Genomic DNA, 104,878 nt, shown 5'->3' with positions numbered 1-104,878 from the left:
AATTATATTGTTTGTCTAATCATATTTATATTATCGTCCATTAAAATTCGCAATATATATATATATATATATATATGATGAGTGAAATGTATTATGCGTTCGAATTTTCGTGTTTCTTTACATGGAGACATATATGGTTTGGGCAAAGGTTTAGAGCTGTCTTTCATTGTGTTTCCCTATCCACCTTTGGTATCCATCCCTTTCGAAGGACAGTGCAGAAAAGTTGTTTTCGTAAAGATTGGCCACATTTTGATAAGGTTTTTAGAAATCCTTTTTTATACTAGTCGTTGCCCGACCATTATATCCGTCGCAACAAAGTGAATAAAATATATCGCATTTGATATTCGTGTTTCCGCAGCATGATTTTCTAACTCAGCGGGGTGTCCGCGCAGAGACAGACAGACGGAATACGGCTATTATAATAGAGATTTGATCTGTGTATAAAGAGAAATATTAAAATTTTATTTAGGGAATATATATTCAATTATCGCACAGTGCCAAGAAAACTACCGAATATATTTTTTTAAGCTTTTATGTTCTGGTTTACATAATCCACTAAAAAAAAAGAAGATTTTTTAGGAAACAAGTGCGATAATAGTTTATCATACTAGTGCAGTGTAAAACACGTGGGTAAGCGACGACCAGCGGGCTGAACACGAAATTCTGAATATATGCATTTATCATATGCGAGAATTTTCTAGTGCAAAATATTTAAACCCCCGAAATTCGCGAAAGTTTTTCCGCGAAACTGCGAAAGAATTGTCTACTTGACAAGTTTTAACTTTCGCAGTATCAAATTTTCGCAAATAAAGTTTTATTTTACATTTCGCGGGTTCCGCAAATATTATTATTATTATTATTATTATTATTATTATTATTATTATTATTATTATTATTATTATTATTATTATTATTATTATTATTATTATTATTATTATTATTATTATTATTATTATTATTATTATTATTATTATTATTATTATTATTATTATTATTATTATTATTATTATTATTATTATTATTATTATTATTATTATTATTATTATTATTATTATTATTATTATTATTATTATTATTATTATTATTATTATTATTATTATTATTATTATTATTATTATTATTATTATTATTATTATTATTATTATTATTATTATTATTATTATTATTATTATTATTATTATTATTATTATTATTATTATTATTATTATTTTATTAGTGTTTCATTGGACCAAGCATACGCATGAGTTGATGGAGAAAATGTTTGTTATGGAGTTAATTAATTCCGTCATTCTTCGCCACTTGTTTCAAAAATGGTCGATGTTTGCAGCGAGTTTGAGATACTCGGCTGAAGTTTGTTCAAATTCAATTACGGTTTACGAGGTTCAACAGCGTCAAATTTATTGCAAGAAAATATATGTGGTTATATCTTTAAATTCATAATAAAAATTTTTTATGAATAATAAATTATGTTCATTTCACGCTTCATGAAATTGAATGAAAATAAATAAATAAGTAAGCCAAATACAGCTTGTATATGTGCACACAATAAGATGAAGTCAATGTAATGTAACCAATTCATTAAAGCTGTATACACATACGTTTTACGTTTTTTATAATTCCAAATCTAGCTCTAGGTAGAGTTTTTCTCACACTGTGATTGGCTAATCTTCACGAAATATATGCTATATTTTTGTTTTCTACCGAGAAACGAATTTTTACTTACTTTAAATTTTACAGTACAAAAAACTGATATTTTTTTCGTGATTGGTTAATAACTCGCTGAGTATAGTTATTGTTTTTTTTAAACGAGAACTTGTCGGTAAGTTTGTTCCATAATTTTCTTCTCCTATTTTTGCGAATACTGTGCCATGACTACTACACAAAGCCAGTAGAATTATCTTGCGTTATTACAACTTCATAAGGAATTCCCAAATGTATGAAGAGAAAATGCTTACTGTATGTTCTTGTTCATCATTATTGAATGCAAAGACTTTTAAAGTTTCGCAAATGGAAAAGTAGATAAGTTACTTCCATTTTACTTTCTTCTTTGGAATAATTTAACAAAAAAAATCTATTGTAAAGATTTAAAATTGTCAGTTTGATTAATTAAAGAAGATTCTTTATAAAAAACATTCTGTATGAAAGTACTGCACCTTATTCAATACTTGTATTAAGTCCCGTGGAAAAATCCACTATAGATACCGAATAAAAATACAGCGAAATAGTGAGCGAAATTAACCATAAATTCATTGCTCTTTTCGTCAAAACGTTTTGTTGTTAATTCCATTCAAGCGGGAATAAATAAAACCAATATGTTTTTCATATAACAGAAAACAATAGACACGTGCTTGAGGGAACAATACAAATTAATTACCCGTGACTTTTTTTTTGTAAAACAGTTTACATCATTACACAAAGGTTTTTATGAGAACAATAAAATAAATTAACCGTGACTTTTTTTTAAAAAAATTTTTGAATCAATTTAAAATCGCACACAAAAGACAGAATAAAAAAAAAGTTTAGCAAAAGTCACATGTTACCGCGGCTGTTTCTTTAGAAAAAGCAACACATCCACTTTGCCTGTTACAGACACACGGAACTGGCGTATTATTATATAGACTAGTCGATAAAGCCCGTGGAGGATAAAAATAGGATAAAAATGAAAAAGAAGCGTCATTTGAGTCTTGATAACGTGAGCAACCCATCCTCAAAAAAAATAGAACCTTGTTTTCACGTTGCCTCTATTGTGGGGAGCTTAAAGCGCTGATCAAGAAATTGTATATGATCATGTGCTTTTGATGGGCAGTTAATGAGATATAAGGGTTTAAAAATTTTGCTGACGTCAGCAATGGATGGCCCCGTTAAAACCAAAAATTTTTGTTTAGAAATTTGTATACCTGTTGGACGGATTCGTGGAATCAGGTTTGGGAAACTTACGCAAGTTGGTCCTAGGTGGTCCCTAGTAACCCACGCGGTGAAAAATCATTGACGTCACCACCTAGTTTACAAGTAATTTGCCCTCAAAGTTTTAGGTGAACTATAATGGCTTCATTAATTTAATATAAGATATTGACGTTAAAGTAGTGTTATTGACTTCGAGCCATAACGTCAGAAAATTTAACATATTAGACATGCCTTTTTCGGCTAGATCAAAGGAAAATGAGGACATTCACTTTGCCTGTTACAGAGACACGGAACTGACGTATTATTATATAGACTAGTTGATAAAGACCCGTGGAAAAATCCACTTAGGCAATAGGACATTGAAAAAGTTGGTTTGCTGACGTCAGCATTGCAAATCCAAAAAAAATTGGCGAAATTTAGTTTATTCGTTGCCTGTAACGTGTAGAGGTTGAAACGCTGATCAAAATAATATATAGGATCATATATTTTCTACGAACGACAAAGGACATAAAAGGGTTTAAAAATTTTGCTGACGTCAGCAATGGCCAGTTAAAAGGCAAAGAAAAATTTTCAGAAATTTATATCCCTGTTACTTTCATCGTATAGACCTTGAAACGATGATCAAGAAAATGTATAGGATCAAGTACTTTTGAGAAACAGTTGAAGAAATATTGGGGTTTAAAGGTTTTTTGATGACGTCATCAATCCTTCCACTCCAAAACGGATTTGGGGACCCATATTTAGGAGAATTACCCAAATTGGTCCTAGGTGGTCCCTAGTTACCCACGCGGGGAAAAATCATTGACGTCACCACCTCGTTTCCAAGTTATTTGGCCTCAAAGTTTTAAGTGCACTGTAACGGCTTCATTAATTTAATATAGGATATTGACGTTAAAGTAGTGTTATTGACGTCGCGCCATATCGTCAGAAAATTTAACATTTAAGACAAAACTTTTTCGGCTACATCAAAGGAAAATAAACACATCAACTTTCCCGTAATTTAAAGGATCATATGTTTTCGACGAATGCCTACGGAGATATAAGGGTTTAAGAATTTTTCCTGCCAAAGTACAAAAAAAATTGCTTTAGAAATTTGTATACCCGTTTCCTTCACCATATAGATCTTAAAATGCTTATCAAGAAAGTGTATAGGATCATGTATCTTTGACAAATGGTTGCAGAGATATCGGGGTTAAAAGGTTTTTTGATGACGTTTTCAGCCCATCCGTTCCAAAACGGATTCGTGGATATATGTTTAGAAAACTTACCCAAATTTGTCCCAGGTGGTCCCTTAGTTACCCACGCAGTGAAAAAATGACTGACGTCACCACCTTGTTTCCAAATTATTTAGCCTCAAAGTTATAACGGCAATGCAATGGCTTCACCAATATTATTAAATGCATTGACGTTCTTGTTAATTTTAAACGTAGCCTGGCCTTGTAGCAAACCATACACTGTCAATCCATGCAAATATAAATGTTTTGAGGAAGTGAGTCCGGAGAAACTATACTAAGAACTTCACGTTTGCACACATCGCAGCCGGCTTCATTAATAACATAAAGAAGGGCTAAACCAAATACAAATTCCTGCTTTTTTTGTGTGAAAAAAGATGCTGGCATGTGTTCTACCGGATACGTGATTTCAAACTGAACAAAGTGTTTTGTTTACTTTTTGTTTTAAACAATAAAATTCTGGAAAGTAGCAGAAGAAAGAGGTAAACAAAAGAGAAAGAATAAAGTGCCTTTGTTTCAGATTGATATAGGCGTTTTACTTTGCTATGTGTTTGTGCACGAACTTTTTGTGTATTACAGACAGATAACACGAAGCCTCAAGGCTTGAAGATTTCCGCCTTGTCAAGAAAAACTTTCCACAGAGCAAAACGTTCAATGCTCGACCCAAAGCTGAGATTTCCAATTTAAAAACAGGATAAATGATTGAATAATTGCGCAAAACTATGTGACTTAACCACTTTTTGAGGCTTTTTGACTATTCCATTTCTTGATAAGTTTTAGTTGTAACGACAATGATTTGAGTCTTGGGTTTTGAGTCTAAGGTTCATGTTCTTATAACATTGTTCTTATATAAAAAAGGGGTTAAAGTAACCTGGTCTGAAAAGTATTAAATATGGGCAACAAATAACGCAATTTATATATACTTCAATTTAATTACATCTGAATAAATAACAAAAATATCCAGATAAATACAGATAAACAGATTTATACAGATTTTTAGATAGTTATAAAAAAGTATAAAAACTTGGGATCTACCTATCTAAAGTTCTAAAAATTTCATGATACAAATTCTGTAAAATCATAGAAGAACCATAGACGTCTAGTTTCCCAGAAAAATTATGTGAAGTAAATACTATTAAATAACTAAAATAAGACGAGAATAAATTACATAAATATACATTAGTTTTATTGATGGTTCAATTTAATGTTTGCAGTTTACTCTGTCAACATTTTTTGGAAATGCTGATGATGGCTGTGTTAGATTATGGCTGACCTAAAAAAGAAAGAAAAATACTAAAAAAACATATATGAAGAACTCAAAATAATCTTAGCACATAATGTGATATTGTTCTGTGCCCTATATATTTAAAGATGACAGGTATAAATGCAAGATAAAATAACATTGTTCACCATTTTATGAAGTTTTGACAAAAAAAATCAGGTGATACTGTGAAACGCCAAATATATGTGATGTCTGTCTTTTCAAAAAAAATACCTGCGTGTTCAAAGACAAATTTTGGCAGTTTCATAAATATTTAAATTTTTTTGAAAGTTCCTAAACCTGCCTAAAAGCATCCCTAAAATTTTATATTCAACCGTGACCAAGAATACCATATTTACTCTAGTCTATTATTACTTCACCACTAGATTAGTGTTTTAACCTACAAAAAAAGGTGGGTTTAGCAGGATTCCTATATTGCAGGATATATAGGCTGGATATGTGGCCTTATTTTTGGGTAAAAAACCTGAGTGTAGTATTATTTTTAGCAAAACTTAGCAAGTTTTTAACAAAGTTTGGAAATATGAAGCATAAGAAGTATAAACACCTACCTCAAATCTTTTCCAGGCTATAAGCAATACCTTTATAACTTTTTTTTTCAATTTCAATATGCATTCAAAAATTCGAAAGAATTGTCTACTTGACAAGTTTTAACTTTCGCAGTATCAAATTTTCGCAAATAAAGTTTTATTTTACATTTCGCGGGTTCCGCAAATATTATTATTATTATTATTATTATTATTATTATTATTATTATTATTATTATTATTATTATTATTATTATTATTATTATTATTATTATTATTATTATTATTATTATTATTATTATTATTATTATTATTATTATTATTATTATTATTATTATTATTATTATTATTATTATTATTATTATTATTATTATTATTATTATTATTATTATTATTATTATTATTATTATTATTATTATTATTATTATTATTATTATTATTATTATTATTATTATTATTATTATTATTATTATTATTATTATTATTATTATTATTATTATTATTATTATTATTATTATTATTATTATTTTATTAGTGTTTCATTGGACCAAGCATACGCATGAGTTGATGGAGAAAATGTTTGTTATGGAGTTAATTAATTCCGTCATTCTTCGCCACTTGTTTCAAAAATGGTCGATGTTTGCAGCGAGTTTGAGATACTCGGCTGAAGTTTGTTCAAATTCAATTACGGTTTACGAGGTTCAACAGCGTCAAATTTATTGCAAGAAAATATATGTGGTTATATCTTTAAATTCATAATAAAAATTTTTTATGAATAATAAATTATGTTCATTTCACGCTTCATGAAATTGAATGAAAATAAATAAATAAGTAAGCCAAATACAGCTTGTATATGTGCACACAATAAGATGAAGTCAATGTAATGTAACCAATTCATTAAAGCTGTATACACATACGTTTTACGTTTTTTATAATTCCAAATCTAGCTCTAGGTAGAGTTTTTCTCACACTGTGATTGGCTAATCTTCACGAAATATATGCTATATTTTTGTTTTCTACCGAGAAACGAATTTTTACTTACTTTAAATTTTACAGTACAAAAAACTGATATTTTTTTCGTGATTGGTTAATAACTCGCTGAGTATAGTTATTGTTTTTTTTAAACGAGAACTTGTCGGTAAGTTTGTTCCATAATTTTCTTCTCCTATTTTTGCGAATACTGTGCCATGACTACTACACAAAGCCAGTAGAATTATCTTGCGTTATTACAACTTCATAAGGAATTCCCAAATGTATGAAGAGAAAATGCTTACTGTATGTTCTTGTTCATCATTATTGAATGCAAAGACTTTTAAAGTTTCGCAAATGGAAAAGTAGATAAGTTACTTCCATTTTACTTTCTTCTTTGGAATAATTTAACAAAAAAAATCTATTGTAAAGATTTAAAATTGTCAGTTTGATTAATTAAAGAAGATTCTTTATAAAAAACATTCTGTATGAAAGTACTGCACCTTATTCAATACTTGTATTAAGTCCCGTGGAAAAATCCACTATAGATACCGAATAAAAATACAGCGAAATAGTGAGCGAAATTAACCATAAATTCATTGCTCTTTTCGTCAAAACGTTTTGTTGTTAATTCCATTCAAGCGGGAATAAATAAAACCAATATGTTTTTCATATAACAGAAAACAATAGACACGTGCTTGAGGGAACAATACAAATTAATTACCCGTGACTTTTTTTTTGTAAAACAGTTTACATCATTACACAAAGGTTTTTATGAGAACAATAAAATAAATTAACCGTGACTTTTTTTTAAAAAAATTTTTGAATCAATTTAAAATCGCACACAAAAGACAGAATAAAAAAAAAGTTTAGCAAAAGTCACATGTTACCGCGGCTGTTTCTTTAGAAAAAGCAACACATCCACTTTGCCTGTTACAGACACACGGAACTGGCGTATTATTATATAGACTAGTCGATAAAGCCCGTGGAGGATAAAAATAGGATAAAAATGAAAAAGAAGCGTCATTTGAGTCTTGATAACGTGAGCAACCCATCCTCAAAAAAAATAGAACCTTGTTTTCACGTTGCCTCTATTGTGGGGAGCTTAAAGCGCTGATCAAGAAATTGTATATGATCATGTGCTTTTGATGGGCAGTTAATGAGATATAAGGGTTTAAAAATTTTGCTGACGTCAGCAATGGATGGCCCCGTTAAAACCAAAAATTTTTGTTTAGAAATTTGTATACCTGTTGGACGGATTCGTGGAATCAGGTTTGGGAAACTTACGCAAGTTGGTCCTAGGTGGTCCCTAGTAACCCACGCGGTGAAAAATCATTGACGTCACCACCTAGTTTACAAGTAATTTGCCCTCAAAGTTTTAGGTGAACTATAATGGCTTCATTAATTTAATATAAGATATTGACGTTAAAGTAGTGTTATTGACTTCGAGCCATAACGTCAGAAAATTTAACATATTAGACATGCCTTTTTCGGCTAGATCAAAGGAAAATGAGGACATTCACTTTGCCTGTTACAGAGACACGGAACTGACGTATTATTATATAGACTAGTTGATAAAGACCCGTGGAAAAATCCACTTAGGCAATAGGACATTGAAAAAGTTGGTTTGCTGACGTCAGCATTGCAAATCCAAAAAAAATTGGCGAAATTTAGTTTATTCGTTGCCTGTAACGTGTAGAGGTTGAAACGCTGATCAAAATAATATATAGGATCATATATTTTCTACGAACGACAAAGGACATAAAAGGGTTTAAAAATTTTGCTGACGTCAGCAATGGCCAGTTAAAAGGCAAAGAAAAATTTTCAGAAATTTATATCCCTGTTACTTTCATCGTATAGACCTTGAAACGATGATCAAGAAAATGTATAGGATCAAGTACTTTTGAGAAACAGTTGAAGAAATATTGGGGTTTAAAGGTTTTTTGATGACGTCATCAATCCTTCCACTCCAAAACGGATTTGGGGACCCATATTTAGGAGAATTACCCAAATTGGTCCTAGGTGGTCCCTAGTTACCCACGCGGGGAAAAATCATTGACGTCACCACCTCGTTTCCAAGTTATTTGGCCTCAAAGTTTTAAGTGCACTGTAACGGCTTCATTAATTTAATATAGGATATTGACGTTAAAGTAGTGTTATTGACGTCGCGCCATATCGTCAGAAAATTTAACATTTAAGACAAAACTTTTTCGGCTACATCAAAGGAAAATAAACACATCAACTTTCCCGTAATTTAAAGGATCATATGTTTTCGACGAATGCCTACGGAGATATAAGGGTTTAAGAATTTTTCCTGCCAAAGTACAAAAAAAATTGCTTTAGAAATTTGTATACCCGTTTCCTTCACCATATAGATCTTAAAATGCTTATCAAGAAAGTGTATAGGATCATGTATCTTTGACAAATGGTTGCAGAGATATCGGGGTTAAAAGGTTTTTTGATGACGTTTTCAGCCCATCCGTTCCAAAACGGATTCGTGGATATATGTTTAGAAAACTTACCCAAATTTGTCCCAGGTGGTCCCTTAGTTACCCACGCAGTGAAAAAATGACTGACGTCACCACCTTGTTTCCAAATTATTTAGCCTCAAAGTTATAACGGCAATGCAATGGCTTCACCAATATTATTAAATGCATTGACGTTCTTGTTAATTTTAAACGTAGCCTGGCCTTGTAGCAAACCATACACTGTCAATCCATGCAATTATAAATGTTTTGAGGAAGTGAGTCCGGAGAAACTATACTAAGAACTTCACGTTTGCACACATCGCAGCCGGCTTCATTAATAACATAAAGAAGGGCTAAACCAAATACAAATTCCTGCTTTTTTTGTGTGAAAAAAGATGCTGGCATGTGTTCTACCGGATACGTGATTTCAAACTGAACAAAGTGTTTTGTTTACTTTTTGTTTTAAACAATAAAATTCTGGAAAGTAGCAGAAGAAAGAGGTAAACAAAAGAGAAAGAATAAAGTGCCTTTGTTTCAGATTGATATAGGCGTTTTACTTTGCTATGTGTTTGTGCACGAACTTTTTGTGTATTACAGACAGATAACACGAAGCCTCAAGGCTTGAAGATTTCCGCCTTGTCAAGAAAAACTTTCCACAGAGCAAAACGTTCAATGCTCGACCCAAAGCTGAGATTTCCAATTTAAAAACAGGATAAATGATTGAATAATTGCGCAAAACTATGTGACTTAACCACTTTTTGAGGCTTTTTGACTATTCCATTTCTTGATAAGTTTTAGTTGTAACGACAATGATTTGAGTCTTGGGTTTTGAGTCTAAGGTTCATGTTCTTATAACATTGTTCTTATATAAAAAAGGGGTTAAAGTAACCTGGTCTGAAAAGTATTAAATATGGGCAACAAATAACGCAATTTATATATACTTCAATTTAATTACATCTGAATAAATAACAAAAATATCCAGATAAATACAGATAAACAGATTTATACAGATTTTTAGATAGTTATAAAAAAGTATAAAAACTTGGGATCTACCTATCTAAAGTTCTAAAAATTTCATGATACAAATTCTGTAAAATCATAGAAGAACCATAGACGTCTAGTTTCCCAGAAAAATTATGTGAAGTAAATACTATTAAATAACTAAAATAAGACGAGAATAAATTACATAAATATACATTAGTTTTATTGATGGTTCAATTTAATGTTTGCAGTTTACTCTGTCAACATTTTTTGGAAATGCTGATGATGGCTGTGTTAGATTATGGCTGACCTAAAAAAGAAAGAAAAATACTAAAAAAACATATATGAAGAACTCAAAATAATCTTAGCACATAATGTGATATTGTTCTGTGCCCTATATATTTAAAGATGACAGGTATAAATGCAAGATAAAATAACATTGTTCACCATTTTATGAAGTTTTGACAAAAAAAATCAGGTGATACTGTGAAACGCCAAATATATGTGATGTCTGTCTTTTCAAAAAAAATACCTGCGTGTTCAAAGACAAATTTTGGCAGTTTCATAAATATTTAAATTTTTTTGAAAGTTCCTAAACCTGCCTAAAAGCATCCCTAAAATTTTATATTCAACCGTGACCAAGAATACCATATTTACTCTAGTCTATTATTACTTCACCACTAGATTAGTGTTTTAACCTACAAAAAAAGGTGGGTTTAGCAGGATTCCTATATTGCAGGATATATAGGCTGGATATGTGGCCTTATTTTTGGGTAAAAAACCTGAGTGTAGTATTATTTTTAGCAAAACTTAGCAAGTTTTTAACAAAGTTTGGAAATATGAAGCATAAGAAGTATAAACACCTACCTCAAATCTTTTCCAGGCTATAAGCAATACCTTTATAACTTTTTTTTTCAATTTCAATATGCATTCAAACTTGTTGTAACAGCCTAAACTTGCCAAGGGTACAAATTATTTGCACAATAAATTTTCCTGAAACTTATTCTTGTGGATGAGTGGTACACAAATGCTTCAATTTGCAGAATATATTTGTGCAGATGACAACATTTTCACGAAATGTGCGGTAAGAATTTTTGGGTGCCTAAAGTTCAGTTATTTTATCAGACGCAAAATCAGTATTTTGTCTAACATAGTATTCAGAAGTTAGGGCATTTACAAATGAGCAACATAGAACTCAATAACTTAGATCCCAAAGAAATGAAAATATGAAGAAATAAAAAATTTTGTAATTGTTGCGGCTAGATGAAATGGAAAATTTTGCAGAATAATCTTTCTCGATGTTTGACTGATTTCTAAAATTTTTGTGGAACATTTTTTGGCCCAAAGTTCTGCAAAAAAAAGTTCCAAAAATTTCCTCCACAGATAGTGTATGCTAATTTTGAAAATATTTTTTACAATCCATGGCAAAAAAGGCAGGATTACTTGAATAACAGGGAAGCTGGATAATGGAGTAAATATGTACAGTATACTTGATGCTTTTTTAAAGCTACATTCACATGTTTTTGTGCACATCAGGGAGAATTTTTATTCATAACCTCATTTATGTAAGTTACGACACACTTACATACAAATTAAGCTTGTATGTCAGGTTTTTTATAGAGCAAAATGTTTTGCTTGTAACACTATGTAACACAATGTAGTCCATAGGCCAAAATATATAAGAAAAAATGTTCGATTTAGGATTGAAATTTGAAAAAAATGTTTTTTGAATATTTGTGTACAAAACAAAATAGCGATTAATAAAGGACTTGTTATCTTAATACAAAAGTACACAGCCCTTTTCATAAAGTTCATAAAGAATTTTATCAGAAAATTTCACTGTAGATTTGCTTGTCAAAGTTTGTGATTCTGATCTGCTGCTGACGCTGCATTTTAACGATGTTCCTGTTAAATATAAGAAAACAATTATTTTACGTTCTCTATGTGAAACTTTATATGCAATACAGTCTGTACCTAGCTAGCTACATGACATGCAAATGTAGCTTAAATTGGTCAAACTTTCATGAAAACTACTGCACCTTTTAGGCTATTAATCATCATTTTTGATTCCCAAACTGTTAAGTCAGGTAATGGGTTTGATCCCTAATTACATATAAGGAAGGCCATTTTATAGTTGGAGAGAAATGCTAGGGAAATTGCGTAGCTTAAATAAGAAGCTTAAAACATACAGCATTTTTTTACCTGAGAATTCTCATCGATCTAACGTCCTGTTTTGCAAAACATTGATATGGAGTTTCAAACATATCAAGGGGAACGGTAACCGATTTTTTGTGCAAGTAACTTTGGCCTGTGGGACCTTAAACTTGAAGAACTTCGAGACAAAGCATCACATGAAGCCACGAAATCAGGTTCTGACAATCTGAGATCCTATTGGCTAAAAAATCAAATAACGCATCTCTATTTTTTTTTTTTTTTCTGAGTAGCATTTCTATTTGCTTTTAAGAAATTAAACAACTTCCAGGCCCAGGGTAAAATACTTTATTCTGAACACCGCGCGTCCGGGCTATAGGTGGTCCCTATCTCTCTATCTTCCAAGGCGATTTTAAAGATTCCGCCTTACGCGGCGGAAATCAAAAAGTACGCTATGAGACAGTTTAAGAAATGTTGTGGTGGGTTTATTATGAGAAGAAATATTAATGTGGTGTTTTTGAAAATTCGCCGTGTTTATGTGCTTAATAAGAGCATGTGTAAACCTGCAGATTGTGAAATTTTCAGACTTTGTATTTAATGCTATGTGAGCCAAAGATTGTAATTAAAGACCAGTAATTTTTCTATTTTTTTTTCGAAGTTAATCATCAGTAATCTTCTTTTTCTTTTTTTAGTCACTATAAGTAGAAGATCTTATGTTAACCAACTTTGCAGCGATGCAAACAGGATCTAGAAACATTCTTTTGATTGGTTGTGTCACATCAACTCTTCTTCTTGTTACATCTTGTGTTGGAAACGCCTGGATGAAAACAAGATATACTAGAAATTATTCAGTTACAATAGGTTTGTGGAAAACATGTGCTCGTAATATATGTAATGCAAATCCAGACACGATTGTTCAACGGTATAACTTTCTCACTTTGAGGATCTTAACCCAAGGAGCTGTTATTGCAAGTATATTCGCAACTGTTTTAACAATGACCTTTTTCTATGAACGAAACATTCGGTATGTTGTTTCTATATGTTTGCTCGTTGCAGCTTTAACAGAACTTGCTACTGTTATTCTTTTTATTCAAACAAGACAGTCATTGGCTATTGACTTTGGCACCTATTATGGAAACCCCATACTATATTCTTGGACTTACATCGTAGGCTGGATTGGAACGATTAATTGTTTTTTATATTCCCTATACGGCTTTTATGCTAGTCGCATGATCTAATACTTGTTTAGATTTGTATATAGAATATTCACACGAATTGTTATATCTTTATGTAGTAAAAAGGCACCACAAGTATTAGCATGTATGAACGATCAGAATAATTTAAACTTGCCCCCTACAAGATTTTTCAAGGTTTTGTGACCTTGGTGGTGTTAAGTGCGTCAGATGACAATCATTGTTGTATACCGTTTTACCATAAGCAAACATTTTTGTGATGTCTAAAAATAATCTATCTGTTTGATTTTGAGCCAATAATGGTAACTCTGAGTAGCGGCAGGAAATTTCACATTTTGCCACGAGATTAGGGCTAGTGATAAAAAGTATTACATCACTAAAGGACAAACTGTAGAATGTCATTTTGTCAGTGTGTAATTTCGTCATCTTTTCGTTGTTAAAGGTTGTTGCGTAAATCGTGAAATGTTAATAATATACAGTGGAACCTCGTTAAAGTAGACACTTTGTGACCAGATATATTTTGTTAAATCTATTTCAAAGCCTGAAATCCATTGGACATGCCCAGATTACCCTTCAACACTCCCCAGTTAGGCAAATAATATTTTTAAAAAACAATATGACCTGAAGAAATGTAAGTTTGCTAAACAAAGACGTTTTAGATACTAGGGAAGAAGAATAAAAAAACCTGGTAAGACTAAAAGTAATTACAAAGTTGTACAGCGCATTACTTACGGTTATCAAAGATTATCACAATGTTTTTAAAATTGACAGGCTCATTAGACATAGTAAAATGTATATTCTAGCACAGTCGACGACGACAAAAAAGGAAATTCCCCAAATTCCGGCAATTCCGATAAATCCGACAATTCCGGAAATACCGATAAAATTTCAAGCATGCGCAATGACGACTAACGGGAGAGTCCCTACTAATACTGACATAAACAAAATTTCGAGCATGCGCAATCGAGTAGGGGAAAGTCCTATAGAGTTGCAACCGTGCTAGAAATATTGCTGATTGAAATCATAAAAATCTATAATAAAGATGAATGAGTACACCGTCAAACAGTTACACACTATCGCGAAAACCCGTGGACTTACACGCTATTCCAGGCTACGCAAAGCCGACCTTGTTGCTTTGCTGGAGCAACCGGCTGCGCCCACTCCTCCACAGGATGTACCGCAGAGACCACCCAGGAGGGCCGGGCGACGAAACCCAGCCAGACCAGTGACTATTTTACCAACACCAGAGGCCATGGACATCTTCGAACGACAGGAGATGGCAAAGAGTCGATCGGTCGTGAAAAAAAAGATGCGTGAATGGTACAACTGGCTAGTGGACACTGTTCCCGAGCCTATAAAGAAGGGTGTCAATAGCGCATATAACACGTTTAAAAACAATATGATGAACCTCTACAACAGAGTCACGGGTGCAACGCTTCATGGCGAGGTTGAGCAAGAGGTAAGGGAGGATCATGTTAAAGACGAGCAGCAACCGGATCAAGACTTCACGCCGCAGGAACATAAGCATGCTCACCATAGGACCTTCCGAAGTTTCCGAAGTTTCCGAATCCCCGGCATAGACGGCACGGATGTCGATGGATACTTGGGCATGGTGCGATCACACGTGAAAACCTTGGTTGAGAAGCAGGTTAAAGACATGGGGTCTGCTAAGGTGCAGTGTTCCCTCTGGATTTTATGAAAGAAGCCAGTGGAGGGCACAAGCGAGTTTATCGAAGTTGATAAGGTCTTCCACAGCAATATGACATCGGTCTTCCAGGGTACCGTCGTGGATCAGGTGCTGGACACGATGTTTGCCCAGGTCAGGACGCTTGTAGGGAATCCCACGCTGCCCAAGAGTGGCTTTACGATCAATCGAATTATGCATCTCGACGTGGACTTCCATAAGCTACGGCTAACAGGGACTTCATCATATATCATAGCACCCAAGTGGATAGCCACCAAAAAGGCCATCATTAACCCGATGAATGAAGATGAGGAGTGCTTCAAGTGGAGTGCTTTGAGAGCTGATCCCGATGAAAGAGAATGCGAGGGAGACCAAGACGAAAAAGCTGAACAAGCACGTACCATGTGGCTGGTAAACGTATAGTACCTTTGCCTACGGGCCCGTGCCAGGCCCACTGACAGTCTACAGGGGTGAGGACTACGTGACGAGGTAAAGCGACTCTACAACACCTACCCTCAGCAAGACATGTTTCCCCTAACGGAGGTACTAAAGAGGGAGCAAGACTCCGCCACGACTTGTCACATCTGCATGAAACCCTTTGACAACGACCCGAAGAAAAAAGTGAGGGACCATTGCCATTACACGGGGTTATACAGAGGCGCTGCGCAAAACATCTTCAACCTCAAGTTTAGAATCCCCAGGCATGCGGCCGTGATCTTACACAACCTCTCAAGGTACGACGCCCACTTGATCATCCGAGAACTAGGAGAGAAGTACGACACCCAGGACATTGGTTGCATCGCGGAGAACACCGAAAAGTATATCTCCTTCAATGTGAAAATTAAGGTACCCAATGGAGGCATGGGGCACGGTGATGGTGAGACGTACAAGAGCATAGAGCTCAGGTTCATCGACAGCTGTCGCTTCATGGCATCCTTGTTAGACAAATTGGCAAGCAACCTCATTGGCACAAACACCACAGGCATGAAATGTCAGCAGTGCGCGGATACAAGTCTGGAATTTCAGAGGATCGACGCAGAGTATGTGGCAAGCCTTTGGTGTAAAAATTGCGACTCGAATACCACAAAGCAGCTAGACATGGAGCAGGTAAAGGCAAACGTACCATCCATGGCCAATTTCATCGACAAAGATAATGTCTTCAGACTGATGCTTCGAAAAGATGTCTATCGCTACGAGTACATGAATAGCTGGCAGCGATTTGAGGAAACAGAGCTACCACCCAAGTAGGTCTTCTATAGGAAGTTGAATATGAAGGGGATCAGCGACAACGACTACAAGCACGCGAAAAAAGTATGGAAACGTATCACTCTAGAGGGCTCCGAGGTCACCGTGGGAGATTATCACGATACCTATCTCACTACTGACGTCTTGCTACTGGCCGAAATCTTCGAGAGTTTTCGAAGGGTGTGCCTAAAGAACTACAAGCTCGACCCTGGCCACTTCTACAGTGCACCTGGTATCGCTTGGAAAGGAACACTCAAGTACACAGAGATCAAGCTGGAGCTCCTCACGGACCCCAACATGTTTCTGATGTTTGAAAGAGGCATCAGAGGTGGAATAACCCAAGCCGTGCACAGGTATGCCAAGGCGAACAACAAGTACATGGGGGACAGTATGATTCCAATGAGGAATCCTCCTACCTACAGTACCTCGATCCCAGCAATTTGTACGGCTAGACCATGAGACAAGACCTGCCCACGCACGGGTTTAAGTGGGTTTAACGTTGAGGTCTTTACCGAGAAGCGGATCGAAAAGCTCGTCGCTGACAACAAGAATGGCTACATCTTGGAAGTTGATATCAATTATCCAGAGAGCCTACACGACAAGCAAAACGAGCTAATTTCCTGCCGGAGCGCAAGGTGGTTTACAAGGTCGGGAAACTGATACCAAATTTGGAACACAAGCGGAAGTACGTGGTACATATCGGAGCTCTTCACTAGGCCCTGAAACATGGGCTCGAGCTCAAAAAAGTATACAGAGTCATCCAGTTTAAGCAAAAGCCGTGGCTCAGGAACTACATCGATCACAACACGAGGCTGAGAACGGCCGCCAAAAATGAGTTCGAAAAGGACTTCTATAAGCTCATGAGCCTCTCGGTGTTCGGCAAGACTATGGAGAATATCCGCAATCACCGCAACATCCAGCTAGTCACGAACGGGGACAGATACACAAAGCTCGCCATGAAGCCGAACTTCAAGGGCGGGAACTACTTCAGCAGCCACCTCATGGCCGTGGAAATGGGCAAGACTGAGGTAAAGATAAACAAGCTGATCTACATTGGTCAGGCTATTTTAGACAATTCAAAAGTGGTGATGTACGAGTTCCACTATGACTACATGCAGCCCAAGTATAGTAGCAAGTTGCGGTTCTGCTATATGGATACTGACTCATTCGTGTACCACATCAGAGCAGAGGACTTTTATCGCGATAATGCCGATGATGTCGAGACACGCTTCGATACGAGCGCCTACAATAAGGATGACAACAGACCTCTCCCCATCGGCAAAAACAAAAAGGTGGCAGGTATCATGAAAGACGAGCTAAGCGGCAAAATCATGACAGAGTTCATCACCCTGAGAGCAAAACTCTATGCCTACAAGAGTCTCACGAAAGAGGGCGGCGATCGCAAGGAGAAAGGTGTGAAGAAGTGTGTCACGAAGAAATCCATCACCTTCGAGGACTATCGACGCTGCCTGGAGGATGGTGTTGATGTATACAAGAGTCAGGTTCTGATCCAGAACAAGGGGCATCAAATCTACACGCAGGAAGTGAACAAGCTGGCACTACATAGGGCATACGACAAACGGATCGTACAACCAGACCAGATTACAACACTTGCCAGGGGTCATTATCGCCTAGCGGCTAAGGGGAGCAAATAAATGGAGATATGTTTACTAATCGCCGTGCTACTGCCATACGTCTTTCCCCTTGCTTGCTTCTTTCGTTACCAACGCTTAATAAACATGGTTCGAGATATTGCAGAATTTTTTGACGAAGTCGACACACCGGCAGCAGCCCTTGAGCAAAAATCAGACGTTGATAAACTTCAAGCCTATGCAGCCATCCATCCGCTGGAACAAAACCTACTTGGCAAGGTCTTGTCTCTGGCAGGACGATAACGTCTTTCTTATAGACCCCCGGGATCAACTCTTCTATTGGATCGAGCAACTATCAAAACTCCTAACGGGCGAAGATACGTTGTTCATCGTCGACGATATGATAGCCGACGAGACTCTCGACAAAAAGCGTCAACCATTGCTTGAGCTTGCTATCAGTCGGAGACATCGAAAGCACAGTCTCTGGCTCTTAACACAAAACTACACGGCCCTACCAAAGAACCTTAGAAGGCAGAAGAGGCAGCTATTCATGTGGTACCCGCACGAGCGTTCAGACATGAGGCTAGTAGATGAAGAAACTAACATTATCGACGACTGCAGTGTGATCAACGCCGGGTTGGGCAAGTCCAATCACGCTTGCCTGTACGTTAGACTGGAGCACCCCAGGAGTTGGAAGATTCTTTCATAAAATCTCCTCTAAGTAAAATGTCTTATCCAGAAGAATTGGGAAAGAAGCTTATGGTGCAGATTCATGAACTTGAATTTGATCTGAGGCAAGCTGATAGAACCATTGCCAGCCTTGTGGAAGACCTCGAGGAGAGTTACCAGGAATTATCTGAACTGAGGCGCGAGTTGCATTTTGACAACGTCGCTTTCATTGGGTTGTTGGTTCTACTTGGCATCATCTCTTATGACAATTTTGCGTCCTGGAGAGGTATCTAGTCCCACTCGACACACATCCGCAAAACTTTAAGATAAATGTCTTGCCTGGAAAAATTACAAAAAGACGTTGAGGAGCAGCGCAAGTTAATCAAACAAAAGGACGCGAACATCGCGCGGCAGGAGGGCGAGCTCAAAGATATGGATCAATACATTTTAGTACAGTCCCAGAAAATTGAGAGCCTTCGAAAGAGGTGCCACGCGCAGGAGAAAGACAATGTGATCGAATTTATCGCAAGCATACCACGCAGGACGATGACGAGTACCATCATCTTCCGTATATGCTCCGGAGTGTTCAAAGACGTGATATCCCCAGCATAAGGAGTTGGTTCAAGAATGACTTTCCAAAGTCGGAAGAGATTGCCGTCATTGACAATTCCAACGGTGTACGCACCTTCAACAGGTTCAAAGAGGGACTACACGTCGAGCGGTGGCAACACCACTTCAAGCTTATCGATTTGCTTCAAGACGACAAATGTTATCAAAGGGATCGTCTATGGCTATCCATTCTACACCCTGTATCCTTATGATTATACCCACCTTCATCCGATTGACTCCGACGACGATGACTCTGGGGTTGATTAGGACTTTTGTTGCTTGTGTAAGTATTAATATGAACCACAGGTTCATATTAACTACGCTTATAAGTGGCAACTGAATCGATACATTACCACTCTTTTACATGCTCCGGAGGTACTTCAACATCCTCAGGTATTAGCATCAACTCCTCTGACACAAAGCTTCGATCAGGCCCACTATCGAGATAGTATAACAACCTTGTACCAGTCACGAGAGTCGCAGACTGCGCTAGCATACGGTCCAGTCTATATGTATTCTTGCTCCACCAGGCGTCTGTTGCGCGTCGTTTTGCATCTCCATGCCCCTTGCCGGGTTGCAGCAGATACAAGTACAGACCGTCGTCGGGTAACGGCTTTTCCTCAGGGGCTGCTGCTCTTTTGTAAGTGGAACTTCGTCGAGTTTTATCGCTTTCGAGGGCTTCATACCAATCATGGTGGTTTTGGTGTTGTACAACCCCTTGACAACAGTGTATAAGTGCTTGACCCAAGTGGTACTTTGTTCGTCAGTGACTAGCTCCTGTGCATCCTAGGGTTTAAAAAGCCTCTCCGCGAGCACCTTATTGTAGGACTCGACAAATGCCGTGAAAGTGTGGTGGTATTTGGTCGTTGCGCGCTTGATCTTCTCTCTAGCAACTTGCTCACGTCAGACTTGAACTCTGAACCATTATCGCACTGGAAAACCCTCGGGAATCGCAGAGGTCCGGCTTTATAAATGTCCCTGATCATCTCCGCGACTTCACTGGTCTTTTTCGTACGCAAAGGTCTCGCTACCTTATACCTCGAAGCCACGTCGATGCCCGTGAGTATATACTTGTACGTGCTACCATACAGCTTGTCGTGGGGCATATACAGTCGAACTGATGCATTTCGTTGGGTTTTGTGATGGTAAAATGTGGATAATTGATGCGCTTGGGCCCTCGAATATGTCGGAGCCAGAGCAGCTAACGAGATAGTCAATGGGTTACTTTCTTCTTAGATAGACTACTCTGCTTGGAGAGTAGTTTAATGGCTTTCCGGCCAGTCCAGAGATGCTCCGGAGTGTAGTAGATTTGGCTTAACTTTTTAGCTTCCTCATCCGTGGGGATATGCTTTACTTTTGAAATATTTATTAAATCTCAAAAGTGTTCCGCTACGTCTACATATATTTGTATACCGCGAAACCGAGGAGGGCCAGGGATCCTACGATGAACGTCAGCTCGCCGTCTTGTTGTTGTTTGGAAGGTATATAGTAGTCGGAGAGTTTCGGAGCTTTTTCGATAGTCGCGATATTGTACTGTCGCATGCCTTCATCAAGCTCTTTGAGACTCTGTGCTGCTTGACGCTTAAGCTCTCGTTGCTGGTTGTACCAGTCAATCTTTGCCTTTCTGTCACGCACCCACTGTGCTTGAACTGCTTGAAGTTGTTCATTCGCTTTATCGTGTCTCTTGCGTTCTGCTTCCCCATGCCCACTGAGTTTACTGAAGAGGAAATTTGAGCCGCTAAATGCCAGTGCGTTAATCGCTGCACCAGCTACCATAACACCGATTGTAGCCATGGTTATTTCAGTACTCCACACTCACGTATCTTTCCGTTAAAAACTGCCCGATGGTCATTTCCCTATTTACACAGCCGAAAAGTTCAAAGATCTGTTCGAGATGATCTTTCGGCTGCATGGCGTGCGAGTAGAGTTCATTAGGCTCACCTTCCACCGTGATCGCGATCTTTTCGATCTTGGTGTTATAGAACACTTCGTTAGCACCAGTATAAGTCTTCACTTTGCCAGGATCTACGAAAAATAGGAGTATACCCTTCAAGCTCATGGCAGGAGTGTCGACTTGCAAGTTGTAGGAGGTGTCGCTTTCTTCATCGTGACAACCTTGCTTCGGAGTATCCTATCATAGGGCAGGGTCAGCCTCGAGTATCGTGACATCTTAGCACTTGCGAGACCCTCGTTTGTTACTTTGTGAAATTCGAGTGCGATGTTGGTGATCTTGTACGCGGCATCAGCCGGTTTAGCTGCGGTAGACCCTGAACCAGCCGTTCCAGCATCTTTTATGACTTGTTCATAGGGCGCAAAATGTATAACAAACTGGGGCCTGTCGAGCAGTCCCTGCGAATAGAAAGGCAAGTCTCTAGTGAGTTCGAACATTTTGCCAAGAGGTATAGCAAACGTATTGTCGTACGCTGCCATGATCGCCTTTTCTTTTTCATCCCCTACATGGTCGCTGGAGTTTACTTGCAGAGCCCTAATGGTACCGTCATTGGGATTGATGCCCTCAAGAATTAGGTTGTCCAGACGCTCAATTTTTGGAAGCCAGAGATTCCTATACACCGCGAGTATCTTGAAATCGCTAATGTTTTGCACTTCGTGGCCGTTCAGGTTTATGCGAAGGTTCTGTACCAGGGCCTTGCCTATGTTGCTGACGATGGTGCGTTTGGTGTTGGTGCCTGTGAGTTCCAGGTCAAAGAGGATAACCTTCAGATGTTAAACCTTGGCTAGTGGGGATGATAAAATTGGCCCAATCCCAAGTCTCATGTGGTAGTAAACATGGAACTTGAAAATGGATTGAACGAGGGGTACGGAGCCACTCATGTGCTTGGCAGAGATCCCCAACCCCGTTGTCGCGCAATGACAAGCGAAATTCGCCTGGATGTTCCAATAGCCCAGGGTTTGCCCCTCCCAATTCACGCTAACTGGGTTCAACAGGTTAGTGGGGATCTTGATGGGGTACTTGGTGAACTGTGGGAAGGCCACGGAAATGTGCTGAGTCGTACTCACGTACAGGTCTTGATGCTCTAATTGGAGAACATCGAGAGGCCACTCACCTCTGTTGGACTTGTACTTTGCTCTCGGGTTACACGAGTAAATGCTCATCTTTTCTTAAAGAAACATGAGACAACTGTACGTCACGGATAGAGAGAATCCTACGATATTCGAGGACTACCTAGGGCAGGACACGAGGATCGTTCTGAGGTCTATCAGCATTAGACCTACGTGGTTGAACCTCTTCAAAAAAAGAACGAGTTCAACATTTATAAAGCGGCGCCTTAGTCGACCGATGACGGGAACTTTAATGTCGGGGATTTTGAAGCCCTCATCTCGATCGAGAAGGGTCTGTATAGAATCGAGGATCTCGCGGCCATAGTCAAGATTCAATCAGGGGAAAAGATCAAGCTCTTCGTACCCAGAAACGGAGTGTGCAGGCTTAGGGTTAGCAAGGGGTACGTTGCAATAGTCGATCAATCACTGCAGGACCTTATGGGATATAATTTTGATACCAAGTTAATGTTTACCGAGGGCAACAATGGCAGCTTCTACAAAACTGACGTTTACCAGCGTCTGAGACTCGTATGCTCTCAGCTAGATCTGGATGAATGCCTGCTTAACGGAGAGAAATCCAATATACTAACCATGCTTCCAACGAAGGAGTTAATTGCCTGGGGAGACATGCTTACCTGGAGTTTTGATGAAACAATCTACCTTTCTCTGAAAGGCTCCACCGATCGCTTCGAGTTTATGCTGACGGATGAGTATCACCACGATGAGAACGTCTTGCTCGTAGGAATAACGATGCACTTGCTTATAGAATAAATATGACTGACATTGCGAAGCTTTACCCGAGCTTGCCTTCTGCACCTCCGGAGGATACGGAGGACAGTTCACAAGTATATAGATTGAAAAAAATCGAAGAAGTGGAACAATACCTGCGAGCCGAGATTAAAGAGCGTGACAAGCTCGCTAAAAAGTTCAAAATGCATGGTACGTGGGTGAGGTTCTGCGACCACGGGTTATTGAGCATCAGCATCATCACATCTGGTGTTGGAATAGGGGCATTGGCATCAGGGTTAGGAGTTCCCCTGTGCATTGCCATGGGTGGGATCACTATCGCCGCAGGTCTGGGACAAGCGGGTCTGCGGAACGCTGGGAAGAGACTAGGTGCTAAGAGCAAAAAGCATGAGAGCATCAAACTATTGGCAGAGACCAAGCTCTATTGTTGACTTGATCTCGAGAGCTGGGGAGAATGGTGTCATTAGCAACTACGAGTTCAGCCTAATAATGCAAGAGCAAAAATACCAGGTGTTGAAGGAGCAAGCCCGTCAACGAACACGCACGATCGTGAAATCGATCAACGAACGGGAACGTATGCAGCTTGTCGCATAAGGGCATAATTTCCGGGTTAAAAAGCTTTGACTCTCAATAACACGAACACTCGGAAATTCAAACATCTCGTTGGATTGAACAAATTTTTTTTTGAACTTACTAACCCCTTTTCAGAGAAAAAATTATTTAACTGGTATATACAAAAACTTAAACATCTAGGTTGGTCGTACAAGTTTGTCCATCCCTTGGATGAATTTTTTCCTATAACTCGAACTTTTCCATACCTCTCCAAGGTTTTTAAGAAAATTAGCATTATTGAACTAGAGTTCTAACATTCTATCCTTTCGTAATTCTGCATTCGATTAATGACGTTATACATGCCAAAAATAGGCTATTTCCCGAATTTTGCAATAAATTCCAATTTATCTAGCACCTCTGACCATAATATATTTAGAAAAAAAAGAAATTTGTTAATAAAATTGATTAATTTGTTAAGAAATAGAAAAAAAGATTGATTTCATATGTAAAAATAATAACTTAATGACGTCATTAAGATTATAAATAACGTCATATTTGTACGAAAGTTTTTTTTTTAACGAAAAAATTCAACTTGGTACGTACATGAATATGACATGTATAGATGTTTGAGCAAAGCAGAAAGATATTTCCTTCAAATCTTGTCTATATTTTATCCATAGCAGCTATATATCTCCTTAGCAACATCTTAGTAAGCACCTGGTAACGAACATAAATGTAATAAATAATTTTATAACCAACGCTAGTCGTTTAAGCCCGTGAAGAGATCCACTTAGGTGGAGAACAATGAGAAAAATCCTTCATTTATTTTTTGATAGCGTCAGCAATTATTAAAAAAAATAACAAAATTATATGTTTCCTGTTTTGTATAGCACATGAAATGCTAATCAAAACAATGTATATGGTCATGTGCTTTGAACGACCGGTTAAGGAGTTACAAGAATTCAAAAGTTTTGCCGCCAAAAAAGAAATTCTTATTTTCAGAAATTGCTAGAGATCATGAAGAAAATGTATAGGATCATGCACTTTTGACAAACGGTTACAGATATATTGTGGTTTAAAGATGTGTTGATGACGTCATCAACCTGTCCATTCCAAAACGGATTGGAGGACGCTGATTTGGGAAACTGACCCAATTCGATCCCTGGTTGTCCCTAGTTACCCATGCGGTAAAGTCGTTACCACCTCGTTTCCAAATTATTTAGCCTCAAAGTGAGAAGTGTATTGTAATAGTTCAATTTTATTTAAATAAGCTATTGACGTTAAATCAATGTATTGGCGTCATGCCATAACGTCAGAAAATTTCACATTAAAGACTTACCTTTTCAGATTCTTCAAAGAAATATGAACATATCTACTTTGCCTGTTACAGACAGAAACGCGGAAGTAGCCTATTAATATAAGGTGACTAGTCGATAACATCATACATGCATGTTAGGATGTTTCAAAATTCAATACCCTTGCAATGTATAAAAAATTTGCAAAAAAATGTTTTTTCATCACAAGCCCTAATAAAAGTTAGGAAAAGCCACAATATATCAGCACTCAACTACATCTAGAACAAAAGTTATGCCCCATGAAAATTTCCGTAGGTACTTTATCCTCCTTGTTGCAAATAATGTAAATCAGTCATTTTTTATAGTAACCAAAATAGACAGCGCAGAATACACAATAAAGTAAAGGGTGAATTGCTCGAGACAGGTGGTCTATCTTTTGTGGATTAATCAACTTGGATTTAAAGTTCTTTGGAGAAAACCCCTCTGTGATTGGTTTCGCAGTAGTTGTATTTTCATTTTCGACTTCTAACTTGAAGGTTTCATTTGCGATGCCTGATTTTTCGGTCTCCTTTTCTGATGACTGTCGCTAAAAGAGAATTCAGTTGCAACTGTAACATAATTGTGACTAAGAAAGTCGAAATTGTCATAGTCATCAACGACAATACAGATTTTACCTACACACTAATAATAAATTGAAATGCGGCAGTAAAACATAAAGTTATTACATTTATACGCAAAAAACAAACAATTTTCGCTAAGTAAGCAACACCTAACATACCGCGAGAATAAACTTTTGAGAATCGTGCGAATTACAATTTGAAATAATCTCTTCCTCCTTATTTATACGGTTTCTGTAGTTGAAGTTGAAACTTACATTATCTATATGGTTCTACAGGACCAGTATATTTTGTTCAAAAATGAAATAAAAAGTTCGCAAGAATTAATTTTTCCCGAATTACTTAACAATGTTCCTGAGAACTAATATATACGCTATAATTTTTACATTATTAGATATTAGGAGGTTCCTTTTTTTCCTTGAGTCCTTGGCATAATTTTTTGGCGCTTGGTCAATGTCGTCCACAGTGTTTTTACATCGCAAATAAACCTGAATTTTTTGGTACCGTGCCAACTTAAAAAGTCTAGGCGACGATATAAACGCTTTGTAATATCGAAAAAGAATATCGTCGCATCTCTGTTAAAAACGTTATATTAAATCTTATTATCAAATCCATAAATATGGAAAATTTAACTCCAAAACTCTATAAAAAATATTATCGGTTGACTTGAGGTAGAGCATTCGCTTCCAGTGCGGGAGATCTTGGGTTCAACCCCTGGCCGAGTCATGCCAGAGACTATAAAAGTTTGAATCTATCCTTTCTGCTTAGCGCTCTGCATGTGAATAGAATTGATATCTTGCTGTGCTTGCACGACTTGCGACTTTCGTAGCTCGAATGGGAGCTTCAAATGCACTAACACCCCCTTCGCAGGACCCTCGTTGATAGCAGTACCAATAGGAACTGAAGAGGTCATCCTGGGTAAATAATTTTAATAAAAATGATAATAATTTACCAAGTGTACCTGAGATACTCTTTTCTCTAAAGCCAACACAACTAAATACTCCAGGACAGCAAGTAACACAAACAAAATGTTGACCAACAAAAACAACTGCATAGCTGTTACATATTCAACTTTCACAATTTGCTCTGTCACACTTTGCAGTATGACAACATTGGTCAATAAAGTAGTGACAATGAGTGCTACACGAGCTGGTACAGCAGATGGTGGGATCCAGAAGGAACCAAAGTTGAACAGCATCAGTACAACAGTGGGAGCGTACATACGATAAAAATAAAACGCGAAAGTTCTCTTCACCACAAAGGTTAATACAAGATTGTTGTAATGTTCTGTAACATCTAGATAAAAATGGATTTTTTTATAAGGCAAGCAAACAAAAACTTAAATAGATAGAGATAGAGAGAGGTTGAAATGGGCGCCATTTTGCAGAGAAAAATGACTTGCATTTTTAATGCTTAGGGGCAGTTCAAGAGGAATTATTTTTCTTGAAAACCGGAGAAATGATTCATCATGATGTTATTTTTGGAGAAAACGAGAAAATCTTCCCCCAGCTGAGAAAATACCATGTTATAATAATCTATTGTTTATTTTAATTTGTCTCAAGTACGTTGAAAACGTCTGTTCATATGGTAAAAAGATATACACTCTTAGCTAGATCTTTATCAGTCACACTAAACATCTCAGTAGACTGGTAAATGTTTTTTCCAGCATGTGCATGAAATGAAATTTTTAAGGCAGTTTGTAACTTGAAATTATGCTGAAACATTTTTCTGGTTCCCGGAAGACATTGCCCAAATCAGCAATATCTTATCGCCGCTCATTACAATAAAACTAATCTGATATTATACGATTTGAAGGCGAGGCGAACTGCGCTACGGCACGGTTGCTGAATAAAAGTTTACGAAAGTGTTGATTTTAAAGACCAGACTGATTGGCTTGCTCGCCCGCTCCATAAACTATAACTATAAACCATACATCATTTTGTTTGCTGAATTATTTGTAATTGAGTATTTTTACCCATTTATCAAACGGGTGGCTAAATTAAAAAACAATGGGATATATTTCTCTCTTTATTGTGATGGTCACGGGGTCAATGTAAAGTGATTTAATAAGAAAAAGTTGAAGATAAAAATGGCAAAAATGTTGAACAACATGTAAAGAACATACTTTTATTATTTTGTACTACTTAACTTGCCAATAAAATAGCGAGTAAAGATAAAGAAAGTAAAAAACCAAGGAAGAAAGATGAAGCCACCATATTGCACGTTCGATTTGTTATTGAAGGTTTCCGGTCTGTATATTTGTTCAAATTTGGTGCCATCTCATGATAACAAACTTTATCGTTCGAAGTTGGTAGTATGTTGTGGAAAAGGGATTCAAAACATGAAAAAAAATTGTTGTTGGTTATGACAGATATTTCTTTAGTTCAAAGAAGTTTAAACAAAGGTTATAAAAAGCTGGTACTACTATAGTACGTAAAATATTCATGGCTATCTCAAGTAAAAGATGTTATTTTTGATGTTTACTAAAAATTACATTCAAAACCTACTTATTTTCACCCCATACAGCCATGGAATTTCTATTAAAAATGTTGCTAGAAAGATGTATAGGTAGTTAGTTAGTCGTGAAGTATAGTTTTTTACTTGGTATTGTAGTAGTTATCTTAGAAGATTTTAGGATTTAGAAATCTATAAATATTTTACTTTCGCTTAAAATTTATTTTCTGGCTGCCTTGTTCGCCTCTCCTTTAACATTTAGTGGTGCTATATTTTAAAAACAGCATTAGTCGCGAATTTTTGTTTTTAGTCTAACAAACATCAGTTCCTTACTGTTTATAATGTAACCTTTCAGATAACTTGTATATTCGATATTTTCAAGCACGTATCCTTCGAGATCAGTATTTTCTTTAATGATTGGTGTTTTATGCCACACAAGTTCCATATCTGTTGACTTGTAACTAACTAAAATAAAAAGCACTCGTTTACCGGGAAAGTTTATGCAGATTGTTTCAGTTCAAATAAGAAGTTCAAGTTACATAAGTTACATAATATCTAAGGCAGGGTCAAAGAAGCAACAACAAAAAAAGAAATATACTTAAGAAAACTTGAACAAGTAATGAATGCAGATAAAAAGACTTCGAAAGAAAAGAAGGCGACATTAATATTTGCCTCGTTTTCATAATTATTTAGCAAGGACAAACGTTCGCATTTAGCCTTTACTTTGCATTTTACCTTATTTCGAATCGTATGCAATTTTTATACAATTTTGGCGTACAATTCTCTTTAGACAAAAAAAGTAGGTCGTATTTGCAGTACATATGTGACATTTAACGATAAGCTTTCTAAAGAAAATATTTCACACTGTATTAGAAGTCGATATATTGGCGACTTATTTGGTACATAAGAAAAAAGACAATTTGCTGATATTCTTTAAGTTAATCGAAGCTCTAGTTAAGTGGAATTTAGTCTAAAGTGAGATTATGGTTCCAGTTAAAGCAATTTTTTCAACAGGTGAGGTCACAGTTACCGGAAAAGGTGCAATGAAAAATCATGCAAGTCCCTTGTAAATTTAATTTTATACCTGTGTTTACGTCTATAAAGTCGTTGTTTTTGGTCGAGATGTTCGCTATTTAATTTTTATGTAGCGAATAAGTAGTGAATATGTTGATTTCGAATTAAAATCTCTTTTTAAAAAAATTATCGTTAAATATATCACATGTGAGCCACTGTATATTCGCAAATTCAAACTCCGCAAGATTTTCTCTCGCAAATAATTTCTTTTCTCAATATAGTTGTCCAAAGCATTTTTTGAAAATTATTTTTTGCAGTGTTAGCAAAATACTTACAACTTTCCATATAAAAAGGACATTTCTGCGTATCCATGGGAAACTCGTCGAGGTCCATGGGACATGAACAAACAGCTTTCATTCTGAAAAAAAGAGAAATTATAAAAAAATCAAAGAACCTGCATTGACTATTTCCTTTTGCCTAACCTCACAAATGTAAACACTTTAAGTGCAGAGACTTTTGCGGATAGAAAATTGGATACAAATGAAATCTTTGCATTTCACGAGCATTAAATTTCGTGAATCGCCAACAGTTAATATAAAATAAATTAAGGATTGAAACTGATATGAACATTATAAAGAATCGTATGATCTAATTTGTCGCTTGGATTATAGAAGAATAATGGAAAATGTTAGATCATTTTTTTTCGAGAGCGTTAACCTCCGTGAATCGACATTAAAATTATCTTCGCATTCATAAACATTCGTCAATTTAAAAAATTATTAACTAATTCGTAAAAGGGTTTACTAAAGTGTCTGTCTACTGAAGAGTTTCTGTGAAAGTTTCATTCTGCTGAAGTTTCTCTTTGCTCAAATGTCTAAGCTTTGGTTTGCAGAAGCTTTTGTCTGCTACAGCCGCTGTCTGTCAACGTTGTTACCTTCGAAAGCTTATGTTTACAAAAACTTTTGTTTTCGAAAGCTTTATAATTAATCAGACATTCCAGCAGGTACCCGCCATAGAATTTACGCAAAAGGGATGCTTTTTTTATTATTTCATCTCTAGGTTGGAATCTACTAGACTATCTATCTAATTTTTCTTTTATATAAATACATTTTAATCGCATGCTGGTATGATAACGATGATGTATCTTTCTGTATGAAATAAACTAGAAGAATACATAGTTCTTAAATGTTGTTGAATGAACAAACAAGAATAAATTGGATGGCCTTTTCTGACAGAGCTTATTTCATTTCAAGATTTTTAAAGTTAAAAAAAAATCGAATTTCCTATTTGAAGTAAATGACTTCCAGTATTTACATATTCCTCCCTAGTTGCTTTTGTTTCAAAGGAAATAGAAAGAACCTTTTTTAAGTTACCTTTGCGAAACATAAACGTCTCCGTTTGGACTTAACACCGTACGCACAGATGTGACAAATCGCTCAATCTTCTTCGCGTTAGTTACAGCACCATCAGGAATCCAGATGAAATCAGCTGGTGGCTTTGTGTAAGTGATGGCCCCGATTGAGGTGTTAAATTTTAATCTTGGATCATTCCACCACGAGCGATGGTAATATCCAATCTCATACGTCTAAAATTCAACATATAGCTACTTGCTTGAATTTGTAAAATCTCATTTATATTTGGCTTTTTTGGTTTCAAATATCCTGTAAAGAAGGAAAAAACACCTTAAATGGCTTAAGGAATGTCTTATCAAAATTATGGCGTGACACAAATTGATTGGTTGGAATAAAAAAATGTTGACACCAGCATTTTCGCTATGACGTGAACATTTCTCCGACAACACGTGCTTTCACCGCTGACGATTATAAGTTGTAAGTCGATTAAATAGATTTGCATGTAAATTGGCTTTGCTAAATTGGTCCTAAAATATTGCCTTTGAAGATATTGCCTTTTAAGACAACACAGAATGGGAGAAAAAACAATATTAAGAAAATAACGCAGATATCAGATAGTTTTCACTACTGGACGATTTCTAAATTGATAAAAAAATGTACCGGATAGGTGCTGCGATGAAAGATGTTTGAATAGGAACAGCATGCAGCGGCATAAGACTTACTGAAAGTCTCTTTTTCTTTAAAATGTAAATTTTTCTATGAATGATAAACATTTAGGCGAACACAAGGACAACAACAAAGTGACAAAAAATATATTCCTACTGCTAAAAATATGTTTTTATGGTTTCCCAAAAAATGTTTTTTTTGGCTCACATTACGTCATTTTACATTTAAATCCAATTATTCTTATGTATAAACAAATTATACTGTCCCTTGCCATTACTATAATACTTACAAATGTTTTTTCGTCTACCGGACCAAGATACAATAAGTGAATTTGTGTGGTTACACGAACAGTATCTTCTAAAAATAAAAAGAAGCTTTATCTAAAGGTTAGATTGCACGCATTCCAAAGGTAAAACTCCGATAATGACCTGTACAAAAATAACCCCAATTTTTGCATATGCGTAGAAGAGATCATAAAGCTTTCTCCTTTAGTTCATACATATACATGCAAAAGTAGGGTTGTGTAGTAGTCGTATCAAAAAATAAGTAAACCATCAAGAAATATGTAGTGACTAAAAATAATTATAAAATAATGTAACACTTGCTACTTTTTAACTGGTTATTTGAGGGGAAATTAAAACTAAATTAAAAGGAGTGAAAATGCACAAATTAGCAATCTCGTCCCCAGAGCTTCTTTTTCCCTTTCTGATATGCGTGCTATCAGAAAGCCAAAAAAAATCCCTGGGAACGAAAATGACAAATTAGTACTTATTATGTAGAAATTAACCTAAGCCATATACACTGGTCAAAAAGTTCTTTCAGTTCACATTACAGTAGGTGTGTTACCATTTTAACAAAGAAACACTTGGAACTAGATTTATCAGTATGATTTGAAGCAACCATTTAAAGACGCAACCATTTTTTTAAAGAAACTTTTTTGTAAAATAATAAACATTCTAAAACTTACGCCGCGATTGGCGGTAAAGGAAGAAAAATAAATGGTTCATGCTGGTGACTATTTGGTCCTCTTTCTAATATATTGGATCAATTTTTTTTACAAACTGATCGTCAGGAGTTTTTCGGAGGTCCATGTACGTGGCGGTTTTTTCGGGTTTTGCCACACGGTCTAAAGGAGACGTTGGTGATTTACAATGCTCAAAACGAGTTACTGAAGCAGAAATTTGATCAAACATCAAGGTCAATTAGTTTAACGATAGTTTCCAGTACCTTTATTAAATACAAAATAAAATGCAAATTTAAATCCAAAAGAATATGATTGTAGTTCAATAAAATTGCAACTTGTAATCTCGGTAGCAGAAGAAGAACTACACCTTTCTGGAGTTTTGATATTTCCTATGAGGCACATAAACGTAAGCATTGCTACGTACATTTTGTTTTTTGTGCAACATTTGAAAGGTTGCTGATACATTCAGTGAGAACTAGTCTAAATCGGTTTTCACAAAATCAACAATCAAAGGAATAAAATTGTCTGTAAGATACATGTAAATGAGATGGTTCGTGTAAATGAGATTAAACTTACGAGACCATACATTTTGAAAAGAATTTAATAATTGTTTTGAATATGGAGAAGCAGATATCGTACAGACATTTTAATTCTTCCTACGACAATATGTACTGAGAGTATTACATATTCCAACAACACACTCTCGATACGACCAAATTTTCAACAAAAAAATGTCAAAATTCACGTGACTTTGCATCAGGAAAATTTCATAAAAAGAATAAAACATCTATGAACACCAAAAAAATGTTCTATCAACCTGACAAAAACATTGAGAATCAGATTTCATAATTAACAGTTTCATGCAGGAATGATAGTTATCCTAATTAACATTGTTTCAATTTTATTACAAGTCGCATCGAAATTAAATTTATCTTTATTCACGGCACGAAAATCAGACATGGTAAAATAAAAATAGATAAGAACAGATCGTGGACTATATGTGCGGTCTACCGGATCGGCTGTTTGTATAGTAACCACTTTCTGTATATGTGCTTTGCTGTCATTTTATAAGAAGGGAGACGAATAAAAACTAAAGGACTGATTCAACGACTAATATTTTGATAGAAAAAATCCTGCAAATGTTAAATTCCGCCAAAAAATGCGCTCTTTTTACTGTTGTCTATTTTCTTCGCGCTCTTTAAATGAAATTAACAAATTGATAATACTTGTTGGAATGAAGTAAACAAGAAACTCAACAAAAAGAAAAGCAATGAACTTTACGGTTTCTTTTCTTTTCTTTTCTTACATTTTTAAGTCTTTTTAAAAGTTTTACCCAGTTAATTTTACTAAAATTTCTGAGTAAACATTCGAGCAGAATGTGGCGTGGAATAAACCCTGAGGCTAAGCATGTATCATAGAAGTTTGTGAGGGCAAGTTAAGGATACCTACCGTTTAGCTTAGGTCGAATTCTTTTATCATATATTCCAGATGCTATCCTTTCATCGATGACATGAAAGTTTTGAGCCACCAAAAGTTGTATCAGACCAAAGAAAAAGCATGTTCTTGACACCATAGGATACATTTTTGCTGGGCGTTGATTAATCTACCGTACGTAAAGAAACACAAAAATGAAGATAAATACACTTATTAAAAAAGAACCCTTTAATTCTCGCACTGAGTAGAAGCTGATATCTTAAGGTAAATACAAAAATACAAAACAAATCTTCAGTTATATTTCTGGAACTTACAAATCCAAATTCTATTTTTAACTTCCTAAAATCGTGGTCTTGTCAAGCTACAAAAATGGCTTATTTAATCACAGAAGGCAGGTATACCAATTTTAAGATTTTCTTTTTTTTTTTTCTTTATTTTAAATTCACTATCCAATCATATTCATATCACAGTGGATGACCAATAACAGCTGTACTTGCACTTCACAATGAGGCTGGCTTGTTTAAAGGTTTTAATTTTTAAGCATTCTTTATGAAGCATTCTTGATATAAAAGCTGCGTATACTCGCTCAAAATGGTAAAATTATTTCTTTAACAATAAAACTGATATAAGAAGATTGGAATTCCCCGACAAAGCAAGAAATTATCAACCGCAAAAATATTAAGGTATGAAAATCGATAAAATTATAAATCGTTTCTACTTAACACGCTAGCAGATTAAAAAGAATGATGTTCTTCTAACCAATCGGTTTTCTCTGAAATATATTCGCGCCTGTCGCGCAATCCATAAAAATAGTAAAGGGTCACAAGGTATCGAAGATATTTCAAGTATGTTAAAACTGTTTTGTGCTCTTTACTTTCATCGACCCGCACAGAAGTATTCAATACAATGGGACCCAAAGATTCCTGGTTATGAGAAGCAAAGATATAGCGGCATAATATAATACACTACCTTTCTCCCTTCAATGCTTTGCTTAAATTTGCTGCTTTCACTTCGACGGACAAATGTATCGCGATCTAAAAAATGGGCTATTAATATATCTGTCTGTTCTTATCAATTAAAAGCCGAAAAAACTCACGAAATTTCAAGTATTGTTAACAGTTACCGTATTAAATAACATGTATTTATTAACATAATTAAATTAACTCTTGTAAGAGGCAGAAGTAAACCTACAAAGAAGAGTTGCCAACGCTCAAATTTTGGAAGTTTCTGACTGAATTGGTAGCAAAAGTATTATTGTCAACTAGCAAAGTCCAACATCAACAACTGCACAAACAATAACAATAACAATATCAATAAGCAACATTACCAACAACAACAACAACAACAACAACAACAACAACAACAGCAATAATTTGAAGTGTTTATACCTTCTTCCAATAGCCCTGAGATGAAATCTTTCACATTTTAAGTTAATCCCCATGGATAGATCTTCTCCTTTTTCTTTACAAAAACAACCCTCATAGCACCTTTGAAAACACGTTTTTTAAAAGCGAATAAAAGACAAATTACTATTTACTCATAGAACTTACATTTTGTATTGTTACTGATAAGAAATAGATAATAAAAAATGTGATAAAAACAGGAGATAATTAATGAGATATATCAAGTCAGGGTATAGCGAATGAATTGTTGTTATGGATATTTTCACGAGATAATAATTAGATAAATGCAGGGAAATTAGTTTCGTGTTCTTTTATTTTTATACAATAAAAGAAAATTGATCTACTTACTATTTTTGTATTTTTCTAATCTGTTAATCAAATATCTATTAAACTGCCATCAAAGTTCCATGTTGTGGCGCCGTAGATTAGTGGTTATATCTCTCGTACTTTGTGCGGGAGACCGGGGTTCGATTCCTCTTGACGGCGATTCAACATGGGCGAGTGAATGTTACCATAGCCCCGGGTTAACCCAAGCCATGTGAGGGAAATTAGGAAGATGGCACACTGTGTGGGCCGTTGGATGTTGCCGGGAGTTGTCTAGTAGAGCGCGGGCTCTAATTGGGTCTGCGTAGCTAAAAATGAGCATTAAATACTCTAGGACTCTCCATCTACGCCATGGCCCCTCCTGGAAATAATAGACAGGGTATATCCCTCGATATTTGTTAGGCTAGCCATGTAAAATATGCACATCTATCTAATCAAAAGAATTGAAAAGAAAAGTTTGGAGGACAGCTGTGAACAATACAATCCCTGGCGCAGTTAATGTAAAGGTAGAAAATATAATTTCAAAACTCTTACCTACAGGAAATGTTTCATAGTCCTGTCACATGAAGCATAACATTAGCCTTAAATTAAGTATAAGCGGGAAAATTTAAAGCATCTGGCATTTGTGTTGTCTCTCTTAATACCGCAGTGATTTTTAAACTTTTTTCAGATATTTTTTGCTATTCATTAATGGGCTATTCATTAATAGAATATTTTTTTTTGGTAATTTAACTTGCGATTCTTAACAAAGCATGTTGTTTTAAAAATTTAGTTTTATAATTTCTCCTTTTAATAACCCCAATACTCTGTTGAAAATGTCGAATGGCTACCGTGCTAGGGATGCAAAAATATCGATACCGTATGACAGACGAAAATCTGAGTACCTGAATATCGAATACATACGTCGGAGAAATATGAGTACAAAAGCGTCTCTTTAATAACAGCCGTATTCCGTCTGTCTGTTTGTGCGTCAAAAAACAGATGTGTTAACAACGCAGGAGATACAAGCTTGTAGGCAAAAAACCCGTCTGGGGCCCCACTAACACATGGACAAATTCCCGCTTAAATAAAGGACCAAGCATGGACCGATTTTTAGATAAATGATCAATCCGGAAGTAAAGCTCTTTTATTCCTTGGCATGCGATCCCCGAAAAGTAGTCTGAAATTTGGCAAGAAGATCGAAGCAACTCTGTGCTGGAGAAAGGAAGGTTTTTTTAACTGTTTTTTTTATTTTTTTTTCTTTACGATGCTTCTAAGAATACTATTCGCATTTTAACAAAATTGCAGTTTTTTAAAACTACTTTTTAGGCATTATTTTCTGTTTGTTTACATTTTTGTTTACCTAACAGACAATCAAGCTAGCTACCCAACCACCTAAAGCTTTGTTTTATTTTCTTTGTTATTTATATGTTTCTATAGGTTAAGATTAATATAATACAATGTTTTCTAGCGCTATAAAAATCTTAGATAAACCAGTTTTAAGTTTTTCGCTACGGACGTAGGTTATAACAGAGCATAAAAGCTAGCTAGCCGTCTAGCCTTTTTATTTCTATTCCTCAGAATTACTTGTTTTGTATATTATTATTTATTTGTAATATATTATTATTTATTTAGGGATTGTGTTTATCTAGCACGCTTTCCAGCTAACTCTGACTAAAAAGTAAAAGTAACCAAGTACAAGTTAGCTACAACAAAGTTCCTAATAATTCTTATGCTAAATGCAGTTACCTTATTACCTTATTACTGTTATGAAAACTTATTTCTCACAATAAAATTGCTGAGTAATTTTTCTCAACCGCACAGGGTAACAACGGACTGTTTTCTGTATTTCTTTTTAAACCGAATTTGCGATTATTTTTTTTTGGAAAATGATATTACGCCTATACTCATGTGCAACATGGTTTACGTGTGCTAAGCTATGTCTGGTGTTAGCGATAAGTTGCTTCCTGTGTTTTCATTTAGACTAGAATTGGGATAAAGATTTCTTGAAAAGCGTATTACGCCTGTACACATGTGCGGCATAGTTTACCTGTACTGAGTCTGGGGTCACGATTAATGTTTAAACCGTCACGAAAAATTATTTTGCAAAATAAAATAATCTTGGATGATTGTTTTTCTATGACAGGGTAACAACGGGTTACAACTGTCTTTTTATTTCAGCTGAAGTTGCAGTAAAGTCATTTTTTGGAAAATATATTACACCCGAAACACTGAAATATTGTATGGGCTTTACTTGATCACGTCATTCTGCATGTCTGTACTGAAGCGCTCCACTTAAATGTGTGACACAGTTTGCGGCTCTTATTAAGCACTCCAGAGGTCGTTCAATGGCAGATCGTATAGTTTAACAACAATCTGCAATATTCCGGCTGGAAATGGTTTTTGCTTGCGAACCTAACCTGTCCCTCGCTTCGCAACCCTTTCTATATTGATCATTTATGCTCTAAATTAAAATAACGGTAACCTAAAACATATAAATGTTAAAAAATGTTAACAAGCCCTCCTTAGGATAAAAGCGCTCCTTATTATCAAAGTAAAATATTTGAAATCGAAATAATAGGAAAAAAAATTTCTACCAGTGATTTTAGGTTCGCTCTCCGTCATTTACAGTCGACGCTCGTTACCTCGACCTTCCACGGAACTGGTGAAAAAGATCGAGATAACGAAAGTTCTAGATAGTGGATAGTCGAGATATAGAGCTTCGATCGTAAAAAAGGTCGAGATAAGGAAAGTTTGTCAATATCATGCACACATTAAAAAAAATTATTTAAATTTTTGAACCTAGTCAGGGATGGACTATTAATCAGAAGAATCAAATATTGGTTGATATACGGAAAGATTGAGATAACGGTTAGTCGACATAACGAGCGCGACTGTACCTTTTTTCATTTCCGCATATTCTGAATAACGGTGTGTAATAAATAGACCCTCAAATATCAAGCAGGTACAAGAAATTATACACACTTCACAACTGGATAGATAACATGTTTACGAATATTTACTTTTTGTGATAAATTTACTGCTTTTTTATTTTATAGTTTCTAAAAAGGAAAAAAAAACCCGTTAGTATTCTTTATGATGGTGAAATAAGCTACGGTCTGTAGAATAAGTTGAATATTAGTGAATCAAAAAGATTGTTTTAACAAAGAAACATAGACTAGACACGGAGATATATTGGTGGTTTAAATATTTATATCAGCAGGAAGCTTGGTTTGATGGCATGATAAGTGCCTAATCGTATAAATTATGGATATACACGTAGGAAACTTTCCTATCATTTTCAGATTTATTTAAATGTCCAATATGATATTTAAGATTATCTTAAATGTCGTTTTTGTCCTCAGTGTTTCTAAATATATCCAACATTTGCTCGACGTTAAAAATCAACAGCCCGCTTTGAGTAGCCCCTTCAAACAAACAAAATGCGGTGTGTTGCGTGGGATGCCGACGTCACGATGTTAGAAAAGATAAAAGAAGCCCTCGGGACAAGATTGGCTGTGTTGGAATGAGAACGGTTTATTGTGTATAAAGTTGAACATTTTATGTGGTTTATGCGTGGAATATTGCAAACAAAGAAAAGATAACTTGTTAAAAAACCCTTATCTTACAAAATTCTCATGACTTTCGTCAACCTCGTACTCAGAGCGTGCTGCTTCTAAGGTGAACGTCTCAGTGGCGAAGCTGTTACCGCAGAAGGAACAGTTTTATCACCTTGTTTTTGTCATTGCGATTATTGCGATTCTTATTACGCGTGGCGTTTTCTTGTTTGACTTCGTTCAACTGTGGAAAAATGTATCTGCACAAAACTTTTTTATTACATTTTTCATATTCGTCGCGTAGAATTTAACAGCATGTTTTGCTGCCATTTTAGAAAAAAATCGAAAAACAGGGTTTTCTTACAGTAGAACGACTTCACATGTGAAAGTATATGGTGAACGACTAATTTTTATTTCCTTTGAGTTGCATTTTCTTAAAAACAATTCACATTTTTTCACTGACGGTCAATGATTCCATAAATATAGTACGTATGATTTGTAGAAAACCTAAACTTATTAAAAACTAAAAAGAAATTGACGTGGCAAATGCGCTATCAAAATATGGTTAAACGGGCTAAAATACCCTATTTTTGACAAATTGACCTCCCAAAAAAATATTTAACAACCAAAAATGCGTTTGACAGTCGTTGAATATTAAAATACTATCCTTTGCAAAGTGGAAACAACAAAAATTAGAAAAAAATAGAAAAACGTCACCCCTGGCAAATGCACTTCAAAGTTGATACACTTTGCAATTTTTTTGAATACTCAACGTAAATAGAGAATTTCCAAGATAACAACGTTGTATTTTCGCGTCGTTATCGCAAGAACTCTCTTTTTTCTACTAATTTGAAATTCGAATGTTTATATTTTTAGTTTCGTGCGAGAGATTGACCAGATTGCATTCTTGTGGGAGATATAGGCATCGAGAAATCTTGTTTTGTACTTCTATTTTGTCTCATACTACGATAATCTACGAATTGTACATTGACAAAGTTATATTTTCAAACAAGATAATAAGAAAAAAGAGGGTTCGTTGCTGCTTTTTTAAAAAAAATCAGAGTTTGTCAATTTTACCCACCCCCTGGTAACTTAATTAGGATTGTCGCAATAATGCCCAACTAGATAAACTTAAAGCATAGCCTTCCACCCTTGTACAATTAAAACAAAGAAACGGACTGGAGACTAACTTGCGCATGAAAAAATTTTTCCGCAGCGAAAACATTTTTGTGAAGATTTTTGTAAAGAAGAGAAAGCGCTAGAAACTTTATCACAGACCATGCGGGGTTAATTATTATATAACGAGAACGTCACACATAATTATATTTTATTGTTTTTTTTAACAAATCAAAATAACGCATTTATGCAGTCAGGGGGTTAAGGAATAAATAAACGGGAAAAAAAACAAAAAAAAATATCGCTCCCCGTGAAAACATCCTACGCGACGTTACAATACCTTCTTTTATTTAAAAAAAACAGAAATGTTGCAGTGAAATAATTTTCTTAACAGCTATAATAAATCTAACCACTCAATTGGGTTTTAAAAAAGCACACATGTTCAAATATATTGAAAACAACATAATCCAAAACCCAAGAAGTTAGTAATGAAAACGGCATGCTGAATGTAGTAAAAAAAAAAACCGAATGGTGTGAAAAAAGCATTAAATGTGAAAAAAAAGAAAAAAATTCATCATTCTACCATACATTTAAATACTAAGCTACCTTCCGCTCAATCAAAAAATATTGAACCTATCTAGTTTGTTACGGAGGATTCCCGCAAAAGCTATGTCTAGTTCGACTGTACAAATTTCAGGCGAAAGTGTGACTTTCAAGTGAGAAGTTATGTAAAAAGACTCTTATGAAATTTACGAAAAGTTTGTTAAGACCACAAATAATTTTTATAAAGAATGAGGTCGGATATACATTACAAAATATACATATATTTACAATATTTCAATGTTAATGTCAAACATAAAACACAACAAATTGCTTTCGATTTAGGCAGTACGTCTTCCAACAACTTTTGAATTTAACATTAACTTAATCAAGTCAAAATGACTGCATTAATACAAATTAATAGTTTCTTTTATTAATAGTTTCTTGTTTAATTGACTCGTCTAAAAACTGCAAAAGCTTTCCAAACCCGCTGTTAGATTGGTTTATGAGACATAAACTGTCATGCAAGGTTGTGTTATACTTAATATTCTACTTTAATTATATCGACAGGTACTTCCTTTTTTGATACATTTCCTTGTTACTAACACAATCTTCCTCACTGCTGTAATCAGTAAAAAAACAAGGATAATCATTAGTGGTAGTATTAAGGTGATATCACGAATCCAAGTAAAAATTGTATTGATCAATTCAAAACCTGGCAAGTTTGACAGGTCGTACAAGTAATCCAGCGCCCATAATAAATCAAAAATATTGAAAAGCATGAGAACTGATAGTGACGCTGTTTCCATTCTATTTAACATGTTGTTATAAAATGGATATTTATACCAGTGATGTAGTTGGATTACCAGAAGCACAGGAAAGGTAGCAAGCGTCTTGAATACTGGGTTAGTGACGCATGTGCACAGCGCAGATAAGATTAGACGTCGAATTAGCACAACAACTTCCCAGTTCATTTTACTTTTTGTCGATGACTTTATTCTATACGGATTTGTAAACAAACCGAGGATACTATCCTTCTCTTTATTTTTGTCGGATCGTTCATCAACGTCAAGACCAAAGACAATTCTTCTCCCTATGTACTGATAAATTGCATATGGAGGAACAGAAAAGCAGACGTAAAATTGTGTAACAGATATCTTTCCCTTCTCCAGCATCTTTAACGCCATATATGTTGTGAAAGGGAATGGCACAATCCAAATGCAAAGGAAAACTACTATAAGATATTGCCACCATGAATACAAACAACATCACCTTGTATGTATAAATGATGTATGTCGTTAATATTAACGCAATTTACCATCTTCAAGCAGAATGCTGAAATACCAGTGTAACCTAACAACACAAGCTGCATTATGCACAATTTGACTCTTACTTGAAATTTTATTGCATTTCTTGTTGGCTGCAGGTTTTTCTTACTTTTCTTGCTCCATATAAAATGAAGTGCTCTAGCAAAGAGAAGAAGAAAAAGAAATGCAATTGCTGTAGGAACTGTAGAATTTTGAATGATTTCTTTGCCAATGTTTGTAAGGTTTTCGCTTGGACATATTTTCGAGAGTTTTGCAGATATAAATTTCAAATTCAGCACCGATGAAATTGCTTTTTTGATATCGTTTAAAACTGTTCCATTTCCATGGTCATATTGTTTGATTTGTAACAAAGCATCGGTTTGGTAAAAGAAAAAGAAAATTGTTTTAATTCCAGCAATATCTCTTGTGATGCTAGAACTTAAAACATGTGTGGCTGTTGGAATATGTGATTTTCTTTGTTGATTGGTTACATCGATATCTTTTCTTGGTTCACTAACATTATCGCAGTCATTGCTTATCGTATCGTAGTGATTCATATCTTCCCATGACTCTATTTCACGAAAGTTGTCGTTTACTTCTTCGTTTTGGGATATCCGTTCTTCAAAGTTGTCAATCAAGGGTTCAGTTAAATCTCTTTTATTCCGTTTCTCCCTCAAGTACTTATAGCGTTTCAAAACAAATAGAAATACATCTTTGTAGTACAACAACAAAATCATGTAGACCATAGTGTACAAGATATAAAGAAGCCAAAACAAGTACTTCCAACAATACACATTGGCAGTACAGTCACCGTCAAAAACATTTACTCTATAACCAGGCGTGCACGAACCACATAAAACGCCGATTCTGTTCTTCCCACATGTATCATAAGAAAGACATTTTATGCCGTGAGCTGAACAACAATGCAACGGTGGACATGGTATAAATAGTATACCATACTGCTTCGTCGACAAGTATCCCCAAAAGTTTCCTCGGCTAGTTATTTGGTGATCACATCTTGCGCCCAATGGACATTTTCGGCATTTAAGGTCAACAACTACAATGGTAGAGTTATTTACATTGTTAGAAATTCTCATGTTTACCTCGCGTTCTGTATACGTTGTTTTCCTGCATCTGATACATTGAATTTTTGAAATTACCTTTTTTCCATGATAGCCTAAAAAGGTTGGTACAATGTCATGGTTTTTTGGACATGTGTGGGTAAAGTCATAACTTTCACTGAATATACCCAAATTGCAAGTCCGGGTGCACGAAAACCCAATTCCTGGCAAACCTGGTAGTGTTCTTTCCACATACATGCTAACATTTCTCAAGATTATAGGAGCCATTGAATGTATTAGAATACCTGAAAGTAGCGGGATTTTTGCTCCTCTTAAAATAACATTTTTCAATAAAACAAGGGCAGCTTTTTCTTTTTCTTCTACTCTTACAGTATAGATACCTCCACCTGAAATCTTTGCTGCATTCGAAATAAATCTCGAGTTTTCTATTATAAGTAATTTTGAACCGCGTTCCCAGTAAATTGCCCCTCCGTATTTTGCCGTATTATTTTTGAAAATACATTTTGAAATAATACCAGCACATTCTTTTGTATACAAAGCGCCTCCTGCAAGCCCATTGTTATGTATAAACTTTGAATGAATAATCTTAAATGAATCGATCCCAATCAATTTAATTGCAGTGTCTGTAAAGCCTTCGAAGGTACAATTCCTTATGGTAACTAGAGCTGGACGAGAGACCTGTACCGCAACTTTGTCCTTCTTATTTCCAATAAATTGCGTACTCGATATATATACTTTTGGGCAAAATCGAAATTTCAATGCTGGAAAAATCGAATAATAACTGATTGTATCCCTCACAATGCAGTTTAATATTTTCAAGAAAACCATACCGATACCATGTTCAATCAGAAAGCTATAGCGATCTTTACCTTTAATAATGATGCTTTTGATAACATTTAACCTTAGATGACCATTAAGTTTAAATTGCAGGTATGAATTATTTAATTTCGAATTAATTATTTTAATATTATAAGATCCATTTTGTCTTGTATAGCCGATTGCATTTATAAATTTAATTCCATTTTCAATTATGCAGTTGGATAATTTCACCGTCACAGCTTTCCTTATAAAAATTAACGCTGCTTTGTAAAATCGAATGCCATCTACTTCTAACGTGTGCCCCGCTCTATGGGCTTCGAATAAGAATGAAGTGAAGTACATGCCCACTGAAGTAACGATCGTGGGCCGAACGTTTCCGTTTTTTATGATTGTAATATTTGTAGTAAGTATGAACGATTTCTTTATAAAGTATATATATGGTTTTAACATATTGTCACCTCCGTCTATTTTAATGACAAGTTCTGAATTGTTTTTGTTGCTTTGAAGGACATATTCCAATGATTTGCAGGGAGGCAACAGACGATTTCCACAATTTCTTTGATCTATTCCGTCACGTTTTGAAACATAAACATCCGTTGGGCCTAAAAGGAAATTTTATTGCAATAAATTCTTGTTTCTGTCCATTGTATATCATAATCGTGTCATCATGTTTAAATATCTCATTTAAGTCCTCCCCTCCCCGCATTTAAAAATGTTTCACAGGAAAGAAACCTAGTATGACTTTAAGGCGGGTTCCACTCAAACGAATGTGTGCGAATCGATCGACGTCGATCGAATCGATGTTACTAAAATATGTGTTACTAAGATCACATAATCTTCGTCAATCGACGTCGACTTGGCGGTCGAATTCGATCAAATTCAGAAGTAGGATTGCTTTCTACCTTTCGTGGATCGATTGAAAGTTATCCAATGAGATTAATATACCCATGTGATGTAAATAAATTAACAAAGAAATAAACTTCACTGAGAAGCGGGAAAAAGTAAAAGATGGCTAGAAACATTTTAAACAAACGAAAATTTAATTGCATATTTAATGCAACTATACCAATACAATAGCAACCGGTAAAAGATGGAAATGCGTCACTAATAAGTGATTATTTGTCGATGAATGTTGAGAAATTTGAGATAATATTTGTAGAATAAGTTCCCGGGTTTCAGTGTCTTGGGACAAAGGCAAATGGCTAAGAAGTTTTAGAAGAAGATTACGAAAATATTTTTGTTTATCGTATTTATCGTATGTCATGAAATTCTAAGTACATGCTCAATATCATTATTTCATATCAAATTTGTGTTATTGTTTAGAAATAAATTTAAATTTAAAGGAATCGCCATGGATCGAGGCATAGTCGAATTTAAATGGAAAGGGCCGAATCAGCCAATTAATCTTTTAGCAAACGTCAGAAAATTTAACTTTTTTTCTTTAAATATTGTTTAGAAATAGGACAGCTTTTACTCTTCTTAAAACTGTATTTTTTTCTCTACGTTTCTGTTTTTTAAAGTTTTGTCTAAAGAGTTTTGTTTTCACTTCAAGTCACTTAATCTTTTGTCATGGTTTTATTCTCTTCAAAACTGAAACATTAGCCCTGGCCGATTATAGATCTTGTGATATTTTTTTATTTTTGGTTAATGGAAGAGCCTGGTACCTTACGAATTGTTTTTTTTTTCGATACCACAATACTTGATTTGACAATATTTTTGTTCGTAATAATTTTTGACCTATATTCTAATGAGTAGTTCCTACCGCTTTAATATCTCTTTAATAATAATGGCGGAAGACTTTTGCGTCAATTTAACAGGAGCAATAAGCTAAAGAGGTACTCTTTGAAAGTCCTAATACAAAGACATTTCTGGTAAAGTATTAAATTAATTACGTCACAGGGATTAGGCTATTTGCACAATTTAAGATCAACTTTTCTAACATTACTAATGGCGGGATTGATTCTTTATACACTTGATTTAATATATAAAAAAAACATTTCATATAAAAATCAATTTTGATGACGTCATTGGGATCAAAAATGATGTCATATTTGAATTTTAACGATAAAAATAAAAAAAAATCTATTTTTCCAATTATACTGATGTTTGTCGAATATTGCATTTTAAAAGGAGTCAGAGTTAATGCAGCAATAAAATGACGTCATTTGCATCAAAGTGACGTCATTTCACTGGATCTATATTTTCTTTAAATATAATGTGTATTTTATCCCAAGGAGCTATATATCTTCGTAGCAGCACCACACATGTAATAAATGATCATACATACCGCCATTACAATAAAACCTGTAAAATGCTATATTCCCGCCAAGCATGGAATGTTTGCAATCGCAAAATTTCAGCCCTCATTTACGTACTGTTCAAAACCAATCAAACAGACTGTGAGGACTTAAATGATAATAGGGTTAAATCTAGTCCTTTAATTTAACTTCTCTTTATTAATTTCCAGTTTGGTTTTACTTTTTTCATCACAAGGTGGCAGATTGAATTTGAGCCATGCCTACTGCTATATTTTTAATTGTTTTTGATATTTTCTCAGTAAAATAGGAATGTATAATTTGAAATTCCAAATGCAATTAGAGAAAATGAAATTTCCATTCTTTTTAAAAAAAATGATGTCGGCGAAAAATAGCCATATTGGCAGAAAAAAAGATGATATCAGCATAGACTATCTGCGTCATATCTTTCATTTTCTCCTTTCCCAAATTCAATACGGTGGTAAAATTAAAACCAAAGGTTTAAAAGGCTTTTCTTTTTATAAATCAAAAACTTGTAGCTCACTTATCATATCTGGTTTAAGTCTAACACGTAATACACTGTTGACTTTATAGAATTCCATTTAAAAAATATTTTATGAACGATATCATAAACATTTTACTTCTCAACTCCTTTTTACAAGTCGGAAAAGGTTAGAAAAAAAGGGTCTTGATGAAGAAGAGAGTCGACTGGATGGATTAACAAGACCTGAATAAAAAATGCAAGAAAATATATATTCACCTGTTACGACTGCTTTTAAAGCCATCGCCATGATTAAGCATTGAATTCTAGACATATTTAAACTTTCTAAGTCTTCCCCTTTCCAGATATGACAGCTTTTCTCATATATCACTGTGCGAAATTAAAGTTCTAGTTAGCTATATGTCATTCTTGAACTTTCACTCCGATATAATAACATTGATCTAACGCCGATGTAACTTCTGCGTCATATATAAAACAGAATGGCTTCATTCATTGTAAGATAATTAAGGTTAAAAATAAATTTGAAAGTGTGAAATTGAAAATGATATAGGAAACATTCTCATAATTGTACTAAAACGTTTTTCTAGACCCTCCCAGCTAGTTTTATATAACTTCAGCAAAGTAATAATGATTACGGTTTTGGTCGATTTAGTTTGGATAAATGTTTAACATAATTTTAATTTTTACACAGAAAAGCCAACTAGTAGGGAAAGCCACATAGATTATGCTAGTTTTTTTCTTTGGTGTGTGTACTTTCTTTACCTTTCACTTCCTTTGTATCAATTGTATGGTAATTTCATTATCATTGTTTTAATTTGTAATTATCATATGTGCTTGTAATTGCTTCTCCTCAGATGTTTTACCTAATACTTAGTTCGTCATACTAACTTATATTGAGATAAATAAGGAAAGTATAATAAAATATTAAATCAGGGGCGGATTCGTACGTACTTATTTAGCAAAATAAGGGCTTGAGAAAGTAGCTGGAGATGGAGGCACTTCCTCTTCTTTCCCCAATCTCCCAAAGTAAGTAGGTTACGGGGCAATGTCCATTAGCTTTCACAGATTTGCCTATTTTACAACACATATACAAACGAAAGTAACAACAACAAAAAAAAAGTTCTCTCAAAGGACAAATAGACCTCGTTTCGCAATAAGGACATTACTATATTTTTGAACTGTAAAAAACACCCATTTAATAACTTAATTTATAAGAAAAGAAGCACCTGAAAGAAAAAAGGGAAAAAAAATCCTAAGTTTTAAAGTACACTGTAAATATCAAGGAATATGGGAGGGAAGGGGTGACAAAATGATTGAATAGCATGAAATTTCACATTTTTAATATCAATTTGATAACTACCATGCTTTAACTATGGTAGTTAGCAGAAGGTTTGTAATAAAACAATCCTCTTTTTGATAGACGGAAATACCAAAGAGCGTGATTTCAATTTAATGAAGTATTCCATAGAGAAGATAGTAAAACAATAGTAAAGCTTGATGACAGAAACATGTAAATTTGATTTATATACAACTTACTATATTGTTGCTTTAATCCCATTCCAGTGGATTTTTTTAGGCCTCCTGAGAAGCCAAAGGGATGGAAGCGTTAAAATAGCATCCTTCTCCTCCTGCCTCTAAATATAATAAAGAAGACATGACAATGTCACAAAACGTCGCACAAGTGCTTTTTTGACGAAAAAAAGTTAGAATGACGTCACCTGTTTAAAATGACGTCACTTTAGAAATGTTGATGAGGATATGTCAAATAAAAAATTTTTTTTGTCGATTTTTTTTCCAATCACCTGCTAAGCTATATGTTACCATGAGATAGACCTAATTATAACAATGATGAAAAGTGACTAAATTTTAACCCTTAAATCGGTAGTAGTTACAAAAAAGTTAAAGTTAAAATCATCCCCAGCACAAATAGCGTTAACGTTCGTTCAAGTTTTGTTTTACAATTATACAACATACATTTTGAATCAAGCTTTTAAGCAGCTCTTTAGTCTTTTTTATTATAACATAAAAAAGCGTTAGCTGAGTTGGGCTCTAATGGAGTGCCTATAGCAACATCATTAAATATTACGGATCCAAATGATCGTTGCAAATAAAATAGCTACTTGTAATATGTTTTAAATTTATTTATAGACAAACGATGTTATTTTCTTAACTTTTAAAATCAAATTGAAAATTACATGTTTCATCCAAAAAATGTTGTTCTAAAGAAAGTTTTCTAACTAAAAAGATAACCTTCGTAGCTTAATGATTTGGAAGTAATGAAGTAAATACCTTTGAAAAATTATACAAATTAACCTAAAGAAATAGAACTGACAAATTTCGAGAGTGGTTTTATAGACCATTTAAGATTTATGTTTGTAAGAAAATATGTAATATTCCGATGCCTGAATAGAAACGAATAGTTATTTAAATGCAATGAAGTAGTTTAAGAAATTACAAAGGTTTTTGCTTAGAATAAATAGTTTATTGCTCTATTTAATTCCGACAATCTGTATGATATAATCAATATATGCAAGACAGATTTAACATTGCAGGCAATTAAAGTTAATTACACCTCAGGTTTCGTTCGATAACGACGACTTTGCTGATTAGCAGTGATGAAGGCTATCACAACTAGCTTGATATTTTTGTGTTTATTTATTATTTTATGTTTTAATGATTTGACAACAGCACGTCCACGTCGATGTGCTATAAGGAGATGGTATGGATGCCTAAAGAAGAAGGCTGCATCGGAGTTACCTGAGAATATAAAAGCAAAATATGACGATGGTATGTATATATGATGCTTTTTTATAGCTCAGTTAGCTGTAAGTTATAATTTCTATTGACCCCCCCCCCCAGATTGTGAAACTTTAAAAAAATAAAGAAAAGCCCACAAAACTGGCCTAGATAGACCAAGCGTGCTATTACATTAGAACTATGTTTTCATGCATCTACCGTTACTCTCATTCGCTAAACACCTTAACTTTTTTTTTCTATATTCTATGACGTCACATTTAAAGCAATTTACTAACAAACTCTGTTGACCAAATTACATATTTCGAAAAAAACACCGCTTTTAAAAGTGCGTGTTTTTAGAAAGGATATTTTTTAAAGGAAACGTTTATGATAATGCTTTACTCGCAGCATTTATAACAGGGAGGGCTACATTGGATACAGTGAAACGTGTCTATAGCGGTTACCATCAGGACATTATTAAGGGTTGACTTTAGAGAGGTGAAAATGCTGCAAATCTTTTAAAAATTGAAAATTTTTGTTGCAAAACAAAAGTTGCTTCTGTCAAAAAATTGTTAGCTATTAGTTAAGTTTTTAAATCTACGTTTTTATTCTAATGATGTACACTCCATAGAGGTTGGTTGTTGGGAGGAGGGGAGTCTTATAATAGCGTCCACTATAGAAACGTGTCTGTCATAAAGGGTACTCGCAATAAGACGGTTTTATTGCAGTTCTAATAAGGAAAGGTAGGTAGGTAGTTACGGTAGCAATGATGTGTTGCCAATGTGTTATATGGTATATGTAGAAAGATGCTCTGTATGTGGCATATCAATAACATTTACTAAAGGACATTTACTAAAGTTAATTATCTACAATTGATCATTTCCTTTACGACGAACATTCCTTCAACGAAATCCTTTTTTTTTAGAAAAGGAGTAATTACGTTGGCATATGATTTAATATATTTGAATTAATTAATTTCGTATTATTAAACTATTAAAATAAGTTGTTTTATCAATCATTTAAAAGAAATGAGGATACTAAAATACGATTTAATAACAATAACTGGGCATTTTGTTGAGTATTACGTGAACGATTATGTCTCGTGAGAAAAACTCCTACTTCCGGAAGGATACACGGCAACCACCTAGTAATAAATAAGCATAGCGGAGAGGATATAGCTACCTTAAAAGAAAACCTTGATTAAGCTGTCAGCACTGTTTTCTACAATCCTGTTTGGAGGACTAAAAGTGTCCACCTTCTTTGAAACAAAGTTCTTTACATGAATTTAGGATTACGAAGAAATAGATCAGGAAAACAAAACCGCAGTGTAAATTATTTTGCTAGCAAGTCCGTGACGTTTGGAGAGCGAGTTTCTGTAACACCCGATATGTATAATATGGTTAAAAAAAAGCGATAAAACTGTAGCCAATCCAAATTGTCAACTCTGTGTCCTTTTTAGGTAGTAAATATGATTGATTGATAAAATTCAAAAGTGCGATACTTTTCTAATCTTTCGAAGTTAAAACAGTGGTCGATTTCAAAAGCGAAATAGCGAGCGACCGGAAAATTTGTGCTAGATAGAGATAGTACGGGGTTAAGAGAGAAAATCAACTTGGAGGATAGAGACAAGAGGCGTTCTTTCTTTAAGGACCTCATTATGTTTGAAATGTTTTAGTTGCGAGTTTTATCACAGTGAACCCTATAATTGTCAAAAAAATAGGATGGATATAATAAAGTAGGTTAAATAGATAGCTATGATTGCAACTTGCCGATCTGTATATATTATAAGTGCATATCAATGCTTATTGAAGAACGTAATGTAATGCCATTAACTACCATTTTTCATCTCCTTTATGACAAATTTTTGACAACGCTCCTTTATCGTATATTTATTGAAATCCATAGTAAATGGTTTAAGATAGGGACATTTTAATTAATTAATCTTTTTATAACTTGTATAAAATATAACTTGAATAAAAATTGTTTTGATCGTCAACTGTTAAATTAAAGACAAATGAATTGCTCGTTCTTCAACCGGCCATGTTTTCTAAATACGTTTTCTAAATATCAGTGACAGGCTAAAGATGGCCGGCCTTCGTTATTAATAATATTGAATTATTCTCAAAAACAGTGGTAAAACAAAATGACAAAAGCAGTCCAAAATTGTAAACACTGCTTGATATTGTTAGTAATGGCAAACCTGATCCAAAATGTAAGAGTTTAACCCTATTCGGTCCGGGGGGGGGGGGGGGCGGATTCCGCCCCTCCTGACGGTTTTTTTTTAATAACTCCTGATTGCTTTGTTATATGGCTATGATACTTACTGAGTTTCAACATTTATCTATTAGACACCTGCATGCTAATTTTTTAGGTCCCATACCTTTCAGAGGCTTTGATATTGGCCATTACTCGAAACTACCCCTAAAAATCTCTATGAAATCCTTATAATGGGGAAAATATAATAACTCCTGTTAGGATTATCCTTAGAACTTTAAAATTGCAGCACAACTTTGTTTCATCAAGAAGAATCATTGTGAATAATTTGAACACGTGACTAATCCGATTTCCCGATTTTGTCGGATTTCACCCGAAAATCGGAAAAAACGGATTTTCGGGCAATTTTTGGCAATTTTTTATCCGATCCATGTAAAAACCGGAAGATATGTTAAATAACTTTTATTTAGCTTTCAGAAACTTCAAACAGAATGTAAAAATTCGCTCTAGAACAAAAGTATTTATATTGTAAGGATATAGTGGCATTTTTACCAATTTTGAAGCTTCTGATGACGTCACAGAAAATGTGCTGACGCAAGCAAAAGTTTATTGGCGCCATTTTGTTCCATTTATGACGTACTATAAGTGTGCAAGTTTGATTCAATTTGAACAATCCTATGAAAAGCTATTGGGGGGGGGGGCGGAATCCGCCCCCCCCCGGTCATAGTATGTTCAAAAAACCCCGGACCGAATAGGGTTAAGGCTTCGAGAGTACGATTGCGCCTTTTATATTATTGGTATCACTACAAGAGATTTGGTTATTTAAGTATCAATCAAAAACTCATCCCTAATTTTGCTTATCATGTGGAGTTGAGCTGGCCTGGTAAGCGGGCTTGCTCAGTTACGTATAAACATGAATGTGCAATTTATTAACTTTCTTAACAAAGCCAAGACCGGGATGACTCGTCTCATATAACTAGTCCCTTGGAAAGAAAATACGACTTTGGAAATTAACCGAAGTAATACTAAAGTAAATAATGCATATTGCTTGAACACCGTATTGCATTGTGTTAGCTAATTATCATTTTTTTTTCTTTTAGAATTGAAGAAAATACGGCAAAAGCTTCATGCAGCAATTATGGAACAGTTTGGTCCAAACAAGCAAGGCATGAGAGTACCACCAAAACTTAACAACGACTTCTAAACAGCCATAACATTTCTTCAATACTGACAAGTTGTAGATGTATAATTATCAACAACAATACAACAAAGATTATATTTGACGAATTTAATAATCCACCTCGGCTGGTTTATTTCGACGACGATTAAAAGACATTGACGACGATACCACAATTGATTTTATCAGTAGTTTAGTTATCGATAACGGTTTTAAAAAAGGTATAAACGACGTGTGTACTAACCCACATTAACTAAACAATTTTAACGACGATGAGAATAGATTTAGTGCAGTTCGACGATGGCAAAATTTGTCTTATAAATTAACAAACTAACATTTGATGAAGGTCCAGCGCCACAATAATAAATATAATTGGAACCTTTAGCTGATAACCATTTTCCTTAATTTATTTTACATTTTTTGTGAAAACAATTTCGCAATACGACTTTTTACTAGAATTAATTTTTAACTAGTTATGTCTGAATTTCATAACATGCCTTCCTATTTAAAGGTTGACACGCTTCAAGTCTTTAAGTGCCATGGCAGTTGGGTATTTCGTATGCTTTAGACAAAATGTCTTCTTAGCCATAAATGCCCTAATTGAGGAACGTGTTTTTTAATGTGTATTTTACAATTTCAAGTTATTTACCATGAAATTTATTTCTTTGCAAATTATGTTAGGTTGTATATATAATTTCGTAGTCTCCTTATAATTCTTTTGTTTTTGTATATTCATGATATTTAGTTGCACAGAGAAAAGAATTGAGCAGTGGTCACTTAAGTAGTGGAGCAGTGGTGTCTTAAGTAAAGCTGCGATGCAACCATTTTGAATAAAATTATTTTAATTTCTTCTGGATCAAAGTAATACTTTACAATTAAAGTCTTTATTTGATTAAATATTATGAAGTTAAACGATCTGTTTAATATGATTATTGATACTTTCACATTGTGGCAAAGGACTTTGGGCTACTTTAGCTAGGGGCACCCCACGGCTGTTTTAACGCTGAAAATAAGACTGTGCATGCGCTGGTTGCCCTAGCACGCTGCGAGCGCAAAATGGCGGCTGAGAATAACAACAATTTAGATAAATAAGTAGATACATTTCCATGTCGTTTGCACATATTAAATCCATTAAAGCGGAATTGCTTCAGCTTTTTAAATTCCTAAGCCGTTGGCAAGCGACCGTGTGCATCACACCATAACGAACTGGAAAAAGCTGGTGCAAGTTGGGTCTAATTTAGATATACATTTTTAATCAAAATTGGAACAATAAAAGTTACACTAAATCATTTTATTTTTGTGCGCAGTGTGAAGTTGTGTGGCTAGTGTGTGTTATAATCGAATCTTAAAAATCCCTATTGCCGGAACCGACAAATATAAACATAAGACTATTCACAATGGCGGACACGCACAGTCCCTAACATTTCCCCTTTAAAGTCCCAACCCAAGCGTGTACTGTCCAAACATAACCCAGCACGTCCATAATAAGTTTCAAACGACCCATCCAGTTCATAATGTTCAAACAAAACTTGACACGTCCATTAAGTTCTAATACGAGAAATCCATTTATAAATCTTCGTAATCCACGGGTATTTTCTTCTTCAGCGTTCGCCCGTAACGTGTGACATATTCTTTTACGACTTCTTCTCGTTCGTTTTCGACCTCGTTCTCTGCTGCCTTCCTCTTCTTCTTCAACGTACGGTATGGTGTGGTTAGAGGCGTCGATTTCATTCCCATCCTTGTCTGTGATTGTGTTGTCCGAGGCGTCGCTTTCGTTCCCATCCTCGTCTGTGTTGGGCTCCACGGGCGGGTCGTGGTTGATGATCCTCTGTGGTGGTTTGTTTGGAGGTTGGTACGCTGTGATGGTGTAGACTTTACACAAGTGCTTTTCGTTACGACGTATTTTGTTGCCGGTGCTCAGTCGTAATTCGTACGAACGAGGTGCCACTTCTTTAATGATAATTGCTTGTTTCGACCATTCTCTGGTGACTTCATCCTGAACAGCGACGAGTTGACTTTCTTTAAAATTGGCTTGTCGGCTGTGTCTGATATTTCGGTCATACCACTGTTTCGTGTTGAGTCTTTCCTGCTGCAAGTCTTGCCTCCTGTTACGTATCTTGGTAGGTTGTCTCGGAGCGTGGTTCCTTTTAGAAGCTGTGCTGAAGATTGTCCACACTTCAGCGGTGTGTTTCGTAACGTCAGGAGGCCTTGCGAAACATCTTCAGTCGAACAGATGCACTTTTTCAGTAAGCGCTTCACAGCCTTCACGGTCACTTCGGCTAGTCCGTTGGATTGTGGATATCGAGGACTGCTTGTCTTGTGTGTAAATGACCAGTCTTTGGCGAAGCGTTTAAATTTGTAGGATGCGTACTGACGTCCGTTATCACTGATGACGTACTCTGCGATGCCATGTCGAGAAAATGCATCGTTGAGTGACTCGATCACTGTTTCCGAGTCCGGCCGTTTTAGTTGATAGACTTCGGGCCATAAGGAGTAATAATCTACGATGATCAGGTAGTTTCGATTTGCCAATTGAAAAATGTCTGACCCCACCTGCTGCCACGGTTTGGTCGGTAGTGGGTGGCTCATCAGTGGTTGTGACGGTTTCGACGGTAGTAACTTGCTGCATTGTTCACATTTCCTGACCATCTGTTCGATGTGTGAATTTATACCCGGCCAATATACGGCTTGCGGGGCCCTTCTCTTGCATTTATCCATCCCTTGGTGTCCAGCGTGTATCTTCTGGAGAATTTCAGCTCTCATGTACCTGGGTATGACGATACGATCCCCCTTCGCGATGAGTCCATGATATTCTGTTAGGTCATGCTGGCTCGCCCAAAAGGGTTGTAGATTGATGGGACAGTCTTGTTGTCTGGCTGGCCATCCCGCTCTTATGATTCTTATTAAATCTGATAGGACAGGATCCTTAGTGGTTTCTGTGCGAATTCACTCTAAGCGTTGATCAGTTGCTGGTAAGTTTGTTAACACCAAAGAAACATGTGCGGTGATGTCCTTTTCGGTGATTTCATCTTCCAGTTCCGGCTGGCAAGATGGTGCTCGTGATAAAGCATCTGCGTCTGTCATTTTACTGCCACTGACGTGTTCAGCATAAATGTCGTACTTTAGTAAACGCATTCGCATACGCTGGATCCGTGGAGACATCTTGGCTAATGGCTTGTAATTCAAGATAGGGACTAACGGCTTATGGCCGGTTTGCACTAAGACCTTCGACATTCCATGATTGTATCGAGACATCTTTTTGCAACCCCATGTAACAGCAAGCATTTTGATTTCAATGTTGTGATAGTTTTGTTCCGCTTTAGAGAGGTACCTTGATGCATAAGCGACTGGTTTCCATTGGTGCTGTTCATCTTGTTGCATCAGAATAGCACTGATGCCATTTATTTTACTTCCGTTTGCTCGTAGTTTGGTTGGGCGGTTTACATCATAGTGTGCTAACACTGGTTGGGTCGATAATGTGTCCTTAATGCGGCTGAATGCCTGCTCATGAACTGCCGTCCAGGTCCAACTGTTCTTTGTACTTAACAGGTCCCGTAATGGTTCAGTGGCTTGTGCTAAATTTGGGTTGAATTTAGCCAGTTGCTGCGCCATACCCAGGAATCTTCGAAGTTCGGTAATATTCGTTGAAGCTGTGTATTTCTGAATTGCCTCTACTTATCCGGTACTGGCTGTATCCCTTTTGCTGTGATTCGGTGTCCCAAAAATTCTACCTCTGCTTTCCGGAACTCGCATTTGTTAGTGTTGAGCGTAACACGTGCCTCTGTCAGTCACTTTAGTACGGCTCTCAATTTCGTATCGTGATCCTCTAAATCTTTACCGAAGACTAGTAGGTCATCAGTGCTTTTCACTATCCCTAGCAACCCTTCAATGATTTGGTTTATTGAAGTTTAAGTTTATTGAAGATCTCTTGCATTGATGTTAGTCCGAAGGGACCTCTTGTTGGGCAGAATCGTTCGAACGGTGTGATGAATGTTGCCATCAGTTGGCTAGAGTCATCTAATGGCATCTGCCAATATCCCGAATTGGCGTCACGTTTTGACATCACGTGGCATTGACTTCCGAGTTTCGCAAGAGTCTCATCAACGCTCTCCAGTTGGTAGAATTCTCGCTTGGTGAATGCGTTTAACTTTGTGAGGTCAATGCGAAAGCGCATACTGCCATCCGATTTCTTGGTTAAAACAATTGGGTGGCACCAGTCTGTTGGTTCTGTAACTTATCGTATGACTCCCATATCCTTCATTCGCTGGATCTCTGCTTTTAAGGGTTCCAACAGTGGTAATGCTACATGCCGTGGTGCTGTCAAGTGGTAGGGTACTGCATCTTCGGTTAATTTGATGTTGATTGGGTCTCCGGTGATACATCCTAATCCGGTAAATAGTGTTGGGAATTCTTGAATAATGTCTTGATTGTCCTTAGATATTTGTGACACTGTGCTTTTGACTGGCTTGTTGAATGTGAGTATCTCTAAAAGTTTTATAGCCGGTTTGCCCAATAAGGGCGCTCTCAAGTTTCTGCAAACATGCACTACCTCGTTTGACTGTTTATCGCCCCATTTTAGCAACGTTGTTATATATCCAAGGCATTGTAACTTTTCTGCTGATGGACCGGTCAGTGTCTTCCCTGTGCATCTGATGTCTTTCATGGTTCTTCCGAATTGTTTTAGCTGTGGTATGCCTACGACTGTGACATCCGCTCCAGTGTCTACTTTGATTTGTATTTTTCCATTTTTGACCGTTATATCTGTTTCCCATGGCTCGTCCTGAGTTGACAACCCTTGCGTACTCTCCACTTTTCCAAGAAAAAGGCTGTTCATTGCGACTTCTTCTGCTTGTATTTCCTTCACATTTCTTCCTCGGCATACTTTACTCTGTGCAAAATGGTTTGAGTTCCCACAGGTGTTGCATCTTCTTCCCCAGACTGGGCAAAAATTCCGTCCAAATTGGTGCTGTCTCAAGCAGAACTTGCAGTTGGTCCCGTTGCTCTTTGCTGCTGCAGATTGCTGCTGCTTCTGGTCGTATCGTCTTCCTGGTGGAATTTGTTTCCCCAATATTGCGTTGATATCACCCTGTCCCTGGTCAACAGCTGTGGCTGCAGTCTTGTATGCACCCATACCTTCTGTCGCTTTTTCACTCGCTCTACACATCTCTTCCGCTGTTTTTAAATCTAAATCCTTTTTGCTGAGCAGCTTTTGTCGTAAATTGTCATCCAAAATACCTCCCACAAATCTGTTTTGTATTATTCCTTCAACGCAATTGTCACAATATTACAGTTTTTGACCAAAACTTTGAGGTCTGTGCAAAAATCATTGAACTTTTCTCCTTCCTGTTGTTGTCGATGATTGAACGTATGTCTCTCCATGGTTTCATTGATGACTCCCTTTGCAAACACTTCCAAGGCATCGATAATGCCCTTTGTGGTGGCCGCTGCTTCCGGCGACAAGGTAAGCGAGTCGTAAATGTTACTTGTTTCTGGAGTAAAAGTGAAACGTAGCATCGCACACTGGTATGCAGGAGATTGTTTTTCAAGTTCAGTCAAAATGGCATAATCCTGCCATTTTTGCTTCCAGCTTTTGAAAGCTGCATAACAATCAACGGATATGTCTAACGATGGAGGTGAGAGTACAGTTCTTAACGACTCTGCCATAACGACCAAGTGAAGTACTAACAATAATTTCAAGCGTATAAGGAGTACTTGGTTTCACCAGGTTGCAGGTAGAAACACAATATCCACACAGAAAATTCCACAAAGTTCTGTTTTCTGTACGAGTAAATAAGCAACAATGTCTTCGTGTTGCCACTGAAGTAGACGAATATTCAATGTGTACGAATTAATTAATCATATGAGTATTAAGTCACCAAGTTCATTAATTTCCTCAGTTTTCCAACAATTTTCAATTTTCCCTCGTGGTGCTTTCTACTCGCAGCGCCATGTTATAATCGAATCTTAAAAATCCCTATTGCCGGAACCGACAAATATAAACATAAGACTATTCATAATGGCGGACACGCACAGTCCCAACAGTGTGGCATACCTTTTTTAAAAGCTAGAAAAACCATCAAAACGGAAATTTACCGGGTTTGCAAAATTTGGTAAAAAAATGTGCTGAAAGTGTACAAAATTCCTCTTTTCTTGGTATGCAATGTAGTTACATTCTGATTTTGGGTATTGTTATTTCCTGGTAGGTTCAATTATCCTTGATGTTTGCATCTAAAAGAACCATTATGATATAAATTTACTTTTTATTCTAGCTAAAATATATGTGTGCTAAAATATATGCTTGCAACGCTTAGATACCTTACGTAATGCTTCTTTTAAATAATCATATGTGTAGTTTGCTGCTGCTGAATGGGCAATACAAAAATTAAAAAAATGAAAAAACATGGTTGGAAAAGATGCCTTAACATGTGGCAAGTAAATAGGACAACCTATTGCTCCAACATTCACAAGCTAGGTAGTATTCATACGCAGATTTATAAAAAAATTTTAACCACAATTACAGGCTCCTTTCTTTAGCCAGCTAGCTAGATGTTGCATTTGGGACCACCATGTTGGCTTAAAGAAAGTTCCCAGAGTAACTTTAAAATGTTGTAAAAGTGGATGTAAAAGTTAAAGAGCTTTTTTCTAAATTTATTTTTTTGAGAAAAACAATACCATTGATATTGTTTATATTGAAATATTTAAAAACTAATCAATTCTTGCGTTTTTGTCATATTGTGTCTGATAAGAAACTTATGATACAATCTGTTTTCTGGCTCTTGTTCTTTTTGCCAACACATGTATTTAAAAATCCTGATTTACATCCAGTTTGATTATTCACAACGATATATCCCAAACATATATATTTGGATCATATTCTGAGCCACAGATGATGTCAACCAAACATAATTTTGAGAGTGCTTAATACACCTTTAAAATATTTCAACCTTTCCTATGATCTAAAAATGTATATTTTATTTTTGTCATTAAAGGAGACGCGAACTGCGCTGCGGCACAGCTAATGAATAAAATCTCATGATGATTGTTGATTTTAAAGACCAAATCGACTGGTTTTGTCGTCTGCTCCATAAAAAACTCACTATAAATCAATTTTGTTAACATTTTTGAGAGTGCTCAATTATTTATAACTGAGTATTTTTACACATTTACCAAACGGTAATTTAAAAAAAGAGATATTTTAATTTTTATTGTGATGGCCACTGGTCAGTATACACAAAGTATTAAATCAAGAAAGAGTTAAAAATAAAAATAGCAAAAAATGTTGAACAACATATTTTTTTATTATTTTACCGAACTTACTGAACAAGTTTGCGAGTAAAGATAAAGAAAGTAGAGATTCAAAAATAAAGACATTTTGCGCATTCGATTTGTTATTGAATGCTTCCGGTCTGTATATTTATTACATTGGGCACCATCTCATCATAACAAACTTTATCGTTCGAAGTTGGTAGCATGTTGTGGAAAAAACATTGTTGTTGTTCATGACAAATATTTCTTCAGTTTAAAGAAGTTTAAAAAAAGGTTATGAAATGCTGTTTCGCTGTAGTACTTAAAGTATTTTTGGTTATCTTGAATCATATAATTTTTTGATGTTTACTAGTAAGTACATCCTAAACCTACTTATATTCACCCAAAACAGCAATGGAAATTTTGTAAAAATGTTGCTAGGAAGCTATATAGATACTTAATTTTAAAATATAGTTTTTTATTTGTTATTATAGTAGTTACTTAGTAGATTTTAGAATTTTGAGTTCAAAATTTTTTTTCTCTCGCTTAAAATTTATTTTGTGGCTACCACAAGATAATTTTTTGTTTGCCTCTCCTTAAAAAAAGGTAAAAGTTGCGATAATTAGAGTTGTATGTTGCATTACATTATCAAATTTTTTGGACATTTTTTGTTAGTTTTGAATCATTTTATTTCACGTGCTTCTTCAATAGGTTGGCCCACTTGCATATAAGATCGAACATTCTGTTGCCGTGGAATTTTGATAGTTCTTGTAAAAATATGTATACATAAATCTTTCATTACATAATACTCGCATGTTTAGAAAATAGCAATTTTCTTGTGTTTTTTAGTTCCCAAAAATGCATTGATAAAGAGTTCCCTAGTATTGTATTTATAACATACTTATAGTATGTAGGTGGAATGATTTAATCGTAAAAATCAAAATGCTTATTGCGTGTGTTTGCAGAGCGGATTAGATGTATTTCAAATTATGTACATGGATAAAATATTTACAACACTTCAAGTATCATCGGTTGCGAATATTTATAGTGCATGTATTTCTAATGTAAAAACTTTGTTTCCTGGGTATATACTTATTAATGCTAGAAATTCTTACGAGCTGGCATCTCAGTTACAAAATTATTTTTTGGTTGGCAATTATATCATTTTGAGAAAGTTTTAGTGCGCAAAAATTACATGTAAGGTGGTCTGGAAAAAGTGTAATAAATGACTCCCATTAGTCTGACAAAGGATAATGCAGGCAAAAATGATTGTAACATATATTTTTGCACGTTATTGCAGTTTGAGACTGTTATGTATTATATGTTATAAAAGATTATCACAGGTTTAAGCTTTCTGAAATTCTCATTCGCAAAAAAAGACAGTCTTTTTCTATAAGTCTAGGAGTCATTTGAGTTTCTTGACAAAAAAATGGTAATGGAATATAAAACTGCAAAATTCTCTAATAAACTAGTCGTTGGCCCGTAGATAAATCCACGGGTTTGTCCGGCCTTCATTTACTATATTTCGTGTGTCTCGCTACTGCCGTACCATAATGCGTGACAAACAGACGTATACGGGTATTATAATATAGACTAGCCGGTAGCCCGTGGAAATATCCACGGGGTCGCCCGTCCTTTATATATCGCATTTCGTGTTTCCGTAACAGGATGCGCCTTTTGCGGACACACAGAAAGATAGAATATGGCTATTATTAAAGAAATCCCTGGGGCATTTCTTTAATTTTCTAAAATTTCTAGGCAGCGTTTACTTGAGAGGAACCTTGCACTAAGGCGAATATTTTCACACAAACCTATATTTCGTCATAAATTCACAATAAACTAATAAAACTAATAAACAAGTTATTTGATTAACGAAAGGGATTGTTTTTTGGAGTCTGGGCGTTGGCGGAGGGGGTGTTTATTGAAGACAGACCTTCATTCCCGACAGTTTAGGCCTCACACAATGCGGGTTTTTTTCAAATCGGTCCTTTTTGGCTTCATGAAAGTTTGTGATTTAAAAGTAATTGTCCCCTAAAATTTGAAAAATGTTGTCTAAAAAGCTACTCATTGTACTAAATTGAGTACAGAATCAAGGGTAGGTGCTATATTTCCTAAGAAATTAAAAAAAAAAATAATTTGTCGTGACAATAGGAGCAAAATTCCTAAGCATAGTATGGAAGGAAATGTTTGAACATATGTTTACCTCGGCTAAACGTTTTTTTTTTTAAAAAAAGTCATGCCAAATTGACATTACCCTTCTAGCGATAAAATTAATTCTCACTCACTTGGTATTAGTAGCTAACAACCCTTTTGTCTCAGCTTTTTGAAAAGTCAGTCGACATACCAATGGCAGGTATACAAAAAATAGCTAAGCGTTGAGCGAACTTATTTTGCCACCTTTTTTTGTGCGAAAAAGAACTAATTTTCTGAAGTTTTCTCGAAAATATAAAAACGTTTATGCTATCAAGGCTAGGTGAAATTCTGTGGTGACCATGTTGAAGTTAACAAAACGTTAGTTACTACAGTGCAATAAATTCATATCATACAAACATACATGCAAATACATTTTACATATTCAAGTACAAAAAATTCATAAAAACCAAAAACTTAACCTTTTTTTTAAACACCAGTTTCTTAAAAACTATAATAATTTACTTCATGGTGTGTTTGGTCTATTTTGCCACCCAGTACAACTGTCATAGTTGTCAGTTGCCACCCCTTGGTGTTAGAACAATAACAATAAGGACCTTAAATATAATTTACCAATACGTGAAATTAATTGATTTTGTCGGAAAACGAAAATGACATTAAGAAAACGTTAGACTCTGAAATCGAAGACTGTGCTATGAAATTCTTCTATTGTAACTAACGCTAAATTAGATTGTATAAAATCTTACTAATGATGTAAAGTGGAAAACTATCACTACTTTAGTTAAATTCTTAAATTTTCATTTAGTTTTAATGTAAGAAAAATTGATTCTTTTAAAATAACGAAGTGAAGTAGCTCCTTGAATAGGTAGATTTGCGCTTGTTGCAGGTGAAAGAGTTTGGTGGACCTTAATCTCCTGGAATGTAATTAGTGACATTTCGAAGTGGGCAGTTTAAACCTTCTTTTTTAACTTGAATACTACGTTGGTAAAGTATCTGGACTTCTCTGTACCAGTTATAGGGAACCAATACCCAGAAAAAGGGTTACATTGAAGCTGAAAGTGATACCAAAGTGCTGCACCATGATCTTGAGCTTTCGACTTTGAACCACCATAGTCGTATGTGCTAAATGTTTTCCCGTCACTTTTCGAGAATTCGTCAGTTAAACCCTCTAAAATAAACAATTAATAATAAAGAATAAATTAGATTTAAATTTCCTTTAACAATTAATTTTTATGAAAATTTGTCGAAATCGCAACGCTCCCTCTACTGCGTCTCTACAGGAAATGAATTGGTTTTTAATATGAAAATTAAGCAACTTAATTAATTTATATTTTCAAGTGCCTTTATCGATAAGACAGTTCGTCCAGTTTCCATTATCATCAAAACAAATGTTTATCATATTGATAGCCTTCTAGAGATGAAACAGTACGGACAATAAGGAAAGAAGCAAGCAGTTTAAAACGCCTTAGGCATTTTTTGCCTTGATGAAAACATAGCTATGAAGAAAAATACCTGGGTATTCTTTACTAAAAACTCTTTCGACACACCATTGGTGTGAACGCGTGCAAACAAATAAATACCTGTACTTACCTCCTGAAACTAGATTAAATCCTTCGATTTTTAATTTGTAATTTTCGCCTTCATTGCCAATCGAAAAACTTTTATAGAAAAACTCATAATCACCTTCCGGACCTGACATTTTTACATGTAACTCACAAGGATATTTTGCAGTAAGTTTATAAACTAATTCATGTCCAACGTAAAAGGAGTTGCCACCAAATCCATGTTTGTAATCTTGCCAGTTTCGCTGAAAATTTTCTCCTCTAATCATATGTAAAATCACAAACGAGCCTAAATGCAATGATGCTTTATCGAAAAACAAGCAAACAAAAACAAACAAACCAACAAACAAAAACAAACAAACGATAAGCATAAAAAAACATTTGGTACTTACCAGGGAGCTTGTTTGCGTCACATACGTGACAAAATGGAGTTGGAATTGCCGCCTGATGAACAAACCAAGAACTGTTTATGTTTGTTGGACAAAAGTGTGGCAGTTGCAGACCAGTTTTGTTTTTACAGCTGTAACTTGTCATGTCCTCGTCAGGAATACATTCTTGGTGGTCTGAACACAAGTTATAAATGCTGGTACAAGGGTTCTACAAAAGATGAGATGGTAAGTTTCTTGAGGTTAACCACAGCAGTAATTGTAAAGTATTTGTGTGAATAACAAAAAGGAAGTATTTTGTGTGTCAAGGGCCAAGAGGGAGAAAAGCGAAACTTCTTAACAACAATTAAGACTAAAAGGCTATTAAATACGTGAATATCCAACCTTATCAATGTCCGTTCGAAATATATATTATATACATTCAAAAACTATTTTGTAACATAAATTTCTCTTAAAAAATTTGAAGCAGACTGGCGAAAAGTGAGAAGGTTCTTCTTGCGAGCTAAGAAATAAATAATGCGAGACTAAAATAAGTCATGCAGAAATGAATCTGTTGAGGAAGACTGCAATACATACATGCTGGGAAATAAATAATTTGTTTTATGGGAATTAATAGACTAACCAAAGTACTTACAGATATCGTGTAATAGATTGAAGTCATATGCCTTTCCAAGCTGCATGAACTGCCGTACAATGACTTGTTGAATAATTGACATTGCAGGTCTTTGCCGATTGGTAGCAAATTAAAAGCTTTGCAAGTTTCATTGATAATGCACAATCTCTGACAAACTCCAACACTTGCCACCATTTGCTTAAAAAATGAGGTTCCATTAAAATACCGTTCTGTATACTTTACAAAGCTTATCCAAGCCACCTTTATGTTATTTAAAGTCTGCGAATCACTGAAACGGTAAATGTTTTGAGTAGCACTTTTTACTGCAAAGTACGAAGTGATGCAGAAAATTAACTTTATGCAACTCGATATATGCATTTTCTTTCTGTTTCTTATTTCCTCTTACAACGTTTTTCTTTTGGGTTCTTCTTAAATTTTCTCATACAATTGAATTGTACATTTGTATTGAATCTCAACAATATAACATTTAAACACAAATTGTTATTATTTAACCTTAAACAATATTAATGTTGAATATTGAAGAAACACTCTGGAAACAAAAATAACAAATCAAATCAAAAAAAATAATTAAGCGTTAATATTGTTAAGGACCGTTTACATGAGAGGTGGGACGGGATAGTTGCTGGGACAGAACATTTGCCGGATAGAACATCACGAGTTATACCAAAAAACTTTTTGTCCGTGCACTTTCTGTACGTAAAGTATTGATTTGGTATTGCGGGATACCTTTATGCGTAGAGAAATACGGCGGTTTAAGGATTAGCAATAATACGCCATTTGCAATACACTTAGGCAACGCAGGGTTTCTCATATTCTTGAATTTCCGCAATTTCTATAGGTTGACCTGGAGGAAAAATAAATGTGGCGCAGAATCATATTAATCTTTATCATATAAAATAAAATATATTTTTAAGACTTAGCTAATCTTTTTTATTTACATATATTCGAATGAATTTACAGAATAAGTAAACTTATACATTGGCATATACTGTTATGCTAAAAAAGGTAGCCACTGGATGACCTTGAATTCGATCTGGAAAATTCTAGAAACTCCATGTTAAAATATTGTTGTACGACTAATGATTCTAATAATAACTTCTGAAACGCCTACACTGAACAAATACAATTTAAATATTTCATTAGTACAGCAATTAAAATTTTAACATATGAATATTTCGGTTTTAAAGCATTGAAAACTGTCTTCCTCGGTTATGAATTTTTGAAACTGCTGATCGTGGCCAAGGTTTTCTGGTGTGCTATGTGTACATTAGTGGTCACATTAGTAAAACCAGCAACACAGGATAATTACACAGAATAATTCACCTTTAATACTAATTAAATAAATATAATTCCTGTATACCAATTAGCACGGAGGAACATGCCATGTGATTAATCGGTATAAACTGTAGCAAAGTTCAAATTTAAGCAAATGAATGAGTTATTACCACTTTACCTTCTTTGCAAACAAAGTCTTTAGCTAATTTTTTAAAACAACAACAACAACAAAAAAGCAGAAAACACTGATTAAAGAGAAGCATAAATCGAATATTGTTGACTTTGTTGAATTAAATCTGGATTAAGAGAGTTATATGTACCGTTTAAATATATCAATCAGAGAAAATGAGTAGTTTAATGCGGGATCCCACAGTACATTGTGTTTGACATTTATTAGACAACGTATTCTCCGTTAGAATCTAGATATTTTTTAACAAAATTTTCAACATTAAGACACTTTTTGTTTAAAATTGTTAGGACAAGAGGCACTTGTTTATATCAAGAGATTCCTGATGAAAGCAGGATAGGTGTAAGCGTTTAGTTCTGCACTCTGTATATACTTCAATCATGATCCAAAACATTGAGACAAAGGCAGTTTTTTTTTTTTTTCTTAAATATGGACGAAGGTTTTTAACAGTAAATGCTCTGCATTCGGCAGATTGCAAATTCATAACATTTGCGCACATATTGGCCAGTAATGTAGCGTTTGAAACTTGACATTTGCATTCCATAGGGCACGCCTCCGAGACGGAAAATTCCACTACTCTAAACATTGACTCTGGTATAGAATCAGCCTACACAATTGCTTGCAGTGGGGTACTTCGAAATTAGCTGTCTCGTCTCAACATCTTGTGACTAGGATCGTAGCCATACATTAATATTCCCCTGATAATTATTCCGTTAGGCTCATCCTACAAACCGGGGGATCTCGTGATTGAGGTATTCTTTCTTTTATCACTTTTTATTTACCGCGACCAAAGGATCTTGTGCTATGGTATAGCAGGTCATAGCAAACTTGGCTGTTGTAAATATGTTTCAGATTTCATATTTGGAATGCATTGTTAGCACTGGTTACAATAAAAAAAGTCTGACTTGTAACTTTGTTGTTTTTAACTGTATATATGTGACTTTTTTCACTTTTTACCCAGGGGCATAAATAAGGAAGTGCAATTTTAGGTTTTTAAACTATTTTTTTCTTGTTGTTTTTTAATAAGTATTAATTTTATTTTAACCGTAATTGCAATCTTAACAATTAAATAAAAACACAATGAAATAATAAAATATAATAACAAAAAATAATTAATCGAACCCCCCACACCTCGCAGCAAGATGAAATGGGTCAACAACCCAGTTCTGGTAGCACATGTTGACAAACAGGTACGGGTATTAATAAAAGTAATTTATTGTCATTTGCTATTGTTGTTGTGTTAAACCAATGAATCGTGACTAACTGTCGCCATAACTTTCCTAATAATATTTAGAGGTTACAAGCAGAAGAAGTTAAAGTTTCCACATAGTTTGAAAGTTTTATTTTCTTGAATTATAAGAAATTAAATACAACAACTTGTTATTTACATTTGCAATAAAGTGAGAGAAAAATTGTGGAAAATATAACATATATACATACTAGTTGTAATAACTCTGATAGATGGGTGTATTCCCGCAGATTGTATAACAGGAATTAACCGGTCACTACTTACAGCTACCTCTTTTTGGCTTACAAAAAACAGCGAACTTATAGACGTATTTTGCGTTAAATGTTTTATCTGTAAAAATCAACACAATTTTTGACAAGACTCAATACACATACATATAATTATGTTCATATTCCGTATCATCGTCGTCAGGTTCATCATAAAATACCGAATTACCGAACGTTTTGTTTATATATTTATCATCAAGATATGGATTAAGATATTCTTCAATCGTTCCAACTGACTGTGTTTGAGAAGTAGAGTGATTTACCAATTGAGGATTTTCATAAATTGGTGGGGGTGTCGGTGTTGTTGCATCGTCAGGCAGGGTGACTTAATCTTGTACAGCGTAATGATGTTGATTTTCCTTGATTTCAATAGGATTGGTTGTTTCAGGAGTACTCAGCCTGTTTGTTTTCCTAATAGAATAGAATCCATTTAAATATAATACAATAACCAGTGCAAAAAATTCATGTGATTCGGTCGCCACTACTTGCAGCTAACTGATCTTTAGCTCACAACAAGGGGGAAATGAGTATAGAAAATTATAGAAAAGTATACATGAATAATCCTCAGCTTAGTCTGGCTTTATATTTCAACGTTACACTAACCGTTACGATACTTTTTAATGCTACTCTAATTGTTACGATACTTTCTAACGCTACACTAACCGTTACGATACTTTTTAACGCGACACTAATCGCTACAATACTTTCTAACGCTAACCGTTACAATACTTTTTAATGCTACACTAACCGTTACGATACTTTTTAACGCTACACTAACCGTTATGATACTTTTTAACGCTACACTAACCGTTACGATACGACGGGTCTTTAGTAGAATTTCGACCAATGTTAAAAATTGCCATTGATTTAAAAAAAATAAGGTTATTGTTGTTAGCATAAAGCCATAACTGTCCGTGGTAATAGGTAATGTTTGGTATGGCTACCTCTGCTAAATGCGTAGTCTCCTATCGCATTTTAGTAGTATGCGCATTTTAAAGACGGTGCAGTGCTTATTGCAGAATGTACCAACACAAAAATGTAAAAATTGATATTAACATGACCTTTTTATCACCTTGTTTACAAATATAGACATTTTGCTACGTCAATTTAAGCATTAGTTCATCTTGTAGTATGAATGCAATGCTTTTCAAGTTCGTACAGGAAAAAAGTTCTTCCTTTTGAAAAGTTCACGTGTTACTGTCTTATTATTGACGATATCAAATATGTTCTATAGATAAAAAAAAAATCATCAAATACATTTGGCATTACTGGGACTGGTGATATTCAATTATTATCTATGCTTTCGAGGCATAGAAATGCTTTTCTAGACATCCAAACGAAATACAAAAGCCTATTTGAACGTTTAGTGTTACAAAAAACCCTTATTATAATATGCCTAAGATAACAGTAGCTAACTTATGAAGTATTTCTCACCTGTAGATTTTCCTTAACCAAAAAAAGAAGGAAAATAGTGAAAGTAGTATAGCGAAAGGAAGTCCAATTAATGTGAACAATCTCATTGATAAACTGCCATCTACTCCCCTTTTCTCGGTTTTCTTCAAAGTTTGTTTTGTTGTGAACCCACTTTGAGATGTTGGTATTATTATTTCTGCCTTTGCTTCTGATATTGTTGTTGTTGTTGTTGTTGGTGGTTCTGTTTTGGCTGTTGTTCTTGTTGTTTTTATTGTTGTTGTTGTTTTTGCTCTTGTTGATGATACTCTTTCCATTATTGTTTTGGGTAATGTTGTCAATGTTTTCCCGTTCATGGTATCTATAATAGCGATAAAAAGTCCTTTTTCTAAATACGCAATTTTTTGGATTTCAGCAGCACCAAAGGGACAAGGAGGGGATGGGTGACAGTTAGGTCACTTACATTTTTTACGTCCTGGGGAAGCAGCCAAAAAGCAACGTTTTGATGTCAATGAAGACAGCGTAATCAAAAACAGGTTTCCACTATAGCTTGAAATCACCCCAAATCCATTAACTTTCCACTAAATAAATACATTGATTCTTATGCAGTTTCAATAAGGAGAATTTATAACAATAAACTAATAAATTATGCAACTGCATGTTAACGAATTGCCTCAATTTGATTTCATGGAGGAAATGCTATCTGGCCTTCGATACATTACCAAAGTAAATTTTGCAAGGTATCTTACCAGCTTTAGGAAGCACATTCCTTTTTGTATAAGTTTATGGTTGGTATTTTTAAATACTAATCCAGTTGCTCAAAAACATTAGCCTTAATTGAAACCAATTAAAAGCTCTTAAGGTGTAAATTACAGTTATAAGTATGTTGTTTACCTGAAATTTAACTACACAAACACCACTTCGAATAAATGAGTATAATGTCATATCATTTTGTCTCGGGAAGTTCTTCCATCCATCAGTCGTCCAATACTTAAGTGTATATCTCATTTCTTCAGAGTTATGGCATGCAGAGTTCGCAATTTGTAGTTCTTTGTCTACGGCTGAGTTAGCTGTGATGGAAATGTGATTAAAAAAACTCCAGTCGTCACAAGTGCAACCTAAAATGATTTTTTCAAAGTTAAATAACCTCCCTCATCTTTCACTTTTACAACTAACATTTAAACTAAGCATATTTAATACAAAAATATTTTCAGCAAGAAAAAACAGTAATCAATTTAGAAATCAATGTAATTTGTTGTTTAACAGCAGGATTCTTGATTTATTTTTGAGATAAGGGATTGCAAAATGATCACCACAAATGTATTACCTAAGTTTCGACCACAGGAACTATGACAAGCAGGAGCTTTTCCAGGCATGCTATAAAAACGCTCATTAAAGGAGCATGTGCATGTTACTTCATTCCTTGTGAACCCAATACACAAAGCGTTGTATTGATTAAAAATGTTAGAACTATTTGTTTTAAAAATGATTTTGTCGTGTGAAGCTACTGCGCGTATTACATCATACTCTAAGCCAGATGAAACACTTGTTAAAAATAATACCATTCCAGGATAGAATCTCATACTTGTAAAGTGCGATCACTAATGGTTCTTTAATGTGGTATTCTTTTACTTGAAATACTATTTCATATAGATTCTACGTATATTTTATTTTGTCTCCAGGAAATTGTTCCTACTTCTTTATGTCTACTGTAATGATTACCAAGATTATTTCATTACTCAATTCGCAAGCAGGCCCACACAATTAATTAAGTTCCATTAGTCCTTATTAGTTACCTAGGTGAACTAAACAACATCAAAACCCCAAGTGATGAGGATATTTATGTGTTGCCATTAATCTGGCACTTTTTAAGTCAATGGAAAACACTCATTAAATAAAGTTGTGTTTTTTCTACCCCACCTATACAATCAGTTAACAAAATTTAAGTTACTGCGCGAAATTTAGTACAGAAATTACTCCAAAAAATCTTTCTGTTTAAACTTAGTTTTTTTTAAGATTTTTTTAAGATTTAGAAGAACACGCTTTTTTCTTTTATATCGAATTTATTTGGATGAATGCTCACTACGTGAATAAGCGTTTGACTTTTACTTCATTATATTTAATACGTGCGCACGTTAAATATAGTGAAAAAAGTAGACATTAGGCGTTTTCTTTGACTATTATTCAAGTAAATATTGTGCGCGTTGGGCACATTAACTCGGTTTTAATATTGCTTTTTTTGTTAAACGAAGGATGTATCACAGTCACAACAAGAATGCTTGCTTCAGATTAGAGGGCTATGAAGAAACAATAAAACAGATTGTTTGTTAAGGCATGAAGTAGTCCTGAAATGCGTCAACAAATTAAAAACAAATTGTCTTATAAAAGCTTTTGGATTGGAGAGTATTTTAAATTTTGTATTGTGATTAATTCATTGAAGAAAAGAAGTCATATACCCTCCACTAAGTTATAATTAAACTCCTTTTTATTTGTTTTTGTTCTTTATTCTCTGGAAAGATGTAAACATTGTCTTTAAATTAGTTCGCTTAGAGAAAAAAAAAACAATATCGCAAAGGACTGTTGCTTATCAAGTTAATATACCATAGTATGCGACAGTATGAGAAAATTAAGCCGAAAATTTATTTTCTTGGTTGACGGTCGTTACCCTTCGCTAGACAAAATATATGTAGAATATGACATACTGACCCGCCTTAACCCCAAATTAAATGGGTAAAAAGCGTACGCCACTTTACGCATGGTTACAACCGTTTATGCTTCTCAAGAGAAATTTTCCAAGGTTAGCTATCCGGAGAAATTATGAAAATTAAAAAAAATATGAAAATGTTTCATTTCCGAAAACATGATACCATTGACAAAAAATGTTTTAATAGTGTAGGGGTTTGAGTATAACGTAGAAAACTCCTACGAATGTTATAATCGTCATCTTAATCACTACTATTTGCACTGTTATGTTTGTGGTTTCTAATAGTTTCCAGCAAAAATTACTTTCTTGGGTGATAACAAGGCTGCCAGAACATTAAGGAAGCGTTTGTCTTGCATGATAACGATTTGATGGACTATGTTCTTAGATTTTATTTCATAAAATCTATGTAGATAAAATAATGTATTCTCATAACCCTCATCGCATTTTACTAGAATCCAGTCCTTCATCAACCTTTTCTAATTTTCTTCGCTACAAGAAAAACGTGCTTATGAATTTTACAAGTTTTTTACCATTTCATTAACATTTTAATAAATGGATCTCCAACGAAAGATGTTGATAATCAAGAGGAAGATATATAGCTACTAGTAGACTTTTTCAAAGATGAAGTTATGCCTCCTGAATTATCAGGCAATGAAATTTCAGTTGAAAAACCGGATTTTTCAAAAAATTCTCAAATCCAGGTAAAAGCTAAGAAAACTGGGAAAAAAAAGTTCTCTTTATTCTTATTCTGACAAATCTTGAATGGATGAGTTTAAAGAAAGCTCTTTGATCTAGGTATCAAGATTTTTTTCTGAATAATCCCAGCCTGGCGATAGTGACGAAGAACACAAAAAACAGCTAAAACTCCACGTTATTTGGGCAACATCATCAGAAGAGAAACATAAGTGGAAACTACCACGAAATATGACTAGTTATCCAAACAAACACTTGAATAATATCATACCTGAATAGGATCTGAAGGAACCTATTATAGAACAGTATCCAGTCCCTAGTAATGTCAGACAAATTTCTACTAGACGACACTTTAATTGACGAACACAAAGTTAGGAAACACAACTTTGAATCAAAATTGGAGAAAAGCAAAACTAGGGTTTTACAACCTTTGGTACTGCTGACAAAATTTTGACACATTTTAGATTCTACCAATATGTCATCTAAAAATTAGACAACAGTTAACAGGCGTTGAGAAATCTGTTCTGCAAACCGTCAAAGGAATATCCAATGCCAAAAGGCAAAGTGTCTTAGCTAGTGTTTATAACAAAATACACAAATGAACTTTCAAAGAAAATACAATGCTTTTACAGAAGAGAAAGGTAAACTTCTTCCTTCAATATTTCAAAACCGTGTTTTTCATTTAAAAAATAAGGCACAATCAAGAGAATGGCTTAGAAGAATGAACACAGAGGGGAAAAAATGACACTTTTAAAAGGACCTGGGCACAACTATACTAGAACTGATAAGGCCGTTTCGACAAGGAGAGGACCGTATCGGAAAGCCTATAACTACCAAAAGTCAAACTCAGCAGGTAATTTCTATACCAGAGCAGCCTTGATCCAGCATCATACCAAATCTTCCAGTGGAGAAAGAGTTTTCAAACATTTATGCGGACATAAAAAAGTTATTTTGTTGCCAAAGGATTCCCAATGCTCCTTTGGCAGGACGATTTCGTCATTTTCTTGGAAACTGGAAAGATTCTACAATATATTCTACAACTTGTCCAAGCACAACATTCCCTTTCTTTCCCATCCGACTTCGAGAGAGATTCCTAGTCAAGCAGTACGAAGAAATGTGATACATCTTGTAGACCAGGAAACTTTAAGAAGGGAGGAGAGAGAGAGATTTAACAAGTTTTCCCTGCACGCAATCAATTTTTAAACAGTTTGTTTCTAGTAAGGGAACAAAGGATGTGAGATACAGATTGGTCACAAATTTTGACGTCATCAGCTTAAAAAAAAATTTATTTAGAAAGTGTTAATCAACTCGCTTCCCCTTATTGCCAGGACGTGAAATACTGACTAAAATAATAAATAGGATCATGTATTCTCGACAAATATTTAAGGAGATATTAAGATAAGAAAGTTTTTTGATAACGTTACCAATGTATTGTCCACATATACAATAGAATTGTTAATGCAATATTAGAGTTCAAAGAATAACGCATTAAAGATAGCAATTCTTTTTGTTTACCGAATTAAAGCATCACCCAATATATAGCGACGGTTATTTGCTATTAGATTTCATTGGTTATATTCAAACTTTCACTAGTAATTAATACATCGGTTGCATTATTACACTTTCCATCTTAAAGCTCTTCTATTGACGCATAAAAACCTAAATTTTGATACACTTTGCAAATTTTACATTACTAGACGTTAGCCCGTGGAAACATCCACGAGTTCGCCCGACCTTTTTATTCCGCATTTCGTACGTCTCGCTACCTACGCAGCTAAGCTACCATTTTGCGTGACAGACAGACAGAAGGGCAGACGTATACAGGTATTATAATATAGACTAGTCGGGAAACCCGGCGTCAAATCGACGGGATAAGCCACAAGTAACTGTTGTTGAACGTCCTAAGAAGCGCTTAAAAAGAACTGCAAACTATGCGACACAGTCAGGTGGAGCGCTTTAGTGCAGGTATGCAGTATGTCGTAAATCAAGTAAAGCACACACACCATTATAGTGTTGCGACTGTAACAAAGGCTGAAATAAAAACACTTTACAACCGTTGTGACAGCTTCATAGCAAAAACAATCGGTCAATATTATTATATTTTGCGGAATAAGTTTTTTGTAAAGGTTAAAAAATTAATCGTGCCGTCGGGCTAAGCGCTTAGTACATTTAAGGCGTGTTGCACAGGCGTCTAGGAATAATACGCCTTTGGAAAAACTTTATCACAGACTCTGTTTAAAAAAACACAACAGGGCTGAGGGGTTAGTCCAGGTAAACATTGTTGCACATCCATACAGATGTGATTACCGAGAAAGTTTAAAGATAAATTGACACATTGGGTTGACCCTTTAGTACAGGTAAACCACGTTGTAAATTCACATAGGCAAAAAAGCCTTTACCAAAAACAACAGTCTGTTGTTAACACTGGCCTAACCGCTTAGTATAGTTAAACAGAGTTGAACAGGCGTATAGGCGTAATGCCCCTTTCCAAAAAAACTTCATTGCAACTTCGGCCTCCAAAATCTTTGTTCCTAGCCAAAAATCCTAAAACTGGTGTACGTGACTAAAAACATGACAATATATTTATCTTAACATTTTAGAACATACAAAGAACCAATATTACGAAAATAAAAAGTTTGTAGAAGACAAAAAGGTGAAACAGACTTAAAAACAGCACTGAACTGACCACCATTACTTTAAAAACTAAAATGGCCATCATGTTTCGGTCCTCATGTTTCTTCGTCGGCATGCCCAGGCCGCGAAAGTCTTGGATTGGTTTTTCGGACAATCAAGCGTTGTGATTGGTGTATTATGTGCGAGCGGTCAAAACAAAGTCGTAAAACTATCAGTAAACTGTCCCATTTGTTTTCTGTAGCTCCTGAGCGAAAATGGCGATTGAGGTCACGGAGGTAATTATTATTAAAAATGGCGTATTAAAATAGTGCATTCATTTTTATCACTAAATTTATTTTTCTTACTTATGGTAATAATTAAACGTAATTCAATTAATTAAAGAAATAAATTAATTATTAGAATTTATTTTAATCAATAATTTGACTTGCGATTAAACAACCCCCTGGTTTCTAAAAATCGCGGAAAGATCAAAGAAATATCGGTAACCCTTTTGAACAGACAGACGGAATACGGCTATTATTATAGAGACTAGTCGTTAACCCGTGGAAAAATCCACGAGCTCGCCCGTCGTGTTCGTCCCGTCCTTTAAATTTACCCGTCGCAACAAAGTGGACAAAAATATATCGCATTTGGTATTGGTGCGCATTTAAAAAATTTCGTGTTTCCGTTATGGGACGCGGCTTTCGCGGACACACAGACAGAATACGGCTATTATTAAAGAGATAGTCGTTAAACCGTGGAAAAATGCACGAGGTCACCCGTCCATTATCGAATTTCGTGTTTCCGTTACGGAAGGTGACTTTCGCGGACACATAGACAGACGAAGGCTATTATTAAAGAGACTAGTCGTTGCCCGTGGAAAAATCCACGGGTTCGCCCGTCCTTTATATTTACCCGTCGCAACAAAGCGGATAAAAATATATCGCATTTGATATTCGTGTTTCCGTAACATCATTTTTTAACTCAGTGAGGGGTCCGCGCAGAGACAGACAGACGACGACTATTATTATAGAGATAAAATAAAAATAAAAAAAATATGGAGAACAAGTAATTATGTACACTTATAATACATTGAAATATAAATTTCGAATCATCCTTTATATAGCTTACTTTATAAAGCTGGCTGTATATGAACAACAAAATTGTTTTAAGCAGTGTACTATGGACTTTATTAGGGATTCCTGGTTTGGAAATGATATTTTTTTCATCACAATTCTCAGATTTTACATATTTAAATCTTGAATAACTTGAGAACGAAAAAATATTTTATATAAATTCCAAAGGACTTGATAAACAACTTTTTATCCTCCACAACATATGAAAATGTCATTTTCATTGCAGAAACCGCTTTAAAAAGAAACCTGTTTATACATTTTCCCCTTTCCCCCAGTGTAACAGAGACCAAAAAAAGAGTTATCAGGGTTTCAATATTTTTTCTATTAATGTAAACCCAGTATAAAACGAAAATCTTTACAAAATTCAATTACCATACATATAATAATATCCCGCGTCATCTTCGATAGATTCTTTTTGAAATACCGAATTACCGAACTTTTTGTTTATATATTTATCATCAAGATATGGATTAAGATATTCTTGAATTCTTCCAACTGACTGTGTTTGAGAAGTAAAGTGATTTAACAATTGAGGATTTTCATACATTGGTGGGAGGTATCGGTGTTGTTGCATCGTCAGGTGGTGTGACTTCATTTTGTTCAGCGTAATGATGTTGTTGAGCTTCGATAATTCCATGGGGATAATCTGTTTCAGGAGAATCCAATCTTTTTTTTCCTAATGAAATATATTCTATTTAAATATCAATACGTAAAACAGTTCTCGCTCGTCTAATTGTTCAAGCCTAAACCAACCGTTACGTTAAGTCGGATTTTCAGTAGTATTTCGTCCTACATCAAAACATTTTTGCACTTAATATAAATTAAAATAAATTAGTCTTTCCAAGTTGGTATTTTGTCTGAGACAAAAGTTGAAGTTGAGAGTATTGCCACCTTTGTTAAGTTTCTTCTCCTTTCCCACATTTAGTAGTACACATATTTTTAACAAAGAGAGCAGCGCTCATTGAAAAATATGCTAGTACAAATAAGTAAAAATTGATTGTTTATCCCCTTTTCTTAGAATTACAGGCAATTTATGTGTCAATTAAGTGTAGATTGTAGGAAAAAGTGTAACTTTATCTTTTAGCATAAATAAGTTCCTCCTTTAAAATGTCACATAAAGTCATTGTTACTGGTGAATATAAGATATTTCCTAATTTTCTTTTTCACGAAGATATTAAAATGTTCAGCTGGACATCCACTCATCAAAAGCGTTGGAAAAAAATAGACCGGTAGAAAAGATTAAGGTGATAATGTGCCTGCCAGATCTAAGCCTGTTCACGTTATACGAAATATTCTTTTACATATCCAAAATAGGTTTGAAAATAGTGAAAGTAGTATAGCGAAGTCTGATCAATGTAAACAATCTCATTGCTTAATTGCCATCTTCTCCACTTTTTCCCTTTTACTGCAGTCCTTTCTTTGCTGACCCATCTTGAGATGTTGGCATTATTATTTCTCCTATTGTTTTTAACATTGTTGCTGTTGTTGCTGTTGTTGCTGTTGTTGTTGTTGTTGTTGTTGTTGTTGTTGTTGTTGTTGTTGTTGTTGTTGTTGGAGCTGTCATTGTTACAGTTGTTGCTTTTTTTGTTTTCTTTGTTGTTAATGTATCTCCTACTTTTATTATTTATTGTTCTTGATCAGGTCTTTATTTTTCCCTGCGTTATCTAAAATAATAAAGCAAAGGCATTTATAATGCTGCCGCCACAGGATTTTTTTTGAGTTGAGCAGTAACAAAGGGTTGCAGGTTAGGGGTATCAAGGATCAGTGGCCCACATTGACTACTGAAGTTAAAGTCACTACCATTCTCACAGACCCAAATTGTCTAAGCATAAGCATAATTAACTCATTCCAAACAAAAGATATATGGGAAATGACGTTGCATACTCCAAAAATAAACTCTTTGCTCTATACAACGCAATTCAATTTCTCTTTTGTTATTGAATAAAGCAATAGCGCATAGCTTTGTTCTAGGCTAGATTTGTGGGTTAAGCTTAATTATGCTTAATAACCTTAAAAAAACCTAGAATTATTATGATTAACTTTTTTTAAGGTGCACTTGCCGTAACAATTTAATAGTCCAAAGATGACATTTTTTACAGTCAAATTAATAGAAATTCCGAAAGCTAGAAAACAATATTTTGATGTTACTGAGGAGACAGTAATCAAAAACAGGTTTCCACTGTAGCATGAGATAACACGATATCCCTCAACGTTCCGCTGAAATAAATAATCAAAATATAATGTTACAATCGTTCTTGTGATAGTAATGTAAAGGAGACTTAATAACAATACGAAGCAAAAACGAAGCAGGAAGAATGTACATTTATGGATAACAACAAAAAATGAGCATAAAAGGCCACCAGTAAAATACATGTCCACTTTTGTCAAGGAAACTGCGCCATCTAATTTTTTTGTTACTAGGCGACTTTTACTTAGTTGGTGAAAGTATACTATCCTAATAAGTATTTAATTTACCTGAGATCTAACTACACAAGAACCACCTCGAACAAATGAATATAATTTCATATCAATTTTGCATCGGAAAGTTCTTCTATCCATCAGTCGTCCAATACTTAAATGTATAACTCATTTTTTTCAAAGTTGCTGCATGGTGATTTCGTAACCCGAATGTCTCCGTCTACAACAGAAGCAGTTGTGATGGAATAGCGATAATTCGTATAGCGAAAAGTAAAACAGAACTCACAAGTGCAACCTAAAGTGAGAGATTTTTTCTGACATAATTAGCGTCATACATCTTTAATTTCAAAAGCTCCTATTTATATGAGGACTATTCTACATGCTGAACCAGTAAAAAAAACAAGACGTTTAAGCAAACCAACTGATTGAAATAGTAACTACTAATAGTAAAAAGATACATTTGCATTTTTTTCTTGTAAAATGGAATTTCCTGAACCCCTTGATTTAAGACCTCTTATTTTACAAACGTATCAATTAAAACAATTGTTTTACCTAGATCAGTAAACTATGGCAAATAGAAGTTTCGCCATGTACGCTATAAAATCGTCCATATAAATTACACGTGCATGTTACCTCATTCTTTCTCCAACTACTGCGAAATGCGTTATATTGGTCACAAATACTAAGAGTGTTTGTTTGAAAATGATTTGTCTCCTAAATTTACTGAGCATATTACATCATACTCTAAGCCAGATGAAACACTTATTAAAAATAATATCATTCCAGGATAGAATCTCATAAAATTAAAAGTACGTCTGCTTACCTCACTAATCGTCTAACCCTAACCCTAACCTCGGAAAAGCCACAAGAGCGCGTATTTTTACTAATAAAGCATGCACACTATTGACAAAATAAAATTATTGCATCATTCTACTTTTTCGATCGCAAAATTGCGACAGCCATTTATATCAATAAAATGTGTAAACAGAGAAGTTGCAATTAAAAACTAAAGTTACATTTATTTAAGATGGCCATGAGCATGGTAGCTATGGAAAAAAGTAAAAGTCACACTACAAACAAGGCGATTCAACAATTGCGCTCAAAAATGTGTAAAATATTTTTATCAAGAAGAACAACTTAATGCATCTATATTACAATACATGTATACGTCTCTCTATCATGCAAAATGGTACCGCAAGTAACGAGACGCACAAAATGCGGTATAAAATGGACTGGCAAACCCGTGGATTATTCCACAGGCCACGGACTAGTGTTTCCAATTTTTTTAAATTTAATGTTTTGTGTTGTGTATTGAAAAGCTATAGTTGGGAACGTCATTAATTAATAAAGTTTTTTCTGAACTACGCAAAAATTGACTAGGAGAGACAATTTTTCACAATTTTCATGCAAAATAAGTTCTTGTCTATACTGCGCTATATACACATTCTTTATTAAACATATATTCTTGCCTAATCTTCCTCAAGTATCACCTAGGGACAGAATAAACAACAAGTGTAGTAGCATAATGGCATATCTTTCGTTTTTGATTGCTGGGAAGTTACTTGTGATTTAATTGATAATACAACAAATCGTTCCAATAATATACTCAAGCGTGATCATAGCGAAGGCTTTACCCTTTTACTAACCGGTTGGCCTTGTGCCTTGGATGAAAACCTGTCCCTCCCCTGGTCCAAAATGGAAGGACTGATACAATATTTTGACAGGACGAAAATCGTGGGTTGCTCACACAGCTTTTTTTGCAAATAAATTTCATAAATAGATATGTTTTTTAATGTCATTTTAATGGGTACCTATCCATTATTAACAGCGTTCGTGCTTGGAGGCTCGTTACTTCGTACTAATATGACTTCAGTTGCCACTTGACGATAAAGTACAATCTTTCCAAGTAAGTCACAGGGTGAGTTGGTGAAGTTCGTGAAAATAAAAAATAATAAACTGTGTTAAACATTGTAATAATTAATGATATAGAATTGTAGTTAACTTTGCAGCAAAATCAAAGATCGAGGAATATAGCATGTCAAGCATGGCTTATATATCAGAGTTATTGCGCATGCGTGCGTGCTGCTCACTGCGCATGTGTAGCGAAAGCAATAAAGATTCGTGCGGAATCGTCAAGAAAGTCGATTTCCCACAACCTTCGATTGTAGGAAATTGCGCTTGTATCAACACATCCTAAAATGAATATAAATATATAATCATTCATTAGTCCTTAGGGCATTAAAAAAACTTGTTGTTGGTTAAATATTGATTTTTTCTTGCAGGTTGAAAGTATATATGAATAAACTTTAGAATCACAAAGTAGCACCAATCAATATATATTTATACACATGTGTATAATTGAAAGAAGAGCCAGTGTGGGTACAAACGCTGATGACAAATGGATCTCACTTGAGAGCAGATTTATAAGAAAATTAACTATATTTTTGCTGGAGCAGGTAAAATCAACCTGCTGGCTGTTTATAAATCTGCAGAATGTATATAATTGACCTGGTTGAACGAAAATTTGTAGACTTTTCATTTAAGGGAAGATTTTTATAGCAAGAGTGTTTTTTTGTGATATAGAAACTTATATTTCATGAATTTCTGATTTCACAAGTTTCAAATATTAGCAAACGTTGAAAGCGTGTTATACAAATCACATGTGACATTTTATTTGAATCCTATTCAGACTTTCTTCAATCATATTCATTTTTTGAACATGTATGTTTGTTAAAATTATAATGGTGTTGAGAAAAGCGTTTCTTGGCGCCCATTTAAAACAGTTAAAATCAGAAATTCAGAAGCTATGATGACACAGTAGTGAAAATACAAAATTTCAAGTCTATTTTTTTAATTTTTCCTGAATTTATGTAATTTTAAATGAGAATTATGGTTCCGACTTTGCTAGACACCTTTCAGTACATGTACTCATAGGTCTTTTTTTGACGTATCCAAATAAAACAGGCATATAGTTAAAACAGGATAAAAAAATCCACTATTGAACAGATAAACAAGCTGGATGGGTAGGTTAATAATATGAATATTGATTGGACGTTTTTTGTGGCAAGTTTACTCAAACTGCTATATAGTATACTGAATAAAGCTCTATCTAGGCTAGCGAAACTTTCTTTATGTCCTTAGCTAGCTAGCTATGTTTCTATCTCCGAAAATGATGACTGCACTCCTCTTATATAGGGACTGGTAGTTCTTGGGTTCAAACGCTGTCCAAATCATGACAGAGACTATAAAAGTGTCAATCTATCCTTTCTACTTAGCGCTCAGCACTAGAATATGATTGATATCTTACGCGGTTCTCTAGTTGAGTGATTGCTGTGCTTGCACGATTTTTGTAGCTCAAATAGGAGCTTTAAAAGCACTAGGACTAATTTTGCAGGACTCTCGTTGATAGCAGTACCAATAGGAACTGAAGAGGTTATCCTGGGTAAATAATTTCAATAATAATAATAATAATAATAACCAATAAATGCACGAAATTAACCAATTATAGTAACTAAGAAAATCGAAGTCGGTCAAGAAGCAAAGGCTTAACATAGCTGAACAGGGCTTGACAACAAGCTTTGGGAAATTTTCATGCAAACTGCCAAACAAACTAGATTTATAAAGTCAACTTCAATATACTTATTTTAATATACATTGTACAACATATATATGCTTTATAAGCAACAAATGCAGTATAGATAGTAATTAAGTATGTGTTTCTCTCAGAGATATTAATGACCACAATGATACAATAGGTTTGTTTGTTACAAAAATATATTTGACTGATTGCTCTTAACCGGGAATTCGAGTTAGTAGTTACCCAATTATAAACCAAGCGAATCGAGAGAGAAGTTATAAGGTATATCCTACTTTGTTTTGATGTGGTATTTTTCCCAAATCCAAAAAATAAGAAATTTTATCAGCATCAATTCCCACCAAAGGATCATCAAAATTATTCTCGAACAAGGCATCACATAGCGTTAGAGCTACACTTTAAACTATAAGGCAGTTTTTAAGAAGTACACCTCCAAGCGAGGATACTTTGACGTTTGAACATGGCAGCTGGAGTACCTAGACTATTTTTTGCCTGTGGCTATGATTGTCTTTAATTAATTTTATTTCTTTCTCTACCCCTACTACAATAAAAAATCCTATTGAAACCAAAAGTACGAATGGATTTGCTTTAACTTGATTTTCTGTCAATCAATTTTCGCTCAATTGATAACGCAAGATTGGATAAGAATATTGCAGGCACAAAAGTTTTCATCCTATTGCTGTTCCCGTCACAATTTACTGTCAAGTACACTACATTTTACGGTTTGTTAAATAACGAAATGTGGTGTATTAACTTTATACACAATATGGCAGGAAATGTATTCGCCTCCTAGGCTGACGGAATTCGCATTAGATGTAACAAATAATGCTCTGTTGCATCACATGAAAAAATTAAATTTTACAGATTTGCTTCAAAATGACTGTATAACCGTAAATAAATAAAACAATCGGATAAAATGGGTAGACAAAATCTAGAAATTTGATTCCGACTCTAAACTTTATGGAATAGTTTCTATGTGTTTTCACATGTTAAGGTGTATATTTCATCACGTTTTCTAGCCATGTATAAATCAGGCAGCACCCTGTTTAAGGCAGCTAGCTAGCTGTAGCTAGCTTTATTTATTCCTATTCTTTTAATGTTGTTATTCTGTTTGGTATATTGTTATTTATTATTATGGTGAAGTTGCTGCCTACCTAGCTAGCTCCTTTTTAGCCACCTCTGGCAAAAAAAGTGAAAGCAGCCAAATGCAGTTTTTCTGCAACACAATTTTTAACAATTCTTTTGCGACCATTTTTATTACTCTTTTCAAAACTATTCTTTAAAACAAAATTGCTGAGTAATTGTTTAAACCGAACTGGGTTGACGCCAGGTTGTACACTAATTTCTTTTAAAACGGAAGTGATAAGGATTTTTGGAAAATGGTATTATACGCCGTAGTTTAGTAGTTATCACTCTCGTACTTTGTGCGGGAGACCGGGTTTCGATTCCCCTTGGCGGCGATTCAATATGGGCAATTGAATATTACCATAGCCCCGGGTTAACCCAGGTCATGTGGGGGAAATTGGGAGATGGCGCACTGTGTGGGCCGTTGGATGTTGCAGGGAGTTGTCTGGCAGAGCGTTGACCCTAATTGAGTTTGCGTAGCTCAAAGAGAGCATTAAATACTCCAGGACTCCCCATCAAAAGCCATGGCACCTCCTGGAAATGATAGACAGGGTATATCCCTCGATGTTTGTGAGGCTAGCCACGTAAAATATGTGCATCTTTCTATCTATCTACTCATGTGTGACACGGTTTAACTTTAATAAACGTTCAACCTAATGGTAACAATGGGCTGTTTTGTGTGTTTTTTATTTAAATTAAAGTTGTGGTAAGTTTTTTAGGAAAAGGCTAGTACTTAAGTGTGATACGGTTTGCCTTAAGCGCCCAGTCCAGTGTCACGATTATATTTTGTTAACGTATACTAAATCTTATTCCGCAAAATAAAATAATATTGACTAATTGTATTTGCTATGTCGGCTAACAACGGGTTGTAACCTGTGTTTTTATTTCTGCTAAAATTGCAGTAACATTATATAATTTTAAAATATATGTATATTACACCTGAAACGCTGTATTGTGTGCGATTTACGACATAATAAACCGTACTAAAGCTCTTCACTTGAATATGTGCAATAGATTACGACTACTATTAATTGTTCCACTGGTGTATTCAAAGCTGTTTGCCTGTACTAGGCGTTCAACCTGGTTGAACAAATAATTTTGAATTTAACGCCGAAGCTCATTATGCAAAATAAAGTAATATTGACCGATTGTTTATGTTATGACGGAGTAACAATGGTTTTTATAACTGTTTTTATTTCAGCTATTGTTGTGGAAAAGTTATTTTTTGAAAAATATGTTACCGTCGCAACACTGCAATGGTGTACGCGTTGCACTTGATATATGACATACTGCATACCTGACTAAAGCGCTCCACCTGATCGTGTGGCACAGCTTACGGTTCTTATTAAACGCTCCATAGAGTGTTCAACGCCGGGTCACACCTTGACTTATGGCTTACCCCGGCTAGTTTATATTTATAAGAGCAAGTTCTTGCAATCACAAAGGCATTGTGTAAATTAACCTGTTGAAAATGTACCGACAGTGAAAATTCACTCTGCCAAGCTAAACATATATAAAGCCCGTAATTTAATAAAGGTCAAATACAAATAAAAAACAATTTTAGCAATTAAAAATAAAAAAATATATTCCGTACAAATTCAAGACAACAATTGTAGAACAAATTATAAGATGCGCGTTAAAAAACACATATTCTATTTTACACTTTGCAGAGCAATATATCAATTGCTATCCAAAAATGTTCATATAAAAACTCTATACAGTTAAAATAATGTATTCAACAAGCTGCAATAGGCATTTAATCCTCCATAACTTCATACAAAGTCGTTTCTTCAGCTGCCATGTTATTCGGTACCACGTATTGTATGGAATCTTCTCTAATTACTGTTTGGGAACTCCGCACATAATTGCTTACTATTGGTACTGCCTGTCGTGGCGCTGGTATTGGCCTCGGCCTTGTCAAGGATTTGGTAACATACGAGTAAGGGGAATTTATGTCTTGAGGTGATGCGACAGCATCTTTTTTTGGCAAATAATGTATTTCCTGCCTTTGAAATCTTGTTTGAGTTTGATCTGACGATGCTTGTGATGTGTTTCTTCCAAACCCTTTTGTTCTAAAAAGAATTAATTTGACTCAGCTAAAAACACCAACTTAGATTTACTTTTGTATCGGCAGAAAAACTCATATCACCTTTAAGAAAACAAGAATCTATAATCTATTTCCACAAAAAGATTTCTTCCCAAAATTTATAGTAGCTATGTACAAAACAAACTACAACACGCTTGGCGACCTACTTTTCCAGTTTCAGCGTTGGTTGTTTGTCCATATAGAACCAAGAAACAAACACACTTAAGAATGAAGAAAAAGTGAAAGAAGAAAATGAATAGGGAGATTGCAAATTTGATACATATAGGCGTGATTATTATTACAAGTATGTTTGCACAAGTTCAAGTTATTGAATCATTTATGTAACCTTATTGGCTACAGGAAGAAAATAATTATTTCATTTTTGCATAATTAATAAACATCATTTAATTTTGTGGTTGTATTGTTTATAGAACATGACCACAACATTTAACTGGCATAGAAATTAGTTCTATTATTATATACCCGTAAACAAAAACAGCCATTGAATAAATAATCGTATTCCACCCGTATTATTCAATGCTTGTGACGTAACAATAGTTTTGACAAAACATTTGTAAACGCATGTTTTGATTTTATCCTTTCCGCCTCATTAATTTTTATCGTAATTAACTGTAAAACATGTCGATTTCACAAAAAAATGTTTCGATCTACACTATAAAATGAAACGAAAACAAAACAAACACAAAACAAAATAAGTAATATTAATTATAACAATCTCTTTTGGGTATATAATAAAACGTCGTTGAATATAAATCACCTCGGGTTAATAAATCTCAATAACCTATGTTTACCTATTGTATATCTACTTAAAATCTTACCTGTAAATCAGCATTACCAAAATTATCAGAATTATTATTAACAAAAGTGAGCCAATAACTATCACAATCAAAATTAAAGTTGATGATTTTCCATCTTCTTTCTTCGTTGGTTCATTCTGTAGAGTTGCAGATGTTGTCTCCACTGTGGTTTTGGAATCAGTTATTGTCTTTGTGGTTGGGTTATTCATATTGTCTAAAACAGATAGAAATAAATAATGCTAAATCAGATAAAAAAAAGCTCCACATCTTGTGATTTTTTTCTTGTATCTATTTTTTTGGAGGATAAACAATTACATAACCAATAAGACAGCACCGGAAATTTATTCTTTCTTTTAAATGCTTTAAAAACAAAAAAAAGATTATAAAGTAAAGTTATCATGTCACATCACTAGGGGATAATAAATAATTTTTAGATAAAATAAGGAAAACTGAAATAAATACAAAGTAAAAGGGAAAAGTTCTAAGATTCCTCACATCCGAAATAAAAGGTTCCATACGGCAACCAATTGAAACAGAAGAAGTGTTAATGGTGAATGCCTATTCAACTGTTTGGCAATTTCACCTTGTTGAAAAATGGTACTTACATTTTCTTACACCTGGCGATTTTGCTAAAAAGCAGTTCTTAAACTTTCCATTATTACAAGTAACAGTAATCAAGAATAGATTTCCAGAGTAGCTAGGAATCACGCTAAATCCGTCGACTTTCCACTAGAAATAAAAGCAAACAACTTTATAAGTAAATAATCTTTGTTTTAGAAGAAGCAGTCACTTGCTATTTTAAAAATTTAATAGTATATTTTTACAGTGTGGAAGTTATGAATAGACTTGTTTCTACTTTTACATAAGAAGTATTTACAGCAACAAAGTCTAAATTTTACCAGACTTTACCAACCTTAAAGTTCACTAAACCGACATTGTTCTGCACAAGAAATTCAACTATCATGTCATCTGGTCTTGAAAACGTCTTCCAGCCAACAAGTGTCCAAATTTTAATTTTGTACGCGACCAAAGTACTGTTACACCAGTGTGTTTTTGACGCTATTGTTCTACCCATTAAGAGATTAATAGCAATAATGGATATGCAATTCTTTCCCAAGCATACGCAACCTGGGAAACGGAATATATTTGTTTATGCTCTTTTTCGCATATTATTCTATTTAACTTTTGTAATATATTCAACAATGCACTGTTACTTCTGCAAACTAATTTTTTTAATATTTCTAATACTTATTGTTATTGAAGTACCTAGTTCTAAAACCTCAATTGAATTTCCATAGTCATATAGGTTCTCTGATGTTATAAAAGGCCACATATTAAGCTTGATTTGAAACTGCATTCAGAATCAATAACAAAGGCAATGCTGCATTTATTTAAAACCTAGCTAGTTTCATAGCTTGAAAACATACTATTCAAGTATTTATAAATTGCTTATTCATCTATATTGATAACGTTAAATTATTTCATAGCTTTGGTTTTTGTTTAGTTATTTTTATTTGCACAAGGCTCCACTTGTACTTAAATTTTATGAAAAGGGCTAATCCTGTCTGATATAAAGCGGGAAAAAGGTTCTTTTATACAAGGAATATTTTTCCTGAAATATTAGACTCTATATATGACCCAAGTTTGTCATTTGGGGAAATTAGCATATCAGAAATTATTCGATTCGATAGGAATGCGCAAGAGACTTATATACTGGTAAAAAATGGTTTACCTAAATTTTCAGCATTGGATCGGTAACAGGCAGGTAATTCTGAGTGTATGCTATGAAAAGACATCCCAGTCGGACATGCACATGTCACTGTAATTTTCGTTCTTTCGTAATATTTCGCACGATATGTGGTGCAGGTATTCGATGTGTTTGTTTTAAGCAAAATTCTATCAGGTTCAGATGCTGTTCTCATCACTTCGTAATCCAAACCAACTGACTTATCTAATAAGGTGAAGATCACAAGAGATAAAATAATCATGTTTTTTTTCTTTATTCCTTTTTAGTTCCTCCAAATGGCTTCGCTCAATTTAATTCTCCTGTAGCTTTTTCCTTTCAAAAAATGTTGGATTTCTAAGCCACTGTTACCAACCAAGTACTTATCTATCTTCCTGATCGTACCAAAACTGTGCTAAAAACATTGTTGATCAAAGGAAGTACTGTATGTTAGACTTCCTTGTTTCTCTTTCACAGGGAATTTTCTAGCTCCACTTAAAAAATTAAAAAGCCGTATCAATTTAATTGTCGTTTAGTAAAATTGTGATTGACTGAAACAATTAACATTCTTACAAAAACTGAATGCTTTATGGCAGTGTTTTTCATTTGTTACGAATAAGAACCAGTTAGGCAGGCAAAATTAAAGAAATTGATTGTAAAAACAGAAGCGGTTGATTGCAATTTTGGCATGATATCAAATGTGACCTTGTTTACCTGACCATTCATAAACACTAATGTTAGCAACCTATTCTCTCAAAAGGTAGAATTACTTTCTTCTACGTAGCTATTAACTAATTTTTTCAAAACAACATCAATATAAAAATAAATACTTGAGGCTAAATTGCTCACTGAAGCACGGTTTTCATTAGACGTTAATTAACGCCAGGGGAGAATTTAGAATAGGTTAACTCTGTAACATGACTTTGTAAAAGACCATTATCAAATTTGACCAAAGATTATTAAAAATACAACAACAGCATATACAGCTTAATACTGTCGTAATTACGTTTAGTTCCACTATCTATATAAATTGATGGTTTAACATTTTTAAAATAAATTGCGAGTGGATAAGGAAGCCATCGTGCAGGAATGAGCGAGAAAGCTAATCGATCGAAACAGCTACCTATATAGCTAGTATAATTTTGTTGTTTCTATGCAGACGAAGACGTGGAATGAAAGACATATTGTCAGGCAAGGGACCTATCTATACATTGGCATTATTGTGAAATGCTACGGCTAAATTTGGCCAAGAGAAGGAGGCATATCTCAACAATTTCCGTTTAAATTCTATTTAACTTCTATTTTTTACGCACTCCTGTCGCGCCGCTTTTGTTGTATTTTTACATACCGAGAGTGAGACGAGTATTTTAACGACAAAGCAGAACTTTCAAAAAAATAAAGAACTATGCCGAAGATATAGACAAGAAATGCATCTTTAACGTCTGCGCTCACGAAGCTTTTGTGGCACATTGATAATTCACTATCAAATTCAACCTCGTCCCTAGGGGTTTCTTACCTTTTTTGTCATTGGGGCCGGCGGCGAAGAAACCACTGGTACAGACTAGGGAGTTCTGCAATGCGATGAGTTGACACGCGACATAGATAATTTATTCACGCGTCATAATATATGCAACGATTTTCTATAAAGATGGCGGATGTTATTACAAAAACATTTGCACATAAGACGATTCCCGACTATGAGAAAGGTTAAAAAAGATTGACCAAAAAACGGTGAACCAAATAGTAAATATTTTTATGAAGAATATTATTTTGTTAGATTTCCATTGTTGGTATTTTAAATGAAAATAAAGATTATTTTTAAGCTTTGTAAAAAACATGACTTTTGGCGACTTAGGTGGGTAAAGAAAAAAAAGTGTAGCTAGCTAGCTATCTTGCTAACATGTACATAATAAGCCAATACTAAATAAAAATAAATCTTATTTTTATTTATCTTTCTACTTAAAGAAACAAGCGCTCTTCCGAAAGTGTTGTTTTAGACAGACCAGCTAAATGCATTTTTACTATTTTAAACAACTGATGTGACTACTTAACAACGAGTTCAAAATTTTTCGGTTCTATGTTTTGCAATCTAGCAGATACAAAATTTAGCCACACAAGGCATATGTAAGCTAGCTAGGAAAAATTTTTACTTCTGAAATGAAAAGTTTTACTTCTGAAATGAAATTATCCTGAAAACGTACGAACCAAAGAAAAAAATTAAGTAACTAGCTATATAAAACATTAAGGGGGAAACAAGTAGATTAATCTCAAACCTCTAGATCAGACATTAGATTGCTAAGTCCTTTTTAATTAAAAGTTTTATAGGTGGTTGTTTTTAGCACTTATAATTATTTTAACAACACAGTTCGGAAAATGCAAACCAGACCTTAACTCTTCGGATCATGTTCACCAGTAGTGAATTTATCATGCTTAACCACATCATAGTTCGGTTTATTTTGTAGGAAAAATTACGTTCTAATCATTTTACTATGCTATCGACAACTTTTCCCTTAGTTTTTCGAACAAAAACATTCGATTTTTTATAAAAAGTTCGATTGATACATAAAAGAGACTTTTGAATGTTTACAATTTCTGACTTTTGAAATCCTTCTCGTTTTAAAAATGACTACCAGGCGAAAACTGGTGGTAAAAACGTTGGCTAAGAAATGCTATAAAAGAATTACCCTTTATCTCAAATAAAATTGAAAAACAATGCAACCAAATCGGCAAGGCTTGATTTCAATAGAAACTGCTGAGTTATGCCTCCTCTTTGTAAACCTGCCTGATTTGTTTAATAGATTCATTGTTGTCCTCGTTTAGTTTTTAACTTATTGTAAGTAAACAGTATGAAGAACTTTTTTTGCAGATTTTTTTTAGCGAACTGCCATGCCTTTTTTATGAGAAAAAGTTTTTTGTAGTACGTTCTCTTTAAGAACAGTGATTTTTGCAGAAAGAAATTTTCGTGACTTTTTTCTTTTGTTCACGAGTTCAAAAGAAATTTGTGAGCCATGTGTTTACAATTCTTTAGTTGAAATGATTTCTTGTGAATAAGTATAAACAGAGCATTTTCCTACATTCATTCTTTCATGGTTTCGTCTAAAACTTACCCATTCTTTCAGAAAATTTAACTATCTTTATCCCTTTTTTAATACTCAATTCCTAGCCTAGTTAAGCGAAAGAGGGAATTTTTGTAAGAGTTACTTTCTGCATGTTTTGTGTGCTTTGCATTTGGTTGACTTGTGTATGTTTTACAAAAATTACTTCTCAGGTAGTGCATCATGATGTTTTTTTGTATCCCTGCTGGCAAGGCTAGCTAGCTAGCTGCACTACTCCCCATAAACATAGTGGTAGTGACTGTTGGAATCAATGCTTACTTGAGATAACAATAAAAACTGACAATATGGTGCCAACAATAACATTTATTTCTTCTATGACACGTTTGATGCTTGAATTTTAGCTAGGCTAACCATATGACGTATGCCAATAGTTTTTAGTCATTAATAAACTTGCATTTTGCGCCTTTTAGGCAGAATACAGTCGATAAGTGATTACAGAATACCCATTTTTTATTTTAGTGTTTTAATTGTAAAGCCACAAGTTGAAATTTTCAGTTAATGTTTCTGTTTTCTTCTAGTTGCGTTATCAAGGCGGTGATTCGCCCCCACTACATTATATATCTCACAAACTAGGCTAAAGTAATTATCGTTTGTGGATTACCAGCTTAACCCATTTTAAGCCGAGTCATTCTGTCTTGACCTAGTTGACTGCACCTAAACTTTTACAATAAATTAAATGTTGTTTTTAAGTATCTCTGAGCTTCTTTATCCACATGAATCAGTGCATTTGGACTGTTACCAAACTAAATTGAACACTACGCCGGTTAAGGCTGTTTTCAGGTATGGTAAAAGTAATTCTGGGTGTTTTTTTTAGTTCTTGGTTGTAGTGTTACCTTTTTGAAAGTGTATATAGTGTTTTAACCTTATCCACTCCTTGGTTATAAGATTTATTATCTCCTAATTAAACTTCATATTTTCTCAAACAGCGCTTCGGTCACTAATTTGTTGTCCATGTTTTTTTGTTTGTTTTTTGTTTTTTGTTTTTTTTTGCATTTCAAAAGAATTTTGATACCAAAAGTTACTCGGCTAGTAAAACACAAATTTGCCTAACAATTAATAATAATTTCAAGTAAATAAAAATAAATTGGCTGACTACCTTTGGACAACAAAAATAAAATTCCAGTATATAAGTATATAAGTATATATTGATTGTAATTTAATAATGAATAAAATCATAAATTACCATATTTTTTTTAATACCTCTATTAGCGATAGCTGTCTCTAAATTCGATATATAAAGGACGGTCAAACCCATAGATTAATGGTATCTTATATTCCTGTGATCCTTTCTCAGTATTTTTGATCAAATCCGCACTAGTTTTAATCGCACCTGCAATCATAGTAATAAATTTTTGTCCAAGTAAACTTTATCAGTACATCCTAAAAGTGGGTAATATGCTCGATGGAAATATTTTTCACAAGGTTAGACTAGTTGTTAAACCCCACGGGTCAACAATAGCCGTAATCTGTCTGTCGGCCAAAACTGGGTGATGCTGAACAACGCATGAAATCTTCGTGTACTTGACACGGCTCTGTTTCTGTGAAAAATGGTACCAGAGCAGTGATGAATTATTTGCTGCGAAGTCATTAAAACGCCAGGGTTCCATTAAATTAAAAACCGTGAAATTCGATTACGCATTATTGAATATAAGTCCTCGTGCGCCTTGTGATTCGTTTCTATGATGCATGCCTGGTAGCATGTGTGGCGAACCGCCACTTTGAAATTTTTGGTCCATTTTAAACTTTTCGTCTTTTAAAAGCTATTCATTTGTTTTATATATTATACAGTGGAATCTCTCTATCTCGAACTCGCAAGGGACCAAAAGATTTGTTCGAGACAGAGAAAGTTCGAGATAAAGAAGGTAAAAAACCGTAGGTTGACAGCACCAAGACTTTAGTTCGAGATAGAGAGAAGTTCTAGATAGAGAGTAGTCGAGATAGAGAGATTTCACTGTATATATATTTACATGTTAAAATATATGCATTGTCAAGTTTTCTAGCCATATATAAATATTAAAAAAACTAATTTTAAGAATTTTGGCTACAAATGTAGTTTTAAATGAGCTAGCTAGTCTTATTGCTATTCTTTTAAGATTTTCATTCAGTTTGGTAAGGGAGCTTTTTTTCCCAGCCAACATCAATTACTTTTTGTTATCTTCACTATTCTAATTTTTACTCAGCTGCAACTAGGGTTGCGGCTATACGGTTGTTAGCTACCTCTTGTTAATAAGTAAAAGTAGCTAAATACAGTTGGCTGCAACAAATAATCTTTCTTATGCGTAATATAATTAATGACAGGCTGTAGGAATGGTTTTATTTTTCTCCGCTTTGTGTCAGTGTCACGGTTAATTCTAGAAAATGTCGGATAAAAATTTACGATATGTCGGGGTAACAACAGGTTGTTACCTTTGTTTGTATTTTAGTTCAGGAAGGTTTTTTTTTAAAAATATATCACACTGGAAATGCTGTATTAAGGTGAGTTCTCCACTGGATTTGCGACATAATGTATCCCTTTACTACAGCAATCTAGCTGGATGCGCGATACGGTTTGTTTGCACTTAATTGCAAGTCTTTATCCCTGTAAGCGTGCCACTGGATTTATAATACCACCAGTTATCTGTACAAAATGCCCCAACCTGGTTGTAAAATATGTCTACCAACACTTAGAAGTCTGCAATCAATCGTTCAACGTAGCGTTCATCTGCAGGTCTTTGTATCGCTGCCAGCGCTCCACTGGATATGCTACTAGATGCATACCTCTACTAAAGCGTTCAATCTGCATGCATCCAGCACAGTCCTATACTTAATTCCTTAACCTGTCGTTCAGCCATGAAGAGTTTTGACACCGAATCTCCCGACTAGTCTCGGTATTAATCCCTGTTGTCAGTCTTTTGGTGCGAAATGGATAATATTCTCAAAAAAGTCAGAAAAACAGGTGCAACCATTCCCAAGTGTTGTTGCCGAGCGGCATGGTCACATTAACTTTTGAAAAACAGCGATGGCGAGGACATATTTTTGAATGTTGACTTAGATGTTACATATAAATATACATATGTATAAACATATTAATTCTAAAATTCTGACTACAAATGTACATCGATGTGAGGAGAATCTTAGATGTTATTTTAAGGTTTTTGTTCGGTTTTGTATATGTGCTTTTTGTTCTAGCTATTATTACCAATTCTTTTTCTGTTATCTTTATTAATGTCATTTTCACTAAACTGTAACATGATTTGTGGCTACCTACCCACCAGTTTAAGGCGGGGGCAAACCAGTCCAACATCAGTCCAACCAGTCCAACATTCTTTTCCAATGTTGGATGTGGTCGCCACAGACAAATGATGGCAGAAGAAAGATTCCCCTTACTCTTCGTTTTATTGCGACAGGAGAATCGTTTCAACCACTTCACTTTCAGTTCAAAATTTCTTTGAATGCAGTATCCTAATAAGGGTGATAAGGGTGTTGCAAGGCTTTGGTGGATAAATTGATGAAAAGTACCACCAAACTAATCGAACATGAAAATTCACGCAACTCAGATAGAGAATTCCTTTGATCTTGCCGAAAATGTTGGATAAAATGTTTGACGGCGATCAAACTTCATCCAACATCGTCCAACACGATTTTTTTCTTCTTTTTTGAAAATTTCAATTTTTTTCAAAATTTTGAAGTGACTCAAACCAGTCCAACATTTCATCCAACATCACAAAAATTGCATGTTGGATTAAATGTAGGACTGGTTTGCCCCTGCCTTAAACAGTGAAAGCAGCTTAGTAGGGTTGACGGCCAACAAAATTTTCAATTATTATTTATAATTTATGTTAGCTAAATACAGTTCGTAATAAAAACTTGGACAAAAGTATAAAGTGTATTTATCAATGAGAGACATTCCGCGCACAATTCTGGGTTATTCTCTGCTCACAACAGGCTGTAAGCTGTGTTTTTATTTAAACTGACCATAAACTGTTTAAATTTATTCTCAAATAACATTGCTGGATTACTCTTTTAGCTAAACAAAATAACGATAGGCTGTAGCGCTTGTTTTGATTTAAACCGAAGTGACGAAAAAAAATTATTGAAGAGAACATCACGCCTGCTAATCATTGAATATCTAAAAAAAACAATCAATTTTCTTTAATAATAAAGATTCAAATATTTATGGTGATAGTCTGCAACCCAATGTTATGCAGTTAGCTATGTAGCCGGGTATACATTTCACTGTAATATAAACAAAAGCCTAGAGTTTACTGATAAAAATAGTTTTGATTAACCTTTGATACTTCGGTTCTACTATTTACCCACAATTTATTTTGTACTGACAGACTTCAGGATGTGTTTTTATTTCAACTGAGAATAAACTTTGCAAAACCTTTGCTGCAAAATAAAATTGCTGAGTGATTCTTTTTACATTAGCCGAGCAGGTGACGACGGGTTGTTTCTTCTGATTTTATTTAAACTGGAGATGCGATAAACGTTTTTTTGAATAGGGTATTATACCTATAGGGCGCACTGATGTTAGTACTTCACACACGGTTGTGTGACATCATGTATTAAGCGCTTATCCTGGTGCCCTGATTAATTTTTGCACTTTCACGCCGGCTGACTGGTTTTGCGATGTGGTGTAACAACAGGTGGTGTTTTATTTAAGTTAAAGCTGCGGGAATTTTTTTTTTTTTTTTTTTTGAAGTACATTACACCCGATACGATATAACACTCTGTGCGTTTCTCTGGATATGCGAAATACTGAATACTTTCATTACAACGTTCCACCTGAATATACAACCTGGTTGACTTACATTTAAGCGCTCAATCGGGCGTTTAACGTTTAAAAACTGGTGGCTAAAACCAGCGTTTTGACGCCTGGTCCCCCAGCTAGTTTGGTAATAATCTTCCAAATGTAATTTTATTATTAGATTTATATACAACTGCTGTGTTTAATAAGACTAAGATATCCTCATCACATGCACTCTTTTTGCCGACATTGGATTATACTAGCGTTTTCGGACTAGTATATTTTGTGTCACTGTTGTCTTATTTGAAGGATCATTTGCAATTCTCCTAACTTCCTTTATGCAACGAAATGGTGATACATCTTCTATTTGTTTATTGAAGTTACGGGAAACTTTTGCATGACTCAATTTTCCATTTTTTGTATGTTATGAGAGATGATGTCGATAGACCTTTTTCAAATTTATTGAGCTGATTGGCATGAAAGACAGAATTTAAATAAGATTTAGTGCTTTCACCATTAACTCAGGATTTAAATAAGATTTGCACAAACTAGTGCCCAATCTTCTAGTTTTGGCTTCTAAATGTTTGAAGGCACCTATCGTGAAAAACTCTAAATAAACAATCCATAAAATTTTCGGAGAAAATGTTTTTTGAAAAACTTCTAACGTGTCCTTTCGATAGCGTATTTTTTCTGATCTCGGCACTTAATTAAATTTTGATTTCAAGCATAAAAAGATTCTCCAAATTCTGGACTAGTTACATCGTCGAAGAGACACTCTTCTCTCAGTCTAAGATTGGTGAACCTTTTAAAAAGTCTCTTTACAGGAGATATTCCAAACGCAGTAGCTGTGAAGCCATTCTTTTCACTTTTCTTGTCTTATAAATTGACGTTATACTATTTATCTTAAAAGACATTTTTTCTTTACAAACTTAATCGTATCTAAACTAAATGTGACGTCTCAACATTCTGTTTTTACAAATTCGTCCAGATATCTAATTGACTTCCAGTGCCTAAAAAAATAATTGATATGTTCGAAATGACAAATTTTCTTGCCTTCAATCTCTTAGAACTATATTACCGACTATGCAACATGCTTCTTTTACAGAATTACTTTTTTTCTGATTCTTTCATCTTTGAGTCAAACCACCTTTGACCATTTCATGTGTTTTTGACCACAACCAGGGTGCAAATTACAACTTTAGAGGGGTCCATAAACATGATATGTTAAATGAGTTATACATATTAAAGTGGTAATTAGCTGATTAGATTATTGATTGTTTTGATTTATATATGGTAACTAATCTATAAAGCCCGTGAAAAAATTCACTGAGGCAGGATAAAAATGAAAAAGAAGCGTCATTTAAATTTTGATGATGCCAGCAACCCATCCACGAAAAAGAAAAATAGAACCTTCGTTGCCTCTATTGTGTAGAGCTTAAACTGCTGATTAAGAAAATGTATATTATGATGCGCTTTTGATGAACGGTTAATGAGATATAACACAGTTTAAAATTTTTGCTAACGTCAGCAATGGCCCGACCCCAATATTTTTTTTAGAAATTAGTATACCTGTTGCCTTTATCGTACCTTGAAACGCTGATCAAGAAAATGTATAGAATCATGTACTTTTGACAAACGGTTACGGAAATATTGTGGTTTAAAGGTTTTTTGATGACGTCATCAACCCGTCAATTCCGAAACAGATTTGGGGATCAAGGTTTGAGAAACTTATCCAAATTGGTCCCAGGTGGTCCCTGGTTACTCACGCAGTGAAAAATCATTGACGTTACCACCTCGTTTCCAAGTTATTTGACCTCAAAGTTTTAAATGCATTGTAATGACTACAGTAACTTAATATCTAAATAATAATATCTTAATACCTAAATCGCTAGCCGCTTCGAACAACACAAAGACACCGTCATTAAAAAAAAGTGGAGCGCATCAGGAGTTTCATTTCATTTAATAAATTTGATCGTAAGGTACGCGATGCATTGGAAATACAGTTCCAGGACACGTCACCGCGTAGTGAACATGGTCTTAATCTAGACGATGGTCAGTATGTGACGACGAAATTCTGGAAGCCAATGTTCGCGTACCTTAAACGGAAGTCGTTGCAGTAACGTCGATTTGATGTCAATGTAATGACAATTGTTAAAAAATTTTGTATAGTCTGATGAAGACCTCAAATACGGAGGTCGAAATATTACATAAAAATATATATGCTGAACGACCATGTATATGTTTCTTTAAAGTATTAACCTACGTTCACATGAACATGTCATTTAAAGAGTTAACTTAAATGAGCTTATCCACTTTGCCTGTTACAAACAGGCAGAAACAGTCTCTGTATTATTATAAGAGACTAGTCGATAAGGCCCGTGGAAGAATCCACTTAGGCGAAAGGCCATTGAAAAAATAGGGTGATTTAGATGTTTTTCTAACGTCAGCAGTGGATATACAAAAAAGATGTTCTTAAAATCTTACACAAAATGTCAAAGGTGCAAATTCTAAATTATAAAAAGTTACAACAACGGCACTCACAACATTGGCACTCACAAAAGCGACAGTAAAAACACCGACAGTTACAACACCGACAGTCACAGCACGAATAAAAACAATGACAGAAATAACATATAGATAATTGCATGCTGTGTGGCGGTGTATTAACTTTTGGATTTAATCCTGGTTTTATGGTTATACAGACGAATTTTATGTTTATATTTTTTACACATCAAAATGCATTTTTAGCTCTTCTAAAGTATCATATAGAAACCATACGAAAATGTTTGAACTTTTATTTACACTTTTGGCTTTAATTACCCTTCTAAATGCAAACTCTTGGGAGGTGACAGGTATAATGAGAAGCGTGGAAAAGACACCTAAAAGGTCTCATAAGAAAGCGAAAGTAAAGCGATCAAAGGGAAGTATTTTTTATTACAGTATTTCATTAGCAACTTTATCATAATTTTTTCCGGCGATGTAGGAAAAAAACCAGGACCTGGTTCTCATCCTTCGCAACAAAAACACTTACTGTACACACAAAGATAAAAATAAATCAATCAACTCACAACACAACGTTGGCTCATCTGAACGCTCAGTCACTTTCTTCAATGCTTGATGAATTTTATGTTACGCTGAACAGTATGAACTTTCACATAAGCACTATTTCAGTAACATGGTTGAAAAATAGTAAACAGCAAAAAAATTACATTCAAGTCCCAGGTTATAATTTGGATTAAAAAATGTTTTCGTTTTTATTACTGGGGACTCTGACATCTTTACGACGCCGATAACCCAGCCACAATAAAATATAGAGATATCTTACAAATATTACTGTGGAAAGTTTATCATTTCTTGAACATGATAGTTTAGTAGGCGACGTTTCGGGAGATCCTTCTATGAATACTGAACAGACAAACCAAAATAGTATCTTCAATATTATTACAAATGTTTGGATTACATCAACACATATTTTCGCTGACCAGAAAATCAAAAACTCTTATCGATCATCTTATTAGCAACGCCAACAAAGTGACTTATGGACCGCCTGAAGGCGGTCACTCCCGGAGGCCCTGGGTGCGTAGTCTTTCTTGCAAAAAATTTCTGCGTTCGTAGCTGTGGTCCCATGTTGAATGTAAAGGTCGCGGAATGATGGAGATACAGCTGAAAACAGTTGAAGATTTGCTGGCTTCGCCATCATATGATGAGCAGCAGACTGCCCTTGAAAGAACAAGTGTGCACGCTGCTGTTCAATTCTCTCTCTTTCGAAACGAACTTTACTATAAGCACGTGTTTGTGGTGGCGGTATTTTCACATCTCTCTCTTTCGAAACGAACTTTACTATAAGCACGTGTTTGTGGTGGCGGTATTTTCACAAGTAAGTAGAATTATTATAGAATTTTTACTTCAACGGATGAGCGTGAAGGCTCGAACGAGCATGAAAGCTTCACTCATATTTGATTGTTCAGTAAAGTGAAACTCGTCTAAAAAATGTTCATTTCTCAGCGCTACCATCTCTTGAATGCGGTCCTTAAAAGTCCAGGTATATACAGCTGTGCAATAGACACATTTTTAGAGTTGTGTTGCTATGTTTTTTATCCATATCTGAAAAATATTCATCCAGATATGACACATTTCTGTCACAAAATATATGACACATGTGTCAAATATGACCAACATCTATCTTCTAATGTCACTGATCTTTCACTAATTTACGACTTGATCGCCTATAATGTTAGGGATCCCATTTGGACTTTGATACAATCAAGATGTCCCTCATTTCGTAGGAGGGACTGCAATGCTCAGTTCTCAGAAATTTTTCAGGAATCAGTGTTTGGATCTTTGAATGATTCTGAAAAAGCATTATTTATCACATCTTTTCAATATAATGATTGTTGCGAGTGTTGTGGGAGGATTATATGCGGTTCGATGTGCAGTTTCGTACAATACGAGTCCAATTATAGATCTCTTCCACTTGCTCATTTCAATGACAATTGGCATATGTATTTATTTGAACATAATTTTTTTGTCACTAAGATTGTTTGTCCTCTGTGTGGAGAACGTACTAGTGTGCCAAATGCTTTGACCACCCCAGCAACAGTTTTGTTCATTGAGTTTTCCAATGAAATGCAGAATCAGTTGAAAATACAGACCATCATTGAAGTGGGTGGTTTGCGGTATAAACTTTCAGGTGCAGTGAAAAATAAAAATAGGCATTTTACGACATGTGTTACTTTTCAGAATTCATGGATGTATATAGATGATTTGAGTAGGCAAACAGAAATCTTCACAACTTTTTCGGAATTGTTACTGAAATATCCGGATGGCTGGTTCTTTTTTTGTTACTGTCTCGTTGATTATGCAACGTGTGACACAAACAGTTTGGATTCTGTAACAAATTTTGGTGGTGTAGTTTGCAATGATCATAATTACTGTAAAGCTGCACTAGTTGATAATTCTACACCTGATGAGAATTCATTTGAAAGGCATGATATGAATCATAGTGAAAGTGTTGTGACTTATTATGCAGAGCATATTATAACAGGTCATCAAAATTTAAATGCTGAAAATTCTTCTCCCACCAGTATGGCTTCTGAATTTACTGATAATGCCTTTAACCTGATATTTGAATTTCACAAAAACGAATAACCTTCAATTGAATCAGTGTAAAATTTGTTATGAGGTTTGGTGCGGAATTACAGGAAATATTTGTGGCCGTTGCAAAAGAGATAAAATAGAACCCCGGAAATTCAGCAGTGAAAATAACATGGTGCCTTCGTGCGTACCACAAGAATTGTATGGTTTAACACAAATTGAGGAAATGTTGATTGCGCGGGCCTTTCCAGTAATGAATGTGTACTGTAAACCTAGAGGTGGACAGCGAGCATACAAAGGACATGTTATTACTTTTCCTTCAAATGTTCAGACAGTTGCAACCAGGCTTCCCAACTGTCCTGAAGATCTTCCTGTCATCAGACTTGTTTCGAAAAAAACAGATTTTCAGTCTAGAGATTTAAGTGTCCGTCGCCTAAAAGTTCTTCATGCATTGCATTGGTTAGTTGAAAACAATCCTCTTTATCATGATGTAATAATAGATAATTCTAGAATAATTGAATTGCCAGAAGATGGTGATATATCAAACTTTAATGATGTGGTTATACATGATGATGATGATGATGAAATGCAACATCCTGTCGACAGAGGTCCTGTTGTAGAAAATGAAAGCATTGCACAATTTCGGCCCACGAAGACGAAAATAGTGCGTTTCTCTTGGGCTTTGAATTATTCATGTGCAATACTAATTTAGACAGTTGCTTATGTTTGGAATTGTCAAGAACTGAAGTTGCTTAATACTTTTTGAAATCAAGTTCAGTTGCCCATAAACGAGTTGCTTATAAAAAACAAAATTGTATCTGAAAAAATCTTGAAACAATACTGCAATAATCTCAAGGTACATATTGAGAAAAATTTTACACACAGATGAAGTTGACGATTCTCTGTATTCTGTGAATAAAAAATCCCTGATTCTGTACAAGCAAACTAATCCTGTATAATGCTCCTCTTTTTTAGACATAACTGGCTTTGTCGCATCGTTTTCACCCATCAAACAAAACCAACAGAAAACCCGTGATTACTTTTTCATTTTCATCAAAAGTGGTCCTACGAACTTCAAGAAAATTTTGGTTAGCAACCACAAAAATATCAAAATCTTTAGACAGAAAATATTGGATGCTTTTCATGACAAAACTCCAATATTACTTGCGAAACTTGTACCTAGCAAAGATCTTTTCTTCTTCAATGCATACTCGGTCATCTCACCAGCATCAGATGCCATTGGCTTTGATTTGAACGATGCTGATGCAGTGCGTTTAGCTGATATAGATGATGATGGTTTAGTGACATCAGTGGTTGGTCAAATAAAATTCACTTCAGAAGAAACATGTCAAGTGTACACGAAGCAGGGTAAAAATCGCCAGGATAGAATGAGAGAGGGCATCTTTAGTGATGGTACGAGAACATTGAAGATCACTATTTGGGCTGATTTATTGGAAATTGTTAAGGAATTCCAATTGATTCAAATAGCAAATGCGTCAACCAAGACCTTCAATGAAGAGCTGGTTCTTACAACCAATTATTCGACAATCATTTGCTTTTTAACAGAAGCGTTGGATGTACAATTTGATGAGTCTGTAGCGCAAAAAGATTCTACAGCAACACCGCCTAAGGAAATGATCGTATGTTGTCCCGTTATTGAGAGTATTGTCGTGAAAACCTTCTTACAATGCAAAATATGTAAGGGAAAAGTAGATATTCGTCCAGGAACTGGTTTGGCAACCTGCACCAATGTTCACTGTGGTCGAGATTTCTCAGTCACTCATTTAAAGCAGCAACCGAATTGCTGCCAAATATGTGTTGTTTTGGATATGCGTAACGAATATGTTGCTTTAACCGTAACTGCTTACAGAGAAGTCCTTGAAGAATATTTCGGCGAAGAAATTGCGGATGAGGTGAAACTGCGATCCGATTTGTTGAATCTCACAGATGTTGATTTTGTTATCACCAAAGGTCAAAAAGTTAGCAAAATGACCATGCATAAAAAATGAACTATTCGAAGATGATTCCACTATGGCTTTTTTTTTGTACTACTTGTGTTATTATTGCCGTAGGACTGTGAAAACTGCTTATTTCATGCTATATATGTACCAATTTGTCAGTTGTAGAAATTGAGCTGATTTGAGAGATCATGATCCAACACTTCGTTTCTCGTTAATTTTCTATTACAGCTTTTATATGAAAACTCTTTTTATATCATGTTGATAGCTGGTCTAACACATAAAGATCAAACACTTTTTTGCTCTCTATTTTTTGTTATTATTTTGATAGGTATGTGACTTTTCTTTATTTTCACATTGTAAATATTTACTTTAAAAACAAAAAGTACGTTTGGTTTTGTTATACCATGCTTCGTCAATTTCCAATGCTGAAAAGTAACTACGCAATGTGGCCTCTTCCCGCGCATTATATTCTGTTTTTTCATGGCCAAAAATTTTCCAATGAATAGTTAACCTGCCCTATCCGTACTGAACGATGGAAAAATGAATTTCGCGGTATTGCAAATTGGTCACCTATCGTAGCGTACCACTTTTCCAACTGCTGCGCATATGCAAGCTTTTGCAGAAAATAGGATAAGTTCTTGCATAGAAAGTATGGAACCAGCAGCATATTCAACTGATTCAGGTATACAAATAGGTTGAAAGGCAGTCAATAATAAATATCTGTAATATATATACATATAAATTGGCCTTCAACAAAAGTGATGATGTATATGACCATTCGCAAAAAAACTTATTTATTTGAACCGAAAAATTGATGCACGCAGCGGTCGCACCAGTGTGGACACTGCCCTAGTAATAGTGTACTACCGTGCGACTCAATTTAAGATCACGATACCCCGTATATAGTAATTCAAAATTTGAAACGTAAGAAATTTGAAAATCGTTTTAAATGGTTGAAGAACGAGAAATACTTGGACCTATCAGAAATCTGTAATGATGTCAGTAAACATCCTTTTAGCATCATTTATTGTTTCCATAACGCCAATGAAAAGCTAGAGATCTTTAATCAACTGTTAGTCTGTTGCATTAACCACCATGCACCCCTAAAAAGGTTAACACGTCCATTAGCGGCAGGGATTACAGATCAGCAAATTCAAACTGTACAGGGAGAACTTTTGGAGGTTTGAGCTCTTATGAATGACACTGGTCAACGGGGTGAATAAATCTCCAAGAAAAAAGAACTCAAACATGTTATTAAAACTGCTAAAAAAGAATTCTTTACAGAAACTTTATCATAAAGAAACTCAAAGGAAGTGTGGCAGATACATCGTATTCTGAATCCTACCGAAAAAAGAATTAAAGCTGATCCTGAATGCTTAAATGACCACTTTGTTACAATTACTACACAACTCACAGGTCTTCGAAGTGAAAATTTCGACCTTTTTATTTTAACTTAAATTCATTAAATAATTCGTATATACATTTTTAGTTTACGCAGAAGAACCATTTGAATCTAATGGAAGCCGAATAAAGGATAAATAAATAAATAAATAAAATAAAAAAATTACACTTTTTTCTCTTCTCCCTAATAGCAGATACTTGTAGCCTGATTTCGTCTTTTACTTTCTCCTGATTATACTTTTCTTTCTCTTTTGGTCTCTGTCTGTTTTTCCTTCAGAGTTAAGAACTTTCTTAGGATTTGTGTTACTCCACTCAGTCTAGTGTCTACCTTTCGTGTTTGTTTACACTATAACAGGAAAAAATAATTTCCCGAATAAATGCCCACTAAATTAAGTAATACGTACATTTAAAACCAAACCGTACGTAAAAATTATTTCGTGTTTGACACTAAACAAACCTTCTCCATATTGTTTCCTTGAAGGTATAACTGTGCACAAGTAAACTAAACAAGAAAACTACACATACAACATGTTAATATGATGGACTTAATTATCAATTATCGTCCATCGTGAGAAATAGCCAAAAATGTCTTTAAATTACCACTGATCTGTTTAGTCATTATCGTTAAATAA

At 34.7% G+C, this 104,878-nt stretch overlaps 6 protein-coding genes across 7 annotated transcripts; 1 reads left to right on the top strand and 5 right to left on the bottom strand.

Moving 5' to 3' along the window:
• Positions 1–6,944: 6,944 nt before the first annotated feature.
• On the top strand, positions 6,945–16,519 carry LOC130648913 (uncharacterized). Its single transcript, XM_057455043.1, has 2 exons — positions 6,945–7,080; positions 13,204–16,519. The coding sequence occupies exon 2, from the start codon at positions 14,747–14,749 to the stop codon at positions 15,401–15,403; it is 657 nt and encodes a 218-aa protein (XP_057311026.1). The 5' UTR covers positions 6,945–7,080; positions 13,204–14,746; the 3' UTR covers positions 15,404–16,519.
• An 8,585-nt stretch (positions 16,520–25,104) lies between these two features.
• LOC130649245 (glycine receptor subunit alpha-2-like) lies at positions 25,105–35,162 on the bottom strand. 2 transcript variants are annotated; one of them, XM_057455497.1, is made up of 10 exons: positions 35,047–35,162; positions 34,628–34,692; positions 33,674–33,827; positions 31,550–31,617; positions 31,255–31,350; positions 30,616–30,827; positions 29,578–29,660; positions 28,562–28,693; positions 26,736–27,070; positions 25,105–25,743 (listed from the first exon to the last, which is right to left on the bottom strand). In XM_057455497.1, the coding sequence occupies exons 3-10, from the start codon at positions 33,804–33,806 to the stop codon at positions 25,510–25,512; spliced, it is 1,293 nt and encodes a 430-aa protein (XP_057311480.1). In that variant the 5' UTR covers positions 33,807–33,827; positions 34,628–34,692; positions 35,047–35,162; the 3' UTR covers positions 25,105–25,509. The 2 variants fall into 2 exon arrangements, with proteins under 2 accessions (XP_057311480.1, XP_057311482.1); XM_057455499.1 differs by lacking the exon at positions 31,255–31,350.
• A 4,861-nt stretch (positions 35,163–40,023) lies between these two features.
• Positions 40,024–47,149, bottom strand: LOC130649280 (uncharacterized). Its single transcript, XM_057455533.1, has 2 exons — positions 46,801–47,149; positions 40,024–44,387 (listed from the first exon to the last, which is right to left on the bottom strand). The coding sequence occupies exons 1-2, from the start codon at positions 46,853–46,855 to the stop codon at positions 41,812–41,814; spliced, it is 2,631 nt and encodes an 876-aa protein (XP_057311516.1). The 5' UTR covers positions 46,856–47,149; the 3' UTR covers positions 40,024–41,811.
• Positions 47,150–62,430: 15,281 nt separating this feature from the next.
• Positions 62,431–65,020, bottom strand: LOC130649140 (uncharacterized). The gene is made up of 4 exons (XM_057455365.1): positions 64,648–65,020; positions 64,020–64,224; positions 63,656–63,916; positions 62,431–63,233 (listed from the first exon to the last, which is right to left on the bottom strand). The coding sequence occupies exons 1-4, from the start codon at positions 65,002–65,004 to the stop codon at positions 63,016–63,018; spliced, it is 1,041 nt and encodes a 346-aa protein (XP_057311348.1). The 5' UTR covers positions 65,005–65,020; the 3' UTR covers positions 62,431–63,015.
• Positions 65,021–67,545: 2,525 nt separating this feature from the next.
• LOC130648724 (uncharacterized) lies at positions 67,546–69,614 on the bottom strand. The gene is made up of 2 exons (XM_057454798.1): positions 69,059–69,614; positions 67,546–68,035 (listed from the first exon to the last, which is right to left on the bottom strand). The coding sequence occupies exons 1-2, from the start codon at positions 69,388–69,390 to the stop codon at positions 67,951–67,953; spliced, it is 417 nt and encodes a 138-aa protein (XP_057310781.1). The 5' UTR covers positions 69,391–69,614; the 3' UTR covers positions 67,546–67,950.
• A 15,271-nt stretch (positions 69,615–84,885) lies between these two features.
• LOC130649179 (uncharacterized) lies at positions 84,886–88,405 on the bottom strand. The gene is made up of 5 exons (XM_057455418.1): positions 87,955–88,405; positions 87,136–87,350; positions 86,828–86,951; positions 86,244–86,436; positions 84,886–85,390 (listed from the first exon to the last, which is right to left on the bottom strand). The coding sequence occupies exons 1-5, from the start codon at positions 88,208–88,210 to the stop codon at positions 85,075–85,077; spliced, it is 1,104 nt and encodes a 367-aa protein (XP_057311401.1). The 5' UTR covers positions 88,211–88,405; the 3' UTR covers positions 84,886–85,074.
• Between the last annotated feature and the right edge of the window lie 16,473 nt (positions 88,406–104,878).

The sequence above is a fragment of the Hydractinia symbiolongicarpus genome, chromosome 7 (assembly GCF_029227915.1).
Source record: "Hydractinia symbiolongicarpus strain clone_291-10 chromosome 7, HSymV2.1, whole genome shotgun sequence".
NCBI classification, from domain to species: Eukaryota; Metazoa; Cnidaria; class Hydrozoa; order Anthoathecata; family Hydractiniidae; genus Hydractinia; species Hydractinia symbiolongicarpus.
The sequence above is the reverse complement of the archived record's forward strand: the minus strand, read 5'-3'. Positions and strand labels throughout refer to the sequence as shown.

Coding starts and splice junctions, on each gene's coding strand:
- LOC130648913 (XM_057455043.1), top strand. CDS start 14,747: ATGAATGAGTACACCGTCAAACAGTTACACACTATCGCGAAAACCCGT.
- LOC130649245 (XM_057455497.1), bottom strand. CDS start 33,806: ATGTATCCTATGGTGTCAAGAACATGCTTTTTCTTTGGTCTGATACAA. Junction 31,351..31,549: donor CGGTAGACGAAAAAACATTT/GTAAGTATTATA, acceptor TATCATTCATAG/AAAAATTTACATTTTAAAGA. Junction 25,744..26,735: donor TAGAGAAAAGAGTATCTCAG/GTACACTTGGTA, acceptor ATTCTCTTTTAG/CGACAGTCATCAGAAAAGGA.
- LOC130649280 (XM_057455533.1), bottom strand. CDS start 46,855: ATGTCTAGAATTCAATGCTTAATCATGGCGATGGCTTTAAAAGCAGTC. Junction 44,388..46,800: donor TTTAAAAGCAGTCGTAACAG/GTGAATATATAT, acceptor ATTTCCTTTTAG/GCCCAACGGATGTTTATGTT.
- LOC130649140 (XM_057455365.1), bottom strand. CDS start 65,004: ATGCATATATCGAGTTGCATAAAGTTAATTTTCTGCATCACTTCGTAC. Junction 64,225..64,647: donor CAATCTATTACACGATATCT/GTAAGTACTTTG, acceptor CATCTTTTGTAG/AACCCTTGTACCAGCATTTA. Junction 63,917..64,019: donor TGACGCAAACAAGCTCCCTG/GTAAGTACCAAA, acceptor CATTGCATTTAG/GCTCGTTTGTGATTTTACAT.
- LOC130648724 (XM_057454798.1), bottom strand. CDS start 69,390: ATGAACGGGAAAACATTGACAACATTACCCAAAACAATAATGGAAAGA. Junction 68,036..69,058: donor TGGTTAAGGAAAATCTACAG/GTGAGAAATACT, acceptor CTATTCTATTAG/GAAAACAAACAGGCTGAGTA.
- LOC130649179 (XM_057455418.1), bottom strand. CDS start 88,210: ATGATTATTTTATCTCTTGTGATCTTCACCTTATTAGATAAGTCAGTT. Junction 87,351..87,954: donor ATCCAATGCTGAAAATTTAG/GTAAACCATTTT, acceptor TCCGTTTCCCAG/GTTGCGTATGCTTGGGAAAG. Junction 86,952..87,135: donor TCGGTTTAGTGAACTTTAAG/GTTGGTAAAGTC, acceptor TTTTATTTCTAG/TGGAAAGTCGACGGATTTAG.